This window comes from Peromyscus eremicus, chromosome 7, assembly GCF_949786415.1.
Source record: "Peromyscus eremicus chromosome 7, PerEre_H2_v1, whole genome shotgun sequence".
Classification (NCBI taxonomy): domain Eukaryota; kingdom Metazoa; phylum Chordata; class Mammalia; order Rodentia; family Cricetidae; genus Peromyscus; species Peromyscus eremicus.
Genome location: NC_081422.1, coordinates 38,682,564 through 38,817,933, shown reverse-complemented (window position 1 = coordinate 38,817,933; position 135,370 = coordinate 38,682,564). Strand labels below are relative to the sequence as shown.

The following is a 135,370-nucleotide window of genomic DNA, read 5'->3' as shown; positions in this document are numbered from 1 at the left end:
TCATACCAACTTGACCTCTGCCCCCCCCCACCACCACCACCACAGAGTTTCTCTGTGTTGTCCTGGCTGTCCTGGAACTCACTCTGAAGACCAGGCTGGCCTTGAACTCAGAGGTCCACCTGCCTCTGCCTCCCATGTGCTGGGATTAAGGTGTGCACCACCACTGCCCGGCTTGGACGCCTCGTTTTTAAAGAGTTTAAATCATTTTTCAATTTATGTGTATGTGTGAGTGTGTGCCTTGAATGTGTGTGATTGCCCTCAAAGGACCAAAGGAACAGTCAGAGTCCCTGACACATAACTGTGAGCTTCCCAGGGCTGGGAACTGGGCTCCAGGCCTCCGGAAGAGCAGCAAACACTCCTGACTGCAGAGCCGTCTCTCCAGCCCTGACACACCAGTTTGGAAACTCCATCTACTCGCTCCTTCTTTCCTAGTATTCATTGCTTCTCCAGAGTCCTCTGCTCTCTCCCCTGGCACCCCAGAAGCCTTCTTACGACGCTGCCTTCTTCCTTTTTACAATCTTTGCAAGGGCCTCCTTCCACAGTCAAGAGGCGAGTGCTGTCACATGCCCGTCCTCTGCGCTGACGACTCATGTGCCCCATTATAATGCCCTCCCGGATGCTTCCCAAGGCGATTGTGTTCGTTAGCTATTACTGCAGGGAAGCCACCACAAACGTGGTAACTTGTAAACGCAAACGTTTGTTCTGAGAGGCAGGCATCTGGGCAAGCCCCAGGGGCGTGCTTTCGCTTCGAGAAGGCATGGTGAGGATGTCAGGTGAGGTGCAATCATCTGGTGACTTTCTAGACTTATCTTCAAGCCTTCCCAGTCACATACTGTTGCCTGAGGCTTTAGTCCCTTGCCTGGAGACCTCACCCCACCATGGAAATGCTCTGTCTCCTCCAGAGTGAACAAGGAGGAAAGTCTGATACCGTCTTCAAGTGTGTTATCCCTTCTGCCGCCCTGGGGGAGGGGGTCTTTTGAGAGTGTCATGTATCCTATAAGCTGGCCCTGGAACTGCTATAGTTCAGGCTGTCTTCGATCTATAGATCCTCCTGCCACAGCCTCTTGAATGCTGGGATTACAGATGTGCAGTATCATGACTGGCTATTCTGAGCTGATTCTTTCCCTGCCTCCCTCCTTCCTGCACTCCCCTCTCTCCTTTGTTTTTGAGACAAGGTCTCATGTAGACCAGGGTGGCTTCAAACTTCAGCTCATCCTACCTTTAACCTCTCAATATAGCTTTGACTGGCCTCAAACTCCTAGATCAAGCAATCCTCCTGCCTCAGCTTCTCCGGTAGCTAGAACTACCAGTACACAACAGCATGCCTGGCTACTTCCACGGTTATCCTATTGTCCACACAGACTAACTCTGACACAGTGGGAAGGGGGTTTCACAGGTTCACAAATGTGAGGAAACAGGAAGCAAGGGTCATTGTGGGTCATCGTGGAGGAAGGCTGCAATCATGGTACCTCAGACCTAAGGGCTCCCTAGGGAGCATTTTCCCCCACCCCGCCATTCAGATCTGCACTCAACCATAAACCTGGAAATCATTTGTTCTTCTCCCTTAGACATATTCATCAGCCATTCCAGCAATCTCCATGACAGGAGCCTGCTCCTTTCTATTCTGGTGCCCACGGCCTGGCCACACGATTTTTCTTATTTCTCTTGGATAGTTTTGCTCCACAGTCTCCTCATCTCATGTCTGACCTGCTGCCATTGTTGCCAGAGCGAATCTTCCAGAACTGAAGTGAAGAATCTTCAAGGCAAAAATGAAAACTCTTGGCAAACACGAAGTCAGTCCCTGGTGGTCCAGCTGGCAGCCCTAGCTCCCATCAGGCCCCACTTTCAAAGGGTCCTCCCTTTGGCCAAGATGTTTAGTTTGCGGTTTCTAGGTGTGAGAATAATTCATGCTCCTCAGCCTTTCAGCATGGAGACTTTGTTTGAGACAGATTTCTCTGTGTAGCCCAGGCCGGCCTCAGACTCTGAGATCTGCCTGACTCTGCCTCCAGAGTGCTGAGATTAAAGGCGTGTGCCGCCACCGCCTAGTGATTCAGCTCTCTCTAAGTTATCTTCTTCTGCTTATTCCGGGCGGACCAGCTTGGGTTTATGCTTCAAATTTCTGCAGCTGAGAGCAGGAGTTGTATGTCATTGCCTCATACCTCAAGGCCTGGCATGGTGCCCACCACAGAGGGATTTTTCTAGCAACGTAGTGAATGAATCAGACAAGCTGTTCTGGATGCCTGGTACCCTGTGGCCACTAACCCTTGGACAAGCTTTTCCAACCTTAACGTGTCTCGCTGGAAGAGAGAATGCCGAGTTATTTAGGCCTCTTCAGCCCGGTTTGATCTGTGACCTTGGGGACGTCACTTATCACCTCAGCACCCTCATTCCTCATCTGAAATGAGGGCTAATAAAAAGGAGAGAATAAGAATATTCTTATAAATAAATCAGTATTTATTGAACCAGACACTGTCCTAGGCACTCTTAAATAAGTCAGTTGGAGTGATAGTCACCATATTCCCAGGAGACAGGTTTTACTGTTTCTATATAAGAGGAAACTATGGTGGCTGGAGAGACTGCTTAGCAGTTTAGAGCACTTGTTGCTCATACAGAGGCCCTGGGTTCAGTTCCTAGCTCCTACATGGCAGCTCACAATCATCCATAATTCCAGTTCCCAGGGATCCAATGCCCTCTTCTGATCTCAAAACACTCATAATATATAAAAGTAAACAAATCCACTTGAAATGGAAACCAGAACTTGAAGCAACAGCTTAGCCAGGGGCACAAAGCTGGAAGGTTTGGGGTAAACGGTTACGTTGACCTTAAAAAAAAAAAGAGTATCCAGGCCTCTTCTGAACCTGGATGATGGAGTTTTCCTTATAGCCACAGCAATTTCCTGCCTTAGATCTCCAAAAAATGGTCCTCAAACTTTCCAACAAGCTAGCATTTGGTGAGCACCACTTCTGATCTGCAGGCTCAAGCCTCAGGGTCTCCACTGCTCGACTAGATTATAACTGCTCTCAATGCTCTTTCTGCATCTTTGTCCTAAATCTTTTTTTTCCCCTCTGAGACAGGGTTTCTCTATGTAGTCTTGGCTGTCCTGGAACTCATTGTGTAGACCAAGCTGGCCTTGAACTCAGAAATCTGGCTGCCTCTGCCTCCCAAGTGCTAGGATTAAAGGCGTGCGCCACCACCGCCCAGCTGGTTTTGGTTTTTTCAAGACAGGGTTTCTCTATGTAACAGCTCTGGCTAGCCTAGAACTCACTTTGTAGACCAGGCTGGCCTTGAACTCATGAAATCTGCCTACCTCTGCCTCTGGAGTGCTGGGATTAGAGACATGCACCCGGCTAGAGCCTTCCCATTTTCAAGCAAAAAAAAAAAAAAAAAAAAAAGAAGTTCAAAGTGTCTCACCTAGTTATGAGGCAGTCACCATCACCAGTGTCTAGCATGCCCCTGGAGACAGGCAGACATGTTTTCTAATTGACTGGGAGGTAGAGAAGTGGCCTGGCTGAAGCAGGGCTGTGGACATGTCAGGCCGACTTGGTTTCTAATCGTGATTCTTCAGGCTGCAGAGCCACTGTAGCTCAAGAAGGGGAAAGAGGGACTCTAGTCCAGGAAGAGGAGACCTGTTTTAAGAGCTGATTGAGCAGAAGAGGGGATTGAGACGCTATTCAAGGGCAAGAATCTATCTCACTTTTATGTCTTCACTGTCTAGTTCATCCCAGGGGCATACCTGGTACTCAACAACTGCCTGTTGGCTCTAGGAGGGTATTTGGGAGGAGGAAGGAGTGGGAACTTGAGGGGGTTTAGATTCAAGAATCACAGAATGGACAGCAGAGAAGAGGGTTCAGGAGAGAGACTCCAGATGTGTGACCCTGGTTCCCTTACTTGGCCATGAGGAACTCCTCCAGGGGAACGGGGTGCTGTGGCTTTAAATGATTTCCGCTCTGTCAGTGAGACTGCTCTGTTGAAAGAGTTATCCTCCTGCTCCTGCACTGGGCCTCCCCCTCCTCTCAGCTCCCCAAACCCTTCTCAGCCACTGTGATGGGATAATTAGATGCGAGAGCTCAGCACAGATGATGCTCCAGTTGCTTAGCAACTAATGGTTTCCATGGAGACCGCAAAGCACAGCCTCCAGAGCAGCCAGTGAGCAGCTCGGCAGGGCAGGGAGAAGACGCAACTCTGCTCCTCCAGAAACCTGGGGAGGGTTAGGGTGGGAAATGTGGAGGGGGAGATTGGAGGGAGATGGGAGGGCTTAAAGGCACAGGACCCTCATATCCCTTTAAAATGCGACCAGAGATATACCCTTTCCTATCTCACTTTGTCTCACTCCTAATTTCAAATGAGGATTAAGAATGGACCGATACAATCTGCTCTGCGGTAAACCCACCCTCTTCCTGATTCCTCCTTAGCCCGAATGGGAGGAGATAGCTCCCAAGCCCATATGTAAACACCCTGCTATGTTGAGATTTTGAGGACGGTCCCCTGACCCTGACATCCCACCAGTTAGCCCTCTTCCCCACGTCAAGTTCTCCTTTGTGTGTGGATCTTCTTTCAGTGTGTGGAGTGAGGGTAAGATCTCATCTAAAGGGGACAAAAGCCAAGGAGCAGGAAACACAGAAATCAGTTCTCCACCCAAAGGTAGCCTGTCCTGGCAGCGTGAGAAAAACCTCTGTCCCGCTTTCCATTAGAGGTGTGTGTGTGTGTGTGTGTGTGTGTGTGTGTGTGTGTGAGAGAGAGAGAGAGAGAGAGAGAGAGAGAGAGAGAGAGAGAGAGAGAGGAAGAAGAAGAAGAGAGAGAGAGGAAGAAGAAGAAGAAGAAGAAGAAGAAGAAGAAGAAGAAGAAGAAAGAGAGAGAGAGAGAGAGAGAGAGAGAGAGAGCGCTTTAAGCGCCTTGGAAATGCAGTTTCAGGAAAAACAGCTCAACAGGTGAAGGCTCTTGCCACCAAGCCTGATGACCAGAATTTTGATACCGAGAAACCACATTGTGAAAGGAAAGAACCAGCTCACACAGTTGTCCTCTGCTCTCCACATGTACTCTGTGGCTCACGTGGGCACACACATACACAAGATCATAAATGTAACTTTAAAATTGGAAAGAAATGTGGTTTCAAGCTTTACCCCCAACCCACTGAATCAGACGCCGCGTTTGAACCGCTTCCCCGATAGTCCATTGCACAGTAAATTTGGAGACACTCTGGGTGCGAGTCCCTCCTGCTCTCTGCCTGGGCCCCCAGGTTCTGTCTTCTATCCCCCTGGCATCCCAGGCTTTAAGCCCACCCACCATGGGGGAAAGACAACCCTATCAGCCCTTAACTGGTCTCTACTCCTCTACTAGGACCCTGACCCTTTCTCTGGGACTGGGGAAAATGGGTGGTTCCTGGAGCGGACACTGAGGGTACTGAGCTCAGGCTCTGTAGAGTTCTCCAGTCTGAAAAAGCCCACCCCCTCTGACCGGTGACCACCTTAGTCTCAGGTTCCATATCTACGAAAGGCAGTGCCACTTAACGATGGCTGTTGGTCAAGAGAGTGAGGGCCTGCTGAGCCCCTGCCCAGCGCTCAGAGCAGGGGTGTCTAAATTCACGTCCCTCTCCTCTGCCTCTGGTTGGAAAACTTCCTTTACTTCTCTTATTTAGCCTGAGGTGGGGGACACCAGAAAATAGTGTTGGTCTTGTGGTACCAGCGATTGAAACCCAGAGCCTCCTGCACATGACCATTGGGCTACATCCCCAGTCCTTGCTCATCTTTGTTGCCGCTGGCTTATCTTGTCCTGAGGGGGTTTGTTGTTATTCTGGTTGCTTTTTGTTATGTTTTGGTTTTGTTTTTTTTTGAGACAGGGTTTCTCTGAGTAGCTATGGCTGTCCTGGAACTCACTCTGTAGTCCAGGCTGGCCTCAAACTCAGAGATCCACCTGCCTCTGCCTCCCGAGTGCTGGGATTAAAGATGTGCACCACCATCACCTGGCCTCATTTGTTTGTTTGTTTGTTTGTTTTTGAGACAGGGTCTCTCAACATATCCCTGGCTGTCCTGGAACTCACTATGTAGAGCAGGCTGGCCTCAAACTCACAGAGATCCTCCTGCCTCTGCCTTCCGAGTCCTGGAAGGCCCCACTACACCCTGCTTGGTTTGTTTTGAGACAGGGTCTCACTGGGTAGCCCAGGCTGGCCTGGGACTCAGGATGCTCCTGTCTCTTGTTTCCTGAGGTTTTTCTTCTTTAGTCTCCACCGGCTGAACAAATGTTTGCTGCCCGAGTCAGTCTGTGTCTACTCTCCAGCCCAACATCCTTGCTGGACCTCTCTGGAATCCTTTTCTGGCCTGCCTTGTCCCCACCCTCTAGAGAAATCTGAAGGTTCACACTGACACCGGCAGCTTCTCGCAGAGCTGCAGTGTCTTGGGCCTCGGTCAACACCAGAAATAGAAACTCTGACTCTACTATCCCCACCCCAAGCAACCAAACTCCCTCTCTCCCATTCTTCCTTTCAACCCCTGGGGTTTTCCCTCCAGAGCAGGCCAACTCCAGAACTCACGGCCCTCCTAGGAAGACTCCTACCTCCTTGGGGAGAAGCAGCCTCTATGCAAGGCTGCAGACTCGTAGAGGAACCCTGTGCTTCAGACATGGGAGTTCTCAAAGAAGGAGTCATCCTCCCCTGCAGCTAACTAAGCTGCCAGGACCCAGCCAGGGCATCCCCCTTTGGGCCTGAGGGCCTGTTCCTGGTCCTGAAAAACCTGTTTGGGGGGTCCTCCCTGAGGCTACAGTGTTCAAGGGGCAAGTTGGACTGGATTCCCAGCAGCCCCTCCCACCCACCCCAAGACAAAATCAGCCACCCTGGGGCTGGGCCTCATTGGCCTCAGGAAGCCGCAGCCTGTTCTAGGATCCAATTCCCAGAGCAGTATGACATCCGCGCCGCCTGTCCAGACCTTGTTCCTGATTCTGCTGGCCGTCCTGGCTCCGGGGGCTGCAGGTCTCTATTTCTGGTGGGAGCGAGGAGGGTGTTAGAACTCTAGAGAGGGAACATTGCCTCTTCCAGGGCTCTGGAAGAGGGTGTTGGTCTAGCTGGCTGGGGTTGAGGGCTAGTGATGGTAGTGACCGGGTGACAAATTCCTAGGCTTCTTCCTGGCCCAGGAGAAGCGTGGGAAGGATTCCAGGTTTGCGTGGGTGGGGTGAGGTCGGGAACTGACTGGCTGTTAGAGTCTAGTCTGTCTCCCAGGCAGCTCGGCGTATCCACCATCTGCAGCTCAAGCCTGCCCTCTGGTGGTCAGATTCGCACGGGCCTGTCCTGACTCTGCGCCCTTTGCAATGACCCCCGGCCAGATCCGAGTTGAGAGTGTGGCTAACTCCAGCTGCATTCCCTCCCGACTTTACAGCGGACTTCAACATCTCAAGCCTCTCTGGTCTGCTGTCTCCGGCGCTAACAGAAAGCCTGCTAATTGCTTTGCCCCCATGTCACCTCACGGGAGGGAACGCCACACTGATGGTCCGGAGAGCCAACGACAGCAAAGGTCGGCTTCCCTGTACCTATTTATGCGTCCATGGTAACCTCTCTTACGATACCCAAGAGCTGCCCGTTCTCCATGGGACTGCTAGAAATTTGACTCTGCCTTTCACCCCTATTTCCCATCAGTGGTTAAATCAGTCTTTGTGGTGCCTCCATGCCGCGGGCGCAGGGAGCTAGTGAGCGTGGTGGACAGTGGGGCTGGCTTCACCGTCACCCGGCTCAGCGCCTATCAGGTGACAGACCTAACACCAGGCACTAAATACTAGTAGGTACCGGATGGACACGCGTGGGAGAGGGATGCGGAGAGAAGCTGGGGGGTGCTGGTGAGCATGAGGAAGAGAGGACACAGCTGAAGGATATGGACTGTGGGCCTCCACCCCAGGAGGGCACAGCTGGGGGACAGAGCTATGAAGGTGGGGGCTGGAGCCTCTCCTGCCAAGTGCCGGATACGCACTGGGCATCTCTGCTTTCTCCCAACTCCCACCTCTAAAGCATTTCCTACCGAGTGCAGAAGGGGACGTCCACCGAGTCCAGTCCAGAAACCCCGATGTCCACGCTTCCTCGTAAGTAAAATACCTACCTCTCCCCACATCCCAAGTGTCCACACACCTCCTTGAGCTCCGGACTTTATCCCCCAGAGCAAGTTAACTAAATTGTTTTCAGAGCTCTCTCTCCTGATGAATGTTTGCTATAGCCCCCTCCTGTTCGCTATCTGCTGAACTCAAGGCTCCCTGTGTGGAGGGATGGTGTTCTAGTAAATCTCCTTGCTGACTCCTAAGTGTTGCTACGAGAAGTCCATCATTGTTGCTGAAGTGCTGGCTGGCTAGATGGCCAGGCTAAGCTGTGAGACCTGGCTAGGGGCCCCTCCAACCCACAAAGGTTTTCTTCTTCTGACAGGAAGGAACATGGAGTCTATCGGGTTAGGAATGGCCCGGACGGGAGGCATGGTGGTCATCACAGTGTTGCTGTCCGTTGCCATGTTCCTGTTGGTCGTGGGCCTCATCATTGCCCTGGCGCTGGGTGCCCGAAAATGAGAAGGGCTATCCTGCATCCCAGGCTCCTCCAAGAAGCCCAGCCTGCTTTCTCCCAGGATCCAGTCACTGGTTTCTATCCGTGTCTTCTCTTCCCTTCGCACTGCAGTCCTGTGAGAACCGATTTTCCTCTTCCATGTGCTCAGTTCTCACAATAAAGTCTGGCCCGTTCGTGTGAGCACCTCTGTAGCGGGTCCCCTTCTGCACATATTACCACATCCCTGTCAATGACAGATGCATGTCATTCTCTCCAGCCCCAAGCTCCAGGGTGACTTGCCCAGGAGAGAGGCGAGCAGGGACAAAGGCAGTGGCAGCCTAGGAGATGGCTCTAAGTCCCAGACCTGGGTTTCAGCAGGTCACCCAAGCAGGACTCTGGGTTGGGTTGGGAGGGGAAGCTGGATCACCACATGAAGTTGGGGCGTAGAAGCTGACAGAGCTGGGGGAAGCTGTGGGGAGAACAGAAAGACAGGGCAGGCACTGAGCATGGGTGAAGAGCATGCTGAAGGGAGGTAGGACTGAGCAGAGACGGAGGGATCCGGGAGGGAGGGAGACAAGAGAAGTACAGTATGGTAAACAGGCAGGAGTCTCACCCTCGTTCTCCTCCTCCTCCTCCTCCTCCTTCTTCTTTTTTTCCGAGACGGTGTTTTTTTTTTTTTGTTTTTTTTTTTGTTTTTGTTTTTTTGTTTGTTTGTTTGTTTTTGTTTGTTTGCTTGCTTGTTTGTTTGAGACAGGGTTTCTCTGTGTAGTTTTGGAGCCTGTCCTGGATCTCACTCTGGAGACCAGGCTGGCCTCGAACTCACAGAGATCCGCCTGCCTCTGCTTCCCGAGTGCTGGGATTAAAGGCATGCACCACCACCTGGCTCACTGTCCCTTTTCCAAGGAAGTTTCTGACCTTGATTGACCTCTTCTGACCCCTTCCTCCACCCTCTAATCCCTATCCTGTCCCACGGTGTTACCATGGCTCCCAACTCTGTGTGTTTGTTTGATGTTAGGGACCTACAATACTGTGTGCCTGTGACACAGTAGGTACTTAGTAATCACGTGTGGATTTCAACCCTTGGGAGGTTGCTGAGGATTGCCCTAGTTCAAGGCCAGTCTAGACTACATGGTGAATTTCAGAAGAGCCTGGACTACAGAGAAAGACCCTGTCTCAAAAAAACAGAACCAAAACCAAAGGAGAGTAAGATAGCTCCGCAGGTAAAGCTCTTGCCAGGCAAACCCAAGGACCTGAGTTCAATCCCCAGAATCCACATAAAGGTGCAAGGAGAAAACCTGAACGCACAAAGATGTCCTCAAACCTCCAACACACACTGTGGCACGAGAGCCTCACCCCATCATACATGGACACACACACACATAATAAGAAACTTTTTTTAAAAAGTTTAAAAACAGGCTGGAGAGATGGCTCAGTGGTGAAGAGCACTAACTGCTCTTCTAGAGGACCTGGTCAATTCCTAGCACCCACATGGCAGCTCATAACTGTCCACTACTCCAGTTCCAGAGGCTGTGACGCCCTCTGCTGGCCTTTGCAGGTACTGCATGCACACACGTGCACAGGTAGCACGCACATTTAGTGCCAGCACTTGGGAAGCAGAGGCAGGTCAGCCCGGGTTATAAAGTTCCAGGCCAGCCAGGGCTTCATAGAGAGATCCTGATTTAAAAAAAGAAAAAAGCCGGGCGGTGGTGGCGCACGCCTTTAATCCCAGCACTCGGGAGGCAGAGCCAGGCGGATCTCTGTGAGTTCGAGGCCAGCCTGGGCTACCAAGTGAGTCCCAGGAAAGGTGCAAAAGCTACACAGAGAAACCCTGTCTCGAAAAACCAAAAAAAAAAAAAAAAAAAAAAAAAAAAAGAAAAAAAAAGAAAAATAAATAAATAATAATAATAATAATAATAATAATGGAAGATGGAAAGATGACTCAGTGATTAAGAGCACTTACTGCTCTTACAGAGGACCCAGGTTTGGTTCCCAGGACCAACACAACTGTAACTCCAGTTATAAATCCATTGACTTCTTCTGACCACCAGAGACACCTGAGCTTATGTGGTATGTAAACAAACAATCATGCACTCACACGTGTGAGTGCATAAAATAATACAACATAAAATAATACAACAAAACTTTAGCCACGTGGTGGCGGCATACACCTTTGATCCCAGCACTCGGGAGGCAGAGCCAGGCAGATCTCTGTAAGTTCGAGTCCAACCTGGTCTACAAAGTGAGTTCCAGGATAGGCTCCAAAGTTACACAGAGAAACCCTGCCTCAAAAAATAAAAAATTAATTAATTAATTAGCAGGGTTGGGACCCACTGACCTAGAGTCGTCTGAGAAAAACGAACGTCAATTGAGAAAATGCCTCCATAAAATCAGACTGTAGGCAAGCCTGTAGGGCATTTTCTTAATTAACGATTGATGGGGGAGGGCCTAGCCCATGGTGGGTGGTGCCATCCCTAAACTAGTAACCCTGGGTTCTATAAGAAAGTAGGCTGAGAAAGCCCTGAGGAGTAACCCAGTAAGCAGTGTGGCCTCTTCATCAGCTCTCGCCTGGATTTTGTCTGGTTTGAGTTCCTGCTGTGGCTTCCTTCAGTGAACCATGACTCTGGATATGTAAGCCAAATAAACCAAGTTGTTTTGGTCTTTTTTTTTTTTTTTTTTTTCTTTCGAGACAGGGTTTCTCTGTGTAGCTTTGCGCCTTTCCTGGATCTCACTCTGTAGCCCAGGCTGGCCTCGAACTCACAGAGATCCGCCTGGCTCTGCCTCCCGAGTGCTGGGATTAAAGGTGTGCGCCACCACCGCCTGGCCTGGTCATGGTTTTTCATCACAGCAATAGTAACACTATGACAATTATCTCAGCTACACAGTACAAGTCCAGCCTGGGCTACATGAGACTTCATTGTAAAAAAAGAAAAAAACAGCCTGGGGATATGGGTTGGTAGGGGAGAATATTTGTTCTGCAGACATAAAGATCTGAGTTTGAATTCCCAGCACTCACATTAAAACAAAACAAAACATGATCTCAGCACTTAGGACGCAGAGCAGGCAGATCTCTATAGGCCAGCTTGATCCACATAGTGAGTTCCAGGCCAGCCAGGGCTACACAGTGAGACCCTATCTCAAAAAAAAAAGAAAAAAAAGAAAAGAAGAAAAATGTCTGTTATGACTGCATATGCCTATAGCTTCAGTGTTGGGACAGAGACAGAGAGATCCTGGGAACTTGGTGGCCTGCCTGGCTAGACCAACATCAAGCATAAGGTTCAGTGAGACCCTGTCTTAAAAGAGCAGGTGGCCTTCACTTGCAGGTGTGTGGCACGTACAACCACATGGCACACACACACCAAGTTAAAGAAATAAATACAGAGTGTGCTAAATGATGGAGATAAGCAGAGAGGAGTGCAGAGCAGAGTCCTCCCTTACTGAGGACCTAAGTTGAAGCCAGAGGCCAGGCTTGTCATGGAGAACGTGTCCTGAAGAGGTGACGTTTTTGGAGCTAGGCTTCTTGTATGGTGGGAGCACTGCACTGGCAAGCTAAACCACTGTCCATACAAGCACCATGTAGGGGCTCTGACTCATACCAGGCTCAGAATGGAGAGAGCCAGCCCCAAGAGATTCCACTGTGCACCCAACTCTGGTGACAACCAAGATACGTGTCGTAGGATTGACTGCCGTTAGGGTTGCTATTGTGGTTTGTTTTTCCCTCTGTGGGCTGTGTGGTGGTGGTGGTACTGGGGGTGAACTCGGAGTGTCTGAGCCCCGCCCTCAGTCCTGGCTGTATGGACCTATGCATTGTTCCGTGACCTAGGCTGTAACCAGCCTGACAGAGATAAGGGTATCCTCAGAGAAACTTGGGTCCCTTCTTTGTCTCTCAGACTGAGAGGCTGAGGCCCTGGGAGTAGCCAGAAGAGGAACTGGTCTTCCAGAGAAAAATCTACAACTTGTCAGACCCCCTGCAGGACACTGGAGTCCAGACAATGATGTGTCAGTGTGCACAGGACCACACCTGACCAGGCCTTCTTAGCCGGCCTTTGTGTTAGAACTCTATAGATGGACTTAAACCTCCCCTTCACAGTAGAATACTGAAGACAAACTTGGGGGAGCTCCACCTGACAGGTCTCCTTTCCCAATGTGCCTAGATTGAATAAACCTCTTTCTCTGCTTTTCACCTTTTTTTTTTTTTTTTGAGACAGGGTTTCTCTGTATCCCTGGCTGTCTTGGAACTCACTCTGTAGACCAGGCTGGCCTTGAACTCAGAGATCCACCTGCCTCCATCTCCCGAGTGCTGGGATTAAAGGTGTGTGCTGACACAGCTTGGCCTCCTTTTCACTATTAATTTAGTTTTTTTAATTGGCCCATTGAAGATGGCTGACGGAGCCTGGCTTGTCTGGGCCCCCAGAGATCTGACGCCCGACTCTGATCTCACCACTATTCATTTACAGAATTTTCCTCATCTCGTATGGATAGTGAAACATACAAAAAAGGAGGTACGACTGAGTTGCAGTGGAGCCCACGAAGTCAAGGGCAGCCTGGGCAACAAAAAGCCTTTCTCGGGGGTGGGGTGGGGTGTTGTTTTTTTCTTTTTTCTTTTCTTTTCTTTTTTTTTCCTTTTTGTTTGAGACAGGGTCTCGCTTTTGTAGCTCTGGCTGTCCAGAAGCTCACTATGTAGATCAGACTGAGTGTTGTAGATTAAAAGTGGCGAGGAGGAGTCAAACCATACAACAGGGCCCACGTGGAAAGTTATTGAGGGGAGAGGGGAGAAGGGAGCAGAGACCGGTCCCTGCAAAGAGAAAGAGATGGGAGGTAGGCAAGGCCTGTCTTTTATGTATCAAATGCACACAGGGGCTGCCCTTAGTAGCTGCAGCTGAGGATATCTCCTGTCAGGACCCTAAGGGCAGGCCAGTACAGATGCCTAATGCTAACACCAAGCCTAGTCTAGTAATGGGTTATAATTCACCTTAAAAGTAAGAATCTGTTCCAGGAAAAGGCGCAAAGCTACACAGAGAAACCCTGTCTCGAAAAACCAAAAAAAAAAAAAAAAAAAAAAAAAAAAAGTAAGAATCTGGCCGGGCGATGGTGGCGCACGCCTTTAATCCCAGCAGTCAGAAGGCAGAGCCAGGTGGATCTCTGTGAGTTCGAGGCCAGCCTGGTCTACAGAGTGAGTTCCAGGACAGGCTCCAAAGCTACACAGAGAGACCCTGTCTCAAAAAAACAAAAACAAAAACAAAAAAATAGTAAGGATCTGGGCTAGAAGCTTAGCTCAGTGCTACAGAACTTGCCTGAGTTTAATCCCCAGCACAACAAAGAAAGAAATTAAAGTTCAGGTCAGTTGGGCGGGTGGTGGTGGTGGCACATGCCTTTAATCCCAGCACTCAGGAGACAGGCAGGCAGATCTCTGAATTAGAGGCCAGCTTGGTCTACAGAGCGATCCGGGACAGCTAGGGCTGTTACACAGAGAAACTCTGTCTCGAAAAACCAAACCAAAACAAACCAAAACCACCCAGGAGGTCATAGTGACTCCAGTGGTGGTGTTATTGCTTGCTTTTCTTTGTTTGTTTGTTTGTTGTTTTGAGATGGGGTTTCTCTGTCCAGGAACTGGACAGCTGAGGCCACACAGTGAGACCCTGTCTCAAAAACAAAACAAAAATTTTCTGATTTTTAGGACTCACAAGTAAAGAGCCCATGCTGTTCAATCATGAGGACAGGAGTTCAGGTTTCAGTACCTGCATCCCCACAATCAGCCTGTAACTCCAGCTCCTAGGAACAGGATGCCCTCTCCTAGCCTTCAAGGGTACCCACACACATGCATCTACACTCATACAGACACATGGAAATATACATTCATAAATAAAACAAATCTTTTAAAAATTCAAACCCAGCAATTGGGAGGTGAGTTTGAGGCCAGCGTGGTCTACATACTGAGTTACAGGACAGCCAGACTTACATAGCAAGACCCTGTCTCAAAATAAGTAAATAAATATAAAAAATTCCAACTCCTGAATTTTGTCTACATAGGCAAATATCTCCGTTTTTAGGAGATACCGACTGAAGTGTTGCAGGGTGAAGAGTATGCTGTCAACAAACTACTCCTAAATGACTTGTTAAAAACGATACACCTTTAAGGGCTGGAGATGTAACCAGAGCAGCGGCATGGCATACCTGAGGCCCTGGGATCTATATCAGGCATCAATCAGTTCATGAGTAATAAAAAAAAATGCATTATGAGGAGCTGGACCTAGTAATTGCACACCTTTAATCCCAGCACTTGGGAAGCAGAGGCAGGTGAATCTCTTCTTTGAGTTTGAGGCCAGCCTGGTCTACATTGTGAATTCCTCAACAGCCAGAGCTACATAGTGAGATTCTGTCTCAAATAAACAAAAATAAAAAGAAAGAAAAATACATAACGAGGACTAGTAAGATGGCCCAGCGTGAACTCCTACAGCTGATAAACTCCTTCAGTAAAGTGGCAGGATACAAGATCAACTCAAAAAAATCAGTAGCCCTCCTATACACAAATGATAAAAGGGCTGAGAAAGAAGTCAGAGAAACATCACCCTTTACAATAGTAATATAAAATACCTTGGGATAACACTAACTAAACAAGTGAAGGACCTTTTTGATAAGAACTTTAAATCTCTAAAGAAAGAAATTGAAGAAGATATCAGAAAATGGATCTCCCATGCTCATGGATAGGTAGGATTAACATAGTAAAAATGGCAATCTTACCACAAGCAATCTACAGATTCAACGCAATCCCCATCAAAATCCCAACACAATTCTTCACAGACTTGTGGCCTTGTGAAAAATACTCAACTTCATATGGAAAAACAAAAGACCCAGGATAGCTAAAAGAATCCTATATGATAAAGCAAACTTTGGAGGCATCACCATCCCTGACCTCAAGCTCTACTATAGAGCTATAGTAATAAAAAACAGCTTGGTACTGGTATAAAAACCAACATACGGACCAATGGAATCGAATTGAAGACCCTGACATTAATCCATGCACATATGAACACCTGATTTTTGACAAAGAAGCCAAAACTATACAATGGAAAAAAGAAAGTATCTTCAACAACTGGTGCTGGCATAATTAGATGTCAATATATAAAAGATTACAAATAGATCCATATCTGTCACCATGCACAAAACTCAAGTCCAAGTGGATCAAAGACCTCAACATAAATCCAGTTACACTAAACTTAATAGAAAAGAAAGTAGGAAGTACTCTTGAACGCATTGGCACCGGAGACCACTTCCTAAATATAACACCAGCAGCACAGACCCTGAGCACAACAATTAATAAATGGGACCTCTTGAAACTGAGAAGCTTTTGCAGGGCGAAAGACATGGTCAATAAGACAAAAAGACAGCCAACAGAATGGGAAAAGATCTTCACCAACCCCACATCCGACAGAAGATTGATCTCCACAGTATATAAAGAACTCAAGAAACTAGACATCAAAATACTAAACAATCCAAGTAAAAAATGGGCTAAAGAGCTAAAAAGAGAATTCACAAAACAAGAATCACAAATGGCTGAAAGACATTTAAAGAAATGCTCAACATCCTTAATCATCAGAGAAATGCAAATCAAAATGACTCTGAGATACCATCTTACACCTGCCAGAATGGCTATGATCAAAAACACTATTGACAGTCAATGTTGGAGAGGATGTGGTGCAAAGGGAACACTCCTCCACTGTTGGTGGGAATGCAAGCTTGTACAACCACTGTGGAAATCAGTATGGCAGTTTCTCAGAAAATTAGGAATCGAATTACCTCAAGACCCAGCCATACCACTCTTGGGCATATATCCAAGGAATGCTGATTCATACCACAAAGATACATGCTCAACTATGTTCATAGCAGCACTATTCATAATAGCCAGAACCTGGAAACAACCTAGATGCCCGTCAACTGAAGAATAGATTAAGAAAATGTGGTACATAATACATAATACACAATGGAGTACTACTCAGCAGAGAAGAACAATGACAGCATGAAATTTGCAGGCAAATGGATGGAACTAGAAAAAAAAATCATCCTGAGTGAGGTAACCCAAACCCAGAAGGACAAACATGGTATGTACTCACTCATAAGTAGATTCTAAATATAAAATAAAGAACTATCAGACTACAACCCACAGAACCATGGAGGCTATATATATAGCATGGGGGACCCTAGGACGACTGTGGCTTATAATAAGTTTTGGTTTTACTCAATTACTGAGCAAGCCTCAATGAAACATTTCACTATTAAGATAAGAATACATACTGTATCAAGGTGATAATACAAAAATTAATTAATTAATTAATTTTAAAAAATAAAAAAAAGATGGCCCAGTGTACGGGCATTTGCCACCAAACTTGACAATCTGAGTTCCACCCCTGAGGCCAACTCCCCCAGGTTGTCCCGACCTCTATCCTAGCGCCATGGATGCTCACATGCATGTACACACACACAAAATAAATAAAACCTAATAAAAATGTAAAAATTTATATGATGAGCTGAACATGGTGATGATGCCTGTAATCCTTTCCAGCTAGTCAGTACAGAATTCAAAGTCCAGCTTCTACTCAAGTGAGATCGGGTGGGTGGTGGTGGTGCACACCTTTAATCCCAGCACTTGGGAGGCATAGGCAGGCGGATCTCTCTGAGTTCGAGGCCAGCCTGGTCTACAGAGTGAGTTCCAGGACAGGCTCCAAAGCTACACAGAGAGACCCTGTCTCAAACAAACAAACAAAAACAAACAAAACCAAGAGTGGGATCAGATTTTCCAAAAAGAAAAAAAAGAAAAGAAAAAACTGTGTGTATAGAGGTATATGCTGAGGGTACAGTTGCATGGTATTGCTTGGTAGGGACTTGTCTAGCATGTGCAAGACCCGTCAATTCCCAGTACTGAGAGAAATAAACGATTAAATGAATACAAAGTTAATGAGGATGTAAAGAAATTTCTACAGCTTACGGAATTTTTTTTTGTAAATTTGAAATTAAAAATAAAATAAAAAAAATCAAATTGCTATTTAATTTAATCTCAGCTCTACCACCCACTAAGGTTGTAATCTTAGATAAATGATATAATGCTTTTTTTTGGTTTTTTTTTTGTTTTTCGAGACAGGGTTTCTCTGTGTAGTTTTGCGCCTTTCCTGGAACTCACTTTGTAGACCAGGCTGGCCTCGAACTTACAGGTATAATGCTTTTATGAAACATAAATATTGTTTTGTTTTGTTTTGTCTTTTTCGAGACAAGATTTCTCTGTGTAGTCCTGGCTGTCCTGGAACTCCCTCTGTAGACCAGGCTGGCCTCAAACTCGGAGATCCGCCTGCCTCTGCCTCCTGGGATTAAAAGCGTGCCTTAAAGCCACTTCCTTTTTTTCTTTTTGCTTTTGTTACAGACCTGCGGGTGGAGCACCTTTCGGCCTGCCCCGCCACGCCCCCGCACTTTAACTCTTCCCACCCCCTCCACTCCCTAACCCACCCACCCCGGCCCCGCCCCCTCGAGCCAGGGTCTCTGGAAACCCAGACTAGCCCGTGTAGCCTAGAGTAACTTTGTATGAGTGCTTTCACCGGAGAGTCGGTGTAGCTGTGGAGGAGCACGAACTGGTTTTAGGCGGTGCGGGGCTTCGAACTCGCTCAATAGCTGAGCTGGTGATCGCGAGCGGGGGGCGGTCTGGGGGGCGCTGCACACCTGACCGCTCCCACCACCCGCTCAGTGGCCCCAGGGTGTGTGAGGAGGAATCTTCCACTCAGGCGAGTCTCCGCCTCTCTCGCCCCTTGCCTGGACTCCTCTATCCTCTACAGTGGACCTCCAACTCCAGGACCGGGACTTCTGGGCCAGACTCCATGGCCAGGTCCCGGGCTTGCTGGACTGGGACATGGGCAACGAGTGTTTCCTGTCCTTCACCACCTCGCACCTGCCCCTGTACACGCAGAATCGTGAGTGGGGGCCGTGGGGGAGGGGGTCGCGGGGGGGGGGCGGCGAGTGGGCGAGCCGCCGGTGGCCCCCCAGGCTCGCCTCCTGGCTGGGCTCGCCCCACGCAGGAGAGGGAGTGGTGGCCCTTACTGCGACTGGGTCCCCAGGGCCGGCGGGACCCGTCCAACACCTCCCCCCGGAACATTTCTAGGCCTCTGCGGAGCTTTGGTGCTTGCGCATCAGAACTGGGCGTCCCGAAGGCTGTATTTTTCGGTGTCGGACAGTCACAGTTGTCTTTAGGGAAGTCTCCTTGGCTCTTTTTGCTTGGTGTGGTTGCTGTTTATGTTTTTGTTTTGATGCCCTGGCTTGTCAAGTCTTAACAGTTGGTGCACCTCCTGGAGCTCTAGGCGTGGGCCACCACCACCCCGGGCTATCAGCCCACCTCGACTTGTGTTCTCTGTAGTACCAAATGGATTTAATAGTGCCGAAGGGATGGTGGGCCAGTATGTGCTCTGTAAATTTTTTCTCCTCCTCGGACCTTAAGTTCAATTGTTGGAGGTAGTTACTCTTTGCATTCAAAGTGAGTTGTTTTTTTTTTTTTTGCCACGTCCAGCACGATCGTTGGGTTAACTACTTTCCCCCTGTAGTCGGATCCGTCAGCTCCGCTTTCATATGTAATTTCATATACCTCAGAAGGTGACGCAGGAGTGATGGAACCCAGGGATTCTAGGCCGGTCTAAAGGTGTCTTGTGCAAGGGCCTTGTCTTTGTTTCTGGGAAGATTTTGATTTTTTGTTTTGTTTTGAGACATGGCCTCCCCATGTAGCCCTGGCTGGGTCCAGAACGCTAGATCAGGCTGGGGTCCCTGACTTGGAGTTATTTATCCAGGTAGGAACAGTAAGTAAGATGTCAGGTTCTGGGGTGAGGGGTGGATTGGCGACACAAATTTTGAGGGTTTTGGTATATGGTTGGAAATTAAGGAGTAAGAATAGTTGGACGAGGGCTGAACCCTTGAGACATTCCAGTGCAGAGACTGAGGAAGAGGAGATAACCACAACCAAGAATAAAAAGTGGTGCTGTGGTATTCGGGAACCCTGGTGATAAGATGTTTCAAGAGTTGAGATTGGGAGATAGAGGTGGGAGGGTCCGGGGCTCAAGGTCATCCTTGGCTTCTCCAGGAGTTCTTTAGGAGTTATACACACACACACACACACACACACACACACACACACACACACACTCTCGCAGTCAAAAAAAAAGTACAGAGAGGAATCGAGGTGGTCAACACAGAGTAATGGGATAACTCTGATCCAATAGCTGTGTATGTGTGAAAATGTCAGAAACTGTGGGTGGTTGGTTTTGAGACAGGGACCTGCTTTGTAGCCTAGGCTGGCCTCCAACTGGAGACCCTCCCCCTCAGCCTCCCTAGTGCTGGGATTACAGGTGCAAGCCACTATTCACAGCTTCCCACCATCTTTTACAATTAGTACACGCAAATCAGAAGTTTAAAGAGCTAGGCATGGTGGTGCATGCCTTTAATCTCAGCACTTGGGAGGCAGAGGTAGGCACTCAGAGAGTTCAAGGCCAGCCCGGTCTATATAGTAAGTTCCAGGCCAGCCAGGGCTAAAAAAAGGAAAAAAAAAAAAAAGTTAGCTATGGTGGCACACATCTGTAGATGCTGAGGCAAGAAAATCTCAAGTTCCAGACCAGCCTGGGCTATATAGCAGAACCCTGTCTCAAAAGAACAGGGTAGGGGTTTAACTGGAGTTTAATTCCTGGAACTCAGGTGAGAAAGTGGTCTTGACCTACTCACACATAGTACATAAAAGAAATAAGTAAATAAGAAATTTTTTTTTTAATCACTGAATTATATTTTCCACTTAGAAAGCTTCTTGAAACAGATCTTTCAATTTAGTCCAGGCTAACTTGAACTCAGTATGTTGCTGAATCTGGCCTGGATCTTCTGGCCCTCACCACACATAGGCCTGTGCCACATCCTTGCTTTAATATGCTTTTTTTTTAATTGTTTTTTTGGTACAGGGTTTCTCTGTGTAGCTTTGGAGCCTATCCTGGAACTCACTGTGTAGACCAGGCTGGCCTCGAACTCACCCGAGTGCCGGGATCAAAGGCATGCGCCGCCGCCACCACCCAGTGCTTTACTTTTTTTTTTTAACATTACATTTTAAACCTGTATTTCTGTCTGTGTGTGTATGTATGTGAGTGTGTGCACATGTGGAAGTCAGTACATCTTGTAGCAGTCAGGTCTTTTACTCTGTTATGTGGGCTCCAGAGTTTAAACCCACATTAGCAGGCCAGACAGCATGCTCTTTGACGCACGGAACCATCACATGGGTTCTAATATGCTCTTATATCTCACGAAGTTGCTGTATTGTTTTGCATTCCTGATGTAATCCTTCACCTCAGACTCCCAAGTGCTGGGATTATAGCCCTGTGCCAAGCCCTTTGGTTTTACTATGTTTTTATGTCTTTCAAAGTTGTCATATAGTTTTGGTGCCCCAAATTCACAATCTTCCTGCTTCAGACTCCCAAGTACTGGGATTCCAAGTGTGCACCATCACGGACATGACCCAAAGTTGTTATATTTTCCTTTTTCTAATATGGTGTTGAACATTAGCAGTGAGAGGAAATGAGTTCCCTTCCTCACTCCTGAGCTGTCCAATAAGCACACTATCTCTTTTCAAACAATAACCTAATGGTGTGGTGGTACTCAGGAGGCCGAGAGGCAGGTGGATCTCTGAGTTTGAGGCCAGCCTGGTTTACAGAGTGAGATCCAGGACAACCAGAGCTGTTATACAGAGAAATCCTGTATCAAAAAAAATTTTTTTTATTTTATGTGTATGAGTGGCTACATGTATATATGTGCACCACTCAAATGCTTGGTGGTGTCCAGGGAAGCCTGAAGAGGGTGTCCCATCACTTGGAGTTCTCTTAACTGCTGAGCCATCTTTCCAGCTCCTGAAACTTTTTAAACTTGTCATTCCTTTTGACCCAAGACTTTCTGTTTTGTTTGTTTTTTTCCTGAGACAGGATTTCTCTGTGTAACTCTGGCTGTTCTAGAACTTTCTGTAGACCAGGCTGGCCTCAAACTCATGTAGATCTGTCTGCCTCTGCCTCCCAAGTGCTGGGACTAAAGGCATGTGCCACCACGCCCAGCCTGACCCAAGACGTTTTTATAGGATCCTAAGTATATAGGTATGTTAGCACAGAGACAGACAGATCTCTGTGAGTTCAAGGCCAGTGTGGTCTACGTATGGAGTTTCAGGCCAGCCAGAGCTACATAGAGACTCTGTCTCTAAACAAACAAAGCCAAGCATATAGGTTTGTAAAGTAGGTATGCAAATCAAACATGTACTGATAATAAATCTATTGGAAACTAATTTTAAAACAGTTGTTTTGAAACACACATAATTTTACCATTATTAAAGATGCAAACAGCCGGGGGGTGGGGGTGGCGCACACCTTTAATCCTAGCCCTCGGGTGGCAGAGGCAGGCAGATCTCTGTGAGTTCAAGGCCAGCCTGGTCTACAGAGTGAGTTCTAGGACATGCTCCAAAGCTGCAAAGAGAAATCCTGTCAAAGACTTTAAAAAAAAAAGATGCAAACAGATTTACATACAAATTAGATGAATATGCTTATTTTTACATAGAGAAGTAAATGTTGGCTGAATCTTTGATACTACAGAATTTATGTATAGTGTCTAACAATTTTCAGAGTTGATTGGTATTTTGATCTTCTAATCATTAATACTGAGAATGCTGCTTTTCATAAATGTAGAACAAAGTGGCAGAAATTTATATTTTTGTGCCACTTAAGAAATTGTTGGAAGTTCAATGCTAATCTCACGCCAGAACTCATTGAGTGCTTTTTTTTAAAAAATGAAATGATTTTTTTTAAATCAAATACTCTTTTGTTTTGATTTCTTTTTTTCTAGTCAAGGTTTCACTATGTATCTCTGTCTGTCCTGGAATTCACTCTGTAGACCAGGCTGCCCTTGAACTCGCAGAGATCCACCTGCGGCTGTCTCCCAAATGCTGGAATCAAAGGCATGCACCACTACACTGGCTGAATCAATTTTTGTTTTTTGTTTTGTTTTATGAGACAGTGTTTCTCTGTGTAACAGTCCTGACTGTCCTGGAACTTGATTTGTAGACCAAACTGGCCTCAAACTCATTGAGATTTGCCTGGCTCTGCTTCCCAAGTGTTGGGATCAAAGGTGTGCACCACCACTGCCCAGCTAAAGCAAATATTTTAACACAAAACAATCCAATCTTATATCAGTTGGATACTTACCGAGGAATAATGGTAGGAAAACCTTAAACCTTTAAAACTGAATGTGGTATTACACTTGGAAGTCACAGGCAGTCAGGTCTATGAGTTCAAGGCCAGCCTGATCTATATAACCAGTTATAGGCCAGCCAGGACTACTTAATGAGACCCTCATCTCAAAACAATCTTAAAAAATATATATTTTGTCCCATTTTGTGATGTTGGAGATTGAACTCAGGCTTGTGCATCTCAGGCAAGGACCTCACTGATGAACCACAATCTCAGCCCTAAGTCTTTTGTTTTCCATAACAGAAACATGGAGTCCAGGGAGATGGCCCAGTGGCTAAGAGTGCTTAACTCTGTATGTGAGGTTCTGAATTCAAATCCCCAGACATGCCTCAAAAGCTAGGCATGCGGGGCAGTGGTGGCATACGCCTTTAATCTCAACACTTGGGTGGCAGAGGCAGGCGAATCTCTGTGAGTTCGAGGCCAGCCTGGGCTACAGAGTGAGTTCTAGGACAGGCTCCAAAGCTACAGAAAAACCCTGTCTCAAAACCAAAACACGCCCCCCCACACAAAAAAAAGCTAGGCATGGCTGTTTGTTCCTGTGCCCTAGCATTTAGGAGTGGAGACAGGTGGATCCCATGAGCTCACTAGCCAGCCAGCCTAACCCCAAAAGGTGAACTTCCAGTTCAGTGAGAGGCCTTAAAAGGAACAAGGAGCAGCTTGATGCTTAGCAGGTAAAGGTGCATGCCACCTGAGTCCCATATAGTAGAAAGAGAGACCAGCCCCTTCAAATTGACTTATGACCTACACATGCCATGACACGTGTGCCCCACACACTAATTAATGCTTTTTTTTTTCTTTAAAGTAATATAAGGTGGAACATGGTAGAGGAAGCCACATTCATGCATACAGGGCATGCATACCCACCCCGTACAGATTCATGTACTACACACACACACACAGATGCTCCACAACACACATTCACAGATATACAGGTACATGTACCCCTAGTGCACATATACATGTTCCACATCTCCCACATACACACATGTACAGGTGCCCAAACACACACATGCGCTCCACTACACATACGTGCTACCCACGATAAAAACAAAGGTGGACGAGATGGCTTAGCAGGTGCAGGCTATCAAGCCAGATGACCTGTGTTTGGTCAGCAGAACCCACATGGGGGGAAGAAGAGAACTCTTGCAAACTGTCTTCTGATCTCCACAACAGCACTTTGGCATGTGCACCCCAACACGCACACGCACACACAGACACACACAAATATAATAAAACACATTTAAGAACAGAAAACTTGCCAGGCGTGGTAGCTCACCCCTTTAATCCCAGCACTCGGGAAATAGAGGCAAACTGAGGCCAGCCTGGTCTACAGAGAGTTCCAGGACAACGAGCGTTGCACAGGGAAATCCTGTCTTGAAAAACCAAACAAAAAGAACAGAAAACTTGCTAGGTCTGCTGGCGCACACCTTTAACACCTACCCCACCTCCGGAAGAAAAGACCTGAAAGCTCTGGGCACTGAAAACTCTGCAGTTCCTAACAGAAAAGTCTTCCATTTGAGCTGAGGGGCACCAGGCTCCTCTGCAGTGTGTTTGTTTTGTTTCGTTGTTTTTGTTTGTTGTTTCTTAGGCACATTGGTGTTTTGCCTGCAGGTATGTCAGATCCCTGGAACTGGAGTTACAGACAGGTGTGAGCTGCCGTGTAGGTGCTGGGAATTGAACCCAGGTCCTCTGGAAGAGCAGCCAGTGCTGCTCAGAGAGACCACTGAGTCATCTCTCCAGCCCCAGTTTGTTTTTGTTTGTTTTTTTATATATACAGGGTTTCTCCATGTAGCTCTGGCTGTCCTGGAACTCACTCTGTAGACCAGACTGGTCTGGAACTTTCCGAGATCCACCTGCCTCTGCCTCCTGAGTGCTGGCATTAAAGGTATGTGCCAACAGGCCTGGATGTTGTCATCGTTTTACATGTAGTTCTGTAGATTGGAGTCAGCTATCAGCTATCTCCTGAGCTATCTTCTCAACCGAGGAATTTATCGTGGGGTATTATTTGCATAGGCAGAGAATGTAAGTCACTATCTACACATCCAGGGCTCTCAGATCTACCTCCAGACCAGACCTCCACTGTCTGTGACCTCCATCTTCAGTTTACCATCCCATATGAGGTTGTAACTCACACTTTAGTAAGATGGGGATGTAATGAATGATACTGTGGGCAGGCCTAGGGGATGGTTCTGTTCTGAACATTACCTGATACTGCCAGCCCAAGAAAATGCAATTTAATTTTAGATATGTTAAGCTTGAAGTTGGCCATAGTTACATGTCTGTAATCCCGGGAGGCTGCGGCAGGGGGCTAGAGTGTTTGAGGCCAGCCTGTGATTTATAACAGGATCCCATGTCAGGAGGGAAAGGAGCAGAAGGGGGAGAGAAGTGGGTAGAAGGGAGAGGGGATATGTTGTGTTTGAAGTACTTGTCAATATCCCAGGTAACAACACCCAGTCCACAGCTCTACTGTAGAGACCAGCAGAGAAGTGTGGTATGTAGGTAGATTTGGGAGCCCTGGTTTTAAAGATGGTAACACAAAGCTCAGTGGTAGAGTGCTTGCCTAACAAGCGCAAGGCCCTGGGTTCGGTCCTCAGCTCCGGGGAGGCGGGAGTGGGGCTGGGGAAGTGGGGGGGTGTAACATCAAGTTTAGCCGGGCGGTGGTGGCGCACGCCTTTAATCCCAGCACTCGGGAGGCAGAGCCAGGAGGATCCCAAGTGAGTTCCAGGAAAGGTGCAAAGCTACACAGAGAAACCCTGTCTCGAAAAACAAAACAAAACAAAACAAAAAAGGTAACACAGCCATGGGCATGTATGAGGCTGTTCAGGGATAGTATATGCAGAGTGAGAAAAGAGTGCGGAGTGTTTGAAGGTCAGAGGTAAAGGGCACACCAGTCTCTATAGCTTCATACTACCCAGGCTAGGCCCACACCGCCCCCAGAAATCTTCAGGCCCCCAGATCGTGGGGTAACAGTGGAAATTCTAGAATGTCTTGTCTCTCTCCTTTGCCAGTTGCCAAATACAGACTCCAAATAGTTGAACCACCACCACTGCCTTTGGAAAAAAAACCCAAGCCTGATAAAGATGGTGAGTTGTGAGCTCTGCGGACACAGTTGTTTCCTGAGCTGGGGTCACCTTGCTCCCCAAAGCGGGTGAGCTATGGGAAGTCTCCTTTTCCTCTGCACAGGTCCTGACATTAAGCCCAATCTGTGGATGTGGGTGAACCCAAACATTGTGTATCCTCTCGGCAAGCTGGAGGTGGAGAAACTTAAAAAGAAGGACCTGCAAAGTGTGCTACCTTCCTGCCATCCAGCCCGGAAGCGGGGAGAAGCCAGCTGCTCAAAAGCTTCGGGGGCACAGTCATGGCTGCCTTCTTCCAGACAGCCGTCATCTTGCAAGCGGAAGCAGAAGCAGAAACAGAAGCATTCAGCCTCTTCCCCTAGCACCTGCAAGGAGGTATGGCTGAGTGGGAACAGGGTTGAGGCATCAGCAGCTGGGTTTCTGAGGGCCAGTAAAAGATAAGCTTAGAACTGATCTGTACCCTTGGGTTGGGGAGAAGCCCAGATGGTGGGTTCCAGACTGCTCCCCCATCTACCAGTGTAGCCTGGAGCTGAGGCCAATGAGTCAGGACCAGATCCTACTCTGTGCCCCTCTAGCTTACAGACGAGGAGGAGGCCAAGGACCAGGATGACAGCTCCTCTGTGGCTCTCCCATCCCTTCCCACAAGGGCCCCCCTCCAGAGTCAGAGGAGGCTTCGACAAGCTGTCAGCCCAGAGGGGAGGCTCTGGTCCCGCCCCCCTCTCAATTACTTCCATCTAATTGCCCTGGCACTCAGAAACAGTCCCTCCTGTGGCCTCAACGTACAGCAGATCTACAGCTTCACTCGGTATGTGCCCAGGGGGCCTGTGAGGAGGGAAAGGGAGGGTCAGGGTCTAATAATTTCCAACCTGGCCCTGGGCTGCTGACTCAGTTTCCCTATCTGGGTCTGAGGATGTATGTGCCTTTCTGGTTGTCTTTCCCCGGGCAAATGTGTGCCTACCCCATGTTCAGGAACAGAATTAATTACTCCCACTCCCCTTTCACCTCTTAAAATTCAGGCTTCCCTCAGATATCTGTTCACCGGGGTCAAGGTGCAGCTTCTCCCACCGTGCCTCTGAAGATTAGCCAGAATAATATCTATATTCCCAACATCCCCCACCTACTGCTCCTTAGACTGTCCTGCCTGGCACAGAGCCCTGTACCCACTGGGCTCAAGGAAGCCTCACTGAGAATTTGCATTGAGTGTCTGTGTGTGAGATAGTTGAAATGAGGGCCTCTTTTTTTGTTTTGTTCTTCGAGACAGGGTTTCTGCCGCTTTGGAGCCTGTCCTGGATCTCGCTCTGTAGACCAGGCTGGCCTTGAACTCACAGAGATCCACCTGGCTCTGCCTCTTGAGTGCTGGGATTAAAGGTGTGCGCCACCACTGCCCAGCTAGGGCCTCATTTTTTTTAAGATAAGGGCTCACTGTCTGGCTGGCCTGGATCTCAGATATAGACTAGACTAGGCTTGAACTCTGATCCACCTGCCTCTGCCTCCTAAATGCTGAGATTAAAGGTGGGATACCACGATTGGCTAACAGTTAGCTTTGATAGTCATGTACAGTGAGTATGGGAGAGGCATTCCCTGGTATTAGACAAGAGCCCTCGGCATGTCTGTTCTGGCGTGGTTTGATACAGTTACTGGTTCTGTTTTGTTCCTGCTGTCAAAATCCCCAGCCCTGGACGGAGGGGCAAAAATGAGCCTGAGGTTAGGGGACAGGTTAGGGGACAGTAAACTGGGCTTTAGAAGAAGAACGTTCTCAGCCTAGCATGGTGGCACAGGCCTATCATCTCAGCACTCCGGAGGTAGAGGTCGGAGGAGGAACGGGTTTAAGGGCATCCTCAGCTACCCAGAGAGTTCAGTATCAATCTGGGCCACATTAAGACTCTCTCAAAAAGATCAAGAGAAAAAAAAAAAAGTGGGTCATAAGCAGTGCCCAGGATTGTGGTTCTGCTAGCAAAAGGCCGTTCCAGACCAGCCTGCCCTGCTTCACCCTGTTAGGAAGTGCTGAGGCTCCTGGCCCGGGGGGAAAACAAGGACCAGAGTCAGTCCTCTTCAGAGGAACCACACCCTCCCTTACTTTTCCTCCCTGTCCACAGAGAACACTTCCCCTTTTTCCGGACAGCTCCAGAAGGCTGGAAGAATACGATCCGTCACAATCTCTGTTTCCGAGACAGCTTTGAGAAAGTGCCGGTCAGTATGCAGGGTGAGGCCAGCACACCACCTCGATCCTGCCTCTGGAAGTTGACTGAGGAGGGACACCGCCGCTTTGCGGAGGAGGCCCGAACCTTGGCTTCCACACGGCTGGAAAGTATCCAGCAGTGCATGAGCCAGCCAGGTGTGAAGCCTTGTCATGGGTGGGCCCCACGGTGGGGGACCTGAGGCCCAGACCCTAGGCTGGATGTGCCTGCCAGGGTCACACTCTAGGGACATCTGTAGCAAACAGGGAGAATAGTGGTCGAGACCCTCATTGATGAGAGTGGGACTCTGTATACAAAGAACAGGTTGGGAAATTGCGGTTGCAGAGGACTCTGCTCACAGCCCAGCATGCTGGGAAATCCCATACGAGCTGGGTGATGTACGAGGGCTCATGTGCCAAGACGACTCTTTATAGCAAGCAGAAAGGCTGCAGAAGCAGTAGCATTGGAGCCTTGAGCTCTGGGGGACAGCGTAGCAGACCCGGGAAAGAGCAGGTCAGGGTTGCAAGTTCCTCTGAACTCTCTTACAGATGTGATGCCCTTCCTCTTTGACCTTCAAGAAGAACCAGACATGCCTTATTAAATAGTTTCATTTGGCCGCACCTGTGTGTGTGTGTGTGTTTATGTGATCTCTGAGGACGAGGCCAGGAGGGAGTGGAATTCAGCTCCAACAATGAGTAGGGGTTCTGCTGGGTAGTGGAGGTGCACACCTTTAATCCCAGCACTTGGAAGGCAGGGGCAGGCAGATCCCTGGGTTTGAGTCCAGCCTGGTCTACAGAGTGAGTTCCAGGACAGCCAGGGCTACACGCTGAGAAACCCTGTCTCCAAACAAACAGAAACAAAGAAAAAGAAAATCAGGGTGCTGGAAGCTGGCAGATGCTCCTGAGGCAGAGGCAGTTGCCTGTCAGGCAGGAAGGGGAGGCTTCCTTTTCCTCAAAGGAGAAAAATGTTCAACTCTCTTCAGGATCCTGGAGCAAGTTTTGTTTTTCTGGGGCATAAAGATCATCTTGGAGCCGGGCAGTGGTGGCGCACGCCTTTGATCCCAGCACTCGGGAGGCAGAGCCAGGAGGATCTCTGTGAGTTCGAGGCCAGCCTGGGCTACCAAGTGAGTTCCAGGAGAGGTGCAAAGCTACACAGAGAAACCCTGTCTCGAAAAACAAAAAAAAAAAAAAAAAAAAAACAAAAAACAAAAAACAAACAAACAAAAAGATCATCTTGGGAGATGCTGGCTTGTAACAGTCAGCCCTGGAAGTACCACCCACTCCTTCAGCTCACAGTTATCAAGCAGCTGCTGGTACTAAGCTGCGGTTGAGAGACAGGCCCTCCCTCAGCTGCAAGGGAAGGGCGAGCGCTCAGAGCAGATCGCTTGCTTGTTTCACATGGGGTCTCGCTGTGTAGGCAGGCTGGCCTTGAGCCAAGACCTGCTTGCTTCGGCAGCTGGGACTTCAGGCATGCTTCACCATGGCTGGTTCATGTTTGGAAACTGGTGGCGCATGCCTTTAATCCCAGCACTCAGGAGGCAGAGGCAGGTGGATCTCTGAGTTCAAGACTAGCCTGGTCTACAGAGCAAGTTCCAGGACAGCCAGGGCTACACAGAGAAATCCTGTCTCGAAAAACAAAAGAAAAAAGTCCCTCACAAGTGAACCCAGCCACTTGGGTTTTAGTCAATTCCAGATGTAGTCAACTTGACATAATCATATCTCCTTAAGTCATATTTAATTTCCAAATGAGAACATAATTATGCCTGACATAACTATCCCATGTACAATAGCAAATGCATTATATATTTAACTAGGTCATAATCATGCTTAATATGGTAGATACAACTATCCCTCATACAATGGCAAATACATTATAAATTTTAGAATAGGTGGCAATATCTCTTGAGGGACATTGTTTTTCCTTCTAGAGCTGAGGACCGAACCCAGGGCCTTGCGCTCTGCCACTGAGCTAAATCTCCAACCCCAAGGGACATTCTTTTAGTATCTCAAACTTAAATATAACCAGTGATTGTTTCTTCCTTTTGTTCTTTTTCTCTTTTGGTGTCTGTCCTGGAACTCACTCTGTAAGCCAAGCTGGCCTCGAACTGCCTGCCTCCACCTCCCGAGTGCTAGGACTAAAGGCATGCGCGCCACCACCGCCTGGCTGATAGTTTCTTAATAGATGTTGTATTGCATGATAAAGGAATTTGAAAGAAAACACAAACATCTGTACAAACACATGAACAAAATGACAAACATCTTGTCACTTATCTTGTTTCTGCAACTGGTTAGTTGGCCTTAGCAGGTATATTTATAACTACCTTCCTCTGCTACCCATTCTGTATTTCCTCTACCCTCAGCGAGCACCTCAGCAGGCCTTAGCTCTGGAGGAGTGACCCGTACCTTCATTCCTGACGGGTCTGTGCCCTTGGTCCCCTGCCTGGCTTAGAGGTGGTTGCAGCTTCCTGTTGACTTTAATCGCAGGCCATGACAGCTTCCAGATCAATAGATGTTTGTTGTATCTCCTAATGGGGCAGGCACGTTCCCCCATTAGGAACCAAAATTTCTAGGCCAGCAGAACTTAAGGTCATGGAACAGAAAGCAAAAATTTTCCTAGTGGACCACTAGGGATGATTGTGAGTGGAACTATATTCTCTTTTCCACTCCTTGATTCCTGGACCCATGGATCTTGGTTATGGGAGAAACTACACCATATATTGGTCGCTGATTCAAAGCATAACCACCTTCTGGAGAACCCTGCCTTAGCCCTCCAGGCTGCTGCCACCTAATTGGTGCAGTAACTGTGTCTTCAAGAGGCCATTCCGTCTTTCTATCAGGTCAGCTTCTTCAGGATGATGGGGAACATGGTAAGACCAGTGGATTCCATGATCATGGGCCTACTGTTGAACTTCTCTGGCTGTGAAGTGAGTTCCTTTGTCAGAAGCAATATTATGTGGAATACCGTGATGGTAGATAAAACATTCTGTAAGTCCATGGATGGTGGTTTTGATAGAAGTAGTTAGTATTTGCAGGAAAGGCAAATCTATAACCAGAATAAATAAATACCACAGAGAAAGTGGTCCAATGTATTCAACCTACCATCAGGTCCCTGGCTAGTCACTCCCAGCCATGGTACTAAATCTGGGGCTTAGTGTTTGTCTCTGCTGTTGGCACATCTGGAACTCAGCAGCAGCTGTAGCAAGGTCAGCCTTGGTGAGTGTCAGTCCATGTTGTCAAGTCCCTGCATAACTCCAATCTCTGTCAGCATGGCCACTTTGTTCATGGGCCCATTAGACAGTGACAGGAATGGCTGGGGGAAAAGTGCCTGGCCACAGAATGGATCATCCTATCTGCTTGATGACTGAATCCCTCCTCTGCTGGAGTTGCCTTTTGATGAGCATTTACATAGGACATTTCAAGTCCCTGACCAGCCAGTCTAGTGGCTATAGACCATGAATAAGTGAATAGTTGCACCGCTGGCCATTTCTCCTTCCAAATAAAATATACTGCCCAAAGTTCTGCCCACTGGTGTCTGAAGGGTTGTCCCAGAAAGGGGTTGTAATGCTGTAGCTGTCCACTTCTGGGTGGTTCCTGCAGAACCATCAGTAAACCAGGCAGAAAGAAGGCTGTAGTCTCCTGAGCACAGGGCACACACCCCATGAGGCTATAGCTGAATGCCTGACAGCAGATGGCGTTGTAATAGGTGTAGAAACCAGCCATTTGGGCAGCTTCTTCATATAACTTGCTTGTGCCTTCAGGACCTGCTTAGGCCTATCTCCTTTTTTTTTTTTTCTTCCCAGACAGGGTTTCTCTGTGTAGTTTGGTGCCTGTCCTGGATCTGTAGCCCAGGCTGGCCTTGAACTCTCAGAGATCTGCCTGCCTTTGCCTCTTGAGTGCTGGGATTGAAGGCGTGCACCACCACCGCCTGGCTGGGCCTGATCTCTTATATTCTTTTTTTTTTTTATTTTTTTATTTTTTTTTTTTAATTTTTATTTTGCAATACAATTTAGTTCTACATATCAGCCACAGATTCCCTTGTTCTCCCCCCTCCCGCCCCCCTCACCTTCCCCCCAGCCCGCCCCCCATTCCAATCTCCTCCAGGGCAAAGCCTTCCCCACAGACTGAGATCAACCTGGTGGACTCAGTCCAGGTAGGTCCAGTCCCCTCCTCCCATGCCGAGCCAAGGGACCCTGCATAGGCCCCAGGTTTCAAACAGCCAACTCATGCAATGAGCACAGGACCCGATCCCACTGCCTGATTCTATCTCCATTTGATAATAGGTTGCTGCTGTGCATGTCCTACCTTATGGCTTGGAGGGTTAGATTAACACCCAGCTCGTGATGGGCCGCACAGATCGCATGGTAACTTCTTGTCCCATTGTCAAACTAAGGCCCAATAACAGGCCAAGAGCTGTCTCTCAAAGGGAGAATGGTTGTCTGCACATGATGGCAGAGCCTTGCTCCAGAATCCCAAAGGCCTCTTCTGTGATTCACCCACATGGGCCTGCCAAAGGCTCCGTACAACACCTCTATCTGCCACTGACACCTCAGTACCATCGGGTCTGCTGGATCATACAATCCAAGCGGTAGATCAGCCTGCACAGCAGCCTGGACCTGTTGAAGAGCCTCTCTTGTTCCAGGCCCCACTCAAAGCCAGCAGCTTTCTGAGTCACTTGGTATATGGAGTGAAACAGCACTCCCAAGTGAGGAATGCACTTTCTCCAGAATCTAAGTAGACCCACTAAACATTGTCCTGCTTTCTTGGTGGTGGAGGGGCCGTGTACAACATTTATCCTTTATCTTAGAATATCTCTGCATGCCCCACACCACTGGGCTCCTAAGAATTTCACTGAGGTAGAAGGTCCTTCAGTTTTGATTGGTTTTATTTTCCATCTCTAATGTGAATATATGTTACCAACAAGTCCAAGTGGTTGCTACCTCCTGCTCATTTGGTCTAATCAGCATAATGTCATATAGAGAACCAATGTGATATTCTGTGGAAGACATAAATGATCCCGATCCCTTCAAACTAAATTATGACACAGGGCTGGAGAGTTCATATAGTCAACTGTCATTCTCCCATGATCCATCTGTCTTCTTCACTGAACAGATAGATTAAAGGGAGATGTAGTGTGGGAACTACCACCCCTGCATCTTTCATGTCCTTGATAGTGACACTAATTTCTGCAATTCCTCTGCCTCCTGAATGCTGAGATTCCAGGCATGCACCACCACCACCACCACCCCCAGCAAAATATTGTTTTTGATTCACTGTTTTCTTTGGCAGAGAATACTCTAAAGGCTTCCATTTAGCTTTTCCAACCATAATAGCCCTTACTCCACAGGTCAGGGAACCAATATTAGAATTCTGCCAACTTCTAAGTATATCTATCCCAACTATACATTTGGCATTGAGCAAATAACCACAGGAGGAGTTTGGAGGACCCACTGGACCCACTGTGAGCAGGACTTCAGCCAACACTCCATTAATCCTCTGACCTCCATAAGCCCCTGCATGAACTGAAGGGCCACAAGGCTTCTTGGGATCTCTGGGAATCAGCATCAGTTCAGAACCAGTACCCACCAGATCCCAGAAAGTCTGGTTGTTTCCTTTCCTCTAGTGTACAGTTACCCTTGTAAAAGGCTGTAGGTCCCTCTGGGAAAGGACTAGAGAAAGGCTAACAGTAAAACTTTAGGTATTTTATCAAGATCCTTCCTCAGGGGAACCTGGTCATCCCTTCTTCAATGGGTTCTGGGTCTACAAAGTCGCTCAAGTCTGGAAATTGGTTCATGGGTCAAAATTCCCTTTTGCCACAACCCAGTGTAGCCTTTCATTTGTTCGAGAAATTTTCTGCTTATACAGATCCAACAAAAATGCAGTGGACTTCCTATCTATTTCATGCCTGGAAACACCACGATTGATGAGCCAGTACCAAAGATCCATATGGGTCATGCCACCATAAAAATCCCTTTGCATGTGGTGCCCATTACAGACATGGCTTTGTCTGTGGTGCCCATTACGATAACTATGATCACCTCGCCTTTGGCAGGTCAGTACAGCCACCCGGCCCCTGCTACTTCAGGACCCAGTTAAACTTACTCTTGCATTTAGTTTATCCAGCTGAGCAGCAGCGTTGAAGGTCTGGCACAAAGGGGGTGGTGGCAGCAAGGCTCCCAGATGTGCTGGTGCCCCCTCACCGTTTGCATCTTCTAGGATCAGTGAAGAGCGTGTCTCCTGGTCCTTCTCATGGTGGACGATTAGGTTTGACACAGCTTCCGTTTTACACTCCAGCATTGCAGTTTCCCTGAACCTTCCCATCCCCTCATCAACACTAAGCCAGGGGATATCGGCATCTCCAACTACTTCTCAGTAGGTCATATTTGGACAAATGCTTTAGCTAACCATTCTAACAAAATGTTGACACTTTTTAAAAAACCGCAGGCTTCCGTACTAGACCTAGATTCTTCACACAACGGACCCATATCAATAAATCCAGCCTGATCCAGTTTTGTGTTCCTTCCATCTTATCCCACATCCTTAAAATTCATTCCCACACATATTTCCTAGATTTCTGATTGAATGAATTAATAAACTTACTAAGCACTTTCCCAGTGTAGCATGGACTATACCTTTAGTCCATATTTAATTAATAAACCTACTAAGCTCTTTCCCAGTGTAGCATGGACTATACCTTTAGTCCATATTTAATTAATAAACTTACTAAGCTCTTTCCCAGTGTAGCATGGACTATACCTTTAGTCCATATTTAATTAATAAACTTACTAAGCTCTTTCCCAGTGTAGCATGGACTATACCTTTAGTCCATATTTAATTAATAATAAACTTACTAAGCTCTTTCCCAGTGTAGCATGGACTATACCTTTAGTCCATATTTAATTAATAAACTTACTAAGCTCTTTCCCAGTGTAGCATGGACTATACCTTTAGTCCATATTTAATTAATAAACTTACTAAGCTCTTTCCCAGTGTAGCATGGACTATACCTTTAGTCCATATTTAATTAATAAACTTACTAAGCTCTTTCCCAGTGTAGCATGGACTATACCTTTAGTCCATATTTAATTAATAAACTTACTAAGCTCTTTCCCAGTGTAGCATGGACTATACCTTTAGTCCATATTTAATTAATAAACTTACTAAGCTCTTTCCCAGTGTAGCATGGACTATACCTTTAGTCCATATTTAATTAATAAACTTACTAAGCTCTTTCCCAGTGTAGCATGGACTATACCTTTAGTCCATATTTAATTAATAAACTTACTAAGCTCTTTCCCAGTGTAGCATGGACTATACCTTTAGTCCATATTTAATTAATAAACTTACTAAGCTCTTTCCCAGTGTAGCATGGACTATACCTTTAGTCCATATTTAATTAATAAACTTACTAAGCTCTTTCCCAGTGTAGCATGGACTATACCTTTAGTCCATATTTAATTAATAAACTTACTAAGCTCTTTCCCAGTGTAGCATGGACTATACCTTTAGTCCATATTTAATTAATAAACTTACTAAGCTCTTTCCCAGTGTAGCATGGACTATACCTTTAGTCCATATTTAATTAATAAACTTACTAAGCTCTTTCCCAGTGTAGCATGGACTATACCTTTAGTCCATATTTAATTAATAAACTTACTAAGCTCTTTCCCAGTGTAGCATGGACTATACCTTTAGTCCATATTTAATTAATAATAAACTTACTAAGCTCTTTCCCAGTGTAGCATGGACTATACCTTTAGTCCATATTTAATTAATAAACTTACTAAGCTCTTTCCCAGTGTAGCATGGACTATACCTTTAGTCCATATTTAATTAATAAACTTACTAAGCTCTTTCCCAGTGTAGCATGGACTATACCTTTAGTCCATATTTAATTAATAAACTTACTAAGCTCTTTCCCAGTGTAGCATGGACTATACCTTTAGTCCATATTTAATTAATAATAAACTTACTAAGCTCTTTCCCAGTGTAGCATGGACTATACCTTTAGTCCATATTTAATTAATAAACTTACTAAGCTCTTTCCCAGTGTAGCATGGACTATACCTTTAGTCCATATTTAATTAATAAACTTACTAAGCTCTTTCCCAGTGTAGCATGGACTATACCTTTAGTCCATATTTAATTAATAAACTTACTAAGCTCTTTCCCAGTGTAGCATGGACTATACCTTTAGTCCATATTTAATTAATAATAAACTTACTAAGCTCTTTCCCAGTGTAGCATGGACTATACCTTTAGTCCATATTTAATTAATAAACTTACTAAGCTCTTTCCCAGTGTAGCATGGACTATACCTTTAGTCCATATTTAATTAATAAACTTACTAAGCTCTTTCCCAGTGTAGCATGGACTATACCTTTAGTCCATATTTAATTAATAAACTTACTAAGCTCTTTCCCAGTGTAGCATGGACTATACCTTTTCCTTCCCCCCTAGAAGCCTGCTTAGCCTTGGTCTGGTTATAGATCTGGAGGCAACTATCAGTGATGTGGCCCTGAGGGACGTCAGTGTTGTCTTTTGTAGAGACCCTCAGAGGTTTCCTAGTGAGAACTTACTCGGGGTCTGAGAATCTGAGCTTGCTTCACCCAGCAGGGCTGCATAAGGGGATGATTTGACCATAGGCATCGTTACCAGGTGTTTAGAAGGGTCTACACTTGGCTGTTCAATGTGCTTTAGCAAGGGGGAGGTCTTTTGCATTGTTACAAAAAGCCCTTTTGAAGAGGCAAAAAGGGCCATTGGGTTTTGACCCAGGTCCTCCCGAAGCTATCCTGTGTTTCTGCCTTTCTCCTCTTCACTCTCTATCTAAAAGTTTCTGGTCCCTCTCTCCTCCTCATAGGAACCCTTTAACAGGTGGGAGCTGGCCTTCCGCAGTCTTGTCTTGCATCTCCTTCAGGGAAAGTCACTGCTGCTTTGGCAGATAATAAAGGATTAATTTCCTCTGTCAAGGGTGAAAAGGTGGTATTCTAGGAGGTGAGGGTAGAGAGACTATTTCCTCAGGTGAGGTAAACCCTTGAGAATCTAAGGATTTGAAGTTCTCAGCCTGAATAGTGTCCTCTGACACATCTCCATCCCCATTTACAGGTCTCATTCTTGACCAATCAATCCCTTAATTTAACCACCACCACCCTCCAAGGCTGGGACTTGAATTTTTGCTGGAATTCAGCCAACCTTATAATGAGGGCTTCATTTGATTTTCCACAACTTGAGCTCTGTGGCTGCCAGAGAAAAGGTTCTCTTCCAGGGCACACTTAGAAAACTTCAGACTGTCTGTGCACATCTGGAGCTGGTCAGTTTTATCACTGTATCATTGTTCTCCTTCACAGTATTCTGAGATGCTAGAAACTGGTTAATTTTATCATAGAGCATATTCTTTTCCTGTGTCAATTTATCCAGAGATGTCACAGCAAGCAACTAACATCATCATTTTCCTTATTTCTTCTACAAATTGTCACAAGTTTTTATATACAGAGTCACCAAATCCATTGCCTCTCACAATTGGTGAATCAGGATAATTGATTGGAAAAAAAGGGGGGGGGACATGACTGCTCCTAGGTATGATGGAGGAGAAAGTTTATTGTAGATATGAGGGAGAGCATAGCCAAAGGCAGAGACATCTGGGAGAGTCCAGAGTGAACATGACCCAGAGCCAGGCGATGTGAGGAGTGGGAAGAGAGGAGAGTCAGGAGACCAAGAAACCAAAAGGAAAGAGAGATAAAAAGGCCATAACCAAAATGACTGGATAATGTAATGGGAAGAGCCACTGGGGGAAGGGCACCTCAGCCTCTGGGCTGGGTAGGGGGTGGGGTATGCCAGTCATACCCTCTAGCTGGTAGGGACTGAGGGATGCTGGGAGAACCTGGTGGCCAGGTCCACTTTGATGTGTTAAATAGGTACCTCAGTTTGAGGTTTGAGACCTAATGATAATCAAATACATTTGCCTCTTTAAGTTTGTGAAATAGTCCTGCATGGTGGTGCAGGCCTTTAATCTCAGCTCCTGTAGGCAGAGGCAGGCCATTTTCTGTGAGTTCCAGGACAGCCTGGTCTACAGAGAGAGTTCCAGGATAGCCAGGGCTATACAGAGAAACCCTGTCTCAAAAAAAAAAAAAAAAAAACCAAAACCAAAACCAAAACAAAACAAAAAACCAAAAAAAGAAAACATCCCTCATACGTGAACCCAGCCACTTGGGTTTTAGTTAATTCCAGATGTAGTCAGGTTGACAACCAAGAACAGCCATCACGGTAGTACGGGGTGCAGACAGAACACACACAGCACAGTGTTATTTGGTGCTTCCTGGATTTGAAATCTCCAACACCGTCTTGCCACAGTAAGCTGTTAAAAGAGAGTCCAGAGCACAGGTCCTGCGAGTGGGGTAGATGTAGGACAAATGGAACTTGCAGCTGGGACTAAGGAGGGGCCTCGTATTCATGGCCAGTTGAAGGATTCTTCTCCAAGACCAGGAAGAGACTGTTAGAGATGGAGGACAGAATGTCTTGAGAAACCCACAGGTTCAAACCTTAACATGGTGCTGACATTTGATCTCTTCTCTGAATGCCGAATCAAAATGTGATCCTTCCCATTAACAAGACAGGAGGCGGCGAGCCAATGGGGAAGGAGTGAGAATTGGGAACCTGAGGCCGCTTTGCTCCTGCTGTAGCATCTCAGTGAACGCGAAGGGAAGGCAGAGCACCTCAGTGTAAGAGTCCTGGAAGCAGCTGCACGTCTCAGATGGACTGTGGCCTTTCTAGCTGCCTAAGGCAGTCTTTAGGGTAGAGCAAATTGCCCCTGCCCTCAGGTCTGAGGGGAATAGGTAGAAGCCAGGGCATAAGGAAAAAGAATAGGGCCCAAGAGTAGCTCAGTGGGCAAAAGCCTTTGCTATGCAAGCCTGATCCCACAATCGAAGATGAGCCAACTCTCTCCAAAGTTGGCCCCAGCTCCACCCACATGCTGTGGCATGTGTGCACAGAACACAAACAGTAAATGAAGTGTTTTTAGTTTAAACTTACGTGTATGTGTATGCACATCAGTGCAAGTGCCCACAGAGGCCAAAGGTGTTGAATCCCCCTGGAGCTAAAGTTACAGGAAGTAGTGAGTCACTCAAGGTGGGTGCTGGGAATCAGTTCTGGTCTTCTGGAAGAGCAGTAAGTGCTCTTAACAACTGAGCTGTTTCTCCAGCCCAATAAAATTGTTTTTAAAAGGTTCCAGGCCAGGTGTAGTGGTTCATACCTGCAGTCATGGTGCTCGAGAGGCTAAGGCAGGCAGACTGCTAAAAGTTCTGGTCGTAGCCAGTGTGGGCTACAGAGTGAGACTTTTGTCTCAAAAGAAAAAAAAAAAAAAAGGATGGAGGTGGGAGGTACAGGATGTGGCTCGGTTGATGAGCCATGAGCAGAGTCCTGAGCTTGATCTGCAGCACCATGTAAATGGTTGTCCACACCTGTAACCTCAGCCTTCTGGAGGTGGAGGCAGGAGCATCAGAAGTTCAAGATCATCTGCTGAGGAGTGAATCTGAGGCCAGCCAAGGTATAAGACTCTGTCTGTAAAATACATAAATAATAATAAAAGGAATATGTGGAGTTTAAGGTTTCTCAGGTTCCCAGATACTCAGTGTGCATTCAAAAGCTCTATCTCCCCTGAACTGATTTGACTGTCTTGTCCTGAAGTTCCCCATCCTCAAGACAACATGCCTACCCAAGGCTGTGTCCTTAGAAGGACACAGTGTCCTCTCCAGAGACTCCCAAGGGTGTGACTGCCTCCAGAGAATGGGTCCATGACAGGGCTCCCCGGTCTTGCAGCTGGCTACATAAGGTGGTCTTGCTTCATCTTTCCATCATCCTCCTTTGCTGGGTGTCCACTCTGCAGTAGATCTACCCCCTCATCTTAGAGCCTGCCTTGGAAATGAGGCCATTTTCTTAGACTGGGAAATGAATCGGATGAGGTGCTGTGCCTAATACAAAGCCTGGTCCTTAGTGGGAGCTAATAAATGGGTGCTGTTTATGTTCACTGTGACATCACTATTCCAGGAGGCTGATGGACTTGTCATGGTCTGGATCTACTTTTAGTCCTGGATCACTCATACTGATAGCCTGGACCTACATGTTGTTAGCAACATTTTTATTTTGTCTTTGACACCCCTCTTGGCTGTCTCAGAAGATAACCTGTCCTGAATTGAGCTATGCTTTGGGCATAAGTTTTCTGAACATTTCTAAGCCTGTTTCCTCAATATGTAAAATGAGGATAATGAAATAAAGTGGAGATTTGATTTGAGAACTAAATAAGATCATGGAAAGGTCATAGTCTGGTGCACTAATGAGTGGGATGCTCAATCAGATGAGATGTCATTGTATGTGTACTTTTTTTTTTTTTAAAGATTTATTTATTTATTATGTATACAGGAGAGGGTGCCAGATCTCATTACAGATGGTAGTGAGCCACCATGTGGGTGCTGGGAATTGAACTCAGGACCTCTGGAAGAGCAGTCAGTGCTCTTAACCTCTGAGCCATCTCTCCAGCCCCGTATGTGTACTTTTGGATTTAATACACACCAATACCTTACAGAGCACTGTCTCTTTTTGCTGGGTTTGTTTGTATATGTGTTTAGTTGACTGGGTTTTGTTTTGGTTTTTTGAGACAGGGTTTCACTGTGTAGCCCTGCCTGTCCTGGAACTCAATTTGTAGACCAGGCTGGGCTTGAACTCAGAGATCCACCTGCCTCTGCCTCCTGAGTGCTGGGATAAAAGGCATGTGCCACCACTGCCTGGCTTAGTTGATTGGGTTTTTTACATTTGTTTTTTTAGTGTGTGTGAGAGAGAAAGAGTGTGAGCAAGTGCATGTGAGTGTGCACTCATACCATAGCACAGTGTGCATGTGAGTGTGCACACATACCATAGCACAGTGTGCATGGGAGTGTGCACACATACCATAGCACAGTGTGCATGGGAGTGTGCACTCATACCATAGCACAGTGTGCATGGGAGTGTGCACTCATACCATAGCACAGTGTGCATGGGAGTGTGCACTCATACCATAGCACAGTGTGCATGGGAGTGTGCACTCATACCATAGCACAGTGTGCATGTGAGTGTACACTCATACCATAGCACAGTGTGCATATGGAAGCTAGAGGACAACTTTTAGGGGTGGACACTCTCCTTCCACCTTGTTTCAGAGACTGAACACAGGTCTTCAGGCTTGTTGGCAAGTGCTTTTATCCACTGAGCCATCTCAGCCATCCAGATGGTTAATTTTTTGGGGAACAGGGTATCATGTATCCCAGACTGGTCTCAAACTCAGTAAGTAGCTGAGGAGGACCTTGAACTTCTGATCATCTTGCCTATGCCTCTGTGTCTAGGGTTATAGGTGTATGCCACTATGACAGTTTTTTTTATTATTGTTGCTTTGTTTTTTTTTAAGACAGGTTCTTCCTATGAAGCCCAGATTGTCCTCTGACCCGTACACATGTACACATGTGCATACACACAACACACACACACACACACACACACACACACACACAAATAATAATGATAAAGTTTTAAGAAGTGAAAGCATGTCTGGAGAGATAGCTCAGCAGCTAAGAATACTGGCTGATTTTCTAGAGAACTTGGGTTCAATTCCCTGTACCCACAGCCCTTTGTAACTCCAGTCCAGGGAATTTAGCATCCTCTTCTGGCCTCTAAGGACACTACACAGGCATGGTACACAGATATTTGTTCAGACAAAAATATATAAAAATAAAGAAGTAAAATTCAAAAATGCAAATGAAAATCTGGTTTAAATGTTATTGTTGTGGAATATTACTTGAAGATGTATTACATTTGTTTATGCTGTGAATATTTGTTTAATGATACAAAGATGTGTTGCAGTCTTTATTTTATGTGCGTTGGTGTGAAGGTGTCAGATCCCCTGGAACTGGAGTTACAGATAGTTGTGAGCTGCCATGTGGCTGCTGGGATTTGAACCTAGGTCCTCTGGAAGAGCAGCCAGTGCTCCTAACCACTGAGCCATCTCCCCAGGCCCATGTTGCATTCTTTTATGTTGCATTTGTTTAACTCTGTGAAGCCGTGTTACTTTGCGTGTCTAAAACGCATGATTGGTCAATAAAGAGCTGAATGGCCAGTAGCGAGGCAAGAGAGAGAGATAGGTGGGGCTGGCATCCAGTTAGAGCTGGAGTTACAGGCAGTTGTGAGCCATACATGTGATGTAGGTGTTGGGAACAGAACTTGGGTTCTCTCAAAGAGCAACAAATACTCTTAACCACTGAGCCATCTCTCCAGCCTTGAAGTAAAAATTTAAAAGTCAGTATTAGGAACATGGATGAGAAAAAATAGTTAATACAACAAACAGCATTTTTGTTTGTTTGTTTGTTTGTTTGTTTGTTTGTTTTGTTTTGTTTTTCGAGACAGGGTTTCTCTGTGTAGCTTTGCGCCTTTCCTGGAACTCACTTGGTAGTCCAGGCTGGCCTCGAACTCACAGAGATCTGCCTGGCTCTGCCTCCCGAGTGCTGGGATTAAAGGCGTGCACCACCACTGCCCGGCTAGCATTTCTTTCTGTTTATTTGAATACCATCTTTGTTTTAGTCTATTTACATGCAAATGTCTAACCATCTCATATTTTCAAGCATGGTTGTTCATGTCAATATCTTTTATTAATTTTCTCCCTTTGTTTTTCTAAGTTAACCCAACTAGTGAATTACAGTGAGAGTTGTTTTTATTTCCTCTTATTGAGATATGGTCTTGTGTAGCCCAGGCTGACTTTGGACTCCCTATATTGTTGATAATCACCTTCAACTGCTGGTCCTCTAGCCTACACCTCCCAAACGCTAGTGTTCCAGATATGAAGCACCGTTCCTGGCTCAATCATAAACTTTTAAAAGTTCCACATGTGGGGCCGGGCCATGGTGGCACATGCCTTTAATCCCAGCCCTCGGGAGGCAGAGACAGGTGAACCTGAGTTCGAGGCCAGCCTGGTCTACAGAGCAAGTTCCAGGACAGCCAGGGCTGTTATGCAAAGAAACTGTCTCGAAAATCCAAAAAAAAAAAAAGCAAGTTCCATGTGTGGTAGGTTGTTGCCAGTATGATTCATTTCAGAGAAGGAAAGTGTTTGCTCTAGCCGGCGTAAGGCTGATGAGGTAGAGCCACTAAGCCGAGCCGGCTAGAATACACAGCCCCTACCCCACAGGGGCTCCTTTTCAGTGCTCCTGGCAACCAGGAAGAACAACACAAAGGCATAAGTGGTGCTCACGTCCAAATCCCCAGAGCGTAGCATGGGGTGCGTTAGGTTATAAGGCCTCACTGTTGGCTATGAATAGTCACTTCTGCAGCAAGCTGATTCCGTCTATGCCCAGGAAGCACAGAGAAAGGAGTAATTAGCTCTGGCTGCAGGGGCTGGAGAAGGCTTCTCACAGGAGGAGATACTTGGCACTGAGTGTTTTCCAGATCTGGAAAATAGTTAATTCATTTACACAAGTGCCCCAAGCTAACCCTGCTCAGTAGGATCAGCTCCTGTTCCAAGGAAGCATAGGTAAAGGCTGAGGAAGGGAAGAGCAGAGATGGGAAACATGGGTTATACATGTGCATGGGTTATGTCAAGATAAAAGGATTCCCCCACTGTAAATTGGAAATGTACTAACTGTATCTAACGCAGGGAACTTCCTCATTCACCAATATAGTGTACCTGAGATGATGGGTTGTTTATCTTTTTGTTTTGTTTTGTTTTTCAAGACAGGGTTTGTCTGTGTAGCTTTTACAGCCTGTCCTGGAACTCGCTTTGTAGACCAGGCTGGCCTTGAATTTACAGAGATCTACCTGCCTCTGCCTCCCGAGTGCTGGGATTAAAGGCGTGCGCCACCACCGCCTGACAGTGGTTTATCTCATGATGCCAGAGCTAACTGGGAGCTGTGGTTTATGCTGCTGCCCAGTATCAAAAGAAAAGAAGCTGGGGGAATGGAGAAAGCTCTCAGTGCTTAAGAGTGTGAGAGTGCTACTGGCGAGCCGGGTGGCAGTGGTGGCGCACGCCTGTAATCCCAGCACTCGGGAGGCAGAGCCAGGTGGATCTCTGTGAGTTCGAGGCCAGCCTGGGCTACAGAGTGAGATCCAGGACAGGCTCCAAAAGCTACGCAGAGAAACCCTGTCTCAAAAAAACCAAACCAAACCAAACAAACAAACAAAGCTGAGCATGGTAGCTTACACTTAGAATTCCAGCACTCAAAGTCTGAAGCAGGAGGATCACTGAGTTAAGAGGCCAGCCTAGGTTACATAGCAAGATCTCAGTGAAAAGGGAGGGAATGAGACAGAGACAGAGAAAAGGAGAGAGAATGAGAACACACGTGTGCTGGACAGATGGTTCAGTGGTTAAGCACAGTTGCTGCTGTTGCAGAAGACCCAGGTTCAGTTCTCAGAACCTTCTCAGTGGCTCACAACCCTCTGTAACTCCAGTTCTAGAGGATCCAACATCCTTTTCTGGCCTCTGAGGGCACCAGCAGACATGTGGTACATATCTGTGCATGCAGACAAAACACTCACATGCCTAAAAACCAACAAATATTTTTAGGAGGGAGAGAAGCGAGACACAGTAGCACATGCCTATAATTCTAGGAGGAAGCTGAGGTAAGAGGATCACTGAATTTGGGGCCATGCTGGTTGTCTTAAGGGGGAAAGGGGTAGTGAAAGTGGGTAGTGGATGTGACAAGACTTTTCCTGGGAGACACACACACTCATCTCCTGATAGGGAGTCCACCACAGACCAAAGAACAGATGCCACCAAAGTCCAACTTGGTGAACCAATGAGTTTTATTGGGGTTACTACAGGAATACGGGTGAGGGGTTACTTTGTTTTGTTTTTTTAATTTTTGTTGTTTTGTTTTTTCAGACGGGGTTTCTCTGTGTAGCTCTGGCTGTCCTGGAACTCACTCTGTAGACCAGGCTGGCCTCGAACTCACAGAGATCCACCTGCGTCTGCCTCCAGAGGCTGGGATTAAAGGTGTGTGCCACCACGCCTGGCAAGGGTGAAGGGCTACTTCCAGGAGCAGAAATGACTCGAAGACGTCTGAGATCACAAAAGCTCGGAACCTGGAGCGTGCTGCACAGCCTGCTGGGAGAAAAGAAAATTAATTCTGGGGTTGCCGACGTATTTCAGTGGTGGAGTGCTGGCGTAGTTTATAGGAATGAATTCACAGGCACAACTATGGAAGGTCCACAAAACAGCTACCTTTCATTTGGTAAACACGGAGAGCTCACTGTGTGCTACATAAAGCCACTTCATTGCAATTGCATTCCAGCTCAGACCTCAGAGCCTTGTAGAATAGAGAGACTATATGATGTGGAAATGGAAAGACGTCAGTCCCAGGCATAGGAAATTGAGGGACAGACACACTTAAGTGCAACAGGACTATCGAATATTGCCTGGAAGAAAGACGGAGGCTGGGGGAGGGGAAGGGGATGAATCAAGGGAGTTGGGAATCACCTGGTAGGAAGCTTTGAATGACATGCAGGGGAGGTCGGGGGTTACTCTGAAGGCAATTTAGTCATTAGTTACTAAACTAATCAGGAAAGTTGTTTTGAAGACTTTCTAAGGGTGACTGCCAAGGGCAAATGAATGAAGCAGGAAGAGATCAAATACTTGGAACCCAGTTAGATCTCACATGGCTGGTGGGTCAGGGTTGCACAGCTACAATCCCAGCATCTGAGAGTGGAGGCAGGAAGGTCAGGATTGAAGGTCATTGTCAGCAACACAGCAAGAGTTAGACCAGCCTATGCTACGACCAGCTCCTCTCTCAAAAAATAAACACAAAATAAAACAGATTTGACATGACTCCGAGCAAGAAAAGAAGGATTTGAAAGAGATCTGCTGTGGTTTTAAAACATCTCAGGAGTCCAGTGAATAAGACAGTTACTCACCGGGTGGCCGTGGGACTGAGTAAGAGAGTGCCTTCTGGCTTTAGCTTGGTGGGTTCATTCTCTGGGAGATAAATTACCGCTAAGTGTTATAGCTCCAAGAGGAAAGATTTCACCAGTGAAAGTGTTGGAGCTCTGAAGGAAAAGGTAATCTGGCATTCGGGAGCCAAGGAATATCATAAAGCCAAGGAATATCATATCACACCACACAACAAACCTCACACAAGAGGTTTATTGGGAAAGATACAAGAGGATGGCTGCCTCTGCTCTGTGAGAAGAGAAGCAGTAAAGAACGGAGCAGGAGGTAGGCTTTTGGTGGTGGTGGGGGCCTTTCCTGGGTGCCCTGATCTCGGGGCAAGCTCAGGGACTGGTGGGACTCTGTGGCTTGATCTTGTTGGTTTTTGTTTGTTTTTGTTGTTGTTGTTGTTGTTTTTCTGTAGGGTGGAGCTTGCCTCCTGCTTCTTCCAGGGCCGGAAACAGCCATTTCAGCCTCACAGAGTAGTCTGAGGTTGGAGTTTACAGTCATAAAGAGAAAGATGTTGGATTCTGTTTCACAAGCCAAGTTCAAGTGGGAAATGAACACTTGGTGGTGGAGAATAGCATAATAATTTCATGATTTCATAAACCAAATTGCAGAGGCCCAGGAAGTTCATAGTAATTGGGGCAGACTGTGTAAACTACTTTGAGCAGCTTTGGAACAAATGAGGAAACACATTCCTTGGGTGACATATAACGTAAGAGAAATCCCCCCCTCTTTCTTTTTATTTGATGTTCGTTGGTGTTTTGCCTGCATGTATGTTTGTGTGAGGGTGTCAGAAGCCCTGGAACTGGAGTTTCAGACAGGTGTGAACGGCCATGTGAGTGCTGGGAATTGAACCTGGGTCCTCTAGAAGAGCAGTCAGTGCTCTTAGCCACTGAGCCGTCTCTCCAGCGACATACAAGAATTCTTGCAAGGTCGTTAGAGCAGGATTCACTTTAAGCATTAAAGTTTAAGGAATTAGACTACCAATCCAATGCTGGCTTACAAAGAATATTCTACTTTGGAGCATTTTTAAAGATTAAGGATTATCACCAGCAAGTCAACACTCCTGTGGGGTGACTGTAACTAAATCACAATCACTTAGACCAAGTGTTCCCCCTGCAGGCTTTGAGGAAGCTGGCTCCGCTGCTTAACACCTCTGTAGCCTTCCTCAGAGGTCCTCATTTCTTCCGATCCGAATCTTTCTCTCGTGTAAAATGCCAATAATGCCAAACCACAAAACGTCAATGTGAGGATTCAGTAAGGTTGTTAACACAGAGCTCGGGGTCACGGTGCGCGCCCTGTAATGACCAGTTCTGATTTGTTACGCTGTCTAACTGGGGTCTTTGTCAACGCCTAGAGAGTGTGTAGTCTGAGGTCCTGACTGGCGTGGACCCTGTCTCCTGTACCCTCACGGAGTCCTTTCACACGCCGCAGAACATCTGGGATGCTACCGATTCCGCCGGGTTTTCCGCGGGCGCGTGGGAGGGGCGAGGGCGTGAATAGTCTGCGCAGCCGCAGAACTGATTGCAGTAGCGCCTACGGCCTCTAGAGGGGCCCGAGAGCTCCCGGGCTCGCCCCGCCCCGTCCCGCCCCGTCCCGCCCCGTCCAGCCCCGGGTGCGTCAGGGGTCAGTGGGTGGTGACAAACCGGCTGGTGGTGGAGGTGATCGCGGGTCCTGGGTCTATGGCGCCACCGCAGCGATGTCCTCTGTGTCGCCAAACTTTCTTCTGTGGTCGCGGACACGTCTACAGCCGCAAGCACCAGCGGCAGTTGAAGGGGGCCCTGGAGCGGCTTTTACCGCAGGTGCCGAGGCTGGGGGAGGCCGGGGATGCGAGCAGGGTAGCCAGGGCCCTCGGGCTGTGGTTTCAGGGTCCTAGCTGGCTTCTGCCCTGCAGGTGGAAGCTGCCCGCAAGGCCGTCCGTGCCGCCCAGGTAGAGCGCTATGTCCCCGAGCATGATCGGTGCTGTTGGTGTCCGTGCTGTGGCTGCGAAGTGCGAAAACACCTGAGCCACGGAAACCTGACAGTGCTGCACGGGGGTCTGCTGGAACATCTGGCCAGGTGACAGCTGGGGAACACCCGCCTTCCCCCCCCCCCCACACACGCAGGGATGTACCCACGTGTAGGGTGGAAAGTTAGAACTGAGGAGAGGAAGGTCGCTTTTGTGATTTAATTGGGGTGGATGGATTGAATTACCTTGGAACGTAGCGGGGGATCTTAGCATTCATTACCGTCGTCTTGTTAGAAAAGCCAACTTGCCCTTCTCCCACCACCTCACACTTTATTGAAGGAAAGGAATCCTGAGATTGAGATCTTGAAGAGGTTGATAATAATATTCTTCTTTCTGCCTTGTCCAAGGAAGCAACCCAGATGCTGGTCTGTGTTACTCACATCATTGCTCTGATACCCAGTACTGTCTTACTGTCTAGCTAAGATTACACTGTTCCTCTTCATTCTCAGCCCAGAGCATAAGAAAGCCACCAACAAATTCTGGTGGGAGAACAAGGCCAATGCCCAGATGAAAGAGAAGTTTCTGATCTCCTCCCAGGATTATGCACGGTAAGTCACCTGTTAAAAGAGATGAAGTAGCAAAGTGAATTCTCCAGATATTTGTCAGGCACAAAAGCTTCTTCAAATTGCAAAGTTCCAAGGGAGTGTAATGGTTCATATCTGTATCCAGGACTAGGGAGGCTGAGAGTGGATTTTTGAGAGTTCAAAGCCAGCCTGGGACAGAATGAGACCTTATCTCAAAACAAGAACAAATGTGGGAAGTTCAGAGTCAAGTATGTTGGTGCAGACTCATAGCTCCAGTACCCAGCTGAATCAGGAGGATCTCAAGTTCCAGGACAGCCCAAGCTACGTGTCTCAACACACCCAAAATAAGGAAATGTATTGGGAAGTCCAGTAAGGATTGCATTATCTGTTTTCATAGCACTTTTTATTAATATGCCCCCTGATAAGTTCTATATTGAATGTGCACACACATAAAGATGTGATGACTGGGTATGGTGCCTTAGGCCTAGAGTCCCTGCTGTTTGGAAGGCTGAGACAAGAGGATTGCCGGCCTCAGAGGTCAGAAGAGGGCCTCTGGTCCTTTGGAACTGGAGTCACAGATGTTTGTGAGCTGCCATGTGGCACTTTAAACCTGGGTCTCTGAAGAGCGGCTAGTGCTTTTAACCTCTGAGCTGTCTCTCCAGCATCCCGGATAGGATCTTTGATTAGTGAATGAAGATATATGTAGAAACTTACTATTGAGGGTAATGATGAATTCTTTTTCTTTCAGGAGACAGGGATTCTTTTCTTTCTTTCTTTCTTTTTGTTTTTTTGTTTTTTTGTTTTTTTGTTTTTCGAGACAGGGTTTTTGTTTTTTTTGTTTTTTTGTTTTTCTCTGTGTAGCTTTGCGCCTTTCCTGGGACTCACTTGGTAGCCCAGGCTGGCCTCGAACTCACAGAGATCCGCCTGGCTCTGCCTCCCAAGTGCTGGGATTAAAGGCATGCGCCACCACCGCCCGGCGCTTTTCTTTTTTTTTTTTTTTTTTTTTTTTTTTGGTTTTTCCAGACAGGGTTTCTCTGTGTAGCTTTGTGCCTCTCCTGGAACTCACTTGGTAGCCCAGGCTGGCCTCGAACTCACAGAGATCCGCCTGGCTCTGCCTCCCGAGTGCTGGGATTAAAGGCGTGCGCCACCACCGCCCGGCTGCTTTTCTTTTTTTTTAATAATTTATTTAAACTTACTTTATGTGCATTGGTATGAAGGTGTCAGATCCCCTGGAATTGGAGTTACAGGCAATTGTGAGCTGCCATGTGGGTGCTGGGAATTGAACCCAGGTCCTCTGAAAGAGCAGCCAGTGCTCTTAACCACTGAGCCATCTCTCCAGCCCCAGAGACAAGGTTTCTTTATGTAGTCCTGGAATTCACTATGTAGATCAGGCTGGCTTTGAACTCACAGAGATCTGCCTGCCTCTGCCACCCAAGTGCGGGGACTAAAGGCATGTGCTACCACATTTGACTTACTCTTCTAAGTAAGAGGGAAAAAAAAAATGCAAGGTGTAAAAGAGCATCCAAATGCAGATTATAGGTGCATGTGGGAGCCCGTTCTCGGGTTCCTCGTGGCTTTACCCAGCAGGTCCGAATAGAGGATGATTAGGACCACGGGCCTGAGTGCAGGTGTCTGAGATGGTCTGCACTTGGCTTTGCTGGGGGAGGAGGTCTTTTGCTCCACCCCTTGGCGTCTCTATAAAAACCCTGGGGCAGAGACAGTCAGAGCCCGTTGGAATAGGTTCTAGGCCCTCTCGAGGCTATCCTTTATTTTCTATCTGTTTATCTCCGCAAGATTCTCTGCAATAAATCCTTCTATCTAATATTTCCTGCTGCTCGCACTCAAGAAAACTCTGGGGAACTGTGGGGGTGGTTGGGTAAACGCCCCACAGGTGCACACCTATAATCCCCCACCAAGAAGGCTAAGACAGGAGGATTGCCTAGCCTTGCTTGTTTTGAGACAGGATTTCACTATATAATCCATGCTGGCCTCAAACTCAAGATCTTCTTGTCTTCACTGTCTCAATGGTGGTACTAGTTAAGACTTATTTTATGTGTAGGGGTATTTGGCTATATTGTATGTATGTATGTGTGCTATGAACATGCAGTGCCTACAGAGGCCAGAAGACAATGTCAGATGCCCTAGAACTGGAGTTTCACAGTTGTGAGCCACCATGTGGGTACGAAAACCAAAACCAGATCCTCCCCAAGAACATCAAGTGCTCTTAACCTCTGAGCCATCTCTCCAGCCCTTATTTTATTTTTTATTTTTTGTTTTTCGAGACAGGGTTTGTCTGTGTAGCTTTGTGCCTTTCCTGGAACTCACAGAGATCCGCCTGCCTCTGCCTCCCAAGTGCTGGGATTAAAGGTGTGTGCCACCACTGCCCGGCTCAGCCCTTATTTTTAATAATGTTGGGGAGGGGAGAGATGGTGTGTGAATGCAGGTGTCCTTGGAGGCCAGAGAGATGGTTTTCTGGAGCTGGAGTTATAGGCAGTTGTGAGCAGTCCCACATGTGTGTTAGAAACTGAACTTGTGCTGTATGTAAGAATGGTATGTGCTCTTAACTTCCAAGAGCCATCTCTCCAAGCCAATAGTGGTACTTTTTTTTTTTAGATTTATTTAAAAAAAAAAAGTCTGTGCAGTGGTAGCACACACCTTTAATCCCAGCACTCAGGAGGCAGAGGCATTCAGATCTCCAAGTTTGAGGCCAGCCTGGTCTACAGAGTGAGTTCCAGGACAGCCATGGCTATACGGAGAAACCCTGTCTCAAAAAAAACAAAACAAAACAAAACAAAACAAAAAAAAAAAAAATCAGGCAGTGGTGGCACACTCCTTTAATCCCGCACTTGGGAGGCAGAGGCAGGCAGATCTATGTGAGTTTGAGGCCAGCCTGGTCTACAGAGTTTCAGGACAGGCTCCAAAGCTACACAGAGAAACCCTGTTCTGTCTTGAAAAATCACACACACACACACACACACACACACAAAGGATTATTATTTTGTGTTTGTGTATATATGTGTGTCTATGTCTGTTGGGTATGTGCATGTGCGTGCTACTGCACAAGGAGGTCAGAGGGTCAAATCCCCCTAGATCTGGAGTTACAGGTGGTTGCCAGCTGCCCAGCATGGATGCTGAGAACTGAAGGAGTCTACTGGTAGACGGCATGTGCCTTTTTACAAGTTATGTGTGCTGGTTTACTAGCATGGGTGTCTGTTTACAATTTGTGTGCCTGATGCCCTCTAAAGCTGGAAGCGGGCATTAGCTCCCCTGGAACTGGAGTTAGAGTCTCCGTGAGCCACTCTGTGGGTGTGGGAATCAAACCTGAGTTCTGTAGAGGCGCAGCCACTCTTAACCACTGAGGCGTCTCTCCTCACTTTTTAAGTATTGTACTATAAGACAAATACAAATACGTTGTTGGGGACCAGAGTTTTCACTGTGGCATGTAAAAAGTGGAGGGATTTAACTAGGAAAGTATCCTATGAACTCTTTAGGTAAAAAGGCTAAGTGGTCAAGAGTGGCATTGGTAACAGGCTAAGTGCTGGCAGTTCATGTGCCTTCTGATAAACAATGAAGGTGAGCAGTGTAATATTCCTGTCAGAAACTGTTAACCTGAATCCACTACAGGTCAACTGCAGGGCCTGGAGAGGATGGCTCAGCGGTTAAGAGAACTTGCCGATCTTGCAGAAGACTTGAGCTCAGTTTTCAGCACCCACTAGTTGTGAAACTCGCAACCACCTAGAATTCCAGCTCCAAGGGATCCAACACTCTCTTTTGGTCTTCAAGGAAACTAGACATGCATGTGGTGTACAGATATGTGTGCAGGCAAAACACACATACTCATAAAAATAAAAAATCTGTGGGGCAGTGGTGGTGCATGCCTTTAATCCCAATACTCGGGAGGCAGAGGCAGGCAGATCCCTGAGTTCAAGGCCAGCCTAGTCTACAGAGTGAGTTCCAGGACAGGCAGGGCTACACAGAGAAACCTTGTCTTGAACAACCAAAATAAATAAATAAATAAAAATAAACTAAAAGTCTTTAAAAAGAAAATAAATGAAGAGTGAATCGTGGAGCATAGCAGTGTTACCAGTATACCCAGGTGAGAGGTGCGGGTGCTCGGCTGGCATGGCAGTGTGACCAGTGTACCCAGGTGAGAGGTACGGGTGCTCAGCTGGCATGGCAGTGTGACCAGCGTACCCAGGTGAGAGGTGCGGGTGCTCGGCTGGCATGGCAGTGTGACCAGTGTACCCAGGTGAGAGGTACGGGTGCTCAGCTGGCATGGCAGTGTGACCAGCGTACCCAGGTGAGAGGTGCGGGTGCTCGGCTGGCATGGCAGTGTGACCAGTGTACCCAGGTGAGAGGTACGGGTGCTCAGCTGGCATAGCAGTGTTACCAGCGTACCCAGGTGAGAGGTGCGGGTGCTCATTTTACCAGTTGTGTAAACTGAGCATGGTGGTCCCTCTCTGTAATCTCACCACATAAATGGCTGAGGTGGGAGTTCTGTGCTAGTCTAAGCTATACAATCAGACTGTCTCAATTTTTTTTCCTCAGAATTAAAAACACTCTACTGTCGTATACTTTACAACTAATGGGGCTGGAGTTCTAGGCTAACTTATCTCTTTCCAGTTTTTTTTTTTTTTTTTCCCCTGAGACAGTGTTTCTCTGTGTAATAGCCCTGGCTGTCTTGAAATTCACTTTGTAGACCAGGCTGACTTTGAACTCACAGAGATCTGCCTGCCTCTGCTTCCCAAGTGCTGGGATCAAAGGTATGCGCCACCGCCGCCCAGCCTCCAGTATTTTTATAATTCTTTTATTTTTAGGTTTAAGAAATCCATGGTGAAGGGCTTGGATTCTTACGAAGAAAAAGAGGACGAGGTGATTAAAGAGGTAAGAGGTAGGAAGAAAGGCCTCTGAAAAGGACCTCTCCCCGTCATCCTGAACCACCTTAAGCATTCTTTCTTCCACAGATGGCGGCTCAGATCCGTGAGGTAGAACAGAGTCGGCAGGAAGTGGTCCGATCTGTCTTAGAGGTTGGTTTCCCTCCGAGGACCCTGAGCAGTATCCAAATCCACTGATGCCTGGCTTCCCCCGGTCCAGCATTTCGACTGTCAGCTCTTCTCAGAGAATGGGTCACGAGTCCATACGCCTCAATTCCCTTCCCTGTCCACTGGGGCAGGGCACCTCAGTGGAAATGTGGGCAGGGCTGGGAGTTGGCAAAATGGGCAATATCCTCCATAAGATACCGGGGTCTGGAGTGTGGGGGCATGGCCCAGGCAGGCTCTTAAGCACCTTAGACACATTTATTTTTCCTGAATCAAACTCAGCCTCAGGCAGAGCCAGATCCAGAGGAGGGCTCTTCGGCACCTGGAGGCTGGAAAGCCACCAACGGGTAAGTTGTCAGGGAACCTCTCGAGTTGGATGCTGAAAAACGGGACCAGCCGTGCTCCCTTCTCAAGGACCTCATCTGCCAGCCTGGCTCCCCTGTCTTTCAGCCATGTAGCCTCCAGCTCACAGCAGGTATCACACTTGGACCTGCAACGTGTTCCAGAGCTTGACTGGATGGAGACAGGACAGCACCTGACATTCATTGGCCATCAGGTACAGGTGCAATGGGCAAGCAAACCGGAAGCGGTCACTGACCCCTCAGGTCCCCTCAGCCGTTTTAGCTTTTCTACCTGTTCTAGCCATCTGCAGCTCCTCTTGGTTTTCCTTACTATACCCTTCTGTGGTAGTGTTCCTAGACTCCATTGCAACCTTTCAGGGTGATCTTTTCATAACAGCCTTACAACATGCTCTTTTTTTTTTTTTTTTTTTTTTTTTGGTTTCTCGAGACAGGGTTTCTCTGTGTAGCTTTGCGCCTTTTCCTGGAACTCACTTGGTAGCCCAGGCTGGCCTCGAACTCACAGAGATCCGCCTGGCTCTGCCTCCCAAGTGCTGGGATTAAAGGTGTGCGCCACCACCGCCCGGCCAACATACTCTTAATATAGGGTGCCCACACTTGGATACCCCTGCAGGCATCTGAAATTATGTCCTACCACCCTGTTGTTGAATCCTGGCACCCCCTTCTATTTCCCATATTGCTGTGTGACTTTATTGACCGATTTTACCTCCTGTCTACCTCAGTCCCACCTTGGGACTGTTTCCAGTGACTGGAGTCACTGAAGTAGCTTGTCAGAAGTTGCGTTCCCTTCCATAGTTTGCCATCTCTAGCTTTGAGTACTGTACCTCACAGTTTTCTTATCTCGTATCTTATTTTCACCACAGGATACACCTGGAGTTGGTAACATTCACTCAGGTAAGTTTCTGAGCACTATTTCTATGTCTGCAAGATAATTTTGGGTTTTTTTTTGTTGTTGAGACAGGGTCTCAATTTGTAGCCATTACTGGGGATGGCCTGGAACTCCAGAGATCTGTGACTCTGCCTCCTGAGTGCTGGGGTTGAAGGTGTGCTTCACCAAGCCGAGCTGTTTGGATACAGGTTAATCCTTAGCTCATGCTGGCCCTGAGCTCCTGCCACAACTTCTCAAGTGCTGGAATTAGACATAGGCCCTGTATGACCTGTCTGCTATTTGCTTTTTATATAAAGCCTTAAAAAAACCACAAAGACTATTTTGCCAGGGCGGTGGTGGCCCACACCTTTAATCCCAGCACTCAGGATGCAGAGGCTGACAGATCTTGGAGTTCGAGGCCAGCCTGGTCTACAGAGTTCCAGGACAGCCAAGAATTTGTATCCAGAATAGATCAAAACTTGCAAGAGCTAAGGAAATGGCTCAGTAAACGTATTGCTGTGCAAGCCTGAGGACCCAGCCTCCAATCCCCAGCATCTATACAAAAGCCAGGCTTGACCCTAGCACTGTCTTAAGCGCTCACTGACTAGCCACACTAGCTGAAACCAAGCTTATTTCAGTGGCTTTTGTTTGTTTTCTCTGGGTAGCTTTGGAACCTGTCCTGGAGCTCAGAGATCTGCCTGCTGCCTCCTCAGTGCTGGAATTAAAGGTGTTTTGACACCACAGCCAAACAAACAGCAATAAAGAAACCTCTAACTCCAGCACTTTGGAAGCTGAGGCAGCAAGGTCTTGATTTTGAAGTCAGCTTGAACTATATAGTGAAACCAGCTCCAAAAGGAATAAAAAGTCAACCAAAACTATTGTCTATTAGACAAATGGAAATGAGCTACTGCTACACCAAGTGACTAAAATATTAACTGCACTGAGTGCTTAGCTGTTGTGAGGTGGAACTTCTGTAGTCCTTCAAGGAGTGTAGTAACACTAACCTTGAGAGTTCAGCATACACTTACAAATACCCTTTCACTCTTAAGAGGTCCTGGCTTGTCTCGTCTCTCTTTAAACAGGATCGTAATGCCAGAGCTGTCCTGGAACCAGGCTAGCTGCTCCTCTCAAGGCAGAATTTAGGGCCTAGGTTCAATAGCCAGTACTTCACATAGCAGCTCACAACCACCCAGAACCCCAATTCCAGGGAATCCAATCCCTCTTCGGATCTCTGCAGGCACCAGGCATGCACATGGTACAGACATAACCACAAAAAAATACCGATACACATTTAAAAAAAAAAAAAAAGGAAAAAAAAAGGCACCAGAGACTATGGTTTCAATTACTCCTGGGCCTCTGACTCCAGAAACCCAGGTTTTTATTTTTGAGCACTCCTGGCTGGAACACGCTCCACAGTAAAGGGCTTTGCTTATTCTAGGTGCTGTGCCTCCATGGATGATTCAAGAGGAGGAATACAGCTCTGGGAACCTACCAATAGGCCCTTCCTATGAAGAATTTCTTAAAGAAAGTAAGCACACTACCTTCCTATTCCATGCCATTTCCTAAGCTGGCTACAGTGCAGTAGAGTGTGTCAACAAGACTCACCTATTGAGCAGAGATCATCCAGGTCAACACATTTCCCGTTTGCAGAGGAAAAACAGAAATTGAAGAAACTCCCCCCAGAGCGAGTTGGGGCCAACTTTGACCACAGCTCCACCACCAGTGCAGGCTGGCTGCCCTCTTTTGGCAGAGTCTGGAATAATGGACGACGCTGGCAGTCCAGGTATGTGTCCAGACTCCAATCAGCCACCTCCTAGTATTTTCTATTAATCTTGCTGAGTCTTTATTTCTTTTTAGGCATCAATTCAAAACGGAAGCCGCAACAAGAAACAAGCAGTCACGTAAAGGAAAAAGCTGAAGGTGCCCAGCCCAATCCTCTTTCAATCTCATGGCCAACAAAACCATTCCAACTATTATTCCTAAAACCAATCCTCTCCAGTTGCCTTTCTTAGGAAACAGAAACACACATTCATTTGATTTAATAAAGTTTTATTTTTCCAAATGTACAGCTGATTGAACCTGAAAACAAGAAAGAGGAGAATTAAAGTCAAAATCAGGGTATCACAAAGGGGGAGTACACAGTATTCGAACACTGAGAGACCTCGGGTTCTCACCTGTTCAAGCATCTTCGCCAGCAGCTGGGGCATCTCCACCCTTTGTGTTTCTGGTGTAAATTACTTGGGCTCTGTGCTTTGAAACCAGCTTGATAAGTCCTAGGGAGGAAGGGTAAGGTTTTTAAATTTTGTGTTTGAAGGTTTGCCTGCATTGGATGTATGTGCAAGTGTGTGTCCGATATCTGAGAAGGAACTGCTTTAACAGGGTTTTGAGCCATCTCTCCAGGTCCAAGGCCGTGATTTTTATAGTAGATCCTTTCCTGTTTCTTTCCCAAAGACAATTTACTTAGCAATTGGAACCTAAGTTCTTAGGGTGGTATTTGAAAGAGGATCTTTCTCTGTGGCCCAAGCTGGCCTGGGAATTGGGATCCTTTGAACCTTCAATGTGCTGGGATCACAAGTGTGAACTGCTTTTAGGATTTACTATGAACTTAGTGTGTCTGAGTGCAAGCAAAATACCAGTGTGTGGGAAGTCAACTATCAGGAATCAGTTTTCTCCTTCCACCCTGTTGAGGCAGGAGCTCTCCTGCTACTGCACAGCACTAAACTAGGCTAGCTAGCCTGAGAGCTCCTGGCTGATTCTCCTGTCTCTGCCAAAGAAGTGTTGGGATTAAGTCACTGCATGAGGCTCTCTAGGACATGCACTTCTATACCAATGTAATCTTCCAGACCCTTAGTATGAATGTAATGGGATACTACCTCCATGGTACATGGACCACGGTTCACTTTATATTTGTGATTTAACTAAAACTACAACACCCAGCCCCACCACTTCAGTCGGTGTATTTAATAAAAATTACTATAACCAAAACATGAGGTAGGAGGATAACTTCCCTGGGCTACACAGTGACATGTTATCCCTAACGGCATATTGGTGCTTGCCTTTAATCCCAATACCTGAGAAGCAGAAAAGGTCAGGAATTCAAGGCCAACCTTGACAGCTAAGACCCTGTCAACAGAGGCGGGCGGTGGTGACACACGCCATTAATCCCAGCCCTCGGGAGGCAGAGGCAGGCAGATCTCTGTGAGTTTGAGGCCAGCCTGGTCTACCGATCGAGTTCCAGGACAGGCTCCAAAGCTACACAGAAAAACTCTATCAATAACCCAGCAGCAGCAGGGCATGGTGGTGCAAGCCTTTAATTACAGCACTGGGGGCAGAGGCAGGCAGATCTGTGAGTTTGAGGCCAGCCTGATTTACAAAGGCATTCCAGGAGAGCCAACACAGAGAAACTCTACCTCAAAAAACATGTATGTTTAAAAAGCTTTCCTGGTAATGCTACCAACAAGAAAACGCACTCCACAGAACACAGGCCGTTATCTCTTACCTTTACTGAGTAGCTCCTGAAGGGCTGCCCTGGCCAAAGAACCGCGAATCTTCAGTCTCTCGGAGACCACAGCTGGAGTGATGAGCTTGTAGTTGGGAACCTCCTTACAGAGTTTGTCGTATGTAGCTTTGTCAAACAGGACCAGATTGTTCAGCTTGTCCCGAACTTTGCCTTTGGACCACTTCTGCTCGTTAGAACAAGAAAAGACCACTAGTCAGGAATTCTGGCACAACTATCCTTTCCCAAATAACACAAGTCTGAGAAACCCCTCGTTATCATCTCAGGTAAGTTAAAGACTTCAAACTAAGTAACACAGCCTGGCAACAAAAAAAACTCGACAGCACCTGTTAGAATATTGTAGTTTGAAACAAAGACTTTATACTCATTTCCCCCTTTAAAGCAGTGGTTCTCAATTTAGGGTTCGCGTAGCACATATTTGCATTGTGTTTTTTTTTTTTTTTTTTTAAGAGGGGGAGCATTTTTTGAGACAGGGTTTCTCTACGTTATTATTCTTAACGGTAGCAAAATTACGCCGGGCGGAGGTGGCCCACATCTCTAATCCCAGCCCTCGGGAGGCAGAGGCATAAGGATCCGAGTTCCACGCCAGCCTGGTCCACAGAGCAAATTCCAGGACAGCCAGGCTGTTACACAGTAACCCTGTCTCGAAAAACCAAAAACAAAACCCCTCAATTATGAGGTAGCAACGAATTAATTTTATGGTTGGGGGGGTCATCACAACATAAGGCATTGTATTAAAGGGTCACTGCATTCGGAAAGTCGAGAACCACTGTTTTGAAGGAATATATACAACCGCATTCTTGAAATAACGACAAGATAGGAACAAAGTCAACAGTATGAGTCTAGGATTCACGATCTGAAGAAAAAAAAAAAATCACAGCACAGGTTCACGAAAGGTCCCCCAGAATCCTCCTTTATTGCAAATGGCTACCCCCTACCTTCTTTTTGGCCTTGCCACCAGACTTATTTACTGGGTCTTTGTCTTTTTTGGCCGACTTTCCGGCATCTTTCTTCTTCTTGTCATCCTTGGGCGGCTAGGGGAAGAAAGCAGAGTGCAGGCAGGTCACAGAGTGGCCCCCGTATTTCTCCCACCCATGGCGGCGGCGGCGGCGGCGCCGGAGCACATGGAGGCAGTGCCCGCGGCAGCCCGAGACGCAGCCCCGCACATCACCAACCGCTCCCAGTAGCGTCCCCTTCACCGCCCCCCGGCACCGCTCGGCCCTCTGAACCCTGCTGCTCAACACTCGCGAGCCTCACCATGATGAAGCGCGGAGAGTGGCGACGACCACTGCAGCCTCCCTAAGATGTCGGAAAAAAAGGAAGCGCGGCTGGCCAACAGTCCCAGAAACCTCCGCCTCGAGAAAGTACTTCCGGGGCGAGAGGTGGGGCCACGCCTAAACTCCGCCTCGCCCGCCTGCGAGAGACGGAGTGGGAGGAGTGGCTTCCAGCCTGCAAGTCACGCCCCCTAGGCGCTGGTTGTGAATGGCTGGGCCCCGCTGCCGGTCACCCGACAGCCACTCAGGCTCTTCTCTGGCTCTGAGAAACACAGTAGACCCGTTCCCAGAAATTCGTTTCTTCGAATTATGTGGGCTTGGTCTGCGCGTGCGCCTCGGTGTTGGGGGGGGCGGCGGAGCAGAGGCGGGGCTATGACGTCAGTTCCGGGGCTGGAACGTCCGGAAGAGGCCGCGTTATAGCGCCTTTAGCGGGGCAGCGCAGCGATGGCGATTTTTAGTGTGTACGTGGTTAACAAAGCCGGCGGCCTGATTTACCAGTGGGACAGCTACTCGCCACGGGCTGAGGCCGAGAAAACTTTCAGCTACCCTCTGGACCTGTTGCTGAAACTGCACGACGAGCGAGTGCTGGTCGCTTTCGGCCAGCGCGATGGCATCCGGGGTGGGCTGGGCTCGAGGGCGGGGCCGGCTCTGCGGAAGTGGGGCTGGTGGGAAGGGGCAGGATTGGGAATCGCGGAGTCAAAGGGGGAGCGGCCAGTGGACCGGAGCGTCTCTGATCCTTAGCCTCTCTTCTGTAGTGGGCCACGCAGTGCTGGCCATCAATGGCATGGATGTGAATGGCAAGTACACGGCCGACGGGAAAGAAGTGCTGGAGTATCTAGGTAACTCTGCAAATTACCCGGTGTCCATTCGATTCGGCCGGCCCCGCCTTACCTCTAACGAGAAGCTTATGCTGGCATCCATGTTCCACTCGTAAGTCCGCTCCCCCCGCCCCCCTTAAACTTTTACTCCCCAGCAACTACCTCTAGGATGGCTAAAGTGTTTTCTGTGTACTGACAATCATTTTGTACCTCTTAAGTGGCCGAGTTCTGGTGTCATGGGGAGATAACTGATAGACTCTATCTAGGTTTGAAGTAGTTTAATCTTGCCTAACTCAGCTTCTCTCCTGTTAGCTCTAGTTTCTTTAACATGAGGTAATTGAATTTTTTTTTTCCGGGACAGAGTTTTTCTGTGTAGCCCTGGCTACCCCTAGAACTTGCCTGTAAACCAGGCTGGCCTCCAACTCACAGAAATCCGCCTGTCTCTGCCACCCAAGTGTGTGGAATAAAGGCGTGCACCACCGCTGCCCAGCTAGGTAATTGAGTTAAATAGACATTAAAAGACTTCCTGTGGTGCGAGGTGTTGACATAGGCATGGCCATGGACTAAGAAGGTTATGCACGTATTCCCTAACATGTTGGCTTTCACTAACATTTTTCGTGTAAAATGTTTCAGATTGGGGCTGGAGAGATGACCCAGTGCTTGCTGCTCTCCCAGAGAACCAGCATCCACATGGTGGCTCACAACTGTAACTCCAGTTCCAAGGGACTTGATGCCTTTTTCTGGCCTCTCTGGGTACCAGGCACACACGTGGTACACACACATACCTACAGACCAAAACACCACCATAAGCCCATCTTTATTTTGTCCTTATTGCTACATAAAGCAGCCTATAGGGGACGCTAGAGATGAAGTGACTTCACTGTCATCAGGTAACTGAGTGACCAGACGTGAGATCATAAATAAAATTTTAAAAATTAAATAAATCTTAGGGGAGTGTACAGTGTATTCAGAAGGCTCATGAATGTGAAAGAAATGTTGACACTGCTGCCAGGTAGTACACAGTATTTCTCCTGACTATCCCAGGCTGTAAAGTGAACTCCTCAGATTAGGTACTTGAGTGGAAAAGTTTGAAGAGCACTTTTTCCTCACATCATCTGGTATATTCCCAACTTTACCTCTCCTGCATACAGGCTCTTTGCCATTGGTTCCCAGCTGTCTCCGGAACAGGGAAGTTCAGGCATTGAGATGCTGGAGACAGACACATTCAAACTGCACTGCTTCCAAACACTGACAGGTATGTGCCTACAGAGGTCATAGGGATAGATGGGGCAGATTGGACCAAGGGATTGACTGGAGAAAGCTTTGGTAAATAAGGACAGGGAGGGTGTCAGGTTTTCCAGGGACAGTTGTACAAATACATCCATTTGTTTTGCGAATCCAAAGCCAATATTTAATCAGAGGCTGATTTTGTTTATGTCACCCAATGTGCTCAACCCTGGTTATCTTGGGTTTGGATAAAATCCACATTAAGGTTAGATTTCACACATTTTGGAATGTGTTGTTCCAAATAAAATTTGAAAGCCAAATAGACATGGCCTTTGGATCCTGCTTATCATCTCTTCACTCCTTGATGACGATAACTGAACTGCCAAAGTTTTGTCTTCTGCTTGTCCTGTTTCTGCTGAGGGATTCCAAGACTACAAATGGCATTTAGACCCCAAGTCCGGTCATTCAGTCACCTGGTGACAGTGAAGTCACTTCATGTCTAGCCTGCTCTGTTAGCTGCTTGATGGGGCAGTAGGGACAGAGTAAAGATGGGCTTATGGTAGTACTTCACAAAACTGAAAGGGCTGTGGAAACATAGGATGGTTCGTATCTGCTGCGTTCTCTGTCCTTGGGTAACCAACCATTCCTGGCCTTCCTCCAGGGATCAAATTTGTGGTCCTGGCAGATCCTAGGCAAGCTGGAATAGATTCTCTTCTCCGAAAAATTTATGAGATTTACTCAGACTTTGCCCTCAAGAATCCATTCTACTCCTTGGAAATGCCTATCAGGTAGGTTTCCCCATTCCCCCATACTGTCAGAACCTTGTCTCCCAAGTCACTTTAGGTAAGGACAACAGTCACCAGCTCTGTTTATCTTGAGATCACAGGGCTTCCTGGTGCTTCATGTCCTTCAAATAGTTTCTGCTGATTCTCCCTCTACCCTTTGTGGCAGGAGACTCAGACCTCACAATTTTTTGTCTTCTGGGTCTGGCCTAGATGTGAGCTGTTTGACCAGAACCTGAAGCTAGCTCTAGAGGTGGCAGAGAAGGCTGGCACTTTTGGACCTGGGTCATAGGCTGAACCTGGAATGAACCCCCTGAGACATGCTGCAGAGGGCTTTGCTGTTTCCACTCCAGTGAGGATCCTATTGCAGTATGCCTTGTTAGTATACTTGAAAATGGGAGAACACTGAGCCTGGAGATGGGGACGGATCCTGGGCTAGAATGCCATGTTCTCTGCCCTTCTGTATATATCACAGTCCTACTCTATACAGATTTATTTATGGAGGAAGCTGGCTTAGCAATGCTATAATAAACATTCCTTTGTTCTAGTGTTTGCTGTCCTAACTCGTGGTTTGGGAGAAAGGCATGGGAGGGGAAGGCAGAAATGGTAAGGGCGGTCTGCAAAGGTGAGGTACCGTCTGCTAGTAAAAAACAGAACAAATTGATGTTCACTAGCTAACATCATAGTTTGACTCTTGAGCCTGTCCTAGATGCAGTCCCAGAATTGCTGGTTTCCTGGGAGCCTCATGTGTGGTAGTGGAGGAGGATGGAGCACTTAGTAGCACTTAGAATCAAACTAAGTTTTATCTCAGTATGCACTCTACCCTAGGATGCGCATCCTATTACAGACAGAATTTAGCAAATTACCAAATACTTGTGCTTCAAAGCCCTCAAGCCAGTTACTGATGGCCTGAGTTTGGATCCATGCTTTCTGACCTCCCTCCATCAAGTCATTTAACCTGCCTGTAACCCAAAAGTGTACAGTGTTCAGCTGAATGTTGAGCTTGTACTCAACATTTATACTTCTCCTGTCTCACTTCAGAGAAAAATCTTTCCCTTTGTGGGTGGAAAGAGCAGTTACTGATAAGAATACTTTCCTGGGGGATGGCTCAGAGGTTAAGAGCACTGGCTGCTCTTCCAAAGGTGCTGAGTTCAATTCCAAGCATCCACATGGTGGCTCACAACATCTATAATGAGAGCTGGCGCCCTCTTCTGGCTTGCAGACATACATGCAGGCAGAACACTGTACATAATAGATAAATCTTAAATAAAAATCAATCAACCAATAAATAAATAAAACTTTCTCGAGGAAAACTGTGTCTAGCTTACGTCTCCCTTTGAAAGGATAAGCCAGCCAAGCGGTGGTGGTGCACGCCTTTAATCCCAGCACTTGGGAGGCAGAGGCAGGTGGATCTTTGTGAGTTCGAGGCCAGCCTGGTCTACAGAGCGAGATCCAGGAAAGGCGCAAAGCTACACAGAGAAACCCTGTCTCGAAAAACCAAAAAAAAAAAAAAAAAAAAAAAAAAGAAAAAAGAAAAAAGAAAAAAAGAAAGGCTAAGCCACTGACTGTTTAGTATCAAATCTAGTTTTATTAATCTGTAACAAGTCGGCTTGCCTGCTGTATTCCCCCGTTTTGTTCCAGGGTATTGGTGAGAATGGTTGCTTCCTTTTTTCCCTTGGGGACTGAGGTATTGGCAATAACTTTGCCCCCTGCCAAGAAGCCTTGGGGTACAACAGAAAGCACAGGCATTAATGTCCTGCAGCTGCAGAGACAGGTTCATCTCACTAGGAGATGGGGACAGGACAGAACCTAGGAAAGGAAGGACAGAGGAGACACCCTGAATGCAGGAGTTGTCTGTCTGCTAAAGGTAGAAAGAGAAGCTGGTGGAGTCTAAAAACAAAGCATCATTTAAATAGAGCATAGGATGGGGAGTTGCGATCTTATTAGCCACTGATAACTTGCAGCACCAGGGAGGTCAAGGAGACAATGTAGACACAGAAAGGTTCTATGCCAACCAGAGCAGCTTCTCCCTTTCTATGCCCTGCCAAGGAGGCTGAGGTTGGGGATGTTCCATAGTGAGTACTCTCTTCACTCTGCCTTCTTGGGTACTCGGCCCATCTTGGTGCGGATATTTCGAAGCAAGAAGAAGACAACTGTGCTGGCTATACAGATCACTTCTGCCACCCAGAAGGCTGTGCTCCAGCTGTAGTGCTTGGCGATGGTGCTGAAGGGTAACCCAGCCAGAAATCCGCCCACTGTTGGGGAGAGAAGAGCCTGAGCCACATGTAAGGCTAAAACAGGTAGGCAGTTCTGTCTCTAGCAAGCCTGAGCAAGGCAGTGCCAGGAGGCAGCTATTCCAGGAAGTACCACTTACCATTTGCCATGAGTCCCACAATGGCATGAGAGGTGCCACACAAGTTGGGAGGTGCACTCTCATTGGCTATGACTCCAAACAAGGCAATGGGACCGTAAGAAGAGAAACCAAACACAGCTCCCAACACCAGGATCCAGATCTGCAAGGGCAGGGAGAGGTAGCATTGAGAATTAGCGCCCACAATTGCCTAAGGAGAAAGGAGTACCTAGCCCTTAGTCAAGCCATAGTCAGCAGCCATCCTCACCCCACTCCCAGTACAGCTGGTGATACAGATGGTAGTGAGCCAGCCCCAAGGGCCTAGGTGGACAGGGGCAGGGGAGGTAAGAGTCATCCCTCTTGAGTTGGATGTTGGCTGTTTCAGAATTTGTACAAGCTGGGCTGGTTAGGGGCAAGACAGGGGTGAGACAAAAGTGAGACAGACCAGGAGGAAAACCAGAGATCTTTAAGGCACCTCGTGCTCCGTAAAGCCCGTGAGCTCAGCCAGAGGATGGAGAGCAGCAGTCCAGAAAGCAGCGTCCTAGAGAGCAGAGGAAAGAGAAGAAAAGCAGGCCCAGAGTGGAGGAGGACACAAAGTACCGGAGAGAAAGTAAGGTATAAACAAACTGCACAGGGAGGAGGAGCTGGCCAGGGGAGAGAGTCCTATTTTCTCTCCTTGTACCTTGCAGCTTGCCAGGTTCTTTATATTTACCTTGGGTGAGTCACTGGTCACCGTTACCCGGAAGAGGAACATGGATGCTGCCATGCCAGCCATCATGAACAGCAACAGGCCATGACGAGGGTTCCCATACATAGACAGCCCTGCCTACGGATACAGTGCCAGCCATATCAGGTCCTCCAAGCAAGGCAAAACACCCTCACCCCTGGACTCTGACACAGCAGGGCTATTGCTGACAGGTCTTTGGCAATCTGTCACAGTTCTTGGCCCCAGACAGCCCTGGGAGGCCCTGGGAGCTGCGTGGTGATCTGAGGCCAAATTCCACAACATCCCTTCCTCCACCTTGGGGCAGGCATGGGACACGTGCTAGGGAGCTGCGCCTAGTCCACTGCACCCCTAGTTTTCTTGGGGCAGAGGAGAAGCCTACTGAGAGATTCTAGTTGTCTTTGCCATCAGTTAAGACTTTTCCCACCCGTCTTATCTCCACATCTCAAGCAGATAAGAGAAGCCTGGGGTCATTCCTGTCTCACACAACTTCTGTGCCAACCAGCCCACACGCCAGGACTCCCATCCCTCCATTAGGTAGTCCAGCCATGCAAGGGAGATGCAAAGGGCCTCTCTCCTGCTGACTCACCTTTGCCATGGCCCGGTCTGACAGATAGCCGGCTGCAATGCTGCCCACGAGGCCTCCAACCTCCAGGGCACTCATGTAGGAACTACCTGCATGGAGAATTGTGGGGAGACAGAAAGCAAGAGAATGAGATGTTTCTCTCTTGAGGTTATCCCAAGATACAGAGTCATACCTCCAAGGGTGCCCAGCCTCAGGGAAGGAGTCAGTGGATAAACGAAGGCAGGGCCTGGATATCCCATCTGCATTGGCTCCTGTTCTTCACCCCCTTCCCTGTCCAGACACTCATCTTACCCACAAGGGCGGACTGGCCTCTCTCCTGGATAAGGAAGAACTGGCCCCAGTCTGTACAGCAGGTCTTTACTCCAAAGACTACAAGGTAACCAGTGGAGAGCACCCAGAGATAGGGAGACAGCAGCAGGTCCTGTAGGGTGCTGTCCTCCTTGGATGAACCTGGAGGTAGGAAGAGGCCAAACAGGATTTAGGCTCTGCTCCTGCTGGCCTGCCCCTACCGGATCACCACCACCACCATTTTAACCAGCTGCACGGCTAGTCTGGGCGCCACCAGGACTGACGTGACGGGTAACCCTTCAAACCCCTCTCTCTACCCTGCTGCAAAGGCCTCAGCAAATGATAGAGAAACTGAGGACTAGTACAGAGAGAAGAAGGCATCCAAACCACTTAAACGTAAGATGTCATCCAGAACAGAGAGGTCTGTGCTGCCAGAGAAGGCCCAGGATGTGCTGGCTTTGACTTAAGGGTGGCATTTTACTTCCCCACCCTCCATTGTCATTCCTTCGCCTGCGTCCTTTGACAAGCACAGTGCAAGGCTTAAGCTAATTGTAACAAAACTGTGCCAAGTAAAGGGTGAATGAAGGTGCCTTAGGGGTCAGCTTGGCAGAGGCTCACCCTTTTTGCCCTTGGAGGGGGTAGGGTCCAGATTTCGGAGTCCAACATCAGCAGGTTCATTGTGGATGAGCAGTAGGCAGAGGAAGGAGACAGCCACGCACAGTGCCCCAGACAGGGCCAGGGTGCTGCGCCAGCTGTAGCTCTGGGCAAGAATCGTGGCCAAGATAGGTCCCAAACCTCCAGCCAGGTTCATGCTGGTTGACAACACAGCCCACCAAGTGCCAAACTGGGATGGCTCAAACCACTGTGACAGAAGGGGGCAGAATAGGTACGTGGCTTACAGTCCACATTGAGAGAATAGCTCAAGTGTGCAGACCTAGAGACTCCAATTACGGGGATGAGGGACAGAGTGCTTCTCCTTGGCAGAGCCAATTCCCCCATCTGCCACCCGATCCCACCACTCTCAGACTCCTAAAATATCCTGACAAGCGGCAGGAGCTGGCAGAGACCTCCTAAGAAACCTGCTATGGGTTGGGGTGAGAGCAGTGTGTAAGAAAAGGGTGTTCCCAAGTTCTCATTAGGTACCCTCTGCCGCTCCAGACAGGCTTGTGGGATGCACTCACTTTCCTCAGGATCTTCCCACAGGGGGGCCAGCCCAGCCCCTGTGCCAGGCCATTAAGAAACCAGAGAGCAGCAAAGACTGGTACTGTGGAGCTCCAAGAGAAGACTACGTTGACCAGACCGACCAGGAGCAGCCCAGAGGAGAAGAGCCAGCGAGCGCTCATCTGATCAGACAGCACCCCACTCACAAACTTGCTGATGGCATAGGCTGCCGACTGGCTGCTGGTGATGAGCCCTGCAGCGAAGGGGAGCAGGGAACAGGCCACCTGAGCGGTTAGGGACAGGGCGGAGGTACAGGAGGGGTGGAGGAAGGCATGGGGTCAGGTGTGGACAGGTGCTTGGCAGGGTGAAAGGGGTTCCTTCCCAGAGCAACCGCAGGACCCGTGCTGCAGATTTGACACTTTCCTGCCCGCTGAGCCATGTATCATAGGCCCAGGCTGACTTGGGACTTCTCAGCCTCTTGGATAATTCTATCTGCAGCTGTCTGAACTAGAAGGGTGATGTTTTCCTCCCGGGAATTTGCATTTCCCACCTCACCCTGAATGCCAACTGAAGGCCCCAAGAAGTTCTGTTGCCCCGCCATGTCTGAAGGTGGAGGGAAGGGCTCTAAAGTGAAAGATCTTATTCCTCCTGGAGGAAGCATGCATGCAGGCCACATCAAATCATGGGTGCTGCCTTCCCAGTGCTCACTAACCTGCAGGTACAGCATGCACCCACAGAGCCCCCCTAAATGTGCCTCCCCCGTACATGTGGGTCGCAGGCATACACACACACCAGATAACCAGCTAGCCTCAGTCCTTCACCCACACCCATGCACATGGAGCTCAGCCTCTGTACTTGGTACACGCTTGACTGACTCTACATGTACACTTCATGCTTGTGCATGCCACACTCCAAACAGCGTATCCCACGGCCCACTCACTCCCCTCCCCTCCCAAGGCTTACCCAAATCGTCCTTGTCCAGAGCAATCTCTTCCACCAAGGATGGCATGACGAAGGAGAAGGTTTTGCGGTTGAAGTAGTACAGGCTGTAGCCCCCAAACATGGCTGCGAAGATGATGGCGCGATAATAGCCATAGCCTTGGGCCGCCATGGTAGAAGCAGCGGGCCCAGCAGGCCAGGTCACAGTGCTTCTGAGCACAGCCTCTCGACTGCTCCTGCTTGCCGCTAGCTCTCTTGGTGCCCAGATCTGCTGAGCTGTGTTTTTCTGCTCCCTCCTCCACCCAGGCTCTTTATAGCCGCCTTCTGGACAATCATTAAGCCTGGGGCAGCAACTAGGGAACCCAGTGTCCTGAGAGAGACCAGAAAACAGTGGATTACTGAAAGCCAAACTGGGGGAGGACGGGGGTCCCCGAGGGAGGAGTGCCTGTCCCCACAAGTTCTGCCTTTCCCTCCTCTCCCATGTCTTCTTGCCTGTGAAACCAGCTGTGATTAAAAGTTCGGCCTAATTACTTTTGTCTGCCTGAGCCCAGGGGAGGCAGGGGTAGGATGAGCAGAGCTGAGCCCAGTACAGCCCTACTCCCTTAGTCAATGAACTTTCTCATTCACTCAGGTTCAATGAGGGTTCCAGGTTGCCAGGCATCATGAAAGGCGCTAGATTGGTTTTACGCCCAGTCTCTTTCAATCAGTACCCTAAAAACCCCACTTCTGAGCCTTGTAGAGCTGACTGCCCCCAATGCTTAGCACACAATGGGCTATAACTTTGCTAATAGGTATCCCCTTTATCGTGGGAAACATTATATGACCCCCCCTCGTGGTGGTCATAGTGAACAATGTAATGTATACACTTCCCTTATATACACAATGATAAAACTTAAATATATAAGTTAGGCCTGGTAAGAAATTAATAAAACAAGTATAACAATGCATCATAATAAAAGTTTCTTAAAGTCTATTAATGGTTTATTTCTGGAATTTCCCATTTCATTTTCCCACTGCGGCTCGCCTCGGTCACTGAAATGTGCAAAGCACAACAGTGGATAAGAGGAAGCTAAGCGGGGTTGGGGATTTAGCTCAGTGATAGAGCGCTTGCCTAGCAAGAGCAAGGCCCTGGGTTCGATCCTCAGCTCCAAAAACAAAAGAAAACAAGAGGAAGCTAAGCTGGATGCAGTAGTTGCAGAATTTTAGCGGGGGGCAAACCCCTCAGTTTGATATATATAGAAGGCGAGCTAAGGGTTCAAGTCTGGGTAAGAGCCCTCGGAACTGCCTCTGGGTCCCTATTACCCTGCGACATCAGTCAGGCTTCGGTCCTGCGGGGGTGTGAGCACCGCAGCATGTCACCGCGGCTTTCCGCTCGGCTGCGAGACCGCTGGAGCAGAAGGAGTGGGCGCGAGGGAGCCGCACGTAGCCTCGGGAGGCCCCTCGCTTTGGCGGTCCAGGGTTGGCCTGTCAGGATGGGCAGGCGGCGCTGATCAGCACCTGCCCTGCACTCAGTGTCCTCAAGCCACCCGGGACACCCGACTCCAGGCTGGGAACTGCGGGTCCCAGGGACAGGAGCAGGCGAGCCGCGGTAACAGAGCGCTGCAGCCACGAGGGCGCGGCGTCTGCACGACCGCTGTCCCTGGCCTGTGGAACTGTCGCCATGCCGGAAGGGCGGTTACAGGGACAGCCTCCTCCGCAGTCGGAAGTCAGGGGAGCCCCAAGGCCCCAGGATTGCCCTCCGGTCCCGCCCTCACTGGCGCCCCTCCCTCGCATGCCACCCCTACCTGGACGGAGGCGGTAACCCCACTAGGACGGGGGCGGGGCTTGAGGAAGGCTGGTGCGCACGCACAGAGGTGGGCGGGGCTCGTCTTAGCCTTGCGGCTGACCGCTGTCGCCCTGGGATTGAAGGCGTCATCCTGCCTGCTACGCAGCTCCCTGCGTAAGGACAGTGACGCTTATAGGCTGAGCACCACATGTCCCCTTACGTTCCACCGACCAGTTTCTATAGAGTGCCTCCAGTTACCGTGCACATTCAGAAAACTAAAATAATCCCTGCTTGCAGGGGCTTCGTATTTTCTCTAAGAAATAAAAGCAATCTACAGCACAATTGGTAATTTTACATCGTGGTCAAGCTAATGGGAATAGAGACAAAACAATATAGCCCTAGCACTTAAAAGACACAACCCTGACTAAACTTTGGGTTCTTTTAAAATCTTTTTAATGGTCATGTATGCATATGCGGGGCGGGAGTTAGCCAGCATAGGTGGAGAGGCCAGAGGGCAGCCACGGGTGTCATCCTCCTCCAGGATACTGTAACTTCCTTTGAGACGTCTCTCATTGATTAGGGTAGGCAGCACAGCTGGCTATTTCTTTTTCATATGGGAGCTAGGGATGGAATGTAGGTCTGCTCAAACTCTTTACCATCTGAGCCATCCCCAACCGCACGTTCTAATCCTTGAGCCACGACTTTGTGAAGACACGGTTATAGCCCAGGCGAGCCTGGAACTCTGGGTGATCCTCCTGCCTCTGCCTCCAAGTATCTAGGGTTACTGACATGCCTGTAACCTGACTTGGACCCAGCAGACTAATAGTGGCCTTGGGCAACTGTTCGCTGTCAGCTGCCAACCTCAGACCCTTTGGGGGCTCCACAGATGATTTGCATGAGAGAGCAGGAAAGTTAAGCCTGACCTTGACCAACTGCAGTCTCAACTACTCAGAAGGATGAGACAGGAAGTTCACAAATTCAAGGCCTACCTGACCTACAGAATGAGTTCAAGATTGAGAATGAATACTTTCACAAGACCTTGTTAAGAAAAAAAAAAAAAAAGTACAGTGAATGTATATCAGTTTAAGAAAAATAATGATACACTTGTGTGTTCGTTCAACTGGTGGACAAAGGCAGGTTAAATAACTGCAAAGTAAATCCTCTTTGGAAACCCAGAACTCACTGTTCAGTATGAGGGTTTTTTTGTTCCTTTTTTTCTCCCCAGAGACATGATTTCTCTGTGTAACAGTCCTGGCTGTCCTGGAACTCACTTTGTAGACCAGGCTGACCTCAAACTCACTGAGATCCTCCTGCCTCTGCCTCCGGAGTGCTGGAATTAAAGGCGTGTGCTACCAGCCCTTGGCTTAATTTTTTTTTTAATTAAGAATCCTCACCCTGCTGTGCAGTTGTGGTACATGCCTTTAATCCCAGCACTCAGGAGGCAGAGACAGGTGCATCTCTGTGAGTTTGAGACTAGCCTGGTCTACAGAGGGAGTTCCAGAACAACCAGAGCTGTTACACAAAGAAACACTGTCTCAAAAAAACAAACAAACAAACAAACAAGAAAAAGGAAGAGAGAGAGAGAGAGAGAGAGAGAGAGAGAGAGAGAGAGAGAGAGAGAATTCCCACCCAGCCGTGGGGGGGGGGGGCCTCAAAACAGCTTAACCACACAGCTGCCATAACAGGCCTAGGAGCCCAGACATCGCTTCTGTGACATGCTTATTGGCAGGCCACACCCAGATCCAGGAAATGCCATAAGCTGACACCACCCAGGAATCCAACCAGGGATGGGAAAGTACCTATCATCCCCAAAATTCCAACCATTAGATAGTCCAGTATAGCACACACCTATTTTTGTTTTACAGACACCCCTAGACAAATGTCAGCCAATCAGGGTCCTGGACCCTGGAAATCCCTTCACCCCAACCTCTGCTATGGTAAAAGCCCTACCCTGCCTGGGCTCAGAGCTCTCTGCTCTCACCGCTGTGTGGGACAGACAGACCAAGCCCTGGAGCTTGAAAAAAGGCTCTTTGCTTTTACATTCAGAATTCGGTCTCCGTGGTAGCCTTTTGGGGGTCTCTGAGAGATTTGGGCATAACACCAGGTACAGGAGTGCGCGCGTGCGTGCGTGCGTGCGTGCGTGTGCTGGAATGGGAGATCCCCTTAGTTAGGCATAGATGTGTAGTCCCAGCACTTGGAAGACAGATGGTTCAGCAATTAAGAGAACGTACTCCAGAGTACCTGAGTTTGGTTTCTAGCACCCACATGAGGTGGCTCCTAACCACTTATACCCAGCCCCTTTGGGTTCATCAGGCATCTGCACATAGGTATACATACCCACACATATATGTATTATAAGAAATTTTTAATTGGGGGTGGAGGGATGACTCAGTGGTTAGGAGTACTTTCTTCGACAACCTGAGTTTGGATCACTGTACCTAGGCTAGGTGGTTTACAATCATCTAACTTTAGCTCCAGGGGATCTAGTACCCTCCTCTGGCTTCTACAAGCCCCTGCATGAACACATGGTATGCAGAGACATGCACACCTATGTATATGTGCACATAAAATAAAAAATTGGCTTTTATTCCATGTTAAAATTTAAAAAATAAAAAACAAAAACTTCTCTTAACAGATGTGAGATGTGGGTACAATTAAGTATGTATTCCCTCCCCTTGTATGTATCACCCCTGTAATTACCACTCAGATGAAAAGATCTCTTTTATTTATTTGGGGAAGTCTCAAACCTACTCCACAAAGTTTTAAGAATAATATTGACTTCTCAACAAATGTTAACACTGTAAAGTTTACCTAATTTCTCTGCATAAATATTCATAAATATGCCCATTTCCAAGGCATATGAAAGCTGCAGGCATCATTAAACACTAATTTCAATTTGGGGCTGTATATTACTGTAAAAACAAGGCTATTCTCCTATACAGCCAAACCATTGTCACACTCAAGTCATGAGTGTGTCAGAAATGTAAGCATGTTGCCAGGTGGTGGTGTATACCTTTAATCCCAACACTCAGGAGGCCGAGGCAGGTGATCTCTGAGTCCAAGGCCAGCCTGGTCTACAGAGCAAGTTCTTTAGATGGTCAGGGTTACATAAGAAACCCTGTCTTGGGGAAAAGAAAAGGGGGTGGAGAAAAAGCAAAACACACAATCTATAGAAAAGAATATTTTATTGAAACAGTTTCTCAATTAACAATGGAACAAAGTACAATTTGATTCAAACCTGTCCAACCAGCCTGAACTGCTAATGAAAGAACTCAAACACACAGGAGGGGACTGACTACAGGACCTTTAGGTCCCTCTGCCAATGTGGCAAAAGTAGGGGGGGGGGTTTGTTGGGGGTGGGGTGGGGGGACAAAATGACTGACATAACAGGTTTGCTTTGCCCCAGAAGTGGAGTAGCCCTAGCTCCTGCTCCAGGTGCAATACTGGAGGACAGGCACTCTAGACGTGGGCATAACGGGCAAGGGGCTTTCCCTCCTAGCAGGGTGCACTGGGAAGTTGAACCCTTACCCTCTTCCTTACCCACAAACCTGCCTGAGAGTGAGGTGGCATTTTTACATTCACACCATGGTCTCTCTGTCCCTCAGTCTTGAGAAGGGGGCTCACAGTAGATAGCACGTTTTTTTGGTCAGCCCAGGGGGAAGAGGGAAAAAGCATGAGAAGGGGTAGGTGTCCCAGGAACTGGGGATAAGGATTACAAGTGCCTGCAGGATACTTGCATCCTTGCCAACCACTCTACATACTTTCCTGGGCCCAACAACCCACAGCAGAGGCTACAAGGCTTTCACATTCTCTCTCCTTCCATTGGGTAGTGGATTCCCTTACTTGCTCCCTGCTTGCTCTGGCCACCAGGGGTCGCAGGAAGCATGAGAGCATGTTTACACAGTCCTGATGAGGGAAAGGCTGTGGGCTAAAGACCACACACAGCCCAGTGTATACTGGGAAGGCAAGGACAAAAGAGGCGAGGAGGAAAGGCAAGGGAAGAGAAGACAGAGGAGAGAAAAGAGGCACTCAGGAACCAACGGTGGTGACTGAGGCTCTGTAGACACTGGCCCAAATAGGACACTGATTTTGTGGAACAGGAAAGGATGTAAGGATGCTCAGAGAAGACTGAGTACTCTCTAGTGTCGCAAAACATCCTTCCTACTACCAGGTCTCCAGCAACCACGGGCAGCCATTCTCTCACTTACCCACAAGCAAACAATTCAGACATAATAGTGATTTTTCCCAAACCCAGGGCCAGAGAGGAGGAGACCAGAGGGTAGAGCTGGGGACAGAAGGAGATCCGGTTTCACCCATGGAGCTATTCCAGGACTGCTGAGCAGCCCACCTTCTGTCCCAGCTGAGAGAAGGAACGTGAACCTCTAATGGCAGGACCAACCCCAGCCCCAACCCTGATGTGTAATAAATAGAGGTGGTAGGAGAAGGGGCTGGAGGCAAGTGGGGAGACCGGAGGTGGGGTTATAGTTCGTCATTCTTCAAAGGCCGCTTCTGTCCTGCCGTCTGCTCTTTCTGTTCAGATTCTGCAGGATGGTGGAAAGAAGAGGAGAAGGCTGTTCTTCTCTTCCTCTGCAACCCTACCTAACAGGCTGCCCAGCACCCCGTGCTTCACTCTTACCTGCTCCAGGACCTCCTATTTCCAGAGGCTCCGAGTCTGCTGTTTCCGTAGCTGCATTTTAGAAGGAAAATGTCAGTCACTAAAGAAGTAAAATGCTAATATTGAGTATACAAATCCAGACGGTAAATATTACAACATGCGTGAGACACATTTAGGGTCTCTGCCTCCTTTTTCTAATTTGTTTTTGTTTTTCGAGACAGGGTTTCTCTGTGTAGTTTGGGTGCCTGTCCTAGATCTTGCTCTGTAGACCAGGCTGGCCTTGAACTCAGAGATCTGACTGGCTCCACCTCCCGAGTGCTGGGATTAAAGGCGTGCGCCACCACTGCCTGGCTCCTTTTTTAAATTTTTATTTAATATTTATGGGTGTTTTGCCTACATGTATGCCTGTGTACCACATATGTGCCTCAGAGGCTAAAAGAGGGCCTGGCTCCTCTGGACCTGGAGTTAATAAGGCAGCTGTGAGCCATCCTGTAGGTGCTGGAAATACAAACTGAATTCTCTGCAAGAGCAGCCAGAACTCTTAAGCATTGAGCCATCTCTCCAGCCCCTCCCCCCCCATTTTTGAATTTTAATTTAGATAAATTCATTTTATGTATGAGTATTTTGCCTGCAAATATGTATGTATGTGCACCACATCTGTGCTTGAGTGCTTGATGCCTGCAGAAGACAGAGGAGAGCACTGGACCCCTGGAACTGGAGTTACAGACGATTATGAACCAGGGTCCTCTGCTAGAGCAGTAAGTGTTCTAACAGCTCAACCATCTCTGCTGTCCTGGAACTCACAGGCTGGCCTCAAACTCAGAGATCTGCCTCTCCTGTGCTGGGATTAAGTAAAGTGCCACCATGCCCAGAAAATCTTTGCTTAAAAAACCAACAACATGGGACAGCCCGTGGTAGTGGTGCACGCCTTTAATCCCAGCACTCGGGAGGCAGAGCCAGGTGGATCTCTGTGAGTTCGAGGCCAGCCTGGTCTACAGAGTGAGATCCAGGACAGGCACCAAAAAAAAACTACACAGAGAAACCCTGTCTCGAAAAACCAAAAAAAAAAAAAAAAAAAAAAAACACAAAAAACAAAAAAAAACACCAACAACAAAATACCCCAGGATGTATATGCAGGGTTTCTCCCTCACTGCTTCCTACCTTATACATTGAAGGAAGGTCTCTCACTTGAATCCAGAGCTACCATCCATCTAGATTAGCTAGCCAGCCAGCTCTAGACAACTGTCTCAACATTCTGGGATAAGTGGGCAGTGTGCCTACCTGACATTTATATAGGTGCTGAGGATGTGAACTCTGATCCTCACTGTGCAATTAAACACTTTACCTACTGTCTCCCTAGGCTGTCTGTGCCTTTTTTCCTTCCAAAGAAAACAATACTCTTAAAACTTAAAGGCCACCCACAATTCACGGGCTGAGCAGAAATAGACCACGCTTGCCAGTTTGCCTGCCCCCAGATTAACGAAATGTCCCAATCCAGCTCCCCCACTTACCAGTCTCTTCTTTGTTAGGCTCTAAAATGGGCTTTGCCTCTTCAGTCTGACCTGGAGGGAACCAAGAGTTAGCCGCAGCCCAGGAGAGATGGGTAGCTCTTCTTTGCCCAGTGACTGGAGCCAAGCACCCTCTCCCTCACCTGCAGGTGGAATGACCTTCTCCCCTTGGTCACCAGCACTGGCATTGAGGGGAGGTTCTGTCCGGGTGCCATTCTTGTCCTTGGGCCGTGGCCGGGGTTTGGTGAACTTGGCCTTATTGAGGAGATACTGTACCTCCCGGTCCAGGGCCATCATCTTGGCCTCAATGTCTTTTGAAAGCAGCACAGGCTTCTCTGTGGCAGGAAGCTTGGCCTGCTCGGCCAGAGTTGTATTCTTCCAGGCCTGTGGGTGAGGTCAGGGAAGACTCAGAACTAGCCATAGATTTGACAGGTGTCCCTTTCAACCAGTTAAGGCAACTTCTGTTGACTAGAAATCACCCTGCCATCCTTAGCACCCCGGGGTACCAGTCACATGGTCCAAGTGATTACCCAGGTGTCATTGATGACTTTCTCTAACGTTGTCATCTCCACCTCAGTGAAGATCTGGTCCATCTCTGGGATGAGCCGGGCACCCCTAGAAGCCAAAGAGAAGAAGATCAGCCTGGGCCAGAGGACCAGGAAGCTGACAGAGAGGGGAATCATGGGCTCGGCAGGACTACACAAAGAAGAAAGGAAGCGGGGAGTACTCACTTGAGGAAAATGCTAGAGTGGTTGAGGAGATTATCCAGGGCTGAAAGCCGTTCTGGCCATTTCTTACGCTCTTCCACACGAAAAAACAGCCCTTGGCATAGCTTTCTCAGCTCAGCCAGCTTCTCCTTCAACATCTGATGGACAGAGGAGGAGGAGGGTTGAAGAGGTAGCAGGAGCACCCTGGACCCAGTCTTGCATCTTGCTTCATGGTCTGACACCTCAGCTCTTCTTGCTCTGGCCCTAGAAGGGGAGGCCAGCCCTCCCATTCGCCTGCCACACCCCAGGGGCCCCCTCACCACAGTGGTGGCTCCGAACCCCTCATCTTCCAGCCAGTTAGAAGCGGCGCTGAGTTTGCCAGAGATCTCCTCCCGCTGTTCCTCAGTGGACACTTCCTGGTACTCAGGTTGGTAGAGCTTGTCCTAGTAAAGGACACAAATACACTGAGCTTTGGGGCAAGGATCAGAGCCCATGTCCCTAAGGGCAAGTTATGGAGTGGGGAGTGCTGCTGCTTCCCACGGCCCGCTAACCTGGGTCTCAAAGATGAACGCTTCCAGGCTGTTGGCAGCTTTCTCCCTTTCCTGCTTCTCTAGGTCTCGGAGGGTCAAGTCCTCAAGTCTGCAGAATGAACAAAAGGCAGGGGTAAGGTGGGGCTGGAACTGGGAGCCTGGGAGCCCTTCCAGGATCGCCTTTCCACACCCACCCTGCTCACCTTCCACACACACACACACACACACACACACACACACACACACACACACACACACATACACACAGCACTTACTTCTGCACAGAACGAGCCAGCTCATCCTCTGGCAAGTCTGGCAGGTCCAAGACAGCCAGCTCTACACCTATCTCCTCCACCATTTTCTGCTTCCTGGCAGGTTTCTGTTTTTTTTCTTCCTCAGGAGCTGGAGGGACACCCTCAGGCCCTGCCTGCCCCTTCTCATCTGGCTTCTGAGTGGAAAGAGCAGTGACGTCAGGAAAAGCATTAGCTGTCCCCCTCCTCCAGGGGGCACGAACAAGCAGCTCCCATTTCCTCTTAGCCCCTGGATCCCACGGTCTTCCTCTGCAGCTAGCTCACCTGGGCCCCAGACCTGTCCTCACTTTCCTTCTCTTCAGGTTTTTCTCCCTCAGGGACTGCATCACCCTTCGGCTCAGCGGGTGGAGGCTGAGAGGTATCTTCCACGGGGGCTTCAGTTTCCTCCTTAAGCTCCCCCTGCTCTCCAGGTTCATCCTTGCTCCCCTCGGTAGGGCTCTCCTCTTCCTCCTGGGAGACAATTTCAGAAACCCCAGAGGTTATGTACTCCACTAGCTGAGCCTATGGCCATGTTTAGCCTTGAGCATATCAGCTCCTCTGCTTGGAAAGGAAAGACGGCTCATGATGAAACCTGAGGACAAGGAGATGATACTGTGGACAAATGGTCAGGGGCTGTTGGAATTTGCAGAAATACAGGTTAACAAAGGGTAGGTAGGCGAGATTGAGAACAATAAGCCTTAGGCTCTGGTAAAGGCTCCGTCTAATGGAGCAGGAATAGAGCAACCTGTCATAGGCTGAGGAGAGACAAGATGAGGACCACTGAGGTCCAGTGAGTGCAGGCAGCTGGGATGCCCACCAGACTCTGCTTCTGTCTACATTACACCAACCCCAACCCCTTGCTATTCACCATGCTTTTCTGCCCTTACCTGTACAGAATCAGTACCATTCTCTTTGGCATCTGATGAGGAACCACCTCCAAACAGGCTGGAAATGGTGTTGCCAAGTTCTAGGAAGAAGGAAGCCCAGAGGTTCAAGAGGAAATCAAGCAGTGAACCCACTTCCTACCCCAACAACAATGCCATTACCTCCCCCAAGCACACATGTATGTTCACTCTCGCTTGCTCACACACACTTGCACACACACAGGAGCCGATTTGCATCTTACTGGTAAGAGTTGATTCTTCCTCTGGGTTGTCCTCCACCAGGGTCTCAAATACAGACTCCACCTTTTTGAAACAGGTTCAAATAAAGAGCTGCATAGTAACCCACACTGTTCCATAAGCATGCTGCTTAGGCGTACACTAGGAATACAAAATGACTTGCAGCCCTGGGGGCTACTTTCTCACCTCCCTTTTCTCACCTCCCTTTTCTCACCTCCTGGATGGCCACACCCCCTTTAAGTGCAGCCCTCAGGATGGCTCTCTCTCCTCTCCTTACAGCCCCCCATGTCTCCACTTGGAAATGGACCAGTTTCCCAGTGTGCCCGAAGATATTAACTCAAAATTACTCTTTTTTTTTTTCCTGGTTTTTCGAGACAGAGTTTCTCTGTGTAGCTTTGTGCCTTTCCTGGAACTCACTTGGTAGCCCAGGCTGGCCTCAAACTCACAAAGATCCGCCTGCCTCTGCCTCCCAAGTACTGGGATTAAAGGCGTGCGCCACCAACGCCCCACGCAATTCCTTTTCTTAAAAAAAAAAAAAAAATTGCTTGCTCCTTCCTTCCTTTTCTTTTGCAGTGCTGGAGCCTTGTGCCACCACCGCCTGGCCAAAATTACTCTTTAGAAATGGGCTTATCTGCTGGGCAGTGGTGGCACACGCCTTTAATCCCAGCACTTGGGAGGCAAAACCAGGTGGATCTCTGTGAGTTCAAGGCCAGCCATCTACAGAGAAAGATCCAGGACAAGCACCAAAACTACACAGAGAAATGCTGTCTCGTAAAACCAAAAAGAAAAAAGAAAAGAAAAAAAAAAAAAAACAAAAAGAAATGGGCTTATCTGGAGGCTGAAGAAATGGCTCAGCAGCTAACAGCATAGGCTGATTCTCCAGAGAACTCAGGTATATTCCCAGCACTGACATGGTGGCTCTAACTCCAGTTCCAGAGGATCTGACACTCTCTTCTGGTCTCCTTGGGCATCAGACACACATATGATGCAGACATATGTGCAGGCAAAATACCCATACACATTTTATTTTAAATTAAATTTAAAAAGGGTTTTCTCAGCTGGGCAGTGGTGGTGTACACCTTTACTCCCAGCACTTGGGAGGCAGAGGCAGGTGGATCTCTGAGTCAGAGCCCAGCTTCGTCTACAGAGCGAGTCCAGGACAACCAGAGAAACCTCATCTCAAAAAACAACAAAAATAAAATTTTAAAAAGTGGGGGTGGGGGTGGAGAGGTCCTCTGGGCTGGCAAAGTGGCTTAGCAGGTAAAGGGTGCTTACTCTCACCAAAGGTAAAAGGAGAAAAAACCAACTCACTTCCCCTGGCCTCCACACGCACTGTGGCATGCCTGCACCCCACCCTGCATCATATACATACATACTCAAAAGTGTTAAGGGGCTGGAGAGACGGCTCAACAGTTAAGAACACTGGAACAGACATACATGCAGGCAAAACATACCGTTACAAAAAATCTGTATCTCTCTAATAAAGTTATAGTGATCGTCGGGCGGTGGTGGCACATGCCTTTAATCCCAGCACTCGGGAGGCAGAGGCAGGCGGATCTCTGTGAGTTCAAGGCCAGCCTGGACTACAGAGTGAGTTCCAGGAAAAGGCGCAAAGCTACACAGAGAAACCCTGTCTCGAAATCCCACCCCCCCAAAAAAAGTTACAGTGATCATCAACACATTCTGGCCATGAAGAGCCCCATTGTTTCACTGTGTTTAAGGCCAAGATTCATTAGATCTGCTCCCAAAATGCTTTGTGCTTATACTATGAAACCCACTCTGGGAGGCTGGTGCGACCAAGGTTCACCACCCCTACCCTGATAAGGGTTCCCATTTGCTCTTACCCTATCTAAACTGAGTACCCCACTCTCATCCAGGTTGAAGTGGGCCTTGATGCCTTTGGACTCATAGTCGGGATATTTCTTGAAGCTCTCTCCCACACCTTTTAGCTTCACTGTGGTCAGATTCTGAGAGCCAAATACCCTGGTTAAGAAAGAAAAGAAGGGTTTGAGGAGACCTACTTGTCCCAACTCCAACTCCAGACCACGTGGCCTACTGGCACGAGATGTCAGGAGCCCTACACAGGACACTCAGAAGGATGAACCCTCTCTCCAAGACAGGCTGTTCACACCTCGACCCTAGCCCACTCTCAGCCCTGTAAGCCCCACACTCCCCTCCCCATCCTTAGGTCATCCATCTGGCAGGCACACCTCCCACACTCCCTGGAGGTGCCATCCTGCCCCCGCCCCTCACCGAAGATCCTCAGGCCCCAGGAAGCCCAGGTCACCGTAGTTGATGTGAAAGTTGAAATCATGGCTGTAGCGGTTAAAGGTGATGACTTTGCGCTGAGGGTAGGGCCCCATTCTGGAGAAGAGCACACGTTTATTGTGCTTCAGACTTCGAACCCCAGGCTCCTCCTCCACCTCCCTTGTGAACTCCACCTACACAAGAGGCAAAGAGAAGGTGCAGTGGAGGACCAGGGAAGGTTCTGTGAGTAGGAGTGAGGGCACGGGATCTCTCTCGGTATAGAGAAAAAGGGATAGGTTGGAGTGAACAGAGATCTCACTAGGAGAAGCAGAGGGAGTATGTCACCTGCGCAGGCTTACCAGGATGGGGTAGATGACAGCATCCCGCACAACAAATGGCTTCACCTTGAAGGCTTTGCTGAGGGCCGCTGCCTGGTACACAGCCCCCATGGCGGCTGCCTCATCTGCATTGATGTTCTTTCCTAGTTCCTCCCTAGGAGACACAAGCTTCAGCATCATCCACTGGGGAGTGGGTTCTCTCCCCTCATTCCTGTAGCTGCCCAGCCTACAGCTAGGCAGAACTAGACTCCGGGCCTAGCTCCCACACCATACTCACTTGCCCACAGCCTTTAGCAGCACCTCTTGAACTTTGGGAACACGGGTGGCCCCACCCACCAGGATCACCTGTTCAATCTCATCCTGCAGAAGGGGAAGGTGAGATGCACAAGTTAATGCCCTTTCTCAGAACTGGCCTTTCCCTGACCCCGTGTGGGTGTCCTAGGCACTCCGGCAGGCACTCCTGCCTCCCCATGCCCTCACCAAGCTCATCTCTGCACTCTGAAGTGCCTGCTGCACAGGCCCAGGCACTCTCTCAAACAAGTCTGCGCACAATTCCTCAAACTCCCCTCGGGTCACTTTTGCCTTGAAGTCCACATCGTCCATCAGGCCCTCAATCTGTGGGAAGAGGAATCTGTTCAGAGGTTCCGACCAGATCCTGCTCTCTGTGCAAGAGCAGACAGAACTCACGAAGAAAGGCTCTCCACCCTTGTGGAGAGGAGCCACTAGCCTGCCCTCCACCAAGCTCCTATGCGGGCACCTGTGCCATGTGATCAGCATTGGCACTCAGGACCGTTTTCAGACGATTGGCTTCCCGAAGTAGTTTGGCCATGGCACGTGGGTTTTCCCGAACATCCTTGGCTTTCTGGCCCTTGCGCTGCTCATTGAAGAGCTTGGCCAGGTGTTCCCGCAGCCGAAGCTCCATCTCTAAGCCACCCAGGGTGCGGTCAAACCTGCTCAGGAAAGGGAGCAGGTAGAGTGTAAGAACATAGTCGAGGGCACTCCCACTGGTACAAGAGACAGCAGCGCTGTGCCTGCAGCTCTCTACAGCACAGACAGCAATTCAGAGCAGCAGCTCATCTACCTACTCACTCAGCAGCCGACTGAGGAGCCACTACTGGAATGTGAGCGGCAAGCGAAGTGGGGAGAAGGGACAGTTTCCAAATGCCAAGGAGTTTACAATCTAAAAGACCAATAACACCCCAAAGGTGAAATCACATACACATTTTGAAAAAGAAGCACTCAGGCTGGGCAGCGGGGGCGCACACCTTTAATCCCAGCACTCAGGAGGCAGAGGCAGGCAGATCTTTGTGAGTTCGAGGCCAGCCTGGGCTACAGAGCGAGATCTAGGACAGGCTCCAAAACTACAAAGAGAAACCTTGTCTCAAAAAATCCAAGAGGGGGAAAATAAAAAGGAAGCACTCAGCATTAGGGAGACAGAGGCAGGTAGGTTTGAGTTTGAGGCTAGTCAGCTCTACATACAAACTCCCAGGCTAGCAAGGGCTACACAGTGAGTCTCAAAATGAATGAAGAAAAGTAGAGGAGGTCAGTGGAACACACACAGGAAGTCTGCACTACTCAAGAGCAGCCAGAGAAACCTCCCCTGAAGCAGCACACTGGAACTGAAACCTCAAGAAGAGCTAGAGCTGACTAGGTACGGAAGAGAGTGAAGAGGCTGGCCAGGCGGTGGGGGCACAGGCCTTTAATCCCAGCACTCGGCAGGCAGAGGCAGGAGGATCTCTGTGAGTTCAAGCCTGGTCTACAAAGTGACTTCCAAGATAGCCAGGACTGTTACACAGAGAAAACCTATGGGGGGGGGGGGGGGGAGAACATTCTAGACAGAAAGAAGAGTTTTGCTAAAGACCCTGCAGCAGGAAGTAGGAGAATACATGGCAAGCTCTGAAGAACGACAAATATATTCTTTAAGAATAAGAGGAGCCAGGCATCATGGTTCATGTCTTTAACCCCAGCACTTGGGAGGCAGAGGCAGGCAGATCTTTTTGAGTTCAAGGCCAGCCTGGTCTACATAGAGAGTTCCAAACAGAGCTGTGTAGTAAGACCATCTCCAAAATAGAATAAAGAGCTCAGCCACAGTTACAGGAGGCAGGGATCAAACAGGCCCAGCAAGATCACTGAAGAAATGGATTACTCTCATAGCGGTATTTCATTCTCTCTTTAGTGGTACTGTGGACTGAGACTACGGCCCATGAACTGTAAGTCAGCCTCATTGCTGAGCTATTGTCCCGACACCAGTATCTTTTTTTTTGTTTTTCGAGACAGGGTTTCTCTGTGTAGCTTTGCGCCTTTCCTGGAACTCACTTGGTAGCTCAGGCTGGCCTAGAACTCACAGAGATCCGCCTGGCTCTGCCTCCCGAGTGCTGGGATTAAAGGCGTGCGCCACCACCGCCCGGCTTCGACACCAGTATCTTAAGAGAACTTCCTACCTGAATAGTGAGGAGCTCAAAAAGGAGGTTCTACAATTAAAGAGGCTTTGTTTTTTTCATAGGGGGTGTCTCATGTATTCCAAGGTGGCCAAATAGCTGAAGATGAGTTTGAATTTCTGATCCTTCTGCCTCTACCTCCCAAGTACCAGGATTATACCTCCTTGCCTTATTTAGGAAGGTTTGTTTTTTAAATTTTGTAGGTCAAGAGACAGAGGCAAGACTGCCAGAAGTTTTTGACAAACCTGGTCAACACAGTAAATTACAGAAACAGTTCAGTAGCAGAATGCTTATGTCATGTGCGCGCGCTCACATGTGTGAGACCCTAAGCTCAACTTCAGTAAAAGGACACAGAAGCAGAAAGAGAAATAATAACAGCAACAGGCATAACCTCAGTATGTCAAGAGACCCAGAAGCGACTGCACCTGATACTCAACCTGTCTGTACTCCCGTGGACTTCCTTACAACATGTTCACGAAGTTCCCTGCTTTGCAAACTCCTTAAACTGTCCCCTTCTCTCTCCTGCTCTCACTTCCTGTTTGGGAGCAGCCTCCCACAGGAAGTGATGCTGTGTCCAGGAAGTGTGTTCCTTCAGGGATCATAAAAAAGGCACCTGAAATCCAGGGAGAAACCACCTCCTGAAGTCTTAGGAACTCACCCAACGCCGCGGATCTGCAGCTGTGGCTGCATCCCAGCCTCCTTGGTCTTCACGGTTTGGTAGGTCACAATGGTGCACACGGTGCTGCCCGAGCCCATGTCATAGAACATGACATTCTGTGGAGACACCAAGGGCACTGTCACGGGAACCTTATCAAATGCAGTATGCCTGTCCCCCTGCCTTCCTGGAGACAAAGAGCTGTCGTCTTTTACCACAAAGCTGACCAACTCCAATGGAGACTGAAGGGAGGCGACTGCCACACTTTGCCAAGGGATGGCCATGCAAACAGGATGCAAAGCGGGGCCAAGGACCCTGTGTCCTCAGACTGAGCAACTGTGCATCCGGCTGCCCGTCCAGAGGCCTCCTCGGCTCACCTGTGCAGTAGAGTTGATATCTTTCCGGCGGAAGACGCCGTAGCTGAGGGCAGTGGCGGTGTTGTCGTTGATAAGCTGAAGCACCTTGAGGCCGGCCATCCGGGCAGCCTGCAGCACCGCTCGGCGCTCGGCCTGGTTGAAAAAGGCTGGCACGGTGATGACTGCATCTTTAATGGGTTGTTCTACGGAGGACAAAAGAGCAGGATCGCACCAACTGCAAACCGCAGACCAGCATCTCCAGACTCAGGACGACTGACTCTGAGGCAGGGAATTCTCTGGCTGGGGCCTATCTCATATACTACAAGGTGTTGACTGGCCTTCCCTGCCCTCTCCTCACTAAATGCCAATAGCTTCCTCCAGTCTGTGACAATCAAATGTATCTTCAGGCACAGCCCAATTGTCACTAAGAAATAAAAGTGCCCCTGCTCGACAGTCACTGCAGATTTTCGGGGGCTCGCTGCCACTGGCCCCATCTTGATACTCACCAGCAAAATCTTCAGCCAAGGAACGGGAGTAATTCAGAACCATGCCCAGCACCTCCTCAGGGGAGAACTGTAGCTGCCTGAGAAGAGGAAGAGTTGAGACAAGGGAAGCCGAACACCAAGACCAATAATCACGAACACGTGTCAACGTGGAGCCCAGGAGGGCTACTGAGACCACCTTCCCCCAGCGGACACTGGACACTCACGGACTGATCTGGAAGCGCACAGTCTGCCTCTGTGGGTCAATGTTTAGCTCATGTTCTGGGAAACGTTTCCGATACAGAGCCACATGAGGGTTATCTGCCTGCTTTCCTAGGAGGTGCTGGAAATAACGGAGTGTAGCCTTTGGGTTCTTGATGGCCTGAGAGGAGAAGGTCCAGTAGGTTCTTAGGCCCAAACCCACCTTAGCTTGCCTCTTAACATCATCAAGATAGACAAGAGACCAGCCTCTGGAGGAACCAATCAGGCTGTGGAGCTCCTACTCACCATGCCTGCTGCGCTGTCACCTAAAAACCTTTCATTTTCTTTCAAGGTCACAGTCACTGGAGTTTTCCTCCGAGATTCCCTAAGAAAAAGCAGCATTAGCCTAGCTTCCTGCAGCATGGTGTGAACCTAGGAGCCCCCCGATCTCACAATGGGCTCAGCCACCCAAGCCTGTTTTGGACACTACAAATTAGATACACACCCTTGACATAGATCTAGCCTTACTTGTTCAATACAATCTCCATGGGCACTCCAGGCTTGACGATGGCCACCTTCATGGATTCACTGCCCAGGTCCACAGACATCACAGCCAATGTGTCTGAAGGGAAAAGAGACAGTATGTTTATCTGTTAGTTCTCTGCTTCCCACACCGTCCTGGGCTTAATCAAATAAAGCCGTCTACGTTCTATGGAGAAACACGGCAAAGACAAAGAAAAAAGCCTAGATCCAGCAACCCCACACACGCGAGAAGGCACCTCTTCTTACTACTAATTTACTCTTCTTTGGATCCCTCTGCCAGGTACATACCGCTCAGTGCCAACAGGTCTGCCAAGAGGACAGCCACCAAGGCCCAACAGAGTAGCCTCCTTGGCCTCTGTCTTCTTACTGTGGCTGCCATTATGACCCTGGCAGAGAAGGAAAAACACTTGTAACTGGATGCTCTGTGTGAAGAAGGAAACAGAACCACATCCCAGAACAGACAGGCTCCAAGATGCCTGTCTGTTGCACTTTTTGGCTAAGGCAGAGCAGCCTGCACTGCTTCCCTTCTCTCCGGAGGAGTTTCAGTCATCCTCAACATCCCCCAAGTGTCCCACAGTTGGGCCTGGGCAAAAGGGCCTGGATCCTTAGCTCCACCACATCTTTAGACGGACAAATAGGAAGGAGACTTGACCTGTTCTCTGTCCATGCAAAGTCAAGTAACTGGCGCACCACGGCGCTGTGCGCGCTGTCAGACACCTGGAGCTGGGCCAGGGACCCCTCCATACCTGCTCAACTACCTCACACCTGGAGCTCCCCTGGTGGTGGGGAAAGCCAGGATGAGCCTGGACAGGAACTGGGAGGTGATGACGTTGGGGATGGCTGGCATGGAAGGGCCTGTCCCCTCCTCTGCATCCCTTCAGTATTTCCCGACCCACCCTCCTTGCCCATCCCACTGCTGGGCCCTACTGCCCACGCAGACGCGGTGCGGGCTAAGGTTACTGGCCGGGAGAGTGTTCACCTAAACCTCACCTGACGAAGGTGGAAGATCCCACTCCCGGAAATGGATTCGGCCCACCCCGAGCTGCGAGGGGGCAGCCCAGCGACTGAACTGTAGGGCCGAAGGCACCGGTATCCGTGCGGCCCTCGCTCGCTCCCGCTACCGGCCCGCCCCCGAAGCTAGCACGCTGCCTCCCCTAGGAGCCGCGGCCCGGCTGCTGCTCCATCCTCACCCCCGCTCGCTCTGGCCTTCAGCTCCTGCGGCCCCGGCTCCAGGATCAATGCGGCGCGGACGTACCCACACGGCCAGCAGCACGACCCCAACCCCAGGCCCTTCACAACTCCCCTCCGTTTGCAAACTGTTACAGTAGCCACCAACCTCTCCGCGGCGTCTCGCGCACCAGCCGGCCCCGGACGCGGCGCACGCTCATTGGCGCCTCCGCTGCCCGGCCCTGCGCCGCACACCTGGCCCCACCCCTGCGGCCCGGCGCGCGTTGCCATTGGGCCACGTAGTAGGCCCGCCCCCTCTCCGGCTCCGCCCCCGAGGCGGCCGCGGGGCCCGAGCACCAGTTGGAACAAAACCGCCGGCGCCGGCTGCGGATTGGGCCACGTCACGGTTCGCGGCCGGGTTGCTCCTCGCGGGACTTCTGCCAGCCTTAGTGCTAGACGCTTCGTTGCGGAGGCCCGGTGGAACCCCGCGTGCGAGCAGGTGCCGTCGGGTGTTCGGATCTCTTCAAGTCGCCTGGGGCGTCTGCGCGAAAGAATGGAACTGCGCTGCATTCGCTGCGGCGACGCGGAAGAGGCGCGTGCGTTTGGCAGCGCTGTACTGCCCTGGGCTTTGGCTAGACACCAGAGGAACGCTGCATTACTCCAACCTTCCTGTCCCATTGAGGAAACCTAAGCCACAAAAATGATGTTCGCTGATGGGCCGGAGATAACCGTGTTTGTGACAAGAACTTGGCTTCAACTCTGAACTCCATTAGTAGGAGAGATGATATTCCAAACTGGAACAAGGCTTTATTTGACTATATTATGTACATCGTTCGTGTATTTCTGTTCCGTTAAGTCTTGTGTTTTCCTTCCTGTGTAACTGCTTGGGTCATAGAATTAAAGTTCTAATACACCCACCTCCCCAGCCATTTTTCACTCCTCTCTCCCCTTTCTATTAAGTTTTGGTCTAGTGGAAATACGGTCCTAGGAAAGTGCACATACTTTACAGCACCGTTCAAAAAAAAAAATCGGTATATATAAATTAGAAATACAGGGTTGGAGAGATGGCTCAGCGGTTAAGAGCACCGATTGCTCTTCCAGAGGACCTGGGTTCAATTCCCAGCACCCACGCGGCAGCTAACGACTGTCTCTAACTCCTAGATCTGACACCTTCACACAAACAGGCAAAACATGCAGGCAAAACACCAATGTACATAAAATGAAAGTAAATTATTTAAAAAATAAATAGAAGCCAGGTGGTGGTAAACATCTTTTATCCCATCATTCAGGAGGCAGAGGCAGATGGATCTTCTCACTTTGTAGACCAACCAGGCTGGCCTTGAACTCGCAGAGATCCGCTAGCCTCTGCCTCCTGAGTGCTGGGATTAAAGGCGTGTTACCGCCAGGCCGTTTGTTTGTTTGTTTGTTTTAAACAAGGTCCTACTATGCAGTGCTAGTCTGTATTGGACAGGTACTCACTATATGTTATGCCCAGATGGCAGGGACCCCCAAAAGACCACCACAGAGACCGAATCTCATATGTAAAAGCAAAGAGCCTTTATTTCAAGCTTGAAGCTGGGTCTCTCTGTCTGTTCAACACAGCAGTGAGAGCAGAGAGCCCCTAGCCCAGGCGGGGTAGGTTTTTTTTTTTTTTATCATATTAGAGGTTGAGGTGAAGGGATTTCCAGGGTTCTGGACATTGTCTGGGGGTAGCAGCAAAAAGGAGAAATAGGTGTGTGCTAGACTCTAGGATATCTGGCTCTTTTTTTTTTTTTTTTTTTTTTTGGTTTTTATACAGGGTTTCTCTGTGTAGCTTTGCGCCTTTCCTGGATCTCGCTCTGTAGACCAGGCTGGCCTCGATCCACCTGCTCTGCCTCCCAAGTGCTGGGATTAAAGGCGTGCGCCACCACCACCCGGCAATATCTGGCTCTTTTATCTAACCTTATCTAATATATCTTATAGAATGTTTGGGATGTCAGGTACACTTCCCCATCCCTGGGTGTCTTTTCCTGGATCTGGATGTTGCCTACTTACTGTCTGGGCCACAAAGCTTGTCAAGGCAGCCGTGTAGTCAAGCTGTTTTGCCCTCCCCCTCCCAAACATGTAGATGAGTTTGGCTACTGACCATCAATTTGAGGCAACCTACCTGCCTAAGATTCTGCCTCTTGAGTGCTGGGATTATGTGTATGTGCCACTATGCCTAGCTTCTGTTTTTGTTTTGATTCTATTTTGTTTTTCAGTTTTGAGGCAGGGTCTCATGTAGGCTCGCCTTGAACTCAGTCCTCTTGGCTCCACCCCTCCATTGTTTAACTGCATGGAAAAATATTTTGCTTCTCAACAGTAACTCCACTTTTGGTCAAAGAGGCAATACATTACTTCCATCCTTATTTCTTTGCCCCCCCCCCCCCCCCCGGAGAAGCTACAGTCAACTCTGTCCAATGGTTCCATGTACTATTAAACCTATCAGCTGCCAGGCGGTGGTGGCGCACGCCTTTAATCCCAGCACTCGGGAGGCAGAGCCAGGCGGATCTTTGTGAGTTCGAGGCCAGCCTGGGCTACCAAGTGAGTGAGTTCCAGGAAAGGCACAAAGCTACACAGAGAAACCCTGTCTCGGAAAACAAAAAAACAAAAAAACAAAAAACCTATCAGTTGATTGCTCATCTGGAGGCTGTTTCCTGTTCCTGGGAGAACTGTTACCCCCAGAATACCCTTGATGCTATTGCCATTACAGTCCTCAGCCTCCATATCTGTCCCCTTGGGAGGTGTAGCAGGTGTGAGAGCTCTAGGGAGCTGCCTGTTTTTGTTCTTTACCCAGAAAAGAGAACAGTATTTCACAAGAACAAGTTGTAGAACGATGGAAATTTTCCACGAAAAGATGCCTGATTTGGATTGACCTTGGCTGAAAAACTCACTGTTCCAATCGGGAGCAACTGGTTAATGTAGCTCTTCTCTGGCACTGTGCAGAAATCCCAGGAAAGAACATCGCTGTCCTGCAGGGATAGGGGCTAAACTGACAAGATCAAAGGGAACACAAATGGGGGACAGCAGCATAGACCTGTACTCCCGGGAGTTAGCAGAACGAGGTAGAAGGATCTAGAGTTCAAGACCAGACTAGGCTACCTGGCCAGAAAGAAACGCAGCCAAAGTATACATGCTGTGTGTTTCATCTGCACAAAATTTACAGGAGGCAAATGGTCATGGAAGTGAGGGCTGTGCTTTCCCTTAAGAAAGGTGGTGTTGGGGCTGGAGAGATGGCTCAGAGGTTAAGAGCACTGCCTGCTCTTCCAGAGGTCCTGAGTTCAATACCCAGCAACCACATAGTGGCTCACAACCATCTGTAATGAGATCTGGTGCCCTCTTCTGACCTGCAGTCATACATGCTGTATACATAATAAATAAATAAATCTTAAAAAAAAAAAAAAAAAAAAAAAAAAAAAAAGAAAGGTGGTGTTCCAAAGAAGTCAGTAGGCGGGCTTCCCATTATTGCCGATTGCAAAAGATATGTCCTGATTGTACAATTTCAGTGGGCTCTAGCACTGTCTGTATGTTATAAACTAATAAAAAAAAAGTTACATAAAAAGCTTCAAAGTTTGACTTTGTTGTGCCTTCTGCAGGGAGAGAACCTATTTTCTTTCTCTGCCTTTCTTTTTATTTTCCTTCATTATTATTATTATTATTGGAGACAGGGTTTCTCTGTGTATCCCTGGCTGTCCTGGTACTCAATCTCTAGACCAGGCTGGCCTCGAACTAATAGAGATTCACCTGCCTCTGCTTCCCCAGTGCCAGGAATAAGGGTGTGCACCACCACCACCCAGCTGAGAGAAACTACCTATTTTTAACAGAATAGAAGCCAGATTGTTTTTTATGTTTTTAGAACACAGAGAAAAATCACCTATGGTTATTGAAAACAGTAACAACGTAAGAAAAAGAATGCAAAGATAAAATCCCGGCCTGGTCCTCTGGAAGAACATCCAGTGCTCCTCATAGCTGGACCATCTCTCCAGCCCCTGCTTACACTTGTATTTTTAGGGATTTGATTCTTCTTCTCAGTTGTTCTTGTCTATTTAAGTGAGATAAAGAGTCTAACTATGTATCCAATGACGTCTTGGAACTCTTAGCAGTCCTGCTTAGCCTCCTTATTACTGCCCTAGTTGGTGGGTGAGCCTGGGAGAGCAGAACCTAAAAATGAGGCAGACTGGGCTGGTGAGATGGCTCAGAGGTTAAGAGCACTGGCTGTTCTTCCAGAGGTTCTGAGTTCAATTCCCAGCAACCACGTGTTGGTTCACAACCATCTCTAATGAAAACTGGCGCCCTCTTCTGGCCATGCAGACAGAGCACTGTATAGGTAATAAATAAATAAATAAATAAATAAATAAATAAATAATGAATGAATGAATGAATGAATAAATAAATAAATAAATAAATAAATAAATAATACACCTTTAAAAAAGAAAAAAATGAGGCAGACTAAAGTCTCATGCAATAGCCAACTTTATTCAGAGAATCAGACAGTTGATATTCTGAGGATTAAGCAAGGTCATATAAGCAAAGTTCACCTGAGTTCAAGCTGTCTACAGTACAAAGGCAAGACATGTTCATGTGAGTTTAGGCTGTATACAGTCACAAGGACAACCTGTGCTTGGAAACATCTTTGAATAACAAAAGTAATAGCAATGTGTAATCCCAAGCAAACCCACTCCTATTTATTCTACCTGGGAAGGACATGCAAGCACATTCCAAGAACAACCCATGTTATGGAGTAACAGAGGTTACAAGACTCTCCTTTCGTTTTCTTGGAGTTTTCTCACAAGCTCTCAGAATTCTCCTCACTCAGCTTTATTCATGGATGTTTTACTGACATTCCCAAATGCTGAAATGATATATGTGAACTGCTACTACCATCCCCACCCTCCAGACAGGGTTTCTCTGTGTAACAGCCCAAGCTGTCTTGGAACTTGCTTTGTAGACCAGGCTGGTCTTGAACTCACACAGAGATCTCCTGCCTCTGCCTCTGGAATGCTGGGATTAAAGGCATGTGCCACCAGTGCCCAGTTTGACTTTTTTTTTTAAAGAAAAAAAATTAAAGATTCATTTCTGTTCTGTGTATGAGAATTTACCTGCTTGCATGTGTAACATGTACGCACAGTGCCCAAGGAGGCCATAAGAGGTCGGACTCAGATCCCCTGGAACTGCAGTTATGGATGGCTGTGAGTCACCACGTGGGTGCTGAAAACAGAACACGGGTCCTCTACAAGAGGAGCAAATGTTCTTCACTACTAGCCAGCTCTCCAGCTCTTCTAAAATCTTTTAAGATAGGTCTTCTGTAGCCCAGCCTAAACTCAGCTGAGGTTGTTTTGAATTGTTTCTTCCTGTCTCTACCTTCCACGTGCTAGGATTATAGGCATATGCCACTATTCTGGATTTTTGTTTTTTGGTGGGAGGCCGGGGGGTGGGGGGGATTGTTACGTTGGCTCAGTCTCTTTTCTTTCTTACATATTTTTTTGTTTTAAAAAAGTGTTTATTTGCCGGGCGGTGGTGGCGCACGCCTTTAATCCCAGCACTTGGGAGGCAGAGGCAGGTGGATCTCTGTGAGTTCGAGGCCAGTCTGGTCTACAAAGCGAGTTCCAGGAAAGGCACAAAGCTACACAGAGAAACTCTGTCTCAAAAAAAAAACAAAAAAAAAGTGTTTATTCATATTTTATTTTATATATGTATAGTAAGTTTTGCTGGCAAGTATACATATGCAATGAATATGCAGTTCCTTAGGAGGCCAGAAGATGGCATCAGATCATAGATTCTAGAATTAGAGTTACAGCCAGCCTTTAGCTGCTACGTGGGGGCTGGGAACCAAACCTGGATCCTCCAAAAGAACTACAAGTGCTCTTAACTGTAACACAAATTGCTAAACCATCTTATTAATAAAAAACCCGGAGCCAGATATTGGGGTGAATACTGAAAGATTAGAGAAACAGAACAAGCCACAGCCACCAGCTATTACCTTACCAACTCCACGAATCCTCTGACTGAAGTCCTTAGCCAAGTTCCTGTTTCCTCACACCTTATATACCTTTCTATGTCCTGCATATTACTTCTTGGGATTAAAGACCTGTATCCTTCCCCAGCAAAGACATGTGATCTCAAGTGCTGGGATTAAAGGTGTGTGCCATCACACCTGGCTCTGTTCCCAGTGTGGTCTTGAACTCACAGAGATCCAGACAGATCTCTGCCTCCTGAGTGATAGGATTAAAGGTGTGTGCCACCACGGCTGGCCTCTATGTCTAATTTGGTAGCTGTCTCTGTTCTCTGATTCCCCAGATAAGTTTTATTGGGGTATACAAATAAAATATCACCACACTTCACTGCTGAACCGTCTTGCTAGCCCACTGGTTTTCACATATGGGGGTCACACATCAGGTATTTTTTTTCTGCCCAGATACCTATCAGGTATTTTGCAGAGCAGATATTTACATTACGATTCATAACTGTAGCAAAATTACAGTTATGAAGGAGCAATGAAATAATTTTATGGTTGAGGTCACCATTACATGAGGAACTGTATTAAAGGGTCACAGCATTAGGAAGGTTGGGAACCATTGATCTTATCACCCCCCCTACACACACACACACACACACACACACACACACACACACACGCACACACACTTTTTTTTTCTTGGTTTTTCAAGACAGGGTTTCTCTGTATAGCAGCCTTGGCTGTCCTGAAACTCACTCTGTAGACCAGACTGGCCTCAAATTCACAGAGATCCACCTGCCTCTGCCTCTCAAGTGCTGGTATTAAAGGTGTGAGCTACCACCTCTGGGCTAGTCTCTAATTTTTTAAAAAAATTTGAGACAGGGTCTTGTCATTTAGTGCAAACTGGCCTCAAACTCACTGTGTATCCTACATTGGCCTCAGAGTTCCTGTAATCCTCCTGTCTCAGGTTACCAAATGCTGGGATCATGGGTGTGTACTACCATGCTAGGCTTCAGCTTTTGACTCTGAACTGTACCTTTCCCCACCCCTGGCATTAGGGGTTAAAACTAGTGCCACTTCCATACAAGATAGGAGTTCTACCACATAGGCATATCTCTAGCCTTTTAAAACTATTAAAAAATATTTTTAATTTATTTATTTTATTTTATGTATATGAATGTTTTTGCATATATGTTTATGCACCACATGTCTTCCTGGTGACCTCAGAGGTCAGAAGCGACTTCTTTTCAAGAGGACCTGGGTTTGAGTCCCAGCACCCACATAGTGGCTCACAACTGTCTGTAACTCCATTTCTAGGAGATCTAGTGCCCTCTTCTGACTTTTGTGGGTACCTCAAGAACACAGTGCACATACATGCAGGGAAAACACCCATACTCATAAAATAACAGAAGAAACTTTTTTTTTTTTTTTTTTTTTTTTTGGTTTTTCGAGACAGGGTTTCTCTGTGTAGCTTTTCACCTTTCCTGGATCTCGATCTGTAGACCATGCTGGCCTTGAACTCACAGAGATCCCCCTGCCTCTGCCTCCCAAGTGCTGGGATTAAAGGCATGCGCCACGAGAGAAGAAACATTTTTAAAGTTTATATTGATTCTTGAATTTCTTCAGAACTGGAATTCTCCATATTCAAAACTGTAAATGAATCTGTGCCCATACCTGTTTATCTTCTTCGCCTGACTGACATTCCTAGGTTAGAAAAGCAGGACTTACAGACCAATCCTGGTGTGTGTTCTGACAAGTGTACCTTACCCTTATGCCCCAGAAAACCATCTAATTAAAGATCAGGAAAATGAAGAACTCGTGTTTTATTTTCAAATAACTTTGATGTTTTTGGCTGGGGAATCACTTCTCCCTAGGATAATTATACCTCTTTTTGCAGCTGGCTGCAAAAAGGACTCTATGAAAAAGCAAAACCACTGTTGGGTATAATTTACTACATGAAATTGAGGACTGGTTACTGTTGATTCTTTCTTTCTTTTTTTTTTTTTTTTTTTTGAGACAGAGTCTCTTAGGCTAGCCTTGAACTATGGCAATCTTCCTGCCCCAACCTTCCAAACTTCAGGTATGAGCCAACCATTCCTGCCTATTGTTAGTTGCTTTTAAAGCCTGTTCCCTAGGGTGGTGGTCAAGGATCACATTTTGCTTGTTCACCTTTTGGGCATTTAGTACAATTTCAGGAATGGGGAGTGCTGAAAATATATTTGTCAAGAAATGAAAAGCAAAGTAGTAGGTGTATTGACGGGCTGTGGGTCGCTCTGGCAGGCCAGTCTTTGACTTGGTATTATGCATCTGTAAGACCCGAAAGGCACTGGCAGGGTCAGATCCAGATATCAGAAAAAGAAAGACTTCTGCCACTGGGCAGGAGGGCAGCACACGCTGGCACGCCCTGGCACATGATGTCGTTCTCCTGTGTTTGTTTTGTTTTAAGACTCGGTCTCTTTATGTAGCCCTGGCTGTCCTGGAATCACAATACTTCTTTAGAACATGTTTGGAGGTAGTTCTAGTAGGGGGAGTTCAGTCACTCTTGCTCTTGAACTGAGAAATGGTCCTCCTTTGTCCTGGAAGGTCCGGACCTTCGAGGGAACATGCTACAGGAGGGCCGTACATGCAGTGATGAGAGAAGGGGACATCTGCCTAGACAACCAGGTTAACTAAGTCAGTCCTGGTGAACAAGATGTCACAGTTGATATCATCATATTCCTCACAATGCTTCTTTTGACACAAACTCCTCATGATTCCCTCTGGCACACAAACAGGACGCAGGGCTGTCTCTACACAGAGCTGGTTTAGTCAGCACTGCTAGAACAGCTATGGAATACCTTGACTTGCCATATATTAAATCACTCTATTCTCAAAGCTGCCACTCCCTGGCATTTGCTACTGTTCCCTGCCCCATATCCTGCCTCTATAGAAAGGGTGACGATGTTGGATGTTGACAGTATCTTAGGAGTTCCCCTTTCATCAGAACTTTCCATCTCAATGAACATATTTTGAGTGTATCAGGCTCTACACACTCTGACAGACGCACAGAACTGAATATATACCACAAGGTTGGTTCAACATGTGTCAATGGCAGTACAAACTTTTATTTCTCCTTTCCAGCAGTTGAAAAACCGGTTTTGTATACTTACTTTAATTTATGACCTAAAATATTTCTGACAGGTTAGAAATGTAACTCGCTTAGGCACAGCAAGCTACAATTCACGAAATGCGTGACATCCTTCATCATGAGCCATCAGTGCCTGAGCGTTTTATTGATCTGTGCGCTTCCCTGCATCCCCACCGCAAAACAAAACAACAAAAGCCAAATCCAAACTTTCTTTGTTGGAATAAGATTTCTGATTGGTATATAGGCATGTGTTTACTAAAGAGACCTGCACAGAAATTACATACTATCTATACGTCTAGTTGCCTATTGATGGAATAGTTCCATTTATAAAGTCTTACATATAGCTAAAAAGCTTTGAATTTGATCAGGCTGTTTTTTTAACCACTTCTGGAAAGGTGGCGTTTAATTTCAGCTCTATTCCAACATTAAAAAGCTGATGGATTAGATAGTTTCCCAAAACATGACTCTCTGCACAGCGACCCCGAACAGAGCTGAGCGTTTTAGTTTTGAGACACGGTCTCGCTGTGGAGGGCATGCTGGCCTCGAAACGCGCCACCACGCGTCCGGAGGGGAAAATGATGCGGAATGAAGGACCCTCGAAGTTCTAACAAGATCAAAGCACTAGGGAGCTACCGAGCAAGCGCCACCCCCAGAGCTTTGCGAAGTAGGCACGGCCTACGCAAGCGCGCCTGTGCGCGCATGCTCCCGGAGGACGCCTCTCACATGACTCTCCTGTGCGGCTCACGTGATGTTGCTTCCGGAGGCGGGGGCCCTCGGCCAAGATGGCGGCCTACTTGCAGTGGCGGCGCTTCGTTTTCTTCGAGAAGGAGCTGGTGAAGGAGCCGCTGGGTAACGATGGGGCCGCTCCGGGGGCCGCGCCGGCCTCTGGATCCACCGCTTCCAAGTTCCTTTGCCTCCCTCCTGGCATCACCGTCTGCGACTCCGGCCGCGGGAGCCTGGTCTTTGGAGATATCCTTCTTGTGGAGCTGTCCCTTCCCTCCGCGGAAGCCTTCGGAGATTCCTCCAGCTGGAATGGAATCTGCCGGTGGTGCTTTGCGCGCTCGCAATTCGATGCGGGAGCCCAGACCTCTTCTGTGGTCTGATGGGAGAAAGAAGGAAGTCCGTTTTCTAATTTGTCAACTGAGCAGTCCTGGGCAAGTTGTTTAACGCTTGGCTTCAGTTTCCTTTTCTGTAAAAAGGTTGTTAATGCCATTTTGACAAGGTTAAGATCAGCCCTCTCTCAAGCAGATGCAACTTGCCTTTAAAGATGCGTGTGTGAGGTGTTACTTTCCCTGTCTGATATTGTGGGCAAGGAGACTAATGAGTCAAGGAGTTTGTTTGCTTTGTCACGAGGTATATGGGGAAAGCCCTTGGAGTTTCTAAAGAGGTTATGTGCATGTTCATTGATAGTCTAGATTCTGGTGTAAGTACAGTCAAGCCCTCAGGTCATGTCTGAAGCCACAAATAGTGACAAACGACGTAGGTGCTACTTTTTCCTATAGAGATGTTCCTCAACTTAGGATGGGGTCACACCCAGGCGAATCCATCATAAATAGAAAGTACTATAAGCCAGTTTGTGCATTTACCATACCTAGTCTACCAGGGTAAATAGCAACACAGTACACTGTACTTTATCAGTTTTCCCTTCTGATTCCATTGCTGACAGGGTGCTACACCTGCACAGCATCACCAGAGTATCTTTTTTTTTTGTAATTGTTGGGCAGGATCTCATTGTGTAGACGAGGCTGGCCTTGAACTCACACCAGAGCACTGGGATTAAGGGCTGGCCTCAAAGCATCTTACCCATATTACTAGCCTAGGAAAGGCTGAAGGTTCAAATTCTGCCTTCTTCTCAAGTGCTTTGCCCCTCAGCCCTTCAAAGTAGGGTGTCTACTACATGCCACTTTTGTAGCATTGTAAATTAAAAATGGTTAAATCAGTGAAAACACATACTGACCATACCTTTAATTTCTAACTCAAAGTCGGTACGAGATTAGCAACATAATACTAAAACAGAACAGTTGTAATAGTATCCTATAATTTGAAGTTATGTGAATGTGACTTTTCTTAAGATGTGTGTGTTTCATTTCTTTCTCTCTCTATATTTCTTTTTTTGTCTTTGTTTTTTTTTTGAGACAGGGTTTCACTCTAGCCCTGACTGTCCTAGAACTCACTCTGTAGACCAGGCTGGCTTCAAACTCACAGAGATCCACCTGCCTCTGCCTCCTGAGTGCTGGGATTAAAGGTGTTTGCCACCACTGCCTGGCATTTCTTTTTCAGTTACAACTCTTTTTTTCATAAAATATTTTAATTCTTCATCTACTGTAGTGATACTTCAGGACTATGGTTGTTTGAAGGTAACTTAAAGTATAGAAAATGCAGCCACAGATTAGAGGGTGAGGGAGGGATATGTCACTCCTTGGAAAGGAAGCTTCTTGACTCCCCTGCACATATGGAAGGCCAGATCTGGTTCTTGCCACGTTCCCTACAGCTTACAGGCTTCCAGGCCTACAAACTACGTGTGACACATCTGTATCAGCTGAAGCAGCACAATATTCTGGCATCAGTTGGTGAGGATGAAGAGGGTATTAACCCCCTGGTAAGTCCCAGAAAAGAAAGATCCAGAAGCCAAGGACTGTGTTTTGGTTGGAGGGAGACTGACACTCACGTGTCTGTGGTCTGTCCCCAGGTAAAGATCTGGAACCTAGAAAAGAGAGATGGTGGCAATCCACTCTGCACCCGGATCTTCCCTGCCATCCCAGGGACAGAGCCAACTGTTGTGTCTTGTTTGACGGTTCATGAAAATCTCAACTTTATGGCCATTGGTAAGCAGCAAAAAGTGGGAAACCAACCTCTCTACATTCCCACCCCCTCAGACAGGGTTTCTCTGTGTAGCCTTGGCTGTCCTAGAACTCCATTCCTAGATTTTTAAACACATTTTCTTTGAAGTAGTTTTTACAGTTCATATGTGGTGTTCTCATGGCACTGACCCAAGGCCTTGTAGATTTATTAAAGTTTATAATGGTAAGATATTTAGTTTCTTTGAAAATGAGTCAGTGAATAGAGATACTGAGGTTCCCAGGTTACCATTAGTGAAGTTGTAGGTGCAGGAGAAAGCATGTCTTTCTTACGAGTGCCTTCCATGGCCTTTTTCTCTGTTTCCACTCCCTTCTCTTTTCAACCCCACTGAAACACTGTTTTCTGGTCTTCAGGTTTCACAGATGGCAGTGTTACTCTGAACAAGGGAGACATCACCCGGGACCGCCATAGCAAGACCCAGATTTTACACAAGGGCAACTATCCAGTCACTGGACTGGCCTTTCGCCAAGCAGGAAAGACCACTCACTTGTTTGTTGTGACAACTGAAAATGTTCAGGTATGATTAAGGTCACACTCAAGGGGAACCATGGAGGGTCTCTCCAGCGCTCAGGGGAATAGTGTAAGCAACTAACAGGAGAGGTGGGAGTCTTGCCATAGAGCCTTGAATCATTTGCCCAGTTTAATACTTTATTTCTTCATGTAGGAGACTAGAAGAGGGAGACTTAGGAAAAGAACTCTGTGCTTGTAGTAGAATAACTTGATTCTCCATTGTTAAGCATAATTAGGACAAATAGCTTTGCCTCTCTGGCTCCTGGTGTTCCATTACATTCTTAATCTTAAAAAAAATTCTTGCCGGGCGGTGGTGGCGCACGCCTTTAATCCCAGCACTCGGGAGGCAGAGCCAGGCGGATCTCTGTGAGTTCGAGGCCAGCCTGGGCTACCAAGTGAGTTCCAGGAAAGACGCAAAGCTACACAGAGAAGCCCTGTCTTGAAAAACCAAAAAAAAAAAAAAAAAAAAAAAAAATTCTCCCCCAGTTTTTATTTATGTAAGTGTAGGCTATGTTTGTGGGTTTGCCTTCAGAGGGCAGCTGGAGTTTCGGCAGTTGTGAACTGCCTTTGGAAAACGTTTGCTACCAAAGGTCAACCCCAGAGCCGCATGTTCACTGTACTCACACTTAGACTGAACTGCCTCCCCAGACTAGGAATACACTTCTGCTAGAACAGCAAAGAACCATTGCGTTTCTCTAACTGGCATGATAGCTTGTGATCATATAAAAGAAAGAGACTATGGCCCCCAATACATTGATCCAGTAGCTGGATGGTGGTGACTGGAGAAGGCAGGGACCGTGGGCAAGTAGAATGCTAAGTGGAGAAAATGTGAGAGAGTCAAGGTAGATGTCTGTAGCCGGACGTAATGGTGCACACTTTTAATTCAGCATTGGGGAGGCAGAGGCAGGTGGATCTCTGTGAGGCCAGCCTGGTCTACAGAGCAGGTTCCAGGACAGCCAGGACTACAATGAGAAACCCTGTCTTGAGAAAAAAACAAACAAACAAAATAAAGAAAAGAAATGAATGTCTTTATGAAGGCTTAGGTGCTGCCTCTTCAAAGGGAGCCTGCTAACTTTTTTTTACCTTTGGCAGTCCTATATCGTTTCTGGAAAGGACTACCCCCGTGTGGAGCTGGACACCCATGGTTGTGGCCTGCGCTGCTCAGCCCTGAGCGACCCTTCTCAGGACCTGCAGTTCATTGTTGCCGGAGATGAGTGTGTTTACCTTTATCAGCCGGATGAACGTGGGCCCTGCTTTGCCTTTGAGGGTCATAAGCTCATCACCCACTGGTTCAGAGGCTACCTTGTCATTGTCTCCCGAGACCGGAAGGTTTCTCCCAAGTAAGACTCCCGGGAAAGGGGAAAAGGAGAGGACTAGACTTGTGCCCCAGAACTATCGTAGTTTTAAAGCCCTAATGCCTGGATCCAGCCAGTCTGTCATTTGAGTTTTATGTAGGTTGACCTTCCACCTAGATTCAGTTAACTATTTTTACTGAAAAATAAGGTTTTGCTCCAGACATTTGCTGTGAAAATACTAGGATTGGATTTTTTTGCTCTTTGGTTAAAGTAAGTTAGGTAGAACCAGAGGATTGAGTGTTGAGGAAGTGCAAAGTGCTAGGAAGTATAAGGCCTGGGTTTTCTTTTCTTTTCTTTCTTTCTTTTTTAATTAATTTATTTAACTTTATTTTATGTGCATTGGTGTGAAGCTATCAGATCCTCTGGAACTGGAGTTACAGACAGTTGTGAGCTGCCACATGGGTGCTGGGAATTGAACCCGGGTCCTCTGAAAGAGGAGCTAGTGCTCTTAACCTCAGCCATCTGTCCAGCCCCAGGCCTGGGTTTTCTTGTTGGGGGTTTTTGTCATCTTCATCGTAGTTTTCTAGAGCAGTGAAAGGGAATGGTGGGCCTTTGGCATAGTGAAAGCACTCCCTGTTGGTTTGTGTGTGTGTGTGTATATGCTCACGTGTGTGCAGGTGTATATATGTATGTATGTATGCATGTGTGTGGAGGCTGGAGGACAGCCTCAGGTATCATTCCTCAGGCACGATCCACTGTTTATTTTGGAGACAGTCTCTGACTGGCCTGGAGCTCACCAAGTATACTAGGCTGCTGGTTGGCAACCAGTGAGGCCCCAGGATCTGCCTGTACCCATTTCCCTAGCCCAAGTGTGTGCCACTGTACCCGTTGTTTTATTTTATGTTTTTTCCTTTAATTATGTGTATATATTTGTGTGTGGATTTTGTGCATACGTGTGCGGGTGCTCATGGAGGTCAGAGGCATCTGATCCTCTGAAGCTAGAGTTATAGGTGGTTGTGAGCCACCTGATGTGGGTGCTAGGAACTGAACTGGGGTCTTCTAAAAGAGCAGCAAGTGCTCTTAACTGCTGAGCCATCTCTCCCACCCCTGTACCTTTTTTTAAATGTAGGATCTAAGTATTGAACTGAGATCCTCGTGCTGCAGAGCAAGCATTTTATCAACAGGGCCCTCTCCTAGCCCCTGTTGGATTGTTTTCATTCAGTACCAAGCACATTGTCTAATACCAGGCGATGGGTGATTTTTTGTAGTTGTTGTTGAGTGGGTGGACATCTGAATGTTTAATTTTCTACTCTGTTGGCTAGGATTAATGATAGGATGCCAAAGGGTAAGACCAGGATTATGTTCTTTTCCACAGCTGTCAGCACAATTCTGCATGTGTGAGATGAGCTGCTGGAGGGGCCAATGAGGTGATTTGTTCTAACTGGAATGGGGCAGCACCAGAGTTGTCATGGGAAGGAACCATAAGGGAATTGAGACAGAGGTGGCCTAAATAGTGGGTGCTTTTCTTTCCTGTGCAGGTCAGAGTTTACCAACAGGGACTCACAGAGCTCTGACAAGCAAATTCTCAACATCTATGACCTGTGCAACAAGTTCATAGCCTACAGCGCTGTTTTTGAGGATGTAGTGGATGTGCTCGCTGAGTGGGGCTCCCTGTACGTGCTGACGCGGGATGGGCGGGTCCACGCATTGCAGGAGAAGGACACACAGACCAAACTGGAGGCAAGGCCACCAGGTTCTCAGAGTTGGCACAAGCATCTGGAAGTAGCTGCAGGAATAGGTTTCTTAGGTCACCTGGGCCCAGGGACTTTCCTTCCTTTGGGTCACAGCCTTATTCAGTTTCCTTAGGATAGCATAACAGTGGCCTAGATGTGGCTCTGGAGGGAAGTAATGGCTGGGAACCTGAGCCAACCCTCCTTGTTTACAGAGACCTGTATGAGGTGAGGTGATGCTGGTGTTGGTCTTGGGGTTACCTTGAGGTCTTTGTCTAGACTGTAGGCAGATTGTAACTCCAGGACTGTCTACTTTGTTTATTATGGTATGTTTGGGAGGGCATACTCTCAGGACTGCCTCTACCAATGTGCTCATCTCTCCTCTAGATGCTGTTTAAGAAGAATCTATTTGAGATGGCAATTAACTTGGCTAAGAGTCAACATCTGGACAGTGATGGGCTAGCTCAAATTTTCATGCAGTATGGAGACCATCTCTACAGCAAGGGCAACCATGATGGGGCTGTGCAGCAGTATATCCGGTTAGTCTGGGTGTGCCGTGGGTGTAGCTCTGGATGCAGAACAGTCATCTGAAACCCACGCTGGAGGCGAAAGCAGAAGTGTGTGTGTCGGGAGGGGGGAGAGGGTGTCTTGTAGTTCATCAGGAAGTGTTCACTTTTACTATGGAAACTGGGCTGCCAGTGAGAGGATAACTAACTGGGCATGCTGGTACATACTTTTAGTCCCAGGACTGAAGCAGGAGGATTGATTGTGAGTTCAAAATTAGTCTGTGCTACACCTGAACCTATCTTAAAACACAAGACAGGGCATGGTGGTACAAACCTTTAATCCTAGTACTTGGGAAACAGAGGCAGGCTGATCTCTGTGAGTTCAAGGCGAGTCTGCTCTACATAGAGAGTTCCAGGACAGCCAGGACTACATAGAGAGACCCTATCTCAAAAAAACAAAAGCCACCCAGCCCTGTACTCATGCTTACTTTGGCAGCAAGGATAACATGCAGGTTTGTGAAGTGGTTCATAAAAAAGAAGAACCAGTGTACTGGGCTGGTTGTGGTGGCACTTGCCTATAATCCCAGCACTGAGAAAAGAGAGACAGGAGGATTGCCCTAAGTTCAAGGCCAACCTGGTCCAGATAACAATTTGCTAAGCCAGCCATGACTACATAGTGAGACCTCGTCTCAAAAACAACAAGAGCCAGTGTTGTGGAGCCTTGTGCAGTGTCGTTAATAGTCTACTATCCTGATACCACCTTGACTTTGTTAGAAGTGAGCTCCTCAAGACCCACTAACATGCTCTACAGTGATCCCTGTACAGCCACTCCACTAAGTACTCCATCCTGATGATACTGATGTTTCCCTAGAACCATTGGAAAGTTGGAGCCATCTTACGTGATCCGGAAGTTTCTGGATGCCCAGCGCATCCACAACTTGACTGCCTACCTGCAGACCCTGCATCGGCAATCTCTGGCTAATGCTGATCATACCACCCTGCTTCTGAACTGCTATACCAAGCTCAAGGACAGCTCAAAGTTGGAGGAATTCATCAAGGTGAAGGGTGGTGTTGGATGGGATGATTTCCTAGTAAGCCTCACTGAACCTGAAGTGGCTTACTCGGACTTGCTGTTTCTCAGCAGAACACAGGAAAGCAGCGGGCCAGCTTTATTTGGGAACCAGTGCTTTCTCTTGTATAAACAGGAAAAAAAGCCGGGTGGTGGTGGCGCACGCCTTTAATCCCAGCACTTGGGAGGCAGAGGCAGGCAGATCTCTGTGAGTTCGAGGCCAGCCTGGTCTACAGTGAGATCCAGGACAGGCACCAAAACTACACAGAGAAACCCTGTCTCGGAAAAACCAAGGGAAAAAAAAAAAAAAAACAGGAAAAAGAGCAGTTGCTAGCTGTCGAGAACATTCCATGGTGCTGAAGCCCAGGAAGTGCCATTAAAGAAGCCCTCAGTCCCTAGAAATGTCTTTTCTTCTTTTACATTTATTTAATTTTATTTTATGTGCATTGGTGTTTTGTCTGTGTGAGGGTGGATCCCCTTTAACTGTAGTTATAGACAGCTGTGAGCTGCCATGTGGGGGCTGGGAATTGAACCCAGGTCCTCTGGAAGAGCAGCCAGTGCTCTTAACTAGAGATGAGCCATCTCTCCAGCCCTAGAAATGTCTTTCTAGTGATAGGGACAGAGGAAAGCCTTGGGTTTTTAAGCAGAAATTGCAAGAGGCTGGCTGGCATGTTTTCACAGGCAAGATGTAATGCCCTTTAGTAACATGCCTTAAAGATGCCTGCTTGTTCCCCCTTCTCCAGCCGCCTGTGCGCATGATTTTGTGTGATGTCTTGTTGGCAGACAAAGAGTGAGAGTGAGGTCCACTTTGATGTGGAGACGGCCATCAAGGTCCTCCGGCAGGCTGGCTACTACTCCCATGCCCTCTATCTGGCTGAGAACCATGCACATCATGAGTGGTACTTGAAGATCCAGCTAGAGGACATTAAGGTGGGTGAGGTTCTTGCTTTGGGCAAAGTGCTGCTTTGAGGACACACTGGGAAAGATAAAAATGCATCCTGGTGGGTGAGGCAGGAAGAGCACTAATTTGCCTTTGCCCTCTCCACAGAACTACCAGGAAGCCCTTCAGTATATCGGTAAGCTGCCTTTTGAGCAGGCAGAGAGTAACATGAAGCGCTATGGCAAGATCCTCATGCACCACATACCGGAGCAGACGACCCAGTTGCTGAAAGGACTTTGTACTGACTACCGGCCCAGTCCAGAAGGCCGAGGTGATCGGGAGGCTCCAGGCTTCCGGGTGAGACCTGGGAAAACAGTTTTGGGTAGCAGGGATCACCTTAGAGGCCTGTTCACTCAGCCCCCTCGCCTCTTTCTTTCCTCCGTCCTAGGCCAACTCCGAGGAGTTCATCCCCATCTTTGCAAACAACCCGAGAGAGCTGAAAGCTTTCCTGGAGCACATGAGCGAAGTGCAGCCGGACTCGCCCCAGGGCATCTACGACACGCTCCTGGAGCTGAGGCTGCAGAACTGGGCCCATGAGAAGGAGCCACAGGTGACACCTGGCCAGAGCATGGGAGGTGCTGGAAAGACAGCGGGGTGCTCAGTGGTCTCGCGTGTGTGAGGCCTCGGCTTCCTTCCCTAGCAATGAATAAAGAAAAGATAGCTCCTCTTGTGCCTGTCCTCTAGCTAGCTTTGTGGCTGCCTTTGTTGCTTTCTTCAGATCAGGGATTCCCAACCTTGCTGATGCTGCGACCCTTTAATACACAGTTCCTCATGTTGTGGTGACCCCCAGCATAAAATTATTTTCATTGCTACTTCATAACCATATTTTTGCTATTGTTATGACTCATAATGTAAATGTTTTTGGAGACAGAGGCTTGCCAATGGGATCATGACCCACAGGTTGAAAACAGCTGGTTTTCAGAGTAGCCCCTCACCTCTGGGGCTATATGGGTTTCACTGATGGGAAATCGGACTGAGATTTGCCTCGTCTAAAAAATCTTGTGCCCTCTGCTGACTAACAGCCCCACCCACTTCTCTTGTAGGCCAAGGAGAAACTTCACGCAGAGGCCATCTCCTTGCTGAAGAGTGGCCGATTCTGTGATGTGTTTGACAAGGCACTGGTCCTGTGCCAAATGCATGACTTCCAGGATGGGGTCCTTTACCTCTACGAGCAGGGGAAGCTGTAAGAATCGGGGACTTCCAGGGAAAGGGGAAGAGTCAGGTAATTTTCCAGGGACAATCTCTGAGGTGTGCCCTTTCCCCGGCCCCAGGTTCCAGCAGATCATGCATTACCACATGCAGCATGGGCAGTACCGACAGGTAATTGCCGTGTGCGAGCGCCATGGGGAGCAGGACCCCTCCCTGTGGGAACAGGCCCTCAGCTACTTCGCCCGCAAGGAGGAAGACTGCAAGGAGTATGTGGCAGCTGTACTCAAGCATATCGAGAACAAGAACCTCATGCCACCTCTTCTAGGTACTTGGGAGGAGAGGCTGGCTGAGGGAGGCTCTGTTTAGTGGGTGCTGTGTGGTTCATTATCTCATGTCTTCTTGGCCTCTCATCTCAGTGGTACAGACCCTGGCCCACAACTCCACAGCTACCCTGTCCATCATCCGAGACTACCTGGTCCAAAAACTGCAGAAACAGAGCCAGCAGATTGCACAGGATGAGCTTCGGGTGAGGCGGTACAGGGAGGAGACCACTCGTATCCGTCAGGAAATCCAAGAGCTCAAGTCAAGGTATCCATAATTGGATATGTGGAGTGGACAGGGGATGAGTTCGTCTGTCACAATGTGATGTTATGTGCTTTCCAGACAGAGGATCTGTGAAGTGTGTTTGAGCTCCTTTCTCCTTTTTTTCTCCCTTCCTCCTTCTTCCTCCTGCAAGGAGTAACCTAAGGCAGCGGTTCTCAACATGTGGGTCACTACCCCTTTGGGAGTTGCATATCAATTATCTTGCATATCAGATATTTACATCACAATTCAATTATTCACCCATTTATTTATTTTAAGTTTTTCGAGATAGGATTTCTCTATGTAACAGTCCTGGCTGTCCTGGAACTCACTCTGTAGACCAGGCTGGCTTTGAACTCACAGAGATCCACCTGCTTCTGCCTCCTGAGTGCTGGGATTAAAGGTGTGTGCCATCACTCCCAGCTTTACACTACTGATTCATAACCATAGTAAAATTATAGTTATGGGCCGGGCGGTGGTGGCGCACGCCTTTAATCCCAGCACTTGGGAGGCAGAGCCAGGCGGATCTCTGTGAGTTCGAGGCCAGCCTGGGCTACCAAGTGAGTTCCAGGAAAGGCGCAAAGCTACACAGAGAAACCCTGTCTCAAAAAACAAAACAAAACAAAACAAAACAAAAAAAAAAAAAATATAGTTATGAAGTGGCAATGAAGTAATTTTATAGTTAGGGTCACCACAACATGAGGACCTATATTAAAGAGTCGTAGCATTAGGAAGGTTGAGAATCACTGATTGAAGGCCTCTTGTACATGCTAGGCATCTACCCTACCACTGAAACTACACACCCCAGCCCATATCTTAATGAAGGAATTCTAAAAAAATAATTAGCTATATATCCCCTTTTTTGTTTTGTTTGAGACAAGGTCTGTCTATATTTGCCTTAGCTGTCCTATCACAGAGATCCACCTGCTTCTGTCTCCTGAGTGCTAGTATTAAAGGGGTGTGCCACCATACCCAGCCATAAATCTTATTTTTAAAGATTTCAGTATATGGCCGGGCAGTGGTGGCGCACGCCTTTAATCCCAGCACTCGGGAGGCAGAGCCAGGCGGATCTCTGTGAGTTCGAGGCCAGCCTGGGCTACCAAGTGAGTCCCAGGAAAGGCGCAAAGCTACACAGAGAAACCCTGTCTCGAAAAACCAAAAAAAAAAAAAAAGATTTCAGTATATGGGAAAAAAAATGTGCCACTATCGCCCAGCCTAAGCTGGCCCTGGCTGCACTTGCCTTTAATCCCAGCACTCAGGAAGGCAGAGGCAGGCAGATCTTTGTGAGTTCAAAACAGAGAAACCTGGTCTAAAAAACAGAGAAACCCTGTCCCAGAAACAAACAAACAAACAAACCAAAAAAACAGGAAAAAAAAAAGATTTTAGTGTGCGTGAGTCTGTGTGTCTGTGTATTTGTGTTTGTGAGTGTGCTTGTGCTTGTATAAGAGCTTGTGCCTACTGAGGCCAGAGAGGCTATTGGATCTCCTGGAACTGGAGTTACAGGCGGTTGTAAGCCCCTTAATGTAGAAGCTGGGAACTAAACTCAGGTCCTCTTCAAGAGAAGTGTGTATGTTTAACCAGTGATCCGTCTCTTCAGCCCTATTAAATTATGTATGTGTTTGTGTGCAAGCCTGTGCACCTGAATGCACGTGCCTACATTTGACAAAGGCATCAGATCTCCAGGTTGAGAGAGTTACAGGCAGTTCTGAGCCCCGGCCCACCCCACCCCCTGTATACTGGGAGTTGAATTCAATTTTCCTTCTACAAAAACAATATGTACTCTTAACTGCAGAGCCATCTTTCTAGCCCCGTGAGTCCCATAATGGGCTTTGGAGGAGGTCATTTTATGGCCAGGCCAGTTCTTCTCAGCATACATAATATTTACATTTTCTAAGCAAACATCTAAATTGTGAAGATGGTCTGAAGTAAAATTTGATTTTAGACAGTACAGAAAGTGGATAATTTAGATCTCAACATTTTTATTTGTTTGCATTTCTGGAGATTGATTCCAGAGCCACTTAAATACTAGGCGAGCACAGTACCACCAAGCTGGACCCCTAGAGTCACTTAAATGCTAGGCAAGCACAGTACCGTCGAGCTGGACCCCCAGGACTCTTAAAAACAATTGCTTTTGTGTGTGTGAGTGTGGGTACATGTATGCCACAGGGCCCTGTGGAAGTCAGAGGACTGCTTTCACTAGTTCTGGCCTTGTTGAGGTAGGGACTCTTAACTTTTTTTTTTTTTTTTAAATATGTATTTAGTATGATACACAAACTATAAGAGTAGATGTAGGGGCTGGAGAGATGGCTCAGAGGTTAAGAGCACTGACTGCTCTTCCAGAGGTCCTGAGTTCAATTCCCAGCAACCACATGGTGGCTCACAACCATCTGTAATGAGATCTGGTGCCCTCTTCTAGCCTGCTGTCATATATGCTGTATACATAATAAAAATAAAAAAATCTTAAAAAAAAAAAAAAGAGTAGATGTAGTTGAATGAAGTTTCATATAAAAGGAACGAATTTGCATCTTACATCCAGCTCAAGAAACAGGACATTGCCAGAGCCCCAGAAGCCCCTTTCCTGAGTCCTTCCAGTCCTTGCATCTCTCTGCCTAGGGGAACCATTACCTTGCACACAACAGTTTTGGCTGCTGGGTGCTTTACCCAAATGAAACCATATGCTATAGTCTTGCTTGTAATTGTTCAAAACTGTGTGGATGGGGATTCTTACTTCTTCCATACTGCATGCTCCAGTCTCCCTTACCCACACCTCTAGGAGTGCCTGAATCACAGTTATGCACTACCAAACCCACTTCTCCACACGGGCTCCAGGGCTCTGACTTGGCTTGTCAGCCAGCACTTTATCTGCTGAGTCATCTCTCCAGCCCTTCTTTGTAGTTGCTATGACAGGGTCTCACTGAATTACCCAGCCTCTTCTTGAACTCACTTTGTAGGCCAGGCTGATCATGAACCTCTGATTCTATTGCCTCAGCCTTCTCAATAGCTATGATTACAGGCCTGTAACTCTAGGCTCTGTTTGTTTTTGTTTTTATTTAATTTGCCTTTTTTTTTTTTTTTTTTTTTTTTCATGTGCCTTGGTGTTTTGCTTGCATGTATGTGTGTGTGTGAGGATGTCAGATCCTGGAACTGGAGTTGCAGACAGTTGTGAACTGCCATTGGGTGCTAAGGAATTGAACCCTGATCCTTTGGAAGAGCAGCCAGTTCTCTTAACCACGGAGTCCTCTCTCCTGCCCATATTTTGCTTTATTTTTGAGACATAGTCTTACCCTACAGCCTGGGCTGACCTTGAACTCAAAGCAGTCTTTCTGCTTCAGCCTCCTGAGTGCTGAGATTTCAGGAATGAGCCATCCTGCCTGGATAGAGTTATTCTCAAGTGTCAAATCCTTAGGGGTTTGTTTTGTTTGTTTGAGACAGTCGTGTAGCTGCAGCTGCCCTGGACTCTAACCGTCCTGAAGTGCTGGGATCATAGGCATTTACTACCACACCCAGCTGTCAAGTGTTCTGTCTATTCTGCCCATTACACTATAAAATGTTTACTATGAAAAGGGTTCTGCATTCCACTCAGCCTTTATTACATCTGAAGCCTTTAATGAATAACGCCAACAAGAAGCCCTGTCTTCGTGGGCCTTATGTCCTAGAGACATACAGTGAACATTCTAAATAAGCAGGCTTGGGACTGGAGAGATGGCTCAGCAGTTAAGAGTGCTCACTGCACTTGCAGAGGAGCTAGGTTCAATTTCCAGCACCCACATCAAGTGGCTCACAACGGCTTGTAACGCCAGCTCCAGGAAATTTGATGTCCTTTTCAGACCTCTGCAGGCACCAAACTCTAGTGGTATACACTCAGACACACACATACACATAAAATAAATCTAGAAAACAAATAGGCAGATGGTTACAGTGTTGGAGGTAGTTGTAAATTCTGAGGAGAAAATAAATGCGGAAAGAGAAGGGGACTAGAGAGATGGGTCAGTGATTAAGAGCATGTCCTTTTCTTGCAGAGGACTCAAGTTCAATTCCCAGCACTCACATCAGGTACCCACAGCCACCTGTAACTCCAGGGGCTCCGATACTTCCTGCCTGGCGGATACCTGAACTCACATATAATTTAAAAAAAGAAACCTTAAAAATTGAAAGTGGTGGGAGGGAGTTAGAAGATGGCTTAGTGGTTAAGAGTACTTACTTGATTCACAGCACACACACAATGGCTCACAACCATTTATAACTTCAGTTCCAGGGTTCCAACACCCTTCTCTGACCTCCTGTGGTACATATACAGATATAGAAAACCCACTCATATACATAAAAGCGAATAAAGCCAGGTATGGAAATCTGTAAAGAAGATAATAGTAAAGGGAGAGGAACACTGTGTGTGTGTGTGTGTGTGTGTGTGTGTGTGTGTGTGTGTGTGTCTGTCTGTCTGTCTGTCTGTCTGTCTGTGTCTGTGTGTGGCAGGGCGGGGCTGGGGGAGTTGGTGTTGAATGCCATGATACTGTAGATTGAATGCAGGCCGGGGGCCTTACTAAGTAAATACTTTGCTAAACTAGATCTGCACCTCCTCCCTATTGCAAATGTCTGCCACAGTTTTAGATAAGGTGGGCAGGAATGGCTCCTTTAAAAGGATGTGATACTAGTTTGAAAACTGAAAAAGGGCAGAATCTATCCTTCTGGATTATGTGCTGGTAAAAAACTTCACTCCAGGTTGGAGCTTTTGTCTGTTTGATTCCCTTTGGGTGCTAAAACCAGGCAGGGCTTCTGGACCTTGCAGAGACTTGTTCATCTGTTTCCTCTCTCCACTGGGCGTTTGGCCCTGCCCTCAGTCTTTGCTACTGTTCCTGTCTCCTGCCCGTAGTCCGAAGATTTTCCAGAAGACCAAGTGCAGCATCTGTAACAGCGCCTTGGAGCTGCCCTCAGTCCACTTCCTGTGTGGCCACTCCTTCCACCAGCACTGCTTTGAGAGTTACTCGGAGAGCGATGCTGACTGCCCTACCTGCCTCCCTGAGAACCGCAAGGTGATGGACATGATCCGGGCCCAGGAGCAGAAACGAGACCTTCATGATCAGTTCCAGCACCAGGTGGGGATGAGGAGGTTAAAGGGTGGGGAGCGGGGAGCTGGAGAGATGGCTCAGTAGTTCAGGGCACTTCTGCTGTCTGGAGGACCTGAGTCCACATCACGAGGCTCACAAGTGCCTGTGATTCAGTTCCATGGTATCTGATGCCCTCTTTTGGCCTCTGTTGGTGTACACACACACACACACACACACACACACACACACACACACACACACACACACACACAAGACCAGGGCCACCATCAGTGTCACACAGTGTCCTCAGAGTACCAGAGGACTTGTTTTTTTCAGTGAGCAGCTGAGCACTGCGGATCTGACTCTCTCCCTCTTTCCTTCTAGCTCAAATGCTCCAACGACAGCTTTTCTGTGATTGCCGACTACTTTGGCCGAGGGGTTTTCAACAAGTTGACTCTCCTGACCGACCCTCCTACAGCCAGACTGACCCCCAGCCTGGAGGCTGGGCTGCAGCGGGACCTGCTGATGCACTCCAGGAGGGGAACTTAATTAAGCAGCTCCTGGGAAGGCCTGGATCTCTTGGGCCCCTAAAGCACAGACATGACCACAGTTCAGACTCAAGACAGGATCTGCTTTCCCTTCCTCTCATCTTGCCAGCCTGCTGTCCTCCTGCTGACCAGCAGTCTAGATTATTCCACACCAGTGAAGAAGGGCACCTCAGCAACCTCTCTGTGGACAATAGCTGCTTTCTTCTCTAGTCAAGGGCACCAGGCTGTGCTTGGGTCCTTGTTCTCAGAGCCTATAAATAAAAGAGTATAATGACTTGAGGGTTGAAGAATATTTTTTTTTTTTAAAGATTTATTTATTTATTATATATCCGAAAGAGGGTGCCAGATCTCATTACAGATGGTTGTGAGCCACCATGTGGGTGCTGGGAATTGAACTCAGGACCTCTGGAAGAGCAGTTGGTGCTCTTAACCTCTGAGCCATCTTTCCAGCCCGGGTTGAAGAATATTTTATGGGGACTTTTCAGGTGATTTTTTTTTTTTTTTTTTGAGACAGGGTCTCACTGTGTAGCCCTAGCTGGCTTATAACTCATTATGTAGACCAGACTGGCCTTGAACTCCCAAAGATCCTCCTGCTCTGCCTCCTGAGTCTGGGATTAAAAGCATGTGCCATCACATCTAGCCGTCCGGCGATTCTAAATTATATGTAAGAACCACCCTGTGTTCGAGAGTTCTAATTCCCTACCTGTGGTCTTCCTGTCTGGTTGGCCCCACATCACGTCAGCAGTGGGTGGGGCCTGTGGCATCGAGGAAAGTTAAGCTCACTGAAGAACTTCATAGTGTTAGGACTTGAACATAGGGCTCTACACATGCTAGGCAAGTACACCACTAAGCTCTCTATCCTCAGCCTCCTGAAGAACCTCTTCAAAAGGCCTAGTGAAGCTGGGTGAGGTAGCATACACTGATAAACAAGAAACTGAGACAGAAGAACACAAGTTCCAGGCCAGCCTGGGCTACATGCTTGCTTACTTAGACTTAATCTCAAAACAAAAAGTGACTGATCTTCGAGCACGTCCTGGAGCAAGACATGCAAAACAGCTCTGGCTTACTCTAGTTCAGGAGAAACGGTCACTCAGAAACTGGGAATGACAGTACTCCCACACCTATAACCTGGTGTTTTGAGGTGGAGACAGAAGGGTCGGGAGTTTAAAAGCCAGCCTCAATAGATAGGAGTTCTCTGTGGGCTTCATGAGCTTGTCTCAAAACCTACATCTCCAGGGAGATGGCTCGGCAGGTAGGTCCACTTGCCCAGCCTGAGGACCTGAGTTTGATCCCTTGGGGCCACAGGGTGAAAGGAAAGGACTCCCTCAAGCTGGCCTCTTACCTCCATACACATATACACACACCTGTAATAATAGTGTTTTAAAATACTCAAACAAGGCACATAGCCTTGGACCTAGTCAGGATAGGTTAGTATCTTGCTGTGTTCAGTATCAGATAAGCAGGATAAAAGATCTTTTGTTCAAACATTTTTCGCCCTTTTGAAATCAGGTTAAAGGCTCTGTTACTGTGATTGTTATTTGGGTGATGTTATTTGAGGTCCTGTCAGTAAATTGCTCCAATGAGATTGTTTAAAGAGTAACAAGGGCCAGGCATGGTGGTTTGTGCAGTACTAAGGGGGCAGAGGCAGGCAGATCTCTGTGAGTTCCAGGCCACCCTGGGCTAGTGACTGTGTCTCAAAAGAAAAAATCCTGGGCTTTAAGCAGCTTTGTTGAAGAAGCTGCAAGACAGAAGTTTTCCTGGCACAGCCTTTCTATGGAGCCCTGGCTAGCCTTGATCTTGTGACAGTTCCCAAGGGTTGGGTTGACAGGCCCCACTACCTTTCCTATAGCAGTTTGCTAGACTGGATCAGATGGCCTGCGATTGAATCCTAGTTGTACTATTTGACTTAGGCCTATTCTTCTTATTTTTTTTACATTTATTTAGTGTGTGTATGTGTGTGATGTGGAGGTAGGGTGGATGGTACATATGTGGATTCTCTCCTTCCACCTTTATTCAAGCTCAGGTGACCATGACTTTACCCACTGAGCCATTGCCAGATCCAAGGCTGTTTTTCATTTTGAGATGGGGGCCTCCTGTATTGTCTAGGCAGTCTTTGAACTTGTGGGCTCAAGCCATCCTCATCCTGTCTTCGCCTCCCCCATAGCTGGGATCAGAAGTGTGCATCACTCCTTCCAACAACTTAGGGCAATTCCTACTTTTTTCAGAACCTCCATTTTTTCATCTGTAAATTACTTTGAGCCGGGCGGTGGTGGCGCACGCCTTTAATCCCAGCACTCGAGAGGCAGAGCCAGGCGGTTCTCTGTGAGTTTGAGGCCAGCCTGGGCTACAGAGTGAATTCCAGGAAAGCTACACAGAGAAACCCTGTCTCGAAAAACAAAAAACGAAAAAACAAAACAAAACAAAAAAAAATTACTTTGAACAGCTATTAACAGACTTAGGAAACAAATGGCTATCTATGTCTATGTACAATGCTCAATTCATTTCTGTTAATCAAAGTGGGAAGAGCCATGTGTATGTTTCTTGGAAATAACCCAAGTGCTGTACATGCCAGTCCAGCGTGTGTGTGTGTGTGTGTGTGTGTGTGTGTGTGTGTTAGCCTTCTTTCTGTTTGTTTTTGAGACAGGGCCTTGCTATCCAGCATAGCATTGAATTCAGTCCTTTTACTCAGCCTCCCCAGTGCTGGCACACACCTAACAAGCACTTTTCAAGGCTAGGGATACAGCTCAGTGCTACAGTGTCTGCTTGGTGCCTGTGGCCCTGAATTGCATCCTTGTAACTGCTGTCACTCCCGATTGTCTTTAGGTTGCATACCCACCCACCCCCACACACAGTCCCTTTTTGAGACAGGGTCTTACTGTGTAGACCAGTCTGGCCACAAACTTGCAGAGATTTGCCTCTGCCTCCTGAGTGCTGACAATAAAGGTGTTAGCCCAGCCCAGCCCAGCCCAGCCCAGCCCAGCCCAGCTGGATTTGGTTTTTTTTTTTTTGGATAGGGTCTCTTGTAGCCCAGACTAGTTTCAAATTTACTGTGTGGCTGAAGATAACCTTGAGATCCTCCAACTCCTAAGTGCGAGGATTACAGGAGCACCATTATGCCTGGCTTTTAACATGACCTTTTTCTTTAGGGAAGTTTTATTTTTATTTTATGTGTGAATGCCTGCCTGTATGTCTGTGTACCTCATGCATGCCTGGTGCTCAGGGAGACTAGAAGAGGGTATCAGATGGCTGAGGAGCCCATATTGGTGCTGGGAACCAAACCCAGGTCCTCTATAAGGGCAGCAAATGCACTTAACTCCCGAGCCATTCCATCTCTTTGCATTAGTATCTTTGTGTGTGTGTGTGTGTGTGTGTGTGTGTGTGTGTGTGTTTTGTTTTTTGAGACAGGGTTTCTGTGTAGCCCTGGCTATTCTGGAACTCACTTCTTAGACCAACACTCAGAAATCTTCCTGCTTCTGCCTCCCGAGTCATGGACTAAAGGTGGGCGCCACCACTGACCAGCTAGTTTCATTTTTTTTTTTTTTTTTTAAGTAGAAATTCAAGCATGGTAGTACATGCTGTAATCCTAGAAAGGACCTAGGTGGAGCTCAAGGTTGTTCTGGGCTACATGAGACCCTGTCTCAAACAAAAAACAAGAAATACTGTCTACTATGGGAGGCTGAGGCCTAAGAATGGAAAAGTTCAAGGCCAGCTTGAGCTCATAATAGCCCAAACCTTGCCTTAAAAAAACTTGCTTACCTTACTCTTGTAGCAAAGTTTAGTTTGATTAGAAGAACAGAAATACCACAGTTACACTAATTGCTTATGCCAATGCTGGAGAGGTGAAGCTGTAAAATTCTGAGGAGCCTTCTGGAGCCCTTTTATCTGTTGATGATGAATGCACCCCAGCAGGTATGGTAACTTGTTTAAATCCTCTGGGACATAATGGAGGGAGAGAACTGACTCCCTTAGGTTATCCTCCGACCTCTCTATGCACACCATGGCAGACGTGCACCCACACTAGCCGGGCGGTGGGTGACACACGCCTTTAATCCCAGCACTTGGGAGGCAGAGCCAGGCGGATCTCTGTGAGTTTGAGGACAGCCTGGGCTACAGAGTGAGTTCCAGGACAGCCAGGACTACACAGAGAAACCCTGGCTAGAAAAAATAAAATAAAATTTTAAAAAAGAAAAACAAAAAAAGAAATTGAAAAGAAACAAAAAGAGGCCGGCAATGTCGCAATCCTAATTCCCGCCCAGAGGAAGGTGCCGCCCCTTCGAGAGAGGGCAGCGGACGTGACGCAGAGCTCAGCAGGTCCTGCAGCCCGGCTGAAGTGCAGGCTCGGGCTCCATGTGCCTTCAGTCCCCGCCGGCCCAGGTCGCCGGCTTCTGCAGGCCCCAGGGGACCGCAGCGGCCCTGCCGCGCCTGCGCCCTAAGCGGAGTCATGTCCGGTAACGGCGGGGCGGCTGCAACCGTGGTGAGTCCTGAGCCGGTGACTCGCACTTCTCAGGGGTTTTTTTTAATGCAACGATTGGTCCGGGTTGCCGTGCTCCGTCGTCTATTGGTCCGAATGGCTAGCTGTCATCCCCCGCGCCAGACCCTTTAAAGGGCCAGTAACTAGGTTGCCCTTAGGAAGTGAAGGCGAGAGCCTGAGCATGGGGGCGCGGGAGTTGGGAGTGGAAAGATGGTCCACTAAGGGCTTCTGTCTGGATTTCCCTTGGCGTAAGGGATAGTGGGCCGGTAAAAGTGTATACACAGACAAGATCCTTCCACGAAGTAGGGGCCGAGGCAAATCCAGCTGCCTTGGAATACGATCCAATTTGATTCATGGGAGAGCACACCCCTAAGTCTTAAAACTATATACAAACGTCTTGGAGGTGTGCCTTCTCCCTTTCTCCGTTATGAAAGTCACCCAGCTCCAGCCACCCACAAAGTCACCAGCTGAGACACACTTGAATTACTACTGTGAATAGGCCTTGTCATTCCTTGTCTGCTGGAAAGCTCTGGACACTGAACCCTGAGGCCACTGACTGCCGGAGATAAGGCCGGGCTGTGAGACCTGCTTATCTCTTGCCCAAGCTGTGAGCAGCGCGAGTCGGCTAGTGAAGACATTTCAAGGCTCTGGATTAGGAGGAGGAAGATCTGGATTCCAGCACCCACTTTCTTCCTGTTCATAGCTGTGAAACCTTTAGCCAGTAATTTGACCTCTCTGCATCTCTGTGACACTTGGTGGAAGTACCTACCCTGTCTAACCTAGTAGGGTTGTTGAGGGCAATATGTAAGGACATGGCTCAAGCCTTTAAGTGATAATGCTCCATTCACCGGGCTGGTCTCAGACTCCTGGGCTGGGGTAATTCTCCCAGTTATCAGTTTATTGAGTGTCGAGACTGCAGACATGTGCTACCATGCCCTGTATGTCTTATTCTGAATTTTATTTAATTACTGTTATCATTAGCGTGTATGTGTTTGTGCCTGTGGATACATGCCACAGTGCAAGTGTGGAATGGACGATAACTTTTGGAAGTGAGTTCTCCTTCCATAGAATTTGGGGATAGAACTTAATATCATCAGGTTTATACAGCAAACAATTCTGCTGGCTGAGCCATTGTGCCAGCCCAAATACTTTTTGTTTGTTTGTTCTGGAGACAGGGTTTCTCCGTGTAACAGCCCTGGCTGTCCTGGAACTCTATTTGTAGAATTTGGCTTCAAATTCACAGAGATTTGCCTACCTCTGCCTCCTGAGTGCTGGGATTAAAGGCATGTGCCACCTGCCCAACTCCAAATACTTTTTTAAAAAAATAATTGATTATGCCTGGCAATGGTGGCACATGCATGCCTTTAATCCCAGCAGAGTCAGGCGGATCTCTGCATTTGCTTTATGTGTATGGGTGTTTTGCTTGAATGCATGTCTGTGTGAACTGCATGTGTGCCCAACAGGGGCCAGAAGAGGGAACCAGATCCCCTGGAACTGAAGTTACAGACAGTTGTGACCCTTGTGTGGGTACTGGGACTTGAACCTAGGTCCTCTGGGAGAACAACTAGTGCTTTAATCAGGGAACCATCTCTCCAGCCCCTCACCTCACAATACTTTTTTGGGGGGAAGGGATTGAGACAGGGTTGCTCTGTGTAGTCTTGGATGTCCTGGAACTCGTAGACCAGGCTGGCCTAGAACTCAGAGATCTGCCTGCCTCTGCCTCCCTAGTGCTGGAATTAAAGACATGCATGTGCCACCACTGCCTAGCTTTATTTATTTATTTTTTAAGATTTATTTATTTATTATGTATACAGTGTTCTACCTGCATGTATCCCTGCAGGCCAGAAGAGGGCACCAGATCTCATTATAGATGTTGTGAGCCACCATCTAGTTGCTGGGAATTGAACTCAGGACCTCTGGAAGAACGGCGAGTGATCCTAACTTCTGAGCCATCTCTCCAGCCCCCAATACTTTTTTTTTTTTAAATGGAACAGTTGGACTTGCTATACTGGCTCAGTTAATTTAAGGAATTGCTTGAACCTAGCCATTCCTTTCTGTGGGCTCCCTGTGGCCTAGAATTTGTATTGAATATTTCAAGCCTAGCTAAATTACAAAGACAATCTCAGAGTCATTTGTTGGAGGAATAATCCCAGTAGAGTAGAGTGGAGTCCAAGAGCAAGTTTTCACCTCCTCTGAGTGAACCTGAGTGTCTGATACCAATGAACCTGTGGGATGAGGGGCCCAGTGCAGGGAAGGTGGGCAGTTTCTACAGTGGCTCCAGTCAGCAGAAAGAAATAAGACCTTTGTGTCAGACTGCAGAACCCAGTTCTACCTGCTTGGCACTAAACACCTTTATCCAAGGCACTGTGACAGGAGGAAGAGGTGTGTCCCTTTGAGCTCTTGGCTCTGGCTTGGACATCAGAGAAAGCGTTTAGACAAATGAATGTTAGGTAGTTTATCCTCATAGTCTTATGGGGCCTCTTGAGGCATTAGGTGGCCTTTCATTTAACAGGTCCTTGATGGGATGATGTTCCCAAAGTCCCCCAGTCAAGAGGATGAACAGGACTATACATTAGATACACCTCAGTCCTTATGGGGTACATCCTTGCCAGGGTAAGGAACCCTTAGTGTCCTAGGGGTTAGTGAGGCTTTCTCAAGTGCCTGAGTTGTTGTGGACAGTGACCCTGTCCTCTAGTGATGTGTGACTTCAGCTGTCCTGCCCCAGCCTCTTGCAGGCCCCACCCTCCGGCAGGGCCCACCCTCACTGTGCTTAGGCTGATGGGCCTTATCATTTTACCCACCTGGCTGTGTGCAGCCCTCCCACTGGGAACAGCCTTGCCAGGCTAGGCTTTGGGGCTCAGTGTCCCAGTGGCTGCTGCTACCATACCGGATCCTTTGACAGCTTTCCTCTGGTCTCTGCTTCTCTGGATCCTGCAGGAGGGCAGAAGGTACCGAGGAAGGTTAAAGGACCAGTCGTGGGAGTCTTTCCCTGTTTGAAGACTCACGGGGCCACAGGGCCTGGGGGGTCCTTTCTCCTAAGCGTGTGATCCTGGTTCTTGGAGAAGGTGTCGTGAACAGACTGTAACCTGGGGACTTTCTTCCGCAGGAAAAAAACGGCTCCAAGATGAGGGTGATCCGAGTGGGAACCCGGAAGAGCCAGGTGAGTACGGACGTGGAGTTGCCAGAAGAGTTCTAATACTCACAAGGCCACCAGTTGAGGGGACCCAGAGGGTTAGTTCCTAGCATAGGAGAAATAAAGAGTGCCTGGGAGACAATCTCATAGGGAAAGGCAGTTTACTTCCTCTGAAGTCAAGTCCCTCTGAAGTGGACTCCCAAGCCAGGCCCTTCTTTTTCTCATCCCCATGTGAGAAGTGTAGTCCCCCCCCCCTTTTTTTTTTAATCTTTCTTGACCCATATGAGGATTTGAGCCTGGGGCTACTAGTGGCCAGGGAAGGGCAGGAACGATCCAAATCTCTGTCCCCAGCTGGCGCGCATACAGACGGACACTGTGGTGGCGATGCTGAAAACCTTGCACCCTGGCATGCAGTTTGAAATCAGTAAGTTTTCTTGAGAGCGGTGAATGGTAGTGAACGGGAAGCCAATGAATGGGGGGACATGGCATTTTTGGCCTTGCCCAAGGTCAAAGCCTGTTTGTGAGAATCTGTTTTGGCCGCTTGCAGATGGAGGGATGGCCTCCTGTGTGCATGTTCACCACCGACTGCCTGGGCTAGCCTGGCACTTACTACTTTCTGCCTTGGGTCTTTTTATGAACGTGTCTGCTTTTTCCATTAGTGTGTGTATTCCTAGAGGGTAGGAGCTGGGACTTACGTGCCTCTGACCCCAACTGTGAATCTTAGCACAGTGCTGAACCTGTGGTGACAATAGATGCTGATTAATGGGTGCCTGCTTGACTCTCTCCTCAGTTGCTATGTCTACCACAGGGGACAAGATTCTAGATACTGCCCTCTCTAAGGTAATGGCCGTCCCCATTCCTGCCCTTCCAGTCCCTCTCCCCACTTCTTCCCCAAGAGGGTCACTCTGAGGCTCTTTTTGGCAGATTGGAGAGAAAAGCCTGTTTACCAAGGAGCTAGAATACGCCCTGGAGAAAAATGAGTAAGTGAGAATGGGAGAGCATGGCACTCCTCCTGTCTCTTGCTAGAACCCCAGAGTGGCTCCCCAATATTAGCAGGACTGTTGGGTTAGGCTAAGGCGCTCACAGGCTTCCACAAAGGAGAGCGTCTTGTTTGGGAGCCCCCTAACTGCCTAGAGTGTGAGACTGGCTGGGGAAATGGGGTAGTAGTTGAGAGGACAGCAGTCCTCAAGGTCCTCAGGTCTTAGGACGGCCTCTTCTGAAGAGCTGTAGTCACAGCTCGGGTGGGTGGAGAAGGGTAAGGTCAACTCCTCAAAGCCGCTCTCCGTGTCCTCCCCTCTCGTCTCTAGAGTGGACCTGGTTGTTCATTCCCTGAAGGATGTGCCCACTATACTACCTCCTGGCTTTACCATTGGAGCTGTCTGCAAGTAGGAGTTATGCACGGGAGGGGTTTGGGGAGGGGCTTAACCCCAATGGGAGTCTTTGGCTTTTTCCCCTTTGGGACTTGGCCACGTAGCCCTCTGCTGTGAAGGTTGTCCGTCATTAAGCATGGCAGAAAACTCTGGAAAAGCCAATTGGTTGGCTAGTGAGAGTACCTGGAGTTGGGCTCAGTGGCACAGGCCTATAATCCCAGCTACTAGGGATAGCTAAATCAGGAGGATCAGAGGTTCACTGCCTGCCTGGGCTAGAGTCATTTCAACCAGCCCGAGAACGCAGTGAGATTGTGTCTCAAGGTGTGGGGTACAAGAAGGCTAGCTTACGATGGCTTAGCTGGTAAAGACATTTGCTTCCAAGCCTGATGACTGACTTTAATCCCTGGGGTCCACATGGGGGAAGGGGAAAATAGAATCCCGTAAGTTGTCATCTGTCTGACACACACATGCCATGGCATTCATACTCTCCCACCCTATAAATAAAAATTAAAACAATCAGCCGGGCAGTGATGGTGCACGCCTTTTTTTAATTTTATTTTTTTTGGTTTTTCGAGACAGGGTTTCTCTGTGTAGCTTTGCACCTTTCCTGGAACTTACTTTGTAGACTAGGCTGGCCTGGAACTCACAGAGATCCACCTGCCTCTGCCTCCTGAGTGCTGGGATTAAAGGCTCCCAGGCAGATCTCTGTGAATTCCAGGCCAGCCTTGTCTACAGAGCGAGATCCAGGACAGCCACCAAAACTACATGGAGAAACCCTGTCTCAAAAAACAAAAAATAAAAACAAAAAATAAATAAACAAAACAAAATAAATAAATTAATTAAACAATCAAGAAAACAAAACACAAAACCTTTTAAAAAGAAAATAAAGTCAGGCCTGGTGGCTCACACCTATAATCTCAGCATTCAGGAGGCTGATACAGGAGGATTATTGTGAATTTGAGGCTAGCCTAGGGGTACATAGTAAAATTTTAGGCTAGAGTTAAACCCTGTTTCCAAATAATAATTTTATTTCATCATTTGCTCTCCAGACGGGAAAACCCTTGTGATGCTGTTGTCTTTCACCCAAAATTTATTGGAAAGACCCTAGAAACCTTGCCAGAGAAGAGGTGAGTGGGGCCTGGTGTGCAGAAGACAGAGGGATGGACAGTGGAGAATGGTGGGCAGCTCTTGTTAAATTTTATTCCAAACTCTCTCTCTGAGCAGTGCAGTGGGAACCAGCTCCCTGAGGAGAGTGGCCCAGCTACAGAGAAAGTTCCCACACCTGGAATTCAAGAGTATTGTATCCTTTCACAAGAGAAGGTCTAGAGTACTCTTGAGGGTCCTGAGTCTAGAAGGACCTTCCAAAGCAAGTGGTCCTGGGGGGCAGTGGGTTATCTGTCTTTCCACCCACCCATTCATCCATCCATCCATCCATCCATCCATCCATCCATCCATCCATCCATTCATAGTTCTTCAATGTTTTCTTAAACTCTGGCAGTTGCCTGGCCACGAGGATAATTATAAAATAGTCTTCCTGCTTATATAGTCTACATGTTAGTTAGAGAGACAGACAGGCATTGACAATACAAGTGATACTGATCTGTAATTACTTCTGGGTGGCCAGGGTGGAAGGTGCTCCCATTTTTATTTTTTAAGCTACTAAATGGTTTTGATTTTTTTTTTCCTTTTTTTTTTTTTTTGGTTTTTCGAGACAGGGTTTCTCTGTGTAGCTTTGCGCCTTTCCTGGAACTCACTTGGTAGCCCAGGCTGGCCTCGAACTCACAGAGATCCGCCTGGCTCTGCCTCCCGAGTGCTGGGATTAAAGGCGTGTGCCACCACCGCCCGGCTGGTTTTGATTTTTACAGTGACTATGTGGTGTGTTTCATAAAACTAATTTTAAAAACAGTATGTCCTGGGGCTGGAGAGATGGCTCAGTGGTTAAAAGCACTGGTTGCTTTTCCAGAGGACCCTGGTTCAACTCCCAGCACTCACATGGTGGCTCACAACTTTCTCTTACTTCAGCTCTAGGGGATCTGATGTCCTCTTCTGGCTTCTGCAGACATACATGCATGCAAAACACCCATACATATAAAACTAAAATAGTATGTTCCAGTCAGATGTGGTGGCATATGCCTTTAATCCCAGCACTCTGGAGGCAGAGGCAGGCAGATCTCCATGAGATCAAGGCCACCCTGGTCTATAAAGTAAGTCCCAGTCCAGCCCCGTGACACTGTGAGATCCTGTCCCAAAAGTCTTTAAAAGTCAGCTGAAGGGGAAAAGAGACTGTGGGACAGAGGGCACACTGTGTGGGTCCTGATTTCTCCTTAGCATGTCTCCACAGCGGGGAAACCTCAACACCCGGCTACGGAAGCTGGATGAGCAGCAGGAGTTCAGTGCCGTTATCCTGGCTGTAGCGGGCCTACAGCGCATGGGCTGGCAGAACCGGGTGGGGCAGGTAGGGGCTGCCCCTTCCGTTCAGTTTAATCTGCCTTTCTCTCCTGACTTTTATCTTCGTGACCATTCTGCCAATAACAAGCCAGAAGTAAGCCCAGGCTAGGGGGAGTGGGATTAGAGGCCAGATCATGCTTGTACCTCCCCCAGGCTTCCCAGTTGGCAAACCCTAGCTCACTGCTTTTGGACACCCCACCATTCTGTCTGTTCTGCCTCCACAGATCTTGCACCCAGAGGAATGTATGTATGCTGTGGGTCAGGTAAGTTTGCCTGGAGAGGGCTTTGTTCATGTGCCCCTTCAAGAACCTGGGTTCATAGCCTTTGACATCTGCTTCCCACCAAATACAATGCTCAGGGAGGGGTGGGCTTTGGCAAGCAGAAGACCCTGGGAAGCAGTAAAAGAGGGGTGGTTCCCATGTCCAGCTCCATGACTGGAGAAAGAGCAGGCCTGTTTTTCCTTTAGGGAGCCCTAGCAGTGGAAGTGCGAGCCAAGGACCAGGATATCTTGGAACTTGTCAGTGTGTTGCATGATCCTGAGACTCTGCTTCGCTGCATTGCTGAAAGGGCCTTCCTGAGGCACCTGGTAAGACTTGGGGTCCTCCCATGGTGGTGTGAGGACTTGGAGAATCAGGAAGGGCAGTAGGAGGTTTCTCAAGTAAGTGCTCTGTAATGTAATGGTAGCTCAGAGTTGTGGAGAGAGGCCCTTGGTCTGCCCCAGCAGCCCTTTCAGTTCATGTCCTTAGAGCTCAAGGGACTTGTCATTGCAGGAAGGAGGCTGTAGCGTGCCAGTAGCAGTGCATACAGTGATGAGCGACGGGCAGGTAAGCAGGGAGAATGGATGGGGGTGTGGGTGTGGCATTTCTGTGTGCACCCAAACGTCTAAGCGACTTTCTCTGAATATGTGGTACAACCCATTCTATTTCCTAGCTGTACCTGACTGGAGGAGTCTGGAGTCTAGACGGCTCAGATAGCATGCAAGAGACCATGCAGACTACCATCCAGGTCCCTTTTCAGGTATTTATTGACTGGGAGATGGAGGAATAAACACAAGTACTTATAACCTTCTCTCTCACCAAATTATAACTCCTTCTGTCATCCAGCATGAAGATGGTCCAGAGGATGACCCGCAGCTGGTTGGAATCACTGCCCGGAACATTCCAAGAGGAGCCCAGCTAGCTGCTGAAAACCTGGGCATCAGCCTGGCCAGCTTGTTGCTGAACAAAGGAGCCAAGAACATTCTGGATGTTGCACGGCAGCTCAATGATGCGCACTAACTGGTCTATAGGGTACAGGCACCCCGGCTGCCTCTTTCCAGTGCCTACATCTGGCTTCCAAGTGCCCTGTGCTCCCTAACTTTGAGGGGTGACTATCCAAGGAGATTGAACCACAGGGTGTTGAGACTTCCAGAGACACGCCTCACCTTGGGGCTTTGATGACTGCCTTTCCTCCTCAGTAGTTGGGGCTTCATCTCTTAGAAAAAGTCCATGCCAATCTTTGAATGTAACCAATGCCACTAATAATTAAACCAGCTCTGAATGTGGTTGTTGCTTTGGTGGAGTTGGGGAAGGTATAAACCCAAAGCCCTTTAAACCTGAATTTTGAATCTGGGACTTCTCTGTTGTAAAAACAAATAAAAACCTTTGACTACTTCATGTTCTCAAAATATATCCAAGGAAGTACCAAGGAAACAGAAAACAGCCTGCCTGTCTCCAGTAGCAGGAGCTACTTGTATTACAGACTTCCCATTCCCACTGCCCAAAGAAAGTAAGGGAACTTACCCTATAGTCCCACCTTCCACCACAACATGGCTAGAGCCAGGCACGTGGCTCTACCACGCAGCCATATAACCCCAGCCCCGGGCCTACAGCAATTCAAAATTAAAACAAGACACTCCATTTTTAAAAAACCAAACAATCCTTTAATAAAATTAGCCCATCGGAACTCCCCACTACCTAAGGTTCTAAACTTGGGATAGCTGCAAAATTCCAGTTCAGAAGCCAACAGAGGCTCAGTCCAGAGAGGGATTTCACCGACTTGTGCTGGTATCTAGGTGTTTGGGTTGAGTTGAGTCGCTGGGGAGAAAAGGGGATGGCTAGGCCCGGCTGCCAGTCTCCTGCGGCAGGAACACAGCTCTTCTGTCCACAGGCCTGTAAGCTTCTCCCAAACCCTTTCCAGGAGGCATCCTGGGGAAAATCGGTTCGTAATACAGTGATTTTTGTCCCGGCCACACCACACACCGGCCTATGAATGAAGATGTGGGAAACTGGTATGAGAGGCCAGCAAGGGGGACATACAGGACCAAACAATATGATCCACTTCTCTTCTTCACCAAAGCCTGGTAATCAAGTCACTTCGGGAAGGTCCAGGCGAGGGCTAAGCACCAAGCTGAAGAAAAGACGCCCAGGTTGCAGCTGCGGAGGGACTCACCTTCAGGCCCACCTCGGCCGTACGTCACAGCAACAAGACGAGACTTCTGGAAGGTGTCGCAGCCTCTCCGCGCGGCCCATCGAAGGCGGAGATCGGCGAAGCTCCGGGATGGATGGGCAGGTGCCGCGGCGCCCGCGTCCTCCGTGGCTGACCCGGAGGCCGTGCAGGGGAAAAGGGAGGCAGAAACGCGCGAGGGCAGAAGAAAACAGGAGAGAACGGGGGCGAGGCGGCCCGGCCCGCGGCCCTAAGTGGCTCAGCTCTTTCTGTGAGGGAAGTGGTGGCCCTGAAAAGGGCCTTTGTGAAGGTGTGGGGAGGGCTGGGCGGCCACGGCGCGGGCTCCCTTAGTACTCCTGCGAGGCCTGGGTGGCCTTCTTGCCGCCCGCCGGCGCCTTGGGCCCCACGGTGGCGCTGGTCTTCTTGGGCAGCAGCACGGCCTGGATGTTGGGCAGGACGCCGCCCTGCGCGATCGTCACGCCGCCCAGGAGCTTGTTGAGCTCCTCGTCGTTGCGGATGGCCAGCTGCAGGTGGCGCGGGATGATGCGCGTCTTCTTGTTGTCCCGGGCCGCGTTGCCCGCCAGCTCCAGGATCTCGGCCGTCAGGTACTCGAGCACGGCCGCCAGGTACACGGGCGCGCCGGCGCCCACGCGCTCGGCGTAGTGGCCCTTCCGCAGCAGCCGGTGCACGCGCCCCACCGGGAACTGCAGGCCGGCGCGCGATGAGCGCGACTTGGCCTTGGCGCGGGCCTTGCCTCCGGTCTTGCCGCGACCCGACATCGTGTACGAGGTAGAAGGGCAGAGAGAGCGAACACCGACGAAGCAGACCAACTGCCAACCGCCGCAGTCAACTGTCGCCGCGCGCGGGCGAGCTCGCCCTTATAAACTCACTGGACACGCCCCCGCGTCCGCCTGATTGGCTCTTTTCCTTCACACCGGCCTCTGGTTGGTTACAATTAACCCTTCGGTGACGCGCCTAGGCGGAGAGAGCTCGCCCAGCGATTGGTCCAATTTGAAAACCTTTTACCCGGGAAGAAAGCAAGGCGGAGTAGCCGCGAGCAGGAGGCTAATCACCCGTGCGAGTGGCCAATCCGTATTAAGCGCGCGAAATTTAAACGCTACCGAGCGCAACCAGAACCGGAAGACGAGGAGGGAGGAGTCCGGAGCCACCTCTACGGTCTCTGGGAAATCTGGGCCGGCCTAGGGTTTTAAAGGAAAAGGGTCAGCTGGGTGCTGGTGTTGCACGCCTTTAATCCCAGCGTTCAGGAGACAGAGGCAAGTGGATCTCAATTCAAGGCCAGCCTGGTAACAGAGTGAGTTCCAGGACAGCTAGGGCTACACGGGAAAACCCTGTCTCGGGGAAAAAAAAAAGTTTAAAGAGAAAGGGTCTACACCGTAAACCACCACCACTTTTCTCCTTCCAGGGCAGGGCATTCCCACTCCCTCCTCAAATCTGGCAAAGGGAGGGTTTAAAGGAGAAAAAAAATGAGGCTGGGCGTGGTGGTGCACGCCTTTAATCCCACCGCTCTGAAGCAGAGGCAGTCGGATCTCTGAGGTCAAGGCCAGTCTGGTCTACAAAGTGAGTAGTGAGTTCCAGTACAACTAGGGCTGTTACACAGAGAAACCTTGTCTCAGAAAAAAAAAAAAAAAAAAAAAAAAAAAAGAGAGAGAGAGAGAGAGAAGAAATGAAACCTGAGAGTTCAATCCTTCGTCGGAAAACTGAGCGTTGTGATCCTTTTTTTTACCACAAGTTAGTATTTTAATATTTATTCAACATGTTCTGTCTGGTTTCAGTTCTGTCACTTCTTGCAGGAAAGGGTCTGATGGGGCAGAGGTAGGCATCCTATTGGAAAAGGTACCCACCCCAATCCTTCCAACTGATCCTAAAATACCCATACGAAAAATAAATATATCAGGCTGGGGATATAGTTCAGTGGTAGAGCACTTAAGTACAAGGAAGCCCTGAGTTCAATCCTCAAGCACCTCAAAGGTTAGGAGAAAAAAAAAAAGAGGGAGAGGAGTGGATATACCTACAGGAGCAAGTAAAAGACAACCCTTTATTGTCACCATTATTGTCATCTGGCCCTGCCTCTGCTCTTCCTAATCAGAACACTTAATTTTAAAGTCAAATGTGAGGTTACCTCGGAGCATAGGGCCCTAACTCTAGCCCTAGCTCAGGTTCTCTCTCAGGGTCCAGCAAATTCCTGTAGAACCAGGGCTCTGAAAGTTGAGCTGTGAATATTTGCATAAAAGCTGCTACATCTCCCCTTAGGAGGCTGCAGATAGGACAGAGAGGGAGAGGGCAGCGAGCTACAGAAAGCCATAGGCAAAGTCCAACCAATGGACTTTAAATCCAATAAGGTCCAGGTCAGTATCCACAGGTGATGGGAGAAGCTGAACACAAAACTGAAAAATGAACAGTCAGCGTCTGGACCAGAAGGCAGTCTTGGACCAAACAGAGGCTGGTCCTGGGTGAGGTCCAATGGAGACCGTGCGGTAAAGGACAATCTTCAGGGAACTCAGACATCATAGAAGAGTCGGACAAGCTGGTAACGGATGGAGAAGGTCACGACACTGCTCAGGATCTGGAAGGAGAAATGGACTGGAATAAGAACCCAGGTAAAATAGAGACAAGAAAATGTACGTAATTACCCCACCCTCAATTGTACCTGCAATAGCAGCAGGAGCAGTGTGAGGTTTCTCTCGTGTATGGGCCCAAAGACTTTAAGCAGCAAGTTGATGAGGGTCATGTTGTTACACTCAGTGAAGGCACCATCCTCACCCTCACCTCGGTGGACTGTCACTAGCCGGAGGCTCTCTGCTACCTGGAGGGGCCGGATGTGAAGACAACTTCTGATACACACATTTCATCAACAGGGAATCTTCTTGATGCTTCCAAACTCCCCTTGGGTCTGACAAGGCCTAGGTTTCCCCTGCCCCAAGTTAAGGATGGTGGCCTGGGGCCTTACCTCCTTGTTACCTTGTTACCTTTAAAATAAAGGTGCCCAAGAAAGAGAGGCTCTTGGTCTTGAACTTGGAGTAGCTCATCTCTAGTTTGCCTGTCTTCGTATTGAGTCTGTAAAGGGAAGATGATTTCATGTGATTGAATCACTACTCAGAGAACTTTCCACCCTGGGTTACTGAGCAGAGTACTGAGTACTTAAGCACTGGGGTTTGTTTCTGGCTCAGTTGCTTACATCTGGGCGATAGAAACTGTTGTAAGTTACACATTATGTAAGTAAATGTGCTTTGTAAATTAGAATGGGCTACCCACATACACGTCTCCCTTCTCTTCCCTCCCCTTCTTACACAGGAAAAGTGAAAAGCTGTAATGACCCTTTGAAGCCCCGGAATGGCTACCTGGGTATACGGTGTCTCGGGCAGGGGATGATGTGAAAGAGCTGAGGCAGTGAGTAGAGGAAATTGAATACTTGTGGCATAAAGAAGAGTAGCATGGTCTTGCTGAAGTGTCCCAAGATTCCCACCACGGCAAAGGTCATGCCGGCAAAATAACAGAAGGTATCTCCCACAAACACCTGTGACGGGTACCTGTATGGGAAAGAGGAGCTGAGCCGAGGGCAAGAGTCACCACTGACCCTTTCTTTCACACCACACACTCTCAGCAACAGGCTAGTCCTGACCCTGAGTTCTAGGAGCAAGGCTGTTCCAGAAACTCTGCAGGACCCAAGCCCCCAAATTCATCCATTCCTGGGGGCTCCATAACATTTGTTCCCAACTACTGCAGGTAGACAGCAACCCAGAATAAGTACCAGGCTGGGGTGTGGCTTAGTGATAAAGTAGTCACCTAGCATGTACAAGGTCATAAATTTGATCCCTAGCACTATGGTATATGTGTGGTGGGGGTGAGGGGTGGTATCTAATCGCACACGCTTGTAATCCCAGCTGTTATTGAAGGCAGGAGTTCAGTCTTGACCAACACAATAAGTTCAGGGCCAACCTGGGTAACTTAAGTGAGAGCACGCACGCACGCACGCACGTCTGTGTGCGCGCACACACACACACACACACACACACACACACACACACACACACACACACACGCCGCCCCAATCTCAAAAGAAAAACTAAAGGGCTGGGGATACAGCTAAGTAGTAGTGCTTGTCTAGCATTTTTAAGACCCCCAGATTCACTCCCCTGTACCATAAATACACAAATGCTCATGCTCACACACAGAACAACAGGAATGGCAAACCACTACCAATGGAAGACCCAGGAATACCCAACAAAGATAGGCACAATTTTAGTCTCTTCATTAGAAACCAGGTTATGTCCAGACCATCCCTCCCGCATATCTCTTATCCATAGGCCTACTTACCAGTTATGGTACAGCAATCCCAAGGTGGTAAAAAAAAATGGTATCATGAAGTAGAGGGAAAAGACATGATCATCCCGATAATCACCTTTGGAGCAGAGTAAAAAGGAAGAAGTTAGTACCCACATCCCCTATGCACCTTGGTCTTATCTTTGTCTAATTTATGTTCCCACCCATTAGGAACACCTCACCCAAGTCACTTTCAAGACCAACTCTCCCCCACCCTGCTCCCCACTGGTCTACAACTTCCCATGTAGCCAAGTCTGGCCTCCGGGATTACAGGTATTTGCCACCATCCCCAGCTCTAACTTCCCCTTTCACATCACCCAGGCAATTCCCAATACTCTAGCACTTTCGCTGAGGCTTCAAAAAGGCTAGTGATTGTCTTAAATGTGAAAGTCCACCTGGGGTTTGAATACCAGTTTTACTTCCTAGCTATGTGAATTTGAATATGACACACTGAATTTCTCTAAGCTTCCATTTTCTCATCTGTCAAACTGGATAAAGCAAGTTCCACAAAGTCATCCTCTGATTTAAAGGAGATAATGCTTTAAAAGTGCTTGGCTTTAGCTGGGGGCAGGGAAGGTGCACATGCCTTTAACCCCAGTACTTGGATCTCTGTGAGTTCCAGGGCTGTACGGTACAGCCATGTCTCAAAACAAAACCAAGTGCTTAGTTTTAATAAGCACTTGTTGATGTCCATCAACTAAAGACAACCAGAAATATCTAATAGTCAAACCTGGGTTTACTTAGAAACTAAGACTTCTGAAACCATATACCACAGGGAACCATAAAACCATAAACCACTCAAAGGAGTGCTGAGGAGCTTGTTTTAGGATTTGTTTTGAGTAATTTGGGAGAGGAAAAAGGAAGTAGAGATGCACTGTGAATTGGGAGCTCTCAGAAGGCATGAGTAATTTTTTGTTATTGTTATTTTGTTTTTTGAGACAGAGTTTCTCTGTGTAGCTCTGGAGCCTGTAGACCAGGCTGGCCTTGTACTCACAGAGATCCACCTGCCTCTGCCTCCTGAGTGGGCATGAGTAATTTTTAATATATATTTTTTCAATCTAAGTAGGAGGAAGTCAGGTGTAGTGCACATGCCTGTAATCCCAGCGCCTGGGAGCCAGGTGTAGTGGCATACACCTATAATCCAAGTGCTCAGGAGTCAGATAAAGATGACCATGGGTTTGAGGCCAGCCAGGGTTACATTAGCAAGACTGTCTTAAAATAACAAAACAAAAAAAAGTGGGAAGAACTGAATTGTTATTGGAAAAAAGCTGTACCCTCTCATGTTAGCTGAAAGGGGATCCTGGTTATTTTTATGTTGCTCAGTCAGTGTTCTGGGTTTGCCTGTACTCAGGCATAGCTATGAAGGGAGGAGTCTTTGTTTTTGTCTGTGTGAGTGTGTGTGTGTGTGTGTGTGTGTGTGAGAGAGAGAGAGTGTGTGTGTGTGTATGTGTGTGTATGTGTGTGTGTGTGTGTGTGTGTGTCTTTCCACTGTGGTTAGAGGGTGAGTGACCCTTTCTGATCCTGGGGTTCTGTGCAGCTGTTTATCTCCAATAGAAACCATTGGTCTAGGCACGCCAATCAAGCTATAGCTGACAGCACTGCTGTTCCTCCTCATGTTTAACTCCCTGCTGGTGTTTGCAAGGTAAATAGCTTCCATTCTAAAACCACTTTTGTGTTTGCCCTTCCCCCGGGAATTCTCTAAATCCACACCAGGCAATTCTCTTAACAGGCAGGCATCTCTTTCCTCATCTCCAGTCCCACCTACCTCCCAGCTCCACTAGGTTGAAGACGATGATGGAAGCAGAGATGACTAGTGACTGACCAGCCTCTAGGCCATTGATTCCTGCTAGGATGTTGATGGCATTGGTACAGAACACCGCAAGCAGTCCCATGTAGACATAGTACAGGATCCCTGGGGACACAGAATCAGAGTCAGAGCTACCTAGGGAAGTAGGATTTGGATTTTTTTTGAGAACAGAGGGCAGGATGAATGAAAGGATCTGAATAGGCAAGGCCTAGTAGCACAGGTCTATAATTTCAGCTACTTGGAAGGCTGGGACAGGAGGATTACCAGTTTAAGGCCTGCTTAGGCTAAGTAAGTTCAAAGCAACTTAGTGTGTGACCATGGTTTGAAAATTTTAAAGACTTATGTATTTTATGTATATGGGTACTTTGTCTGCGTGTACATCTGCTCACCAGAAGAGGGCATCAGACAGTAATGAGCTGCCATGTGGGTGCTGGGAATTGAACTCAGGACCTTTGGAAGAACAGTGAGTGCTCTAAACCACTGAGCCATCTCCCCAGTCCCCCTGATTTGAAATTTTTAGAAAATGGGAAAACTAGAAAGGAAAATCTTTGGTATAGCTCAGAGTGCTTGCCTGACAAGCATGAGATCTTAGTTCAGTTCCTTGATACAGGAAGGAAAGAAAGGATAGGAAAGAATGAGGAAAGGAAAAAGAGAAATCTGAGTAGACACAGGGACAGAAAAGGCATACTTGATGGAGAATACGGAACACCAGGAAGGGTGTTCTATTGGGATCTCAGAGGGAAGGGTACCCTGAAGTCGGTGCCAGAGGGGCACCAGTGACAGGGCTACTCACCCAAGTCCAGATGCAGGCCAAGAATCCAGCGGAAGGGCTTGGGCACCACGATGGTTGTATTGCCAAAGTTAGTGAAGTAGACCATGAGGAGAGGTAGTGAGGCGGCTGTGGGCAGCAGCAGCTTATGGCGCCAGCGCAGATTGAGTACATCATCGGCGAAGCCCAGGAAGATCATGCAGCAGATGGCAAGCAGGGCACCTATCAGGGCCACAAACTGGGGACGGCTCGGGCAAATCAGGATTCAAGCCTGCTACCCGCCCTTCCAGAAGTCCTGCTTCCTGTCTCTTCTTTTGGAGTAGAGGACTGAACCCGGGGCTTTGGGCATACTAGGGAGGCTCTATCACTGAGCTATAATCATCAGTCCAAGAATTCCTGTCTCTACAGCCCTCTGCCCAAATCCAAATAACCCCAACTCAAGTAAGTACCCGGCCTCAGCCAACCGTCCGCACTAGTGCACTTACTTCATGGTGGGGGAAGGCCTTACACTGCTGCTCCACAAAGCAGTTCAGGAAGGGGAAAGGGATGAAGCAGAAGAGGATGATAAGGAAAACAGCACCGCTGATCACTCCCTGGGACTCGGGGCTGCGGCCCAGCAGCAACCGGTGGAGGAGGAAGAGGAAAGGGGCGTGGTCACTCACTATTGTAGGGGTTACAGTAACCCAGAGTGGCTTTCTTCCCAGGATTTTGTTTTGTTGGGGAGTAGGGAGAGTGTGCACAGGGAAGAGGATACCACTGCTAGAAGTCCTAACACCCAAAGGTCCCATTCCGTCCTTTCCAGGATAGACAATTCTATCACCCCACCCCCACCCGCCAGAGTTCTGGGTTGCCCAGGTTAGCTCTCTCGGGCCAGCGCAAAGCCAAGCACCTCAGTCCTCGCCCCTGTCCTGTACAACCTGGCCCCCTAACCCAGGACACTCGTGTGCCGTTAACTCACATCTGCTGCCGGCTGAGCTTGTTGAGGTCCTGGCCACAGAGGCGCGCGGCGATAAAGTGGCTACGAAAGGCAGGGATGAGGGTGACCGTAGCCACAAATCCCAGCAACGAGCCGATGAAATTCACCAGCAGCGGCAGCGGCAGCTCCGGGAAGGCCCACATGGTGACCCGCCAGGGGCCGCCGCTCCGCCGCCTACTCGGCTAACTGGCAAACCCGGCACAATCCCAGAGGCCTCGGCAGTCGGCAGTGCCGCTCCCTTACACGCAGAGTATTCCCGCGCCAGCAGGAACAAAACCCAACTATGACCTGACCCTCCCTCCTGACCTGCAAGAGGCTCTATGAAGCAACCTCGGCTCTGCCTCGCTGCACCTACCCATTGTTTCCGCCCGGATCTTAATTGCAAAAGAACTATCGCTGCTGAAGACCGAGGCACCATTTTTAAAACGGGCACTAGAGCTGGACGAGTGGTGTTATTTTAAACTAAACTTTTGATCAAGAGGAGTGGCATCATTAGAGTTTTGGAAACTCAACAGAAGAAAAGATAAGTGGATACTCTCGGAACATCATATTGTACAGCTCAAAGCGGAAATACGCTTTGCCCAGTTCCAACATGAACGCTCCCTTCTACCACGTGGCTGATACAGCTTGTTCTGTGGTTCCACGTCGTCCCCCGCGCAGGTCGGGCTTAAAGGGCTAGCAGCCTGAGCTTAATCTAGGATGCCCCGGGGCTGGAAAATATGGCTACTGAAAGCCTGTGGTCAAGAGAGAAAAGAGTGTGGAACCACGCCTGCTCTTAGCAAGAAAATTGTTGCCAAGGTAAACATTGCTTCCAGAAACGCAGCCACAATTTGAAGGGATTTTGTAAATTCGAAAGCTCAGACACTCGAAAAGCCCCTCCCATTTTTTTTTTTCTTGTTC

At 48.1% G+C, this 135,370-nt stretch overlaps 12 protein-coding genes across 22 annotated transcripts in view; 7 read left to right on the top strand and 5 right to left on the bottom strand.

Annotated features, from left to right (window-relative positions):
* Positions 1-6,820: 6,820 nt before the first annotated feature.
* Upk2 (uroplakin 2) lies at positions 6,821-8,707 on the top strand. The gene is made up of 5 exons (XM_059266869.1): positions 6,821-6,961; positions 7,365-7,499; positions 7,622-7,760; positions 7,988-8,058; positions 8,393-8,707. The coding sequence occupies exons 1-5, from the start codon at positions 6,892-6,894 to the stop codon at positions 8,527-8,529; spliced, it is 552 nt and encodes a 183-aa protein (XP_059122852.1). The 5' UTR covers positions 6,821-6,891; the 3' UTR covers positions 8,530-8,707.
* Positions 8,708-18,035: 9,328 nt separating this feature from the next.
* Foxr1 (forkhead box R1) lies at positions 18,036-28,659 on the top strand. Its single transcript, XM_059266868.1, has 6 exons — positions 18,036-18,453; positions 25,794-25,868; positions 25,969-26,237; positions 26,438-26,667; positions 27,959-28,197; positions 28,588-28,659. The coding sequence occupies exons 1-6, from the start codon at positions 18,393-18,395 to the stop codon at positions 28,638-28,640; spliced, it is 927 nt and encodes a 308-aa protein (XP_059122851.1). The 5' UTR covers positions 18,036-18,392; the 3' UTR covers positions 28,641-28,659.
* An 18,929-nt stretch (positions 28,660-47,588) lies between these two features.
* On the top strand, positions 47,589-56,830 carry Cenatac (centrosomal AT-AC splicing factor). Its single transcript, XM_059267715.1, has 11 exons — positions 47,589-47,772; positions 47,865-48,028; positions 48,428-48,526; positions 53,320-53,386; positions 53,467-53,529; positions 53,824-53,888; positions 53,992-54,097; positions 54,764-54,794; positions 56,207-56,296; positions 56,419-56,551; positions 56,626-56,830. The coding sequence occupies exons 1-11, from the start codon at positions 47,653-47,655 to the stop codon at positions 56,684-56,686; spliced, it is 999 nt and encodes a 332-aa protein (XP_059123698.1). The 5' UTR covers positions 47,589-47,652; the 3' UTR covers positions 56,687-56,830.
* Rps25 (ribosomal protein S25) lies at positions 56,797-59,881 on the bottom strand. Its single transcript, XM_059267716.1, has 5 exons — positions 59,543-59,881; positions 59,224-59,319; positions 58,268-58,451; positions 56,943-57,041; positions 56,797-56,847 (listed from the first exon to the last, which is right to left on the bottom strand). Exons 1-4 carry the CDS (start codon positions 59,543-59,545, stop codon positions 56,947-56,949), a joined length of 378 nt encoding a protein of 125 aa, XP_059123699.1. The 5' UTR covers positions 59,546-59,881; the 3' UTR covers positions 56,797-56,847; positions 56,943-56,946.
* Positions 59,882-59,929: 48 nt separating this feature from the next.
* Positions 59,930-62,938, top strand: Trappc4 (trafficking protein particle complex subunit 4). 2 transcript variants are annotated; one of them, XM_059266865.1, is made up of 5 exons: positions 59,930-60,178; positions 60,315-60,489; positions 61,529-61,632; positions 62,266-62,392; positions 62,600-62,938. In XM_059266865.1, the coding sequence occupies exons 1-5, from the start codon at positions 60,004-60,006 to the stop codon at positions 62,676-62,678; spliced, it is 660 nt and encodes a 219-aa protein (XP_059122848.1). In that variant the 5' UTR covers positions 59,930-60,003; the 3' UTR covers positions 62,679-62,938. The 2 variants fall into 2 exon arrangements, with proteins under 2 accessions (XP_059122848.1, XP_059122849.1); XM_059266866.1 differs by having other exon boundaries at positions 59,937-60,020.
* Positions 62,939-63,954: 1,016 nt separating this feature from the next.
* On the bottom strand, positions 63,955-70,331 carry Slc37a4 (solute carrier family 37 member 4). Of its 2 annotated transcripts, XM_059267713.1 has the most exons (11): positions 70,219-70,331; positions 69,737-69,898; positions 68,459-68,804; positions 67,516-67,748; positions 66,953-67,196; positions 66,338-66,496; positions 66,050-66,135; positions 65,449-65,562; positions 65,212-65,277; positions 64,761-64,899; positions 63,955-64,641 (listed from the first exon to the last, which is right to left on the bottom strand). In XM_059267713.1, exons 3-11 carry the CDS (start codon positions 68,604-68,606, stop codon positions 64,475-64,477), a joined length of 1,356 nt encoding a protein of 451 aa, XP_059123696.1. In that variant the 5' UTR covers positions 68,607-68,804; positions 69,737-69,898; positions 70,219-70,331; the 3' UTR covers positions 63,955-64,474. The 2 variants fall into 2 exon arrangements, with proteins under 2 accessions (XP_059123696.1, XP_059123697.1); XM_059267714.1 differs by lacking the exon at positions 65,212-65,277.
* Positions 70,332-73,367: 3,036 nt separating this feature from the next.
* Positions 73,368-87,663, bottom strand: Hyou1 (hypoxia up-regulated 1). 3 transcript variants are annotated; one of them, XM_059267711.1, is made up of 26 exons: positions 87,567-87,663; positions 86,519-86,616; positions 86,216-86,309; positions 85,994-86,072; positions 85,714-85,868; positions 85,511-85,587; positions 85,026-85,207; positions 84,652-84,767; positions 82,313-82,505; positions 82,036-82,170; positions 81,833-81,915; positions 81,577-81,709; positions 81,224-81,411; positions 80,815-80,953; positions 78,976-79,036; positions 78,737-78,816; positions 78,135-78,320; positions 77,835-78,007; positions 77,581-77,668; positions 77,350-77,472; positions 77,054-77,187; positions 76,853-76,937; positions 76,466-76,706; positions 76,326-76,376; positions 74,836-74,886; positions 73,368-74,740 (listed from the first exon to the last, which is right to left on the bottom strand). In XM_059267711.1, exons 2-26 carry the CDS (start codon positions 86,607-86,609, stop codon positions 74,679-74,681), a joined length of 3,000 nt encoding a protein of 999 aa, XP_059123694.1. In that variant the 5' UTR covers positions 86,610-86,616; positions 87,567-87,663; the 3' UTR covers positions 73,368-74,678. The 3 variants fall into 3 exon arrangements, with proteins under 3 accessions (XP_059123694.1, XP_059123693.1, XP_059123695.1); XM_059267710.1 differs by lacking the exon at positions 87,567-87,663 and adding an exon at positions 87,421-87,560; XM_059267712.1 differs by lacking the exon at positions 87,567-87,663 and adding an exon at positions 87,221-87,353.
* Positions 87,664-97,233: 9,570 nt separating this feature from the next.
* On the top strand, positions 97,234-113,005 carry Vps11 (VPS11 core subunit of CORVET and HOPS complexes). 2 transcript variants are annotated; one of them, XM_059267708.1, is made up of 16 exons: positions 97,234-97,467; positions 98,949-99,097; positions 99,188-99,323; positions 99,711-99,874; positions 100,960-101,207; positions 102,701-102,902; positions 103,280-103,431; positions 104,270-104,456; positions 105,251-105,397; positions 105,516-105,704; positions 105,796-105,957; positions 106,451-106,590; positions 106,679-106,881; positions 106,973-107,144; positions 112,009-112,231; positions 112,568-113,005. In XM_059267708.1, the coding sequence occupies exons 1-16, from the start codon at positions 97,281-97,283 to the stop codon at positions 112,730-112,732; spliced, it is 2,826 nt and encodes a 941-aa protein (XP_059123691.1). In that variant the 5' UTR covers positions 97,234-97,280; the 3' UTR covers positions 112,733-113,005. The 2 variants fall into 2 exon arrangements, with proteins under 2 accessions (XP_059123691.1, XP_059123690.1); XM_059267707.1 differs by lacking the exon at positions 97,234-97,467 and having other exon boundaries at positions 98,709-99,097.
* A 4,014-nt stretch (positions 113,006-117,019) lies between these two features.
* On the top strand, positions 117,020-125,696 carry Hmbs (hydroxymethylbilane synthase). Of its 2 annotated transcripts, none has more exons than XM_059266863.1 (14): positions 117,020-117,205; positions 120,309-120,362; positions 120,687-120,759; positions 121,126-121,175; positions 121,260-121,315; positions 121,643-121,720; positions 122,755-122,832; positions 122,930-123,005; positions 124,047-124,160; positions 124,378-124,416; positions 124,620-124,739; positions 124,924-124,977; positions 125,084-125,170; positions 125,257-125,696. In XM_059266863.1, the coding sequence occupies exons 1-14, from the start codon at positions 117,173-117,175 to the stop codon at positions 125,428-125,430; spliced, it is 1,086 nt and encodes a 361-aa protein (XP_059122846.1). In that variant the 5' UTR covers positions 117,020-117,172; the 3' UTR covers positions 125,431-125,696. The 2 variants fall into 2 exon arrangements, with proteins under 2 accessions (XP_059122846.1, XP_059122847.1); XM_059266864.1 differs by lacking the exon at positions 117,020-117,205 and adding an exon at positions 117,352-117,907.
* Positions 125,697-126,051: 355 nt separating this feature from the next.
* LOC131914272 (histone H2AX) lies at positions 126,052-127,440 on the bottom strand. The gene is made up of 2 exons (XM_059266862.1): positions 126,584-127,440; positions 126,052-126,397 (listed from the first exon to the last, which is right to left on the bottom strand). The coding sequence occupies exon 1, from the start codon at positions 127,354-127,356 to the stop codon at positions 126,925-126,927; it is 432 nt and encodes a 143-aa protein (XP_059122845.1). The 5' UTR covers positions 127,357-127,440; the 3' UTR covers positions 126,052-126,397; positions 126,584-126,924.
* A 1,463-nt stretch (positions 127,441-128,903) lies between these two features.
* Positions 128,904-135,302, bottom strand: Dpagt1 (dolichyl-phosphate N-acetylglucosaminephosphotransferase 1). 3 transcript variants are annotated; one of them, XM_059267704.1, is made up of 9 exons: positions 134,453-135,243; positions 133,980-134,100; positions 133,519-133,732; positions 132,684-132,830; positions 130,913-130,997; positions 129,937-130,125; positions 129,565-129,652; positions 129,246-129,401; positions 128,904-129,161 (listed from the first exon to the last, which is right to left on the bottom strand). In XM_059267704.1, exons 1-9 carry the CDS (start codon positions 134,611-134,613, stop codon positions 129,096-129,098), a joined length of 1,227 nt encoding a protein of 408 aa, XP_059123687.1. In that variant the 5' UTR covers positions 134,614-135,243; the 3' UTR covers positions 128,904-129,095. The 3 variants fall into 3 exon arrangements, with proteins under 3 accessions (XP_059123687.1, XP_059123688.1, XP_059123689.1); XM_059267705.1 differs by lacking the exon at positions 128,904-129,161 and having other exon boundaries at positions 129,289-129,401; positions 129,546-129,652; positions 134,453-135,301; XM_059267706.1 differs by lacking the exon at positions 128,904-129,161 and having other exon boundaries at positions 129,292-129,401; positions 129,557-129,652; positions 134,453-135,302.
* The window catches only part of C2cd2l (C2CD2 like), an 18,774-nt gene continuing 16,647 nt past the window's right edge, over positions 133,244-135,370 (top strand). For 2 of the 3 annotated variants that reach the window (XM_059267702.1, XM_059267701.1), the window contains exon 1: positions 133,244-135,268. The gene's annotated coding sequence lies outside the window, so the exon portion shown is untranslated. The other variant, XM_059267703.1, reaches the window with a different exon arrangement.

What these genes read in the sequence shown, in the direction of transcription:
- Upk2 (XM_059266869.1), top strand. Translation starts at nt 6,892, where the DNA reads ATGACATCCGCGCCGCCTGTCCAGACCTTGTTCCTGATTCTGCTGGCC. An exon ending in GAGAGCCAACGACAGCAAAG is followed by an intron (nt 7,500 to 7,621) that starts GTCGGCTTCCCT and finishes ATTTCCCATCAG; the next exon opens with TGGTTAAATCAGTCTTTGTG. An exon ending in CCCGATGTCCACGCTTCCTC is followed by an intron (nt 8,059 to 8,392) that starts GTAAGTAAAATA and finishes TTCTTCTGACAG; the next exon opens with GAAGGAACATGGAGTCTATC.
- Foxr1 (XM_059266868.1), top strand. Translation starts at nt 18,393, where the DNA reads ATGGGCAACGAGTGTTTCCTGTCCTTCACCACCTCGCACCTGCCCCTG. An exon ending in ACCCAAGCCTGATAAAGATG is followed by an intron (nt 25,869 to 25,968) that starts GTGAGTTGTGAG and finishes TCCTCTGCACAG; the next exon opens with GTCCTGACATTAAGCCCAAT. An exon ending in CCCCTAGCACCTGCAAGGAG is followed by an intron (nt 26,238 to 26,437) that starts GTATGGCTGAGT and finishes GTGCCCCTCTAG; the next exon opens with CTTACAGACGAGGAGGAGGC.
- Cenatac (XM_059267715.1), top strand. Translation starts at nt 47,653, where the DNA reads ATGGCGCCACCGCAGCGATGTCCTCTGTGTCGCCAAACTTTCTTCTGT. An exon ending in CTGCTGGAACATCTGGCCAG is followed by an intron (nt 48,029 to 48,427) that starts GTGACAGCTGGG and finishes CTTCATTCTCAG; the next exon opens with CCCAGAGCATAAGAAAGCCA. An exon ending in GGACGACGCTGGCAGTCCAG is followed by an intron (nt 56,552 to 56,625) that starts GTATGTGTCCAG and finishes ATTTCTTTTTAG; the next exon opens with GCATCAATTCAAAACGGAAG.
- Rps25 (XM_059267716.1), bottom strand. An exon ending in GTGGCAAGGCCAAAAAGAAG is followed by an intron (nt 58,452 to 59,223) that starts GTAGGGGGTAGC and finishes TCTAACGAGCAG; the next exon opens with AAGTGGTCCAAAGGCAAAGT. An exon ending in TCAGGAGCTACTCAGTAAAG is followed by an intron (nt 57,042 to 58,267) that starts GTAAGAGATAAC and finishes CTTCCTCCCTAG; the next exon opens with GACTTATCAAGCTGGTTTCA.
- Trappc4 (XM_059266865.1), top strand. Translation starts at nt 60,004, where the DNA reads ATGGCGATTTTTAGTGTGTACGTGGTTAACAAAGCCGGCGGCCTGATT. An exon ending in CCAGCGCGATGGCATCCGGG is followed by an intron (nt 60,179 to 60,314) that starts GTGGGCTGGGCT and finishes TCTCTTCTGTAG; the next exon opens with TGGGCCACGCAGTGCTGGCC. An exon ending in CTGGCATCCATGTTCCACTC is followed by an intron (nt 60,490 to 61,528) that starts GTAAGTCCGCTC and finishes TCCTGCATACAG; the next exon opens with GCTCTTTGCCATTGGTTCCC.
- Slc37a4 (XM_059267713.1), bottom strand. Translation starts at nt 68,606, where the DNA reads ATGGCGGCCCAAGGCTATGGCTATTATCGCGCCATCATCTTCGCAGCC. An exon ending in TCTGGACAAGGACGATTTGG is followed by an intron (nt 67,749 to 68,458) that starts GTAAGCCTTGGG and finishes CCTTCGCTGCAG; the next exon opens with GGCTCATCACCAGCAGCCAG. An exon ending in GTGGGAAGATCCTGAGGAAA is followed by an intron (nt 67,197 to 67,515) that starts GTGAGTGCATCC and finishes CTTCTGTCACAG; the next exon opens with TGGTTTGAGCCATCCCAGTT.
- Hyou1 (XM_059267711.1), bottom strand. Translation starts at nt 86,609, where the DNA reads ATGGCAGCCACAGTAAGAAGACAGAGGCCAAGGAGGCTACTCTGTTGG. An exon ending in CTGCAGATCCGCGGCGTTGG is followed by an intron (nt 82,506 to 84,651) that starts GTGAGTTCCTAA and finishes TTTCCTGAGCAG; the next exon opens with GTTTGACCGCACCCTGGGTG. An exon ending in AGGACAGGTCTGGGGCCCAG is followed by an intron (nt 78,008 to 78,134) that starts GTGAGCTAGCTG and finishes CTTTCCACTCAG; the next exon opens with AAGCCAGATGAGAAGGGGCA.
- Vps11 (XM_059267708.1), top strand. Translation starts at nt 97,281, where the DNA reads ATGGCGGCCTACTTGCAGTGGCGGCGCTTCGTTTTCTTCGAGAAGGAG. An exon ending in TGACAACTGAAAATGTTCAG is followed by an intron (nt 99,875 to 100,959) that starts GTATGATTAAGG and finishes TACCTTTGGCAG; the next exon opens with TCCTATATCGTTTCTGGAAA. An exon ending in ATGATCAGTTCCAGCACCAG is followed by an intron (nt 112,232 to 112,567) that starts GTGGGGATGAGG and finishes CTTTCCTTCTAG; the next exon opens with CTCAAATGCTCCAACGACAG.
- Hmbs (XM_059266863.1), top strand. Translation starts at nt 117,173, where the DNA reads ATGTCCGGTAACGGCGGGGCGGCTGCAACCGTG. An exon ending in ACCATTGGAGCTGTCTGCAA is followed by an intron (nt 121,721 to 122,754) that starts GTAGGAGTTATG and finishes TTTGCTCTCCAG; the next exon opens with ACGGGAAAACCCTTGTGATG. An exon ending in GGGCCTTCCTGAGGCACCTG is followed by an intron (nt 124,740 to 124,923) that starts GTAAGACTTGGG and finishes TTGTCATTGCAG; the next exon opens with GAAGGAGGCTGTAGCGTGCC.
- LOC131914272 (XM_059266862.1), bottom strand. Translation starts at nt 127,356, where the DNA reads ATGTCGGGTCGCGGCAAGACCGGAGGCAAGGCCCGCGCCAAGGCCAAG.
- Dpagt1 (XM_059267704.1), bottom strand. Translation starts at nt 134,613, where the DNA reads ATGTGGGCCTTCCCGGAGCTGCCGCTGCCGCTGCTGGTGAATTTCATC. An exon ending in GGATTGCTGTACCATAACTG is followed by an intron (nt 130,126 to 130,912) that starts GTAAGTAGGCCT and finishes TTTCCCATACAG; the next exon opens with GTACCCGTCACAGGTGTTTG. An exon ending in TGCTCCTGCTGCTATTGCAG is followed by an intron (nt 129,162 to 129,245) that starts GTACAATTGAGG and finishes TTCTCCTTCCAG; the next exon opens with ATCCTGAGCAGTGTCGTGAC.